Source organism: Vitis riparia, chromosome 13, assembly GCF_004353265.1.
Source record: "Vitis riparia cultivar Riparia Gloire de Montpellier isolate 1030 chromosome 13, EGFV_Vit.rip_1.0, whole genome shotgun sequence".
Lineage (NCBI taxonomy): Eukaryota > Viridiplantae > Streptophyta > Magnoliopsida > Vitales > Vitaceae > Vitis > Vitis riparia.
The window spans coordinates 23,914,583-24,024,895 of NC_048443.1; the positions used below are offsets into that span (position 1 = coordinate 23,914,583).

General features: G+C 35.7%; 7 protein-coding genes across 11 annotated transcripts; 2 read left to right on the forward strand and 5 right to left on the reverse strand.

The window, feature by feature from the left end:
• The first annotated feature begins 5,269 nt into the window (after positions 1 to 5,269).
• On the forward strand, positions 5,270 to 16,684 carry LOC117928068. Of its 2 annotated transcripts, none has more exons than XM_034847855.1 (4): positions 5,270 to 5,905; positions 6,279 to 7,127; positions 8,137 to 9,318; positions 13,206 to 16,684. In XM_034847855.1, the coding sequence occupies exons 1-4, from the start codon at positions 5,746 to 5,748 to the stop codon at positions 16,229 to 16,231; spliced, it is 5,217 nt and encodes a 1,738-aa protein (XP_034703746.1). In that variant the 5' UTR covers positions 5,270 to 5,745; the 3' UTR covers positions 16,232 to 16,684. The 2 variants fall into 2 exon arrangements, with proteins under 2 accessions (XP_034703746.1, XP_034703747.1); XM_034847856.1 differs by having other exon boundaries at positions 13,209 to 16,684.
• A 218-nt stretch (positions 16,685 to 16,902) lies between these two features.
• LOC117928069 (RNA pseudouridine synthase 5) lies at positions 16,903 to 41,242 on the reverse strand. 2 transcript variants are annotated; one of them, XM_034847857.1, is made up of 15 exons: positions 41,058 to 41,242; positions 40,907 to 40,964; positions 40,588 to 40,615; positions 40,401 to 40,447; positions 40,201 to 40,291; positions 38,815 to 38,980; positions 36,624 to 36,711; positions 28,065 to 28,149; positions 23,949 to 24,024; positions 23,659 to 23,726; positions 19,984 to 20,053; positions 18,377 to 18,455; positions 17,642 to 17,735; positions 17,215 to 17,367; positions 16,903 to 17,183 (listed from the first exon to the last, which is right to left on the reverse strand). In XM_034847857.1, exons 1-15 carry the CDS (start codon positions 41,137 to 41,139, stop codon positions 17,181 to 17,183), a joined length of 1,188 nt encoding a protein of 395 aa, XP_034703748.1. In that variant the 5' UTR covers positions 41,140 to 41,242; the 3' UTR covers positions 16,903 to 17,180. The 2 variants fall into 2 exon arrangements, 1 of the variants encoding a protein (XP_034703748.1); XR_004653475.1 differs by lacking the exons at positions 16,903 to 17,183; positions 17,215 to 17,367; positions 17,642 to 17,735 and adding an exon at positions 19,417 to 19,503 and having other exon boundaries at positions 18,376 to 18,455.
• A 2,199-nt stretch (positions 41,243 to 43,441) lies between these two features.
• LOC117928755 lies at positions 43,442 to 47,346 on the reverse strand. The gene is made up of 4 exons (XM_034848760.1): positions 47,052 to 47,346; positions 45,336 to 45,504; positions 44,686 to 44,979; positions 43,442 to 44,432 (listed from the first exon to the last, which is right to left on the reverse strand). Exons 2-4 carry the CDS (start codon positions 45,483 to 45,485, stop codon positions 43,800 to 43,802), a joined length of 1,077 nt encoding a protein of 358 aa, XP_034704651.1. The 5' UTR covers positions 45,486 to 45,504; positions 47,052 to 47,346; the 3' UTR covers positions 43,442 to 43,799.
• An 863-nt stretch (positions 47,347 to 48,209) lies between these two features.
• On the reverse strand, positions 48,210 to 56,752 carry LOC117928756 (general transcription factor IIF subunit 2). The gene is made up of 6 exons (XM_034848761.1): positions 56,524 to 56,752; positions 53,473 to 53,581; positions 49,911 to 50,041; positions 49,757 to 49,825; positions 49,431 to 49,577; positions 48,210 to 48,664 (listed from the first exon to the last, which is right to left on the reverse strand). Exons 1-6 carry the CDS (start codon positions 56,719 to 56,721, stop codon positions 48,545 to 48,547), a joined length of 774 nt encoding a protein of 257 aa, XP_034704652.1. The 5' UTR covers positions 56,722 to 56,752; the 3' UTR covers positions 48,210 to 48,544.
• A 4,495-nt stretch (positions 56,753 to 61,247) lies between these two features.
• On the forward strand, positions 61,248 to 64,170 carry LOC117928921 (60S acidic ribosomal protein P0-like). The gene is made up of 5 exons (XM_034849034.1): positions 61,248 to 61,673; positions 61,869 to 61,936; positions 63,133 to 63,231; positions 63,311 to 63,703; positions 63,820 to 64,170. The coding sequence occupies exons 1-5, from the start codon at positions 61,415 to 61,417 to the stop codon at positions 63,961 to 63,963; spliced, it is 963 nt and encodes a 320-aa protein (XP_034704925.1). The 5' UTR covers positions 61,248 to 61,414; the 3' UTR covers positions 63,964 to 64,170.
• A 1,650-nt stretch (positions 64,171 to 65,820) lies between these two features.
• LOC117928067 (beta-taxilin) lies at positions 65,821 to 91,578 on the reverse strand. 2 transcript variants are annotated; one of them, XM_034847853.1, is made up of 12 exons: positions 91,448 to 91,578; positions 90,441 to 90,767; positions 89,719 to 89,807; positions 80,496 to 80,604; positions 77,117 to 77,184; positions 74,999 to 75,076; positions 71,145 to 71,209; positions 69,463 to 69,529; positions 69,166 to 69,348; positions 67,444 to 67,500; positions 67,215 to 67,310; positions 65,821 to 66,302 (listed from the first exon to the last, which is right to left on the reverse strand). In XM_034847853.1, the coding sequence occupies exons 2-12, from the start codon at positions 90,760 to 90,762 to the stop codon at positions 66,180 to 66,182; spliced, it is 1,257 nt and encodes a 418-aa protein (XP_034703744.1). In that variant the 5' UTR covers positions 90,763 to 90,767; positions 91,448 to 91,578; the 3' UTR covers positions 65,821 to 66,179. The 2 variants fall into 2 exon arrangements, with proteins under 2 accessions (XP_034703744.1, XP_034703745.1); XM_034847854.1 differs by lacking the exon at positions 91,448 to 91,578 and adding an exon at positions 90,897 to 91,158.
• A 333-nt stretch (positions 91,579 to 91,911) lies between these two features.
• Positions 91,912 to 107,428, reverse strand: LOC117928990 (transcription factor GTE6). 2 transcript variants are annotated; one of them, XM_034849164.1, is made up of 9 exons: positions 107,227 to 107,428; positions 106,278 to 106,403; positions 99,384 to 99,599; positions 98,354 to 98,431; positions 94,958 to 95,182; positions 94,654 to 94,752; positions 94,391 to 94,449; positions 92,472 to 92,622; positions 91,912 to 92,375 (listed from the first exon to the last, which is right to left on the reverse strand). In XM_034849164.1, the coding sequence occupies exons 2-9, from the start codon at positions 106,401 to 106,403 to the stop codon at positions 92,163 to 92,165; spliced, it is 1,167 nt and encodes a 388-aa protein (XP_034705055.1). In that variant the 5' UTR covers positions 107,227 to 107,428; the 3' UTR covers positions 91,912 to 92,162. The 2 variants fall into 2 exon arrangements, with proteins under 2 accessions (XP_034705055.1, XP_034705054.1); XM_034849163.1 differs by having other exon boundaries at positions 106,278 to 106,414; positions 107,227 to 107,426.
• Between the last annotated feature and the right edge of the window lie 2,885 nt (positions 107,429 to 110,313).

Here is a 110,313-nt window from a genome sequence, read left to right on the forward strand (position 1 = left end):
ATAATTATTATTACCATGAAGAATGATATTATCAACTTTTTATACTTTATAGGTGAAGTTATTATTATATTATATTTGTTTATTATTATTTTTATTATAATCTTTATTTTCAAATGGTATAATCAAATATTTTAATATATATTTTTATATATCATTACATCTTATATGTTATATAATACATTTTTATAAGTAACCTCATTATTATATTATACCCATTTATTGTTCTTTTTTTTTCACTACATTTTTTATTTGTACTTGTAATTAATAACTATAGTGAATTAGTTTCTGATATAAAAATATATAATTTTTTAATAAATAAAATGCAGCTATAACTCCATTGAACAAAAAATTTAAATCTTTTGTTTGATCTTATGAATTTGAATCAACTTTTCATCTTATCAAATTAAAATTTGATGGTGATTTTATAGTAAATTGATTGATTAACTTAAAAGAAAAATAAATAAATAATCAGTTTTTGTTGATAATGATTTTCTATCAAATAGATGTTCAAATTCTCAATAACCAAAAGAATACCGTAAATCTTATTTATACTAAATTTATTGATTAAGTTAAAAAAAAAAATCAATTTTTGTTGATAATGATTTTCTATAGATAGATGTTCAAATTATCGGTAACCAAAAGGATTCTGTAAATTTTATTTATATTAAATTGATTGATTAAGTTAAAAAAATAATCAATTTTTGTTGATAATGATTTTTTATCAAATAGATGTTCAAATCCTCGATTGATAACCAAAAGATATCGTAAATCTTATTTATACTAAATTGATTGATTAAATTAAAAAGATAATCAATTTTTGTTGATAATGATTTTATATCAAATAGATGTTCAAATTCTCGACGATAAACAAAAGGATACCTAAAATTTTATTTATACTAAATTAATTGATTAAGTTAAAAAAATAAATAACCAATTTTTGTTGATTATGATTTTCTATCAAATAGATGTTCAAATTATGTAACCAAAAGATACCCTAAATCTCATTTATACTGAATTGATTGATTGGGTTAAAAAAAATAATCAATTTTTTTTATATAATAATTTTCTATCAGATAGATGTTCAAATTATCCAATAACTAAAAAGGATACAGTAAATTTTATTTATACTAAATTGATTGATGAAGTTAAAAAAAAAATCAATTTTTGTTGATAATGATTTCCTATCAAATAGATGTTCAAATTATTGATAATCGATAGTCAAAAGGATACCGTAAATCTTATTTATACTAAATTGACCTATTAAGTTAAAAAAAAAAAAACCAATTTTTGTTGATAATGATTTTCCATCAAATAGAAGTTCAAATTATTGATAATTGATAACAAAAATGATATCGTAAATCTTATTTATACTAGGCGGTGTTTGTTTTTTTACTTAATTCTAAATAGAACCTTAATGCTTAATAATATTAAATATTATTAGGTTGTTTGTTTTTCTAGTATTTTATTTCTATTAAGTATTAAAAAATAAAGAAAAACTAATATGTTATTTTTTTTATTTAGAAAAAGTTACATATTTTGGCTTTTTCTATTTAGTAAAAAGTTTATAATAAGTTATGAAAAAATAGAAAAAAAACAACCTAAATTTTGAAAATAAATTGTTTTAAGCAAAAAGTTAAAAAAATAAACACCACATAAATTGATTGATTAAATTAAAAAAAAAAGAATCAATTTTTGTTGATAATGATTTTCTATCAAATAGACATTCAAATTCTTGATAATAGATAGCCAAAAGGATACCATAAATCTTATTTATACTAAATTGACCGGTTAAGTAAAAAAAAAAAAAACCAAATTTCGTTGATAATGATTTTCTATGAAATAAATGTTCAAATTCTCAATAACAAAAAAATACCATAAATCTTATTTATACAAAACTTCTATATTAAATTTTCTTAAGAAGTTTCATTATATATATAGAATCATATTTTATATATATTAATATTTATTTTATATTTTAATATTTATATTGCGATTCTCATAAATTCATATACATAATTTTGTTCATTTTTTTAGAAAATTGTTTTCATTCTTCATAACAAAATTTTACAAAACACTTTCACTTTTTCCATTTTTTTGATTTCAATATTTTAGAAAATAAAAAACGAAATATATCGTACACAAATATTTTTACACAATATTTGTCAAATCAAATAAGAAAAATGCCTTACGCATAATTTTCTCAAACATCCTTTCATTTTTATTTTTATTTTTAATTTTGAAAACAAAAAGAAACAAGGAGGAAACAGCCTAACAATCATCGAAAAGGATTTCATATGAAGCATATAGAGAAATCATCCATGGTAGGAAACTCAGAAGGTAAAATTAAAGGAAATTATTTTGAATTTTGAAGGAAAATTTGAAGTTTTCCTTTAGGCTATGTTTGGTTCCTGGAAAGTACAAAGGAAAGAAAAAAATGCTAAGGAAAATGATTTTCTCATGTTTGGTTGTCCTATAAAAAATATCAAAGAAAATCAAATATAATTAAAACTAATTAAAAACTTATATATTTTTAAATTATTTAATCTTTATATTGATGAGTTAAAATAAATAAAATGAGTTTGAAGTAACAAAAAAAATAATTTATCAATTTTTAATCTATTTTTTTATTTTTCTTCATTTTTTCTTTCCTTCTACTTTTCCTTTGTATTTTCTTTCCCTCGCATTTTCCCTCAAATTTTTCGGGAACCAAACATAGCCTAGTGAATAATTTGCCAATATTTTTCGACTTTAAAATCATGTAATTTTATCGAAGAAAATGATGGTACAATATGAATGGACTTGAGTGTCACATTAATATAATGATTGTACCACATCAATTAGATATTAAAGAGTAAAAACATTCTCAATTATTAAAGCATATAATGAGTGATTTTATATCATATGGAACGTAGGTTTGTTGGATTCCAAAATTGTTGCAATTCATTCCATTTTTATTTTTTAAATTTAGGAGAAAATTGAAGAATAATGTAAATTTGCTCAATTTAATGGGGATTAAGATGATTTAGTACTATGAAATGTAATTAAGTGCATAACTTAGATGATGTTTGCTTTTTAATAGTATAAAAAAGGTAAAAATATTTTATTTTTTTATTTAACTAAAAATAACTCAACTAATATAATTAAAATAAATTTACTATCCATATGTTTAATTTAATTATATTAATTTATATTAACATATTATTTTTGGTTTTTTTTATTTAACAGGAAAAAAAAACACCATTTAGATGGTCAACTAGTCGATCCCTGAGATATTTTAGGGTGATTCTAGTTGAACATTGTGATTTATATTTTTGTTAATAATAATTTTCTTAAAAATATTTTTAAAGAGGATCGTTTAATATTTTAAATATAAATTTTAAAATTATTTTTAATATGTTGAAATTGAGTTTGAATGTCTAAATGGGTTGATCAAACCCGATAACTGCTCGAAAAGTGTCCTTATATAATCATAAAAAAATAAAATAAAAATCCCTCTCCCTATCCCCCACTCACTCTCTTTTTTTGACTAAAGTTTAAAAAAACACACTCCTGCAATAAAGTCATTTCTATTAAGGCATTATAATGGGATTAGAGTGGTCATCAACTTAATTTTTGTAGTTTCATTCCCGACTTAGGACAAAAGATTTATAAGTGAAATAACCAATCTAGATTTTTTGAAACCTTATTTTTATCAAATAATATATTCTATTATAAAGTAATTATTTAATAATAATTTCAAGCGATTTTTCAAAATTTTCAAAATAATTTCTAGAAATTTATCAAATACCTCATTATTATTATTATTATTACCATATGTAAACACTATTAATCTATTGACATTATTTGAAATGACCTTCATTTTCACAAAGTGGAGTGACTAAGAAAGAAAATTGGATGCCTTTGTTGAGTGGGATCACCCCTACCCCACTTCTCCACTCCTCCATGGACTTGTGTAGTCTCTAACTAGCAGTGGTTTTCAATCTTATTCGCTTCAAAAAATGTCCATTCTATATTCAATTGCTTACCCTGAAACGCCATTACTATATACACTTACAAACCATTTTAACAGCCCCACCCAATTCAAGCACTCTATCTGCCTATCAGACCACCCACTTCTTGCCATTAATTAAAAAAAGCAGTGGTATTGGCTGATGGACTGAATGGTTGGACTATTTTGAATGGCTTCTTAGAGCAACCTCACCATCTCATCTTATATGAATAAGTGATTTCAACAACACGCTTTTTAATATCGTTGTCAAACAAACCCTTAATTATGTATATATTTTTTTTATAAAATATGTACTTGAAAGACCTCGAAGGAAGAAGAGAGAGAGAAAATAAGGTATTATTTTATTATTAATAAATTTAAATATTTTGCGAATTTATCAATTTAGTTAATGGTTTTATGGATGGATGCCATAAGAGATTGAATTGAGATCTTGATAAGCTTATGAGGATAAGAAATTTATAAAAATATAAAAGGAAAATATTGGACATGCCATTTTTATAATTTTATTAGTGGATAAATGAGATGCTAAGAGAGTTTCAAATTTAATAAATAAGTATTAATTAAAATTCATTTTTAAAAATCAAAATTTACCCTCATCTATTGAAATTATTATTAAATAAAATTATTTAATATAATAAATAGTAATGGTGTAGAATGGATTGGATGGAGGAAAAAAAAAAAGAAGGAAAAAAATCTTAGTTAATTGCAAAAATATAACCAAATTCTAAAACCAAAATTTGCTAAAATTTTGGATCCTAAATTTGAGTAAAAATCAGTCAAATTGAGGCACCCAGTCCCTCATTTTCCCCACAAAATCTTCCAATTTTATAGTGGAATTTGAACTTTGCAACCATGATTGGGCAACTCCAAGGCGACTCATGGGCTTCATTAGGCCACTGGGCCCAAGCCCATCTGATCTCGTCCGCTATCCAAAAAGCGACACATAAGAAGTGGCATTATGGAGATTGCAAGGCTAAAATGAGTCATTGCAAAGATAACGCGTGAATGGCATCTCCGTAAATATTGACGGAAAGCGAGGGTTTTGCGTCAATAGGGCAAAACATAAGAGGGCAAGTGGGGGCGGAGGGAAAAGAGAAAAAGAAAAGGGAGAGAATAGTAAAAGGAGAAGAGAGATTAAAAAGGAAAATATTAAAAATACAAAAATAAATAAAAAAGGAAAAAGAAAATTAATTATAGCGGACGTGAAAGAAGAATAAATTCTGGTTAAATCACGCCGTTGAGATATACGATACCATCCTCTTCCTTCAAGTCTTCAGCCATTTCTCTCTCACCCCCTTCTCTTCTTTCCCCCTCTCTATGTACCTTATCGTCCTCACGTTCTCACTTTATCGTTTCACACAGATTTCTTTTTCCCCTTGTAGCCTAGAAAGCGAGGGAAACTGGAGGTAGGAAGACGGAGGTTTTGTGTCTCTTCTATGGCGGCGTCTCCCCGGAGTGGAATCTAGGGTGCGGCGGAAACCCTAGGCTAGAAAGAAGGGGAAGTAGAAGGCGGAGGACTTAGTTTTTTGTGGATTTGAGTTTTATTGACCGAAAAGCTAGGGCACGGTGTCTCTCTGTGGATCTGATTCGATCTCGGTGTGGAAGCTCTGGGAATCGGCTTTGTGAGTAGTGGTTTTGTGGTTGTGGGATTTTGGAAATCCTAGATTTGGGTCGGGGTTGTGTGGTTGGCTGATTAGGTTGGGGGCGGGGCTGCCCATGCGATTTACTGGGTTTTCATGCCGCCAGAACCACTGCCTTGGGATCGGAAGGACTTCTTCAAGGAGAGGAAGCACGAGAGGTCGGAGTCTTTAGGGTTCTCTGCAAGATGGAGGGACTCGCATCAGGGTTCTCGGGAGTTTGCTCGTTGGGGATCGGCGGACGTTCGCCGCCCTCCAGGTGAGTTGTGAATCCCTCCGGCTAGGATCTGATTCTTTGTTTTGGGAATTAGTTTTTGATTGATTCTTTCATGGTTATTGTAGATCTGTTATTTTTGGAGTCCATTCGTTTGTTAATGCTTTGTTTGGTTGTTCAGAAATTGTAAAATCGAAAAAAAAACAGAAAATTTCTAATCTCTTTTAAGTCAACTAAATCCGACCTGTAATAAGATTCTGAGTTTTTCTTCTGTTTCGAATTTTTTTACCCTACAAAAATCAGACGTAGCAATGGATCGAGCTATTAATTTTCTTTTAATTTTTTTCTCTTTTTCTTGCAACAATACCTACTTTTGCCCCTTTTCTTTTTTAATTTTTTTAATTTATTTTTGCTGTAGGCCATGGCAAGCAAGGAGGCTGGCACATCTTTCCTGAAGAATCAGGCCATGGGTTTGTACCTTCCCGGTCTAGTGATAAGATGGTAGAAGACGAAAATTCTAGGCCATTCACAACTCGTGGAGACGGGAATGGAAAATACAGCCGGAACAACAGGGAAATTAGAGGATCTTTTAGCCAGAAAGATTGGAAAGGTCATCCTTTGGAAACAGGCAATGCATCTCCAAACATGTCGGGAAGGTCTCTTGCTATAAATGATCAGAGGTCAGTCGACGATATGCTAATTCATTCTGATTTTGTAAACGGATGGGATCAACTTCAGTTGAAAGACCAACATGATAAGATGGGTAGTGTCAATGGGTTAGGCACAGGACAGAGAGCTGAGAGAGAGAACTCGTTGAGCTCTATTGATTGGAAGCCTCTAAAATGGACTCGGTCTGGAAGCTTGTCTTCACGGGGTTCTGGTTTCAGCCATTCAAGTAGCTCGAAGAGCATGGGGGTAGATTCTAATGAAGCCAGAGGAGACTTGCAGCCCAGAAATGTGACCCCCGTCCAGTCTCCTTCAGGGGATGCTGTTGCCTGTGTGGCATCTACTGCACCATCAGAAGAGACTTCTTCTAGGAAGAAGCCACGTCTTGGATGGGGGGAGGGGCTGGCAAAGTACGAGAGGAAGAAGGTTGAAGGTCCGGATGAAAGTGTGAACAAAAATGGCATTGTCTTCTGCACCAGTAATGGAGAGTCTACACATTCTCTCAACTCAAACTTGGCTGACAAGAGCCCTAGAGTTATGGGTTTCTCAGATTGTGCATCTCCGGCAACTCCATCTTCTGTTGCTTGTAGTTCTTCACCAGGTAGGCCATGAGGTTTCTTCCTTGTTTAATATTCTTCCAAAAATTTTCATTTATTTATAATTATTTACTAAGTATGAAAATTTTGCAATATCTGCAAATTTATTTTGAAATAGACCCATGTTTTATTGAACCCTCATTTTTATAAACTATATCATGGCCATTGGTTTTTAATTATAAATATGAGAATTGTGAACCGACACTTTTTTGTTTGGGGTAGGTATACGATATTAAATCATCCATTTTTAGTTTTTTCATCGTCAAATGGCTCAATATTGCTGAATGAACGTTCTGCAACTAAGTTGAGGTTTCATTATTTTTTCTCCAAAACTGGTGAAATGAGTTAAAGGAGGCCACAAGATTTCATCATGGCTTGGAATGTAGTTGGGAATATATGTGACTATGCTTCTTGGTTTGCTTTTGGTAATTCAGGGTGGAAAAGTTGTCTTCAGTTAATATTAACTTTGCGATTGCAGTATAACTTAATTAAGATGATGTCCTGTGTACTATTTTTCTTAGATTGGTTGGGGCTTGGATGAGGGAGGGAGGATTTTTTTGTGTACTGCTCTTTGTACATGTCCTGTGTACTCTTGTGCACTTTAAGCACCTTTTAATACATTCTCTTATATATATATATTATAGGTGACTGCATGCCCTGACCTCCTTCCTCTTGAAAAGTGCTTTAATTTACTTTAAAACACTATTAGTTCACTGTTCATATTCTCCTACTATAAATTCAAACTATTATCTCTAGCTTGATTCTTTGTTAAGATGTATTATTTTTTATTTCGTGCTTTAAAGACAAGGTTCGGTGATCATGATCTATATTTTTTTGAAACCTTTTATTTGTTTGAAAACATGGTAAAGAATGGTTGAGGACGGAGATGTATGCTTAAGTTTCTTGGCTTTCTCATCTTAAGTAGGTGTGCATATGCGTTCATATTGCATTAGGCTTTTCTTTTGATTTTATACTAACTTCCATTATTTTAAAATTTTAACCCTTTTGTAATAGGTATGGAGGACAAATCATTTAGCAAGGCTGGAAATGTTGATAATGATACTAGTACTTTAAGTGGTTCTCCTGGTCTTGTGTCTCTGAATCATCTTGATGGATTCTCTTTTATTTTAGAGAGTTTGGAGCCTAATCAAATAGCTAATTTGGGGTTTTCGCCTATTGAGTTGCTGCAATCTGATGATCCAAGTTCAGTGGATTCTAATTTTATGAGATCTACTGCAATGAGTAAGTTGCTAATATGGAAAGGTGATATTTCAAAGTCCCTGGAGATGACTGAATCTGAAATTGATTCACTTGAAAATGAACTTAAGTCATTGAAATCTGGGTCTGGAAGCAGTTGTCCTTGCCCAGCAGCTTCTAGCTCATTTCCTGTGGAAGGTAAAGCAAAACCTTGTGAAGAGCAAGGAGCTGCCTCCAACCTAATCCTTAGGCCTGCTCCATTGCAAATTGTTCCGCCTGGTGATATGATGACAGATAAAACACTACTTGGTAGTGATGCCATGGAAGATGCTCATGCTGAAGTTAAAGATGAGGATATTGATAGTCCTGGAACTGCTACATCAAAATTTGTTGAACCACCATGTTTGGTGAAGACCGCTTCTCCATCTGATATGGTGATACAAGGTGAATGTTCTGGGAATATGAAAATAACAAGGTCCACAAACATGGAAGTTGAACTTTTGGTCTCTGGTCCAAATGTGGAAGAGACAGGCATATCTACTAGTGGAGGTGATAGCAGGTTGCTTGTTGAGAGTAAAACTGGTGCCCCTGTTTCAGGTGACATGGGTGTACTTGATGATGAGGAGGATAAGATATATAATTTAATATTGGCTTCCAATAAGGATTGTGCAAATAGAGCTTCTGAAGTATTTAATAAGCTATTGCCACAGAATCAGTGTCAAAATGATATTTTAGGAGCTGCCAACTTCGCATGCAGACAGAATGATTCATTGATTAAACAAAAATTTGCAATGAGAAAGCGGTTCTTAAGATTCAAGGAGAAAGTTATTACCCTTAAGTTTAGAGTCTCTCAGCATGTGTGGAAGGAAGATATGCGCTTGCTTTCTATTAGGAAATATCGTGCAAAATCTCAAAAGAAGTTTGAATTAAGCTTGAGGACATCACATTGTGGGTATCAGAAGCATCGGTCTTCCATTCGCTCTCGCTTCTCGTCTCCTGGTAAGAGAAGTGATCCTTGTCTAGTTTGTTTTTGTTTGTGAGTTTGTGTGTTCATTTTTCTTTTTATATAGATATTCTATTACCCTTTAGTTTAAAATTATCTTTTCTAGAATTCTTATAGAACATGCATTTTTTTCTTATGTTTTGTTTTCAGGAATCTTTGCTATGATTTGTAAGTACATGTCATCTATGATCCCATGTTAAGTAGTGATATGATCATGTAGATTTACCTTCTTTTCAATTATTGGTGCTTTAGACATTTTGTTGGCTTTGTATCTATTTATGTCCATGCATATATCATAGGGACACACATGCATACAGTATGAATGATTAAGTGTTAATTCAAATCCTACAGGACGCTATATTAATACTCTTTATGGAATGTTTTTTTGTTTCATTAGACAATGGACTAGGGGTCATGATTTTGAGTCGAAGGACCTTTTACTAGACCTAATAGTTTCTTAGTTTTAGAATTTATTTTGTGATTCTCTCTCCAAAAGATGTTATGTTGGAAAATTCCTAATTGCTTGATAGATTTTTTTTAAGCACAATTGTGGTTTGATGTTGGTGTGTTTAATCATATATAACTTAATGTGTTATTCAAATATTTATGATAATCCAGCAGGGGAGTATTGTTTGCTAGAATGATCAAACTTTTATTTATTTTAGTTTTCTTGATTTGTTTATATTTTAAATGTATATTTTCACTTGGTTACCTAATACTTATACACTTAGCAGGGGTAAAGGCCTTGGTCATCACTACCCTTGGTTTCTCTAATTTCCAAAGGTGTTTCCAAGGTGTGCCTTGAGGGGCGGCTTGGGGTGAGGAATGTCCAAAATGTACTAAGGCATTGTGGAAAAAAGCAACTCCCAAAAGGCTTTTGCCTTTAGAGTCTAAGTGAACATGAGGCAATGTTTTAGGGCTTATTTTATGCCCTACAAGTTAGGTGTAAGACGCTGTGGATCAAAGGCGGCACACTTAAAAGAACTTAAAAGAAGCATATAACCCCAAAATAGAGAAGAAATTGAGTGAAACCGAGAAGAACCCTAACCAGCATTTTACCCTAAAACAGAGAAAACCCTAACCCTAGCTCTTTGGAGATTGGAAATTGTACCTCACATACGGTGGCATCACCACCTCTGTTGAAGGTCGACTCTTTATCCAACAACACCTTCTCTTTGACGTGCTCTCTCTTTGTCTTTCTCTGCAGCATCATCAATTCTCACTTCTCTCCCCTTCATGTCACATGACCACTTCTATATATTTTTTTCATTTGTTTATCTTTTTTTTTTTCACTACCTCTCTTCTCTGTTTTCACTTCTATTTTTTTTTCATTTTTTTTCTAATTCCTGTTATATATATATATATTTTTTTTTGATAAGTAAACAAGATATGCATTAGAAAAGGCTAAACGCCACAAAGCAATTCCTGTTATATATATATATTTTTAAAAAGAATATTTTTGAAAGAAAATATTGTTACACTTTATTTATTCTTTAGTTTAATTTTTACCAAATTACTTGAAATTGATGAATTGGATTTTAACTAGGTTTTTTATTTTTTATTTAAGTCCAAACATTTTAGTCATATGCGTTTGACTCTCTTTGTTATTTTGTGACTTGTTAGAATTTTTTGTGCAAGTGTGAAACTATTAATACGGTTTTTTATAACTCTAATTGACTTGTTATTAGGTTTTTCATTTATTTTTTTATATGTTTTCAATTATTTTAAATATTTATTAATTGTAAAATGAGGGTCTTAAAAGGCTTATGGCTCAATGCTTTGAGGCTTATGCCTAGCCTCACAAACACAAAAATGCTTTCACCTTTGAAAACTTTTCTTCGAATTCGATTTTGATATGGTATATTGTTAACTGTGCACTACCTAGCTCTACCTCCATGACTTGCTCTGACAAACCCTATGTCATGTGTTGAAATGCAACACTCATGTCCATGTCCTTGACTTGCATCAGAGCCCATGTAATGTTGTATGCTTTGATTGATTGTCATGGAAGCCACTCTCATATAATTTCACTTCAGGCTTCTGGACTTGGATGTTGGAAATGGATCCTGAAGTGACTGAGGATATTTTGTTTGGTTTTGCACTTGTACAAACAACCACCTGCCTTCATATCGTACCAGTTCCGCATTATTGGCATAACTTTATTTTGTTTTGTCATGTAAAGATGCAGGTGTTGTAGGTAGAAGTTTTTCTTCCTGCTAAAATTGTTAAGTTAACTCAGGTTCATGCTTCCTCAACTTAGTTTTTCAAGTCTTAACCATCTCTTAATTACTGGCTGTTTTTTTTTCAAGTCCCCCCTCTCTCTTTTCTCTCCCTTTCTATAATAAGGGACAATTTTTATGTCTTTTCTTCATTATGATCTTGATCTTGATAATTATATGATGATTAATTTATTTGTTCACTGACCTTAAAGTATTGGAATTTTTTTAATGCCTTAAATCAAGTTAGTTGTTGGATTTCTAGGAAGGATGTATATTGGGAAGGATTTCTCATCCTTCTTTGTAATTAATATAGTTCAATGCAATGAAATTGTTTTTTTATTATTATTTTGTTTCTATTAAAAAAGGTAGACTTCATTTGGATTCACTTCTTGTTTTTTGTTTTTGAAAATAGTGACTACTATACAAAGTAGAAACTCATACAAAAAGTATAGACTTACCTTATGTTCTTAAAATTCACTTGTAAACATTTTGAAATTTAATGAAGTATATTTTTTAATACCTCAATTTTTTAATCAAATTTTAAAAACCATTACACTTTCAGTGTAAGCCTCTACAATTATTTTATTTTATTTTATTTTATATAGAAGTCAATACTATTTTCTATTTTCAAAAAAAGAAAACGGGAAGTGTATCAAAACAGACGATTGTTGGGTTATGTTTCCTTGGTAACCATATAAAGTTAAACCTTTTTTGGGTAAAGTCTTCTTGGCAGGTGTTTGCCAAGATTTGTTAGGTTTTTTTGGAATGCATGGATGTTGAATATTTTGTCAACTTTGTCTGATGCACTGCACTTTCATATTTCATGTTTATAAAACTTTGGTTCAAGATATAGTTGTATCAAAACACTTATGTTTTGAAAGGGACACCAAATTTGCCTTTGAAAATTATATTCTTGCATTGTTTATTATTTCAACCTAGTGCTGTAGGGAAAATCCATGCATCTTTGAGGAAACTGTAACAAGCCACAATCACATAAATACAAGGATGCTAAGTCCATGGCTTTTGTTACACAGTGTTGAACATTTGTAGACTTGTGTTATATAAATGAGCGTGTGCCTGGTCACATGTGTATGATTTATATATTTATCTATTTATTTAATGGGAGTAGTGAGGTCTGGTTGCCACATTTTTATGCTTAGTATTGACTGAGTCCTTGGGAAAACTTGTTGGAGGATTGTTTTGCTAAAAGTTAATGGAATTATGAAGTTCAAAATATCTTTGATGGATAGAGTGGTTGGACTCTTAAGTATTAGATTGGGGTTATGGTTGTAGGTTGCTTCTTTTTGTTTTCTCACATGTATACTTCATGTGTATTGTGCACACCATATGTATGTATGCATGCATGTACACACACACACATTCTTATATGTCTCAGAAAAAAAATTATGAGTTTAAAATATGATAAACTTTTATTTTATGGTCTGGAGTCTCTGCTTTTAAATGCACTTTGCATACAGTAGAATAGCTTCCTCAAAACTAAAACATCTGGGCAAAGCTGTCAGCCTTTTTTTTTTGTGTATGTAGGATTCTTGGTTTGTTTATGGACATATTAATCTCCTGTTAGTTTTTGCTTGTATATTTCAGGTGCTGACTTCTTTTTGAATTTGGTTTTGGCTTTGTTTTTTGAAAAACTGGTTCTGCAGCAGGGAATTTGAGTCCTGTCCCTACAGCTGAGATGATAAATTATACAAGCAAGATGCTTTCCGAATCCCAGATGAAGCTTTGCAGGAACATATTGAAGATGCCAGCTTTGATCTTGGATAAGAAGGAAAAGACAGCATCAAGATTTATTTCTAGTAATGGATTAGTTGAAGATCCATGCGCTGTTGAGAATGAAAGGACTATGATCAACCCTTGGACAGCAGAAGAGAAGGAAATTTTCATGGATAAGTTGGCCATCTTTGGGAAAGAATTCAAAAAGATTGCTTCTTTCCTTGATCACAAGACTACTGCTGATTGTGTCGAATTCTACTATAAAAACCACAAATCAGATTGTTTTGAGAAAACAAAGAAGAAGCTAGAGCTTAGAAAGCAAGGGAAGTCCTTATCTGCAACTACCTACTTGGTGACATCAGGGAAAAAATGGAATCGTGAGATGAATGCTGCCTCCCTTGATATGCTGGGTGCAGCTTCAGTGATGGCAGCTCGTGCTGGTGACAGTATGGAAAATCTGCAGACTTGCCCTGGAAAGTTCCTTTTAGGAGCTCACCATGACTATAGAACACCACATGGTGACAATGGTGTCGTAGAACGGTCTAGCAGTTATGATATTATTCGTAATGAGAGGGAAACTGTGGCTGCTGATGTTTTGGCTGGTATCTGTGGTTCCCTGTCATCAGAGGCAATGAGTTCTTGTATCACAAGTTCTCTTGATCCTGGAGAAGGATATCGTGAGTTGAGGCAAAAAGTGGGTTCTGGAGTGAAACGGCCTTTGACTCCTGAGGTTACACAGAGTATTGATGAGGAGACCTGTTCCGATGAGAGTTGTGGAGAGATGGATCCTGCTGATTGGACGGATGAGGAGAAATGTATCTTTGTGCAGGCAGTATCATCCTATGGTAAGGATTTTGCAAAGATATCACGATGTGTCAGAACAAGGTCCAGGGATCAATGCAAGGTCTTCTTTAGCAAGGCTCGTAAGTGCCTTGGATTAGATCTGATACATCCTGGGCCTAATGTAGGAACACCAGAGAGTGATGATGCCAATGGAGGAAGTGACACAGAAGATGCCTGTGTTGTGGAAGCCGGCTCAGTTATCTGCAGCAATAAATCAGGCTCTAAGATGGAAGAGGACTCACTGTTGTCTGTTTTGAACATAAACCCCGACGAGTCTGACTTTTCAGGGATGAAGAATCTGCAGACTGACCTTAACAGGTCATATGAGAACAATGGAATTGGACGAGTGGATCATAAAGATGATGAGACTGTTACTAATTTGGTTTCTGATAAATGTCATCAGCTGGAAAAAACTGAGCAAGTTTTTGGAGACAGCAAGTCATTGAATGGCATTGACAGCAAGTCTCTAACATTGCACGTAGAGAAAAATGGGCCTTGCACAAAAATGGAAATGGATCAAGAATCTGTGTCTGCTGTAGAGGCAACCGACCCCTCTGACAGATCAAATGCTGTATCGCAGGCTGAAGATTTGACTGAAGGGAATCTGTTATCTGAAACTAGTTTGAATGTGAGAAGAGAAGAAAATAATGATGCAGATACAAGTGCCCAAATGTCCTTAAAATGTACTGTGAAAGATTCAGAAGTAAAGGAAAATGCATTGCACCAGGTTGCCAATTCAACTTCTTGTCCAAGATTCATTTTTAACTCTGGATGCCGAGATCAAGTTTCTGTGGAGTTGGATAACCAGAAGCCTGGAGTCATCTCATTGCTGCAGGAGAGTTCTCTTATGGCTGAAGATTCTGTTGTACCAAAAGATTCTTCAGTCATTCAGTATGAGAAAACCCTTGATCAAGGTATGTCTCCTTCAACTCTTGATTTGAAAGAGACAAAGGATAAGAAGAAATCTATTGGTGTGGATGAATATCACCAGCATCTGTCAGGACATTCTTTATTGAACAATGCAGTCAATGCTGAATTGTCCCAGAAGGTTGGGGGCTGTCCATTGCAGACACCCCCAAAGGAAGATATGAATCGGGATCTCAGTTGCAAAAATCCTTCTACTGCTGCTGGAAGGCTCTCTAAGTTGGACAGGGATATTCAATCCAGTCACTCTTTAGCACAAGATTGCTATCTTCAGAAATGTAATGGTTCAAAATCTCACAGTTTGGGGACTGAGCTTCCTTTCCTATCACAGAGTCTAGAACGAACAAGCAACCAAACAAGAGCCCATGGGCGTAGTTTGTCCGATACAGAGAAAACAAGCAGGAATGGTGATTTTAAACTGTTTGGTAAGATTCTCAGCCACCCTCCTTCTCTGCAGAACCCAAATTCCTGTAGCAATGAGAATGATGATAAGGGGGCCCATAATCCTAAGTTAAGCAGCAAATCAGTTAACCTGAAATTCACCAGTCATCACTGCATTGATGGAAATCTAGGTGCCTCGAAGGTAGATCGTAATAATTATTTGGGCCTTGAGAATCTTCCCATGAGTTATGGTTTTTGGGATGGGAACAGGATACAAACAGGTTTCTCATCATTACCTGATTCAACCTTACTGCTGGCAAAATATCCTGCTGCGTTTAGTAATTATCCAATGTCATCCTCCACCAAAATAGAGCAGCAGTCCTTGCAGACAGTTGTGAAGAGTAATGAACGGAATTTGAATGGCATATCAGTTTTCCCAACGAGGGATATGAGTAGCAGCAATGGGGTTGCAGATTATCATCAGGTATTCAGGGGCCGAGATTGTACAAAATTGCAGCCATTCACAGTAGATATGAAGCAGCGGCAAGACCTGTTCTCTGAGATGCAGAGACGAAATGGTTTTGAAGCAGTATCAAGTTTGCAAGCACCTGGAAGGGGAATGGTAGGAATGAATGTAGTTGGGAGAGGGGGTATTCTGGTAGGTGGAGCATGCACCCCTAGTGTTTCAGATCCAGTGGCCGCCATCAAAATGCACTATGCTAAAACTACTGATCAGTTTGGCGGGCAGGGTGGAAGCATCATCAGAGACGACGAATCTTGGAGAGGTAATGGGGACATAGGCAGGTAGTACATGTGCTCAGAGAGGGCCTTTTTTTTTTGAAGGAGGAAGGCTCCCTCAACCAGGCAAATACCTTTCATTGCCGTTCTGTATAATATAGTTTTTGTAATCTTCAATGGGATGATAGGGGGAGGGGGGGAAGTGGGGGGCGGTTCTCAGATCCGTCTTTTGGTAGGAAAAAAAATGCCCAAAAAAAAAAGAAGGAAAAAAACAGGGAAAAGGTTCTTAGGTGCTTGTAATTTTTGCAGCAGCTTTGTATTTGTTGTATTTGATGGAAATACAGAAATAATCTGTGGAAATTTGGGAGTGGGGAATTTCAGTCTCTGGAGCATTCCGCCATTTCGTCAACAAAGTCAATCCCCCTGAGAAGTTGGTAGCGGTAGGGTTGGATTAGGTTGTTTTGTGATTTTCATTTCTAACGGTTTAGCTTAAGTTTCAAAGTGCTGAAAATTTCCTCCTTAAGGCTTACCATGCTAAATGTCCGGAAACCAGATAGGAAAGAGAAAAGTAAAAGAGGGTTACTGGCTTACTGCTGTAGTAGTAAAGTTTTGGACCTAGGAGGCGCCGTAATGTGTGCGTGGTATTATTATTATTATTTTGGAGAGAGGTCTGCAGAGCTTAGAGCTAGGACGCGCCTGTACACCCTTTCATCTCTCTAATATAACAAATCCCAGCAAGTATAGCAAACACAATAACCAACGTAAATGCTTATTAGTATTTTCACAGTAACTGACAATAAATAATTTAATAGTTGAAGCATTCATACCCAATAATATTAGATTTGTGTCTCTGTAGATGTTCGTTCTTTCAATCGAGTAGGGATGGGTTGAATGTGATATCAATACACTGCATTATGTTACGTAAGTCAAAACTTTGACCTCATTCAGGCTGGCTCCCTCAAACCGAGGTTGAATTCAAGGCTGACGTCCGTTTTGTTGATCCACACTCAAAACTGAGTTCAACATACTCGGCACACGCAGCTACTGGGTTCAGGTATGGGCACTGGTGTCAGAAATGAGTCTGAAACCATCTCCGCTGCCAAGGTCGACCTCTCCAGCCTCAGCCTCAGCCTCAGCCTCGGTCAGTTCCTCTTCCTCGCCTCTAGTTCTTAGGACAGGTGGGAGAGGGGCAGTGATTTTAATCACCTGCATTTGCAATTGCAAAAGAGATCGATGAAAACTTTTAATGTTTGTCCCATTAATGTATTGGGCAGATAAAATAGAAGAGTTAAAAAGAAGAATGTTAATCGCACGCTATTGCCTCTTTTGAGTGTTTTCCCATTTCATCCTCTCTATCCATGCAAACTGAACAAATTAGGTTTTGGTATCCCATGGAAATTAAATCAGTCCAATCCTGTTTCACACAATCGATGAACATGCAATGCTTTTTCTAGCACCAAATTATCCTCTCAATACTTACCTCATTTGTGGTCGGGTGGGAAAGAACCAATTGATGTGCATGCAAATGGTATCCACAATCTCCAGGAACAGGTTTCACTGGCCGTTGATACCCTCTGTACAAGTGCAAAACAAATTGCAGTCAAAACTCAGAAACAAACCCCACTGTAAAACAGCTAATTTGCAGAATAAAATATCTGAACACACGATGCCATCATCCATGTTATATTGAATATCTTTTAATCATTACCATAACTAAGGACACCTAGATGTCTAGATTCAGAAAAGGATCCTAAAGAAGTCTGATTTTGGTATGAGCTTGCATAGACTAAATGTAAGATATTAGAAAAATGCATATTTCAGTTCCATCTTCAACAATATGAGTTTTGGAAATAAGAAACAAAATGTTCAAGGCATGACAAAATAATACACAGAATGTCAGATTTGATGTTTATGGTGAAAAGGCCAGTTACAGCTGGGCAACTGCAGTCTCATAACATGTTAATTGTGCAACATACTTCTTTAGTCGCATACGTGCATTCCCTCACTTAAGAAAGCCTGACTTATACATATCTACATATGCAGAATGCATATAATTGTGTATGTATTGTATGTGCATGGTTTTCTGGTGAATAATAATGAAGCAAAGTTTAGCATATGCCAAAAATATTCCACCAGTGGACTAATTATTAATCAAATAATGAAAAGGGAAAACACAAGGAGATATGTAGCAATATTTATATGGACATTTCTGTACCCGTCTAGTGCATAACTTTCATTGGTAAATTCAGCATCACAGCACTTTGGTTGACCACCAGGAACATAAAGAGGATCACCTAACAGATGGCAAACAAAAGCATCATACTCTAGGAACTTATTCAAGTGAATAAAACAAAAAAATTACAATTCAGAAGATGCCAAGTTAACCAATTGATTAGAGAAACAACAATGAGATGTAAATATCCAGAGAACTTCCACAAGTGACCCATGAACACTTCTTGCATATAGTTTATTCACCAAGCAAGAAATATATAATTGCCCAAGGTTTCATAAAGATACTCAAGAAGGATGATTGCAAGTAAAGAAACTAAAAGGGCAAGAGAAGGCTTTTTCAAGACTATATATATAGAAGTTCTCTTTTAAGCTAGGTCAAGGTGCAATTAGAGTGGGTAAGAAAACCTTAAAATTTGACCATTAAAACCTCACCATTTTTTGACAAAAAAACAAGAATAAACTTTTTTAAAGACTTCCTAACAGAACCTATTTTTGCATTATTGAAGTATTTCTATGAAAAATGAGTTTGATACATACAAGGTTAAAAACTTATGTTTTGACACATTTTCATAATTAAAAAGGGGTCTTCCAATATTAAGTTCTCAAATTGAACCAATTCAAACCATGATTTTATTTTATTTTTTACCAGCTCAAAAGGACTACTAGGTGGTCAACACCTATGGACTGGTTGCTCGAATGGCTAGATTTTGGCAGCATCTAGTGGATAACTTACCGGCTAAGCAAGTGGTTGATCCAACAATCAACCAATCAGTCAACCGGATGAGAATTCTGAGTCTTGGTCACCTATGACTGCAATTAATAATGGCTACTTAGGTTATCAACTGCCATCAGGAAATTGTGCCTAACAGCTATACTTTGCAAGAAATCTTATTTAAAAGGCTGTTGGATTTTATTTATGAAAAAACTAACACTTGCAAATCATTATTGATATTCATCTTTGAGTTTTTAAGATCATTTGATGCAATAATATCTACATTTACAGAAAAGGATACTCAATGTTACATTATGCCAAAGAGTATTACTTTCCCTAGAAAACCTCCAAAGCCATTCCCCTCAGAGGACTCTATCCCTCAAAGAAATCTTCCAAACCAGACAGTATTCTTAGAATCAAAACACTACTGTAAATAGAATAGTCTTCCTTATTTATGTAATTTTTCATCAATCAATGAATAATTCAGATTCAGATATCTATTCATAAAACAAACACAAGTTGTCAAAAAAAAAATTTTAATGAAAAAAATGTAAAAATGTATGTAGTGTCTTGTAGCATCTTGTTTCCCCATCAGAATATATTGGTTGACAAAAAGCAAACCATTCAGTAGAAAGACATTCTCTCTTCACCAGCATCATCAAGGCATTAACAAGTTGATGTCCATTTTTTGTTCCTTTAATTTGAATAAAATCTTGTTTGATTCTTCATTTTTTTTTTCTTTTAAAAAGCATATTCTAAACCCTTTCTCCACAAAAGAACAATTTTTTTCCCTTCAGCAAGTGTCACTTGACAGAAAGAGAGGTTCCAAATTCATCCAAAACTGAGGTACCATTAAGAATCAAAACTTTGAAATTTACCTAACAGTGGGTGCCCTATGAAAGAAAGATGAATGCGAATTTGATGTGGCCGTCCTGACTGAATCTCAACCTGTTAAACATATCAAGAGAGAATGAAACAATAATGGGAGATATGATAAGAACAGCATATCATTCTTGCTTACACCAATCGCTACATCTCTTTATTTTCCTTCTAAATGTTTTTGCATAGATAACCTTGAATATGGAACTCATCTGCCTTTTCCTGATTTCCAATTGAAATTTGGGATGAGATTTTTAAATTTTAACCAAAATTTCTGGCTAAATCTGATATTACAATTTTGATATTCAGGTACTATCATTACAATTTTGATATTGTTAATTCAATAATTGTACAGTTCGGATGAAACTCAATGTTAATATGGAGAGTCTAGAATATTCTAGGTCTAAAATTTGAGTTGAAACTCAAATTTTGTTTAAGGCTGAAAGCTATTCAGGTTTCTTCCTTCTTTCAATTAAAATTGGGAATAGTAGTTCATTAAAATAACACTCAAATCCAAATTTGCTTGCCTACCAACAAATGGAGCAGCTATAAGATTGTTTCCTTTATAGAAGAAATACAACAATACTGTATCTAACTCACAGTGATCATTTAGTTCCTGAGAATTATTGAACAGTGGTCAGTTAGTTGCTTGGTCTCTAGCATTATGCTGACTGCAGATATGCTGGCATAGTAAGAATAGAGAGAAGTTTATAGTGCACTCATTTGGACAAAGTGGGACTCATTAACATATGCAAGTTAAACGAATTATCAAAAGATAATGTGTCCATACACACTATTGTATAGGCCAGGAGGCAATTCGGTCTTATCTTCGGTGCCTGCACACCCCCTCTCCTCTAAACTCCTAGAGATGACTCTATTTTACTTCATTTTTTATAGGTAGATAATGATTGTATTATCAACAAAAGAAAGTGCATGTAAGCATACATGACGTATACAAAGAAGCCAAAAGGCCAAAAAACAGTAGGAAGACACAAAAAAAAAGGCAACTGTTACCTACCTAAGACTAACCAATTCACAAAGTCCAACATAGACAAGACTCCCCATCAGACACTCTTAACTCATTCCAAAAAGAAATACAAGAAAGAATGTCTAATTGCTTGGTCTATTTCTTTTTTGCAATTTTCAAAAGCACTCTTGTTCCTCTCCCATCAAATTATTCAAAACAAACACAATAGAGCAGTCTTCCAAACCTTTTTTCCTCTTTTGTCCTACAAAGGACCTGTGCCAACTCAAAAGAGCACCCCTAACTGAAGAGTGCATCACCCATTGCACACCAAAAAGAGCATAAATTAGTTGCCACAAATAGTCTGCTTTCAAGCAATAAAGGAGAATATGGTTAACCATTTCTTCTTCTTCTTTGCACATATAACATTTGTTTGGGATCTTCCAACCATTTTGAGCTGATCTGGAATTAGAATCTTGCCGCAAGTAACTTCCCAAGCAAAGAAGCTAACCCTTGATGGCACCCAAGAGTTCCGATGCCAAATGGAAACACCTCTGCCTTCCCATATGATAAAGAGGAATAGAGGATTTAACTAAAAAGATGCCATTCTTTGTAAACAACCACACCAAATTATCTTTGATGTTCATACAAATGGAATACTCATGCAACCTCCCAAAGAAAACTTCAGCATCCTCTAATTCCCAATCATGCAACTATCTTATAAACCTAGGGCTCCAACTACCCTTGTCCCATACATCAAATACCCATGCGCTTTTTGTAGGGCTATAGATTAGAGCTCTAGGAAAGTCTTCCTCAAAGGAGTGTCCCCACACCATCTATCCTTCTAGAACTTTGCCCTGCTCCCAAAACCCACCTTATACTTGTTCTACCTTTGAAGACCGCCCAACCACCCTTGATTTCTTTCTACACATCCACTCCATAACCCTGCCTCACTTCTCTATAATCACCTGTTTCCAAAGAGGATTCCTTTCGCTTGCAAATCTCTAACACCATTTTCTGAGAATGGTGATTTTAAACACGTCCAACTTTTCTCTGCAGACTGCACCCGCCTCATATAAAACAAAAAACAAAGAGCATTGGGTGTGGAGAGAAAAGGCAGGCATTTAACATTTTCCTTTACAAATAATTCAAATTTTACACTCATCCAGTAAAAAGAAAAACCACTACCATCAAATTCTTTGAGAAAAATTGTAATTGCCATCCAAATAACTGAAAGAATGGACAAGGACAATGTGCAACAAGAAGCATGATACAATCATGTGCATTATAGAGGGATAGTTGCAATAACAACACTACTTTTTATGAATTAGAGACACACATTTATGGTTCATGACCTTCTAAATGGTGCTATTCTAGCTCCTGTTCAAATCTCCATTATGAGTATTAATTTTCAATGTTTTGAATTCAGTGAAGAGTCAAATTACACTAATGATAGGAATATTATAGATGTACTACCATTACCTAAGAGAGTTGTGAGGTTGCTGTTAGAGATGTTAGATGTTAAATTGAACAATAGAGTAAAAATAAAAAATAATTGGGAAAACAATACTGTCAGCTTCTTTAAATTTTGCTATTTTCAGAACATGTAGAATTTGCAATTGTTTTGGAAAATGGAAAGAATTAGAAAAGATGGGTAACTAATGTCATTACTTCTCATTGAAATAAAGAAGTTTCATTATTCACATAGGGTTAACAAACTTCACCATTTCTTATATTCAACTGAGAAGTTGGAGTGCACAAAAGACTCCAAAACAATCATACAAGAAAAAGACGACAAAAATGACGCAACATGCTTCATATCCCCACCTCCAAGCATTAAGTCTCCACCAAAGAGTCAAGGGTATTAAAATATTGACCATTTCTTATATTCATATTGAATGTAATATGAAGCCACTCTTGGTCTCAAAATAAGGGAAGTAGATTTCAATGAGAGAAGCCATGAGAAGCTTCAATCGTAACACGGTCAGTCATTAACTATGTAGTTATCTCAAGCTAAGTGATTAAATCTTGAGTTCCATATGGTTTCCATCATGGGCCCTAGCAAGGAAAGTTATGAATAATACCACTGCACATGTTACTACCTAATTTCCATTTACAATATCTCCAACCACTTGAAGTGAAAGACTCTTAAGTAGCAAGGTAGTCTTTAAATAAACTGATGGTAGAATACAATTCTACCATCAAAAACTCTGCCAAGAAAAGCTGCACAGAGACACCATATATGTTCTATACTACCTGATTTCCAATTTGTTATCATTTCTTTCCATTGATCCCTCTCCAAAATTTACATTTATAATCACCATTGGGAACAACCAAACTTGAAATGACAAGAGTCCACCAATAAACTGGAATGACAGAATAGGATTGCATCGTTGCTCTTTTATGATAACTTCTACCAACATTTTAACCAATGATTATTCACACTTAGACCACTGGAAGCAACTATTAAAAGTAGTAAGGGAATATGATCTGTGCTACCAACCTACCATTGCCTTTGTGGTTATAAGAGTTCCTTTTTTAATACTCAAAATGTAAACAGGGGGATACCTCATGCATGCATACATTTATAACAAGAAAATCCATTTTTCTAGCATAATGTTGGATAATGAAATTATCAGTTATATTATCATTCAAGAGCCAGGGAAAGAAAACCAGATGACAAACAATATACAATTCAAAACCAGAGTACCTGGACAATCGTGTGGTCTCCTTGAACATCTCTCTCAAGAATGGAAACTTTACTCAAAGATGGTTTCCCTAGTCAGAACATCGAAAGTGCGACAAAAGAAAACATAACAGGAACAGTAAGATAATGGAAAATCAAACAGTATTATGCAAGCAAATGATTCTATGAAAGTGGTACCTAGTAATGGACATTGTAAACATGCCAAAAAAACTACAATCATGTATTTCAAGCTATGATAGAGCATCTAAATAAAACTAGCAAATTGATTAAACAAGATATATAATTGAAGAAACCTGAGGGAGAAGCAACATACAGCCCTTTGGCAACCCCAGGATATCGCACCATTCCGATTGGCTGCTCGATAACAATCTGTGATGCAAAAGTACGCTTTTACATAAAACCATACCAGAATTGTCTAATAGAATAAAGATTTTGAAGAATCTGTCAAATGAGAAATTATAAGAGAAAGAGGATGGATCCCAAGAGAACCATCCCATTAATCAGAAACTGGATAAGCCACATTACAAATGCTTTATTGTAGAGAATGTTGGGCAATCAAGAACCACTATTCATAAAACAAGCACAAAGAAAATGAGGGTGTTGAGATGATAAGTAGCAAAACAAAGAAAAGGATTGAATAAGAAACCAATATGTGAAACCAAGGTTTGGTTAATCTCGGTTTTGATGATAACAAAACAAGGTTTAGAACTATTGATTATATTTCAAGTGTAATTAGGCAAGACGATTTTCAAAGTGGCAATCACAAAGACAAATCAAGCCAAAGAGAAATCATGAAGAAGAAGAAGACCTCAAAAAGAAGTGTTTTTCAAGACCCAAACTTCATAAGATCTCTTTGTAAGGTTGTTGGTGCACTAGGATTTTCATGCATTACATTCTTTACTTATACACCAAAATCATCCAGGAGTGTTTTCATTTTAAATCCTTTAAAATTGGATAATTTCATGTTTTCAACTAAAACCTTGTGTCAAATGTTTTCCAAAATTGTTTAAAAGGTTTTAAGTTGAAAAAGTTGGTTGTTGAGCCAAAAACAACTCAACTGGTTGAGCCGGATGAAGAACCGGTTGAGGGATGCAAAAAACCTTCTCTCTTCCAGAACGGTTGTTCAACCAGTCAAGGTTGAACCTCAACCGGTCGAGGTTTGATCAAGGGGCAGTCTATGTCCAATGGTTACTTGTCAAACATTAAATACTAACGACTAATCAACCGATTGACCCTCAGCTTGACTGGTCAAACCTCCAACGGCTAGTTTGACTTTTTTCCTCTATAAAAAAGCTTCAATCTTCATTATTTCATGAGCTCAACCTTCCTAAACTTTTCTTGAATATATTTGAGCCTTGAGAGGGTATTTTTGAGTGCACCATTATTCTAAAACTTGCATATCATTAGTGCACCATTCAATCATAGTTTTCTTGTATCATTTGAGCCTTAAAGTTTTGTACTAGGATTTTGTGAAATCCTTTATTCATTTGTAAATCTTTGAGAGGAAGAATCTAAGTGTGAAATATCACTTGAGGGGTTATTCAAGAGTGAGGTATCTCTTGAGGTTTGTAAAGGGTGCTTGGAGCCAAAAATCCAAGAGGGTGGATTGGAATCATAATCCAATTGTATTGCTTGAAGGCTTGATTTGGAAGCCTTAAATTAGTGGAACCTCTAGTTTGGGATGGAAGCTAGAGGAAAGTGGATGTAGGCCGGGTTGCGCCGAACCACTATAAAAATATTGTGTTTGCATTCTCTCTTCCCTACTCTTTTACTTTATATATAATTGTTTTTATATTGTTTTATTATATATTTGCATATAATTGTCTCTTGCATTCATACTTTAAATTTGCAAAAATAGACCATCACCCTATTCACCCCCCTGTCTAGGGTAATTACCTTAGATTGGATTAACCTAATTTTTCTAACACAATACATTTTTGAGAAGCTAGAAGCATCATAAACTAATGACAACATAGAAATGGCATTGGCTAAGATAGTTTAATCATGCACAGTGAAGTCCCAATTACAACAAGAAGAAATGAATTGGAACAAATCAAATCTGCTACATGGAAAAGAGCAAGTTAAAAAGAACTTGGGCCCAATCTTTCAAATATGATGTGATGGTTCTCGTCTGAAATGGTCCTAGTTAGAGCAAATAGTGGAAAAGGTTTTACGTAGCCTCAAGCGGTTTCATATGCATGCACATATTCTTATTAAACAACTAACATCATTTATGTCTACTAAATATGAACATATACTCCAACTAACAAAAAGGACTTCTTACTTTTGATGTATCAACACCCAATTTTTCTTTCTTCTTTTCCTTGTAAAAGTGGCCATGAATATGAGTGTAATGGAAAAAGTAGTAGTAGAAAAATAAATCTCTAAGAAAGGGGATTAATTGCACTGCCTATAAAATCCTTATTGAGAGAGAAACAGGAAAAGAGCAGGGAGAAGAGAGAAAGGAGGAGAATCTCCCTACCCTAAAATTCTCATAGGAAAAAAGGATATACAAGGATCAGACACTATGCACATGCCAACATCACTCAGTTACATACAGTAAAAAGACTGACCAAGTCATTCCAGTCAAGCACTTCGCATGTTTAGAGTAATTGCATTAGGTGTTTTCCCTGATGATAAACAATACCTAACAATCACCAAAGCCATCTTGCACAATTTCCAGTTGTGCCTAGGAACTAGTAATCAAAATTGATAATATTTTATATCAATGAGGTGTCAGTTCAACTCTTATTTCAATACTTTAAATATTTTTTCTTTCTTTTTTTCTTATCAAAAATACTTTAATAAGTTTGATTACCACGATACTTGAAGAAGTCAAATAAACCCCTAAAGACAAAGAACAATAGCTTTTGTTGTGAGACGATAACAAAGTTTGCTATTGTGTAAAACCTTGTTTCTATCACAAGCTACAATCTTCTCCAATTTGGAGTGTTTTATATCTTTCCTTCACTAGGTAGTTTAAATTGATATATTAGCTTTTGGGGAGGGTAATAAAAACTTCTAGTGACACCACATGTTTGGGTCCACTTAGTTAGCTTTAGAAATTCCAAGCATTACTGAGCAAGTTCAAATCTCTGGAATGTTATAGCTAGGATGAGCAACCCAAAAAATAAGAACTATATATTCTATATTAGTTAACCTTGAACTGCCTCTTTAAATGAAATGTTTTGCTAACTTTTACTAATGATATTTTGTTGCTTTGAATCTTCACTGTTATTCAAAGTCAATAATATTACATTACACTACTGTTTTCATATATTCAATCCCAAAAAAAAATTAACAAAAAGACAAAGAAGAAGAAGAAGAAGAAGAAGAAGAAGAAGAAGAAGAAATTTAAATCCAACCCTCAGCCTGTTCCAGCCAACCCCCATGAAAAAAAGAAAAGGAAAACAAACTCTCAGGGAGTTTGATGATACTAGAATAGAACCCATAATCACAATAGGTTTGTGTAACCAAATTGTTTATAGGTTAATACTACATAAAGATTCTGGATACTGCAGATAATTTCCTCATCATTTTGCAAACTCCTATATTATTCTTTAAATTTGTGGAAACATGATGTATGCTTCCTCCATGTGTCATATATGTGTTTGTATTAATATTGACTGATTTTATCCTCCTCAAATTCCTTTTCCATGTTAGTGAAACTGCCATGAGATTCATACTCATCACTGGCACAGGTGTTCAAGTTCATGTTTATCCAATCATGTTGATAATCAATAGCCACTGAAATTCTTTGGCCATATTTTGTTTTGTTTTCTGGAAATAGTTTTGAGGAATATGTTTTGAGAACAAGAGCACAAAATATTTTGGCAGAACAAAAAATATTCTTCAAATCCAAAACAATGTTTGGTAAGGTTTAACTGGAACAATTTTTAGAAAACATAAAACAGCCAAATTTTTGGTAAGGTTAACTGGAACAATTTTTAGAAAACATAAAACAGCCAAATTTTTGGTAAGGTTAACTGGAACAATTTTCAGAAAACAGAAAACAGCCAAATTTGTTTGGTTGTAACAATTTAAAACAATAAAAAATAGAGTAACCATTTATCTGGTTGCAGAAACTTGTATGAGAATAATTGGAATATGCAACAAAACATATGAATTTATTTTCAGCCTCAATTGTTATAGCAAATTTTCTTTTAAACCAAAGAGTCAGAGGATATTTTCCCACTCTTTTTACCTTTAACACTTTTTTTAATATGGGGATTATTTTCTTCTTCTTCTTTTTTTAAACATTTTTCTTCACTTTACATATACATATATATATATATATATATATATATATATGTATGTATGTATGTATGTACATATGTATATTTATATATCAGACAAGCACGAAGTCACCATATATATTTTTTCAAAGCAGTGTTGTGTTAGGGTGCTACCTCATCCTTGTCAAGTATGCCATTTACTAGTGCCCGATATATCTTTGATATTTTCCTCATTGTCCTCGACTTCATATCAGCATCTCTGTACATGTGGAGATGGTAAGCTTTTCTAATTGAAGCATATTCTGATGGAAGAGCAGCATTTGATGAAGAAAGACTTCCTGAATAATACTAAATAGACAACACATGAACAAATGAGAGTACCTTGTTCCAATTGTATTTTTATTTATTTACCAGATAGGTTCCAATTGTTCCAGTTGTTATAGAATCAGAAAAATGTAAACTACATCAGGATTTAACTTGAAATACTTTCAAACTTCTGTACACTTTGAATATTTGGAGCTTTCAAGGCACATTTAGTGAACAATAATATAAGTTGAGAATAGGTATCCTGTTACTAAGAATGAGATGTCCAGTAACCAAGTTGCTATTTTGAGGCCCATTTAGTGAACAATAATATAAGTTGAGAATAGGTATCCTGTTACTAGGAATGAGATGTCCAGTAACCAAGTTGCTATTTTGAGGCCCATTCCAGCATTTGAATATGTCAGGAACCAAGAAAATGGGTATTGGAAACTTGTGACAAGCTTGCTATCCCTTTTTTGTAAAGATAAAATCTCAGGAACACATTCATCATTCTTAATCATCATAAATGGGACACAAGCATCATTTCATTTTTCATAAAGATGGGAACGTGATACCCATTCTTAACCCTAGTTCCCACAAACCAAACATTCCTGCCAAGTTTATTTTATGATACTCAAATTGCTTTAACAAGTTCAAAAACTAAAGTTACAAATGATATATTAGAAAACATTCTTAGAGCTACAAGTTTCATCTTTTTTTGCTGAATACAACAGAATTATAAAAGTAAACTTCAATTGCACACTTTTACAAAATAAGCCTTTCAATGATTTAAGGATTTAAAAAGTTTTTACATCTTCCTACTTTCAGAGAACTCATGTTAATCTCAAAAGCCATAGTTAGAGCTTCATTGAACTGCAAATAGTTTTTTGCATGGATTTCTCAATGACCCAACAAAAGGAGTTAAACCAGATGAGCTTCTTAATTCCTAAACACTACCACAACTCAAGGTCCATGAGGCTCTTTTGGGAAAATGGTCTTGGAGATTTGTGAGTGAAAGGAATCCTCTATGGAAAGCGATAATTATAGGCAAGTATGGACAAGAAGAAGGCGGGTGGTGCACTAAAGAAGTGAGCGAGGGGAATGGAGAGCGGGTATGGAAGGCAATTAGAGGTGGTTGGCCAACTTTCAAGGATAAAATAGGTTTTAAGGTTAGTTTTGGAAGGGCAAATGGTGTGGGAGACACACCTTTGAGCGAATCATTTTTGGAACTCTATCCTATAGCCTCTTCAAAAAATGCTTAGGTGGTTGATGTTTGGGACAATGGTAATTGGGGCCCTAGGTTTATTAGGCAGTTGCATGATTGGGAATTAGAGGATGTAGAAGTCTTTTTTTGGGAAGCTGTATGACCACTCCATTAGTTTGGGTATTGAAGATATTATGGTATGGTTGGCTACAAAGAACACTAACTTTTTTGGGAGGTAGAAGTCTTTTTTGAGTTTGTATGACCACTTTGGGCATTGAAGATATTATGGTGTGGTTGGCTACAAAGAACAATAACTTTTATCTTAAGTCTTTCTATCCCCCTTTGGCAAATAGGAGAGTGGAGTCGCTCCACACAGTATGAAATTCCTAGGTGCCAATGAGAGTTAGTTTTTTTACTTAAGAAGCAACTTAGGCTAGGATTTTGACTCCAGATCAACTCAGTCAGAGGGGTTGGAGGATTCCTAATAGATGCTACATTTTTATTTTTTATTTTTTGATAAGTAAACAAGATATGCATTAGAAAAGGCTAAAAGGCACAAAACATACAGGGAGTATACAAGGCGGCTACAGCCTCAAAAAAGAAACAGGACCAAAAAAAGACTACCTCCCCTTAAGTGGATGCTACCCACTCCAAAAAGCCTATAAGGGAGAGAGACTCCTCGCTTAAATATACTTTGGCCCAGCTCCATAAGTTACAAACAAAAGAATTCTTTAATATTTGGATATTCAACACACCCCCCCTAAAAGCTAACCTATTCCTCTCCTTCCAAACCGTCCAAAAAATACACAACGGTATGGATTTCCAAACCTTTTTCCTTTTCTTCCCTACAAAAGGGCCCCTCCAGGAAGTTAAGACCTCCTTTACAGTTTCTGGGAAGACCCATTTAACATCTACTAACCCAAAAATAATATCCCACAGAGCTCTAGTCACTATACAGTGTAAAAGAATATGATTTACTTTCTCTTCTTCACAACCACACAGAAAGCAACAATTAGGGAGTTGCACCCCTCTTATCTAGAGCCTGTCTAGAGTGAGCACCTTCCCCCACGTCGCCTCCCAAGCAAAAAAAGCAACTTTAGTTGGCACCCTATCCACCCATATGCTCCTTGAAGGAAAAGTTGTGGCATTAGGGTTGTCCAGCAGCCTATAAGCTTCCTTGACCCTGAATGGACCATTTTTTCCTTGCCTCCACATAACTGAATCTTCCTCCAAAGAAGGCCTATGACCCCTCAAGGTGTGAAGCAACTCCCCAACCATATCCAACTCCCAATCATTGAAGTCTCTCACAAAGACAAGGTTCCAATCTCCTTGACCAGAATTTTGGTCCCACATCTCCTCAATCGTTGCGTCCTTATGCGCGGCCAGGACAAAAAGATGATTGAAACAATGTGACAACGGTGTATCAGTGCACCAAGTATCTTTCCAAAATTAGATTTTGGAGCCCTTCCCAACTAGAAAAACCAGATTTTCCCAACACCAATCAGATTCTTTCAGAATCTCCTTCTAGACCCCTACTCCAACCGCCCCACTAGCCTTCTTTGACCTCCATCCATGATCCTCTTGCCCATACTTCGTAGTGATCACTTGCTTCCAAAGATTATCTTTTTCATAAGCAAACCTCCAAATCCACTTGCCGAGCAAGGCTCTGTTCAGAATGGCTATTTTCCTTAAGCCTAGCCCACCCTTGTTCTTTTCTGTGCAAACCACATCCCATTTAACTAGATGAACTTTCCCCTCCAGGTTTCCTTCCCCCCATAGGAAGTCTCTTTGAACTTTCTCCACTCTTTTAGCAACAGACTTGGACATTCGGAAAATAGACATTTGGTATATTGACATGCTAGCCAAGGTGTTTTTTATAAGAGTGATCCTCCCCCCTTTGGAAATGTACTGCCTTTTCCAAAGCGCGAGTCTCCTCCTAACTCTCTCTTCCACTCCATCCCACATAGAAGAGGCCCTATTAGGAACCCCTAGGGGGAGTCCCAAATAGTGAGAGGGCAAGGATCCCACCCTGCACCCTAACTCAACAGCTAGCTCAAGAATCTCCTCCACTTCTCCAACTGGGATGATTTCGCTTTTGGCTAGATTAATTCGAAGACCTAAAGCCACTTCAAACCAAAAAAGAATCCAGCTTAGATAAGAAACTTGCTCCTTTCTTACCTCATAGAACACTATTGTGTCATCAGCAAAAAATAGGTGGGAGATATTCAAAGAAGTTCTACTACCACCCCGAATGATGCATCCTGATAGATATCCCCCCTCCACCGCTCTCCTGATGAGGACGTCCAGTACTTCCATTCCCATAACAAAGAGATAAGGGGATAGAGGATCCCCTTGTCGAAGCCCTTTAGTGCTAGGGAAAAAATCAGTTGGCACTCCATTAACAAGAACTGAGAATTTGGCAGAGGACATGCAGCTCCACATCCATCCCACCCACTTAGTCCCAAAGCCCATTTTTTGAAGGACCTTCATTAAGAATTTCCAATTGATGTTGTCATAAGCTTTTTCTATATCCAATTTGCAAATAAGGCCCTTCTCTTTTCTCTTCTGCCACGAATCTATCACCTCATTAGCAATTAAGGACGCATCCAGAATTTGTCTTCCCATTACAAAGGCATTCTAAGCAATGGAGACCACCTTATCAATCACTTTTTTGAGTCTGTTAGCTAAGACTTTAGCCAAAAGTTTATAGAGCCCCCCCAAAAGACTGATAGGTCTAAAGTCTCCAAGGTCCTCAGCCCCACTTTTCTTAGGAATCAAAACCAGAAAGGTATTGTTGAGGCTTCTAACAAAAGAGTTATGCTCATGAAATTCTTTAAACATATCCAAAATCTCCTCTTTGGTAAAGTCTCAGACGCTTTGCCAAAAGGTTACAGTAAAACCATCCGAACTAGGGGCTTTATCCCCATTCATCTCCATCAACGCCGAATAAATCTCATTCTTTGTAAAGGGGATCTCCAAGCTCTTTGCTTCTTGCCGACTGATGTGATCCATTTGAATTCTTCCAATATCCGTCTTCCAATCCATATCTTCAAAAAACATCTACTGAAACAAATTCACAATTTCTTCCCTCACCTCCTGCTCCTCTGATAGCCACTCCCCATTAACCTTAATTCTGTCCAAGGTGTTAATTCTTCGATGAGCACTTGCCATCTGATGGAAGAAACCCGTGTTTCTATCCCCCTCCCTTAGCCAAATCTCCCTTGAAAGTTGTCTCCAATGGGCTTCCTCCAACAGAACCCACTTTTTAAAGGTTTCTTTTGCTTCTTTTTTTAATTCAGTTTCCTCCACAGTCAAATTTCTCTCGCTTTCCGCCCGATCCCAGAAGTCTACTTGTTGTAAGGCTGAAGCTTTGTTACCTTCCAGCCTCCCCAAAACCTCTTTATTCCATACTTTCAGCTTCTTTTTATTTCCTTCATTTTAACAGCCAATCTATAGCTAGTGCTGCCCCTGACTTCAATTCCCTGCCACCAGGTTCTAACAATGTCTTTGAATCCCTCAACCTTAAGCCACATGTTTTCGAACCTAAACGGAGTAGGACCTCTTCTTATTCCACCTCCCTCTAAAACGATTGGGAAATGGTTAGAAATTGGCCGAGACAATATGCTCTGAGTGACCCCGCTAAACTGATCTAACCAGCTAGGGGGAAACTAGAAATCTGTCTAGTCTCGCCCACGCCTGGTTATTTAGGCCCCCATTCCAAGTGAACTCTCCCCCCTGAAGTGGAAGGTCCACCAGCTCTAGGTCATCAACAGTCTCGGCAAATCTTCTCATTGCTGAGCTAATTCTTCTCTGGCTGCTCCTTTCCTATTGAAACAGAGTTATGTTGAAATCCCCACCAAGGCACCAGGGGTCATCCCAAAGGCCTCTAATCGCCCCAAATTCATCCTACATGCCCTCCTTGTCCACTTTGGTAAATGGACCGTACACTCCCGTAAACACCCAACAAGCCCCATTTTCTATAATTTTGAATCTGCAAGACAACGTGAATTGACCCTTCTCCCAGTCCATAATATCTAGGACCCTCTTGTCCCAGCAGATCAGAATACCACCCGCAGCCTCCTCCGCATTTAAAGCTCTCCAATCTATAAATCTTCCAGTGCCTAGACTTCTCACAATACCCTTCAACATCGCCTGAATTTTGGTTTCCTGAATACAAATTAAATCCACCCTCTGATCCCTTATATAGTTCTTGATAATTTTCCTCTTAGAGTTGTCATTTGCTCCACTCACATTCCAGCTTATAATCTTCAGCTTCATTGGACAACTACCATCTGATTCCCTTTGCCCTGTGAAGGACCTTTCTGCTTGTTCCCCCCCTCATAATTGACAAAGCATTCCAGCCTCTTTAATTCCCTTTCAAACTTTGACTTCTCCAGGAGCTATTTGCTGTGAATATTTTCTCGTCTCTTTCTGATTTTAATCAGAAAGCTCAAGATCTCCTTTTCCAACCCCTCCGTTGAAAATCCCAGAAATTGGCTGAATTTTGCCAAGTTACAATCCTCCCATATTTCCTCTTTCTTCTTTTCAGTATCTTGAATTTCAGAAGCACCAGGATTCCCCTCCTTGCCCCTAACCTTATCTCTGTTTCTATTAGCCTCTCCCAATTTCCAGGACCCATTCTCATTCTCAGCATTCCCCTCATACACTGTTAACCATGTTGATTTATCACCCCATGGTTCCTCCTCTATTCCCCCTGGACGATCGAAAGACTCCCCCTCCGGAGCCCGATCAGAATGAGAAAAAAGAAGAAGAGGTATCCCCAAAACCCTTTTTCCTTTAGGATGGAAAATCAAATCATACCTTTAAGCTTCCTCTTCAAGCGCTCGGTCCGTCATTGAGAAGCAAGCTCTCATTTGTTCCCTTCTAAGCTCCTCTGGTTCCCAGATCACCAAAGGCTCCTGTGAACTGGACCCATTTCTGGAGATGAACCGGTCCAAAAGGCTAGCCTTCTCTTGGGGGACGATTAGGCCAGCCCTTTCCAAGCCTTCCAACTCAGTTGTCGAGTGGCAGCCCAATTCTAAAGCCTGTCTTCTTGACGATGAGCCTGCCTCTAATCCACCAGCCTCCTTTACCGTTTCTTTTGAAGTTAAGCCCAAAGGCCCTTTGGTCTTAGCCAGCCCAATAGCCTTCTCCATCTCTTTAAGGCCCACGATTGGGCCAGATGAGGACGACCCAATCACTCGCCCATCTGTGAAAGCCCAATCTCGGAGCACCAGGCCATGGATCGGATTTCCCGGTTCTAGACCCAGCCCCTTCTCCTGCAGAAACCTCCCATCGTCTGGCAGGTTCATCTTCTCGAGTCTCGCGCCTACCGGTTCCTTCCCCACGTGCTTCTCCGCGCATGAATTCATGTCACCCCTAACCTCGTTTCTCCTTCTATCTTCCGCCTTAGTAAATATCTGTCTCACCACCGGTCTGATCTCCCACCACAGCGACAGGGCGTATACCTCCTCCTCTACCTCAATTTCCAGCACACTCGACCTAAAATCACCCCTCGTTTTGACCAATAGCCTAGCCCATTGAATCTCCCCCATCAACTTTGTCCGTTCATCAATTGCTACAAAACCCCCGCATTCCTCCCCTATTCTCTTTAAAATCATCGGGCTCCATAGCGAGATTGGAAGCCCTAAAATTTTGACCCAAACTTCATTTTCTATCTCCTCCTCTGCCCAACAGCCCGTCTTAGGGTTCCAATGTTCCAACCCTAAGTGGATTCCTCCCATCACTCTGCTCCCTGAGGAAACCACGCGATTTGCTTCTTTCAGATCTTCAAACTCCAACAGTGCCCTGCCTTTCTCCAGTTTAGCCAGCCCTAACTTGCCTTTTAGAACACAAGAATTCGCCCAAAACCTTCCCAACCTCTCCAAGTCCTCTTCTTCCTTTTTGTTGGACTTCCAGCTCGCAACGATGCAGTGCTCCAGCTTCTGTAAATTTCCAGCAATTTCCTTCCTTTTGACCTTCACATTGATTGGGTTTGAGTCTTTCCAACTTGTTCTCTTGACTGCTTCTGCATATGATTTCGCCAGTGCAGATTTTCCGACGACCCTTACTTCCTGCGGGTTTGTTCTTCTACTAACCAAATCTTCCAATTGATGGATTATCTCCACCATAGCCGTCCATCCCCTTTTGTCCCTTCTGTCTCTCGATAAGAATATACAAAACCTCTTTCTTTCCAGATCCACAACCCCCAGCCTTAAAAAACCTCCTGCTCTGTTGAAACCACGAGACAGTGAGTACAACTTTCCTTTGTCTTTCCACTCCTTTTCCCATTTCCCTTCTTTTTCGTCTTTTATACAATGGATTAGACCCTCCTTGGAAAGCCCTAAGCTTTCCAGCCCTAATCGGATCCATGCCGAGACCCCTCGCTTATTCTCCATGATGAGAAACTGGCGCTTTCCTTTTCTTTCTTCCAGGGCGATCTCGAAAGTCTTGGATTCCACTGTGAAGCTTCACTTTTGACTCGCCTCACCGTGCTCACCGTCTTCTCCATCACACGCGCTGTCACTCTCTCTCACGCCCTCTCTCTCTCTCTCACCCTCTCTCTCGCTCTCTCCCATCAGATGATGATGATTCCTAATAGATGCTACATGTGCAAAGTAAAGAAAGAAACTGGTGAACACATTCTCCTTCATTATTTGAAAGCACACATTTTGTGACAGATGATTTTTGTTCTTTTTAGCGTACAGTGGGTGATGCACTCTTCAATTAGGGGGGTTTTCTTGAGCTAGTGTGGAACTGTTGTTGGAAAATAAAGAAAAAAGGCTTGGAAGGTTGTCATTGTACTTGTTTTGGACCATTTTGAGGGAGAGAAATAAGAGAGCCTTTGACAAATGCGAAAGTTTAAACTAAATAATAAAAAATTCTTTCCTGTGTTTTTTTTTTGGGGGATTGGGTTAGAATGTACATTTGGGATGGTTCTTTGCCGTTATTAGACTTTGTGGACTAGTTAGGCTCTTTGTAGGGTGTGGTTGCTAATTTTTGTGTCATCATGCCTTTTTTGTATACGTCACATTTACCTTCTTTTTTTTCCCTTTAATACAATCTTCAACTAACTACATCAAAAAGAAGGTCCATATTTCTTCAGCTCTGAAGAAACAAGCAACTATTAATTGATTTCAACTTTCACCTCAAATATGATTAATGAGAAAACCATTATTCAAGCAAGAAAACAGAGGATGAAATCATGAACAATTATATCACCTAACCTGTTGCCCCCTACAACTGATGTTCCATCTGCAAAATATGCTGCAAGGCGAGTTTTGGCAAGCTTTGTCTTTGCACAGAGCAATATTCCTATAACACAATAAAAAACCAGTGAGATTGGAACCTCTAGAACATTAAGGAAGAACAATCAAAATCTGCTCAATAACTTTATAATAATCCACACAGAAATTGGAAAAGAGATTGAAATAAACAAGGTAGCAGAAAAAGGAGCCTTTTTTAGATCCAGCAAAGAAACTAGAAACTCCCACTATTGAAAGTGCTATACACAACAACTCCACATCAGCAACAAGAAGTCTGTTGCTATTCTAGAGATTGTCTTGAGCTAAACTACGAATTTTTAGCAACTGATGAAAAAACATGTTTTCTATGTCCCAATATCCTTATTTTCTTTTTTATTCTACAGTTCCATTCAAATGCATATCAGCTACCATTTCTAATGGGTAAAAAAGGCTACAAGCCTTGAGCTTTCCCTTGTATTGCAAGGTCAACTAATACACTATTCTAAAATAACTGAATCAGGGTTTCTTTTTATAGGTAACATAAAATATTAGAAAGACAGAAAATAAGTGCAAGGAAAGATTAGACATCCTTCAAAAAGGCAACAAGACCAAGAGCCCAAAAGTATATGAATCAAAAGAACTGCCCTACACAAAAGCACTACTCCTAACCAAAAGTCTTGAGGAGGGATAGTCTGCGACAAACTCAACAAACATAGATTCCTAACTTGGCAAGACTGACAACTCCCTGATTAGCATACCTAAGCCTCCAAGTTAGAGGGAAAACCATATTGTTAGAAAAATCAGGGATTTATTCTATTCATAAAACATGCACCGAAGACCTCTACATCCTGCAGCCCCCCAAGAATTGCCTCCAAAGAGTCCTCCTTGTACATTAGGTAACACCAATCAAAGAGGCCTCTTTCAAATGCTTAAGTAAAGTTAATAACTCCGCTTCAATAGCAAAACCATTATTGCCAGTTGAAAAAATGTCTCAATCCGTTCATTTCTATGATCTCTGCCAATGCTTCCAATGCTCAAATGATCAGATATCCCATTGAACATCCATCAAAATTGAGTTTGAGGCAAACCATTGGAAAGGGGAACCCTGACACCTAGCATCCACTCTTCTCTTCTTGGTGGACAAAAACAGCCTCTCAATCCATAGCATCCAGTAAATTAGTGATAAACACTGAAAGAGTTATAAAAAAACCTGAACTTGTATCATGACTCATCAGTTGGTCTCCTATTTCCTTCCAAGGTCATGGTATTTCTTTCCAACCAAGTTGCTCAAGAAGTGGTGGCTTAAATAGCAAGATTCCAGAGCATTCTACTTCTTGTGCTCTTGTCAAAACCCTATAAGGACATGTCCACCCTCTTTATCTACTGAAGCCATCCAATGGTTCCTTGACAAAGAGAAGTCCATGCTAAAGCTTATAAAAGATAAAACACCAAAGAAAAAGAGAGTTTTGCAGTGTCTACACTCACCATACAAATAATATATCTACCAGAACTGATGGCTTCATAAGGTATCAGTTTCTAAAGTTGAACCTCTAACCATACAAAAGCATTGACTTGGGGGACAGAGAATCATGGGGTGTTTCAGATTCCATTGGATAGGGAAGAAGTGATCAAGCTCTCACTCTTAAAAAAGGATTAAGAAAAATAACTAGAGTAGAAAGAGCTTGTCATTTTTAAGGACTGAGTGAACAATATCTCTCGTCAGGAAAGATAAACATTCTCCAAGGTAGGAAGAAGAGAAGGAAGGCCACAAAAATCAAAGTTCTTGAGGTTTCTAAAAAATTCAAAGTTACATGAAGGAGACTCTTCTAATAAGGGCAAAGAACACGTAGGAGTGTCATTTCCCCTTAGGAGAAGATAGAATTTTGGGGCAAGGAAAGAAAAGGTTGATCCTCCCACCGCAGATATTTCACAAAATTTGATCGCAGGCACACACATCAAACGATGAATCAGACATGATGAGATAAATAACAATAACCTAGAGAGGTGGCTTCCAAGAATGACTGCAAAGTCCTTACCACAGACTTGGCACTCCATCCGCCATTTTACAACCCACACTTGTTCGCAATGACAGGATGCCAAAGAGAGGTTTGTCTCCTGGTAAATTCTAATCACAGGTTTGTTTCAATTATTTCACACAACTCAAAACACTAACCTGATGTGCCCCTTCCAAGGCGATGAACAGGAACAGAATGTGATTCTTGGCATGCTGGCAAAGAGTTTTGCTTGTTGGCCTGCCATTGGAGCTGTGTCAAAACAGTCCGTTGCTGGAAAAGTCCACCAGGTAGAACTTGTAGACCAGAAGGCTTATTTAGAGCAATCTGAATGCATAAACCACAACTTCACATTACCCAACATATAACAACAAAATTGATGAAAACAGTTAGTGGATAAATTTGACACAGAGATATTCTGATGCTTCGTTTGGTGAGTAAGAAAAGCCCAATAAATGACATTATCATGAGGAAATAAAAGCCTCCACAAGACCAAGGTCCTGTATGGCTTACTGTTTGTGAGGTTTTAAAGAGCCCTTTAGCAGTACAACCACTTTTATCCTACGTTTGGTTGCACCTCAGAAGTCCTTGATATGAAACATCAGGACTAAAAAGCTCTGTTAGTAAAAGCTACACGATTCTGAAAGCTAGTATTTGCTCAAAAAAAAAATTCATATGGAAATCTATAAATTTATTCATTTATAAAATGACAAAATCATCCATTTTTTTTTTTTTTATCACAAATACCATTAAAGGCCCTTCGAAAATGTAATAACCAAACACTAACAAATTTTAGTAAGCTCTTTTATGTTCAGAACATTTAAAAAAATAATTTATTAGAAGCTACAACAGCATGAAATGAGCTTGATTCCCAAAAAACTATTTTGCTCATCCAACTTTACCTACTGATTTTATAGAGACCAAAATACCATAAGTTTCAAAGTAAATATTTTCTTCCTTACCCTCAATTTCTCAGCAACAAACACGAGTGTGATTCATTGAAGTTTATCATTTTGGCAGACATGACCAGAGCCAACAAGTCATACCCTACTTATTTCGGCATAGACTTCGTAGATTGAAGCATGGTCCATAAAAGTTTAAGATTGTTTTATGATCACCTCTTGGTGTGATCTTGTCCTCTGTAAATATATGTCAAATTTCTGGGAGGCCAATTGATGGAAGGAAAGGGGCTTGCCAAAACCTTGGTGGAGATCAATTGAAGATTTGGTGGGGAGGGGAACCTACCCCTTAGTTATACAATTCAGACCATTGCAACCAAGAAGTAGCAACCACATTTCTCTAGACTAGGAGAGGATTCAGAAGAAAAGGGTGGAAGACCCACTATGGTGTAGGGAACCACATTTGTTCTTAGGCATTTGACCATTTAACAGAGTAAAATGTCATTTCCAACCATTTTGAAACACATACCATATGTCAAAAACATAATTCAAATTACCAACTTCAATTTAAACAAAAAACAGTTACATATATTTAATGCAAAAGCCAGGTAATTTTAATAAGTGAAAAGTAGTTATTTTTTACATTACCACATCATCATCTTCATATAAAATCTCTAGCAAGTATGGTGCATCAGGCTCTTGCCAAGGTAGTCGGTGATAGACTAGTTTTGAACCAGCTCTACAAATTCAATTATATCAATGAACAACACAGTGATTTCTATCTTGTCATTTGTCAAGGAAGTAAGGAACGAAGAATACAATCTAAAAAGCTAATTTCCATCAAACACCTGAGAATTGTCTTGGGCTCCGTAACAACTGTCCCATCGACTGTTATCTGTAGACAAACAAATAAAATATAATTTCAAAAAAAAAAAAAAAAAAACATACGCACATAACTCTTAGAATCTTAGAACTACTCAATAAAACAATTTATTCAGAAAATCAAACTCGCTTTTCATGGTCTCAGAAGGGAACCTGTCCTTTGTTGATCCGCTGTAGCCATCTGCTCAATAACCACGATCAAAATTACTAGAGAGAGAGAACCCTACATATTGTTTACGGTAATAACCCATGTTTGTTTCTCAAGAAAATTGAAGGAAGTAACAAAATTCTGAATACTGCATCTATGTAACTTTTGGTTACCCAATTCAACCAAGTAATGGACTAAGTGGAGCACAGTTTTTCTGTTTAGGCCGTCAAGTGATGTTTTGATTTTATTTTCCTCCATTTTCTTGGCAACCAAACGGGTGATGAACATAAAGAATACTTCGATGACGGGATTAAATACAAGTACCCTTGCAAGGGAGCGGAATTCTTGTGCTTGCTGGAGTAGTAGTCGATCAGTGTCAACTCTATTAAACAATGAAAACAAAAAAGTCAGTTTCTTGGAATCAAGATCAATACAAGTTCAGTGTATACATGATTGCAGAGGGAAGAATACCTACCAGAATCGGAGGCTGAGACGACGTCGTTGTAGGTTAAGCCGTCGTTGAAATCCGGCCAAGGGACTCCGAATGTCTTGGACATTCTGTGAATAGGACGAAGAATGGCAGGAGGTATAAGGGTTTCCCCAGAATCAGTCTTGACAATCACTTCAAATCACATATGATTGCAGTTCTTAGCGGCAACTTTTTTGCCCTTTAGACTTTTATTACTTGATATTCAATACAATTTAGAGTGCCTTTTGTCGTGGAAAAGTAGTCTTTACGACGGTATTTTTGAAAAATCACCTCTCCAAATTTTAAAGATGTTTCTTAAATTTTAATAAACACCTCATTTTTCTTTTCAAAAACATTTTTAAGTTAAAAATATTGTATAAAATCACCATCAGATTCTTAGAAAATGTTTGAGAACTATTTTTTAAATTAATTTTATATTTTTTATAACAAAAAACATTTTTAAGAACCAAAAATTGTTTTCGATTCTTAAGAATAGAAAATATAATATTTTCAAAAAAATATTTTTTAGTTGTTTTTTTTTTGTTTTTTTTGTTTTTTAAGGATTGTTTTAAAAATATTATACAAACATGTAGAATAATTAAAAAATAAAATTTTATATATAAAAACTATATTTAAAAATATTTTAGGTTTTCAAACGAACTTTTATTCTTTAAAATTTATAAATCAATTTTCAAAAATTATTTTTAAAAATAGTCACCAAATAAACTCTTAATTCTTTCACATATCAAAATTAGTCATAAAATGTAAACCCAAAAAATATCATTCAAATTTTTTGCATTCTACTATATTATTAATTAGTAGCTATGTGCTCAAAAGTAATACTTATGACAAGAAAGTACACAAAATTCTATTTATTTATAGATAAAATTATATTTGAGTTGTGGGATAGAATACGAATATGAAAAAAAAAAAAAAAAAAAACACATTTTATCCTATATTTGATTAGTTATAAGATAAAATACATTATCACATTACTTATTATATCTCGTGTTTAAACAAATATAAAATAAGATAAGTGATAATGTATATTACAATTCATCTTTTTCATATATTTTCAATATAGAATATGTTAATTGTAAATTAAAATATAGAATATAGAATATATATATATATATATATATATAATATATATATATATATATATCAAAATTTTTTTAATCAAATTTTTTATATTTTTTATGTTACTTATTTCATAAAATAAATTTTTTTTTGTTATAAAATTGAATTTGTGGTTAAAAAAGACTAAAAACAATATATTATAAAATAATATTAATATAGGCATTATTAAATATAAACATATTTATAAAATTTAAATATTTTAATCATGAATATTGTTAAGAAATTTCGTATTTTTTCAAAATAGAAAATATTGAAATACAATATAATTTTTATTTTAAATATTAAAAAATAACTTATTTCCATTTTATTTATCTTTTATTCATTTTACAAAGTAAATATAAAAATAGGATAGCATATTTCATTTGATATACTATCTTATGATATCATTTCCATGCATTTTTTATCTTATGAAAAATGTATGAAACCTAGGTAAAGGTGTTACATTTGAATTTTTAAAATTTGGGTTTTTATTTTGTTATTTTCACTTGAAACTTATTAGTCTATTTTAATTTAAGTTTAAAGTTATTTAATTTAAAATTTTGTCTAATTCAATGAATTAACATAATTATTTTATTAATTTAAACCAATAATTATCCTCATTAATTTTAAATTTATTGAATATAGATAAAAAAGAAATTTAAAATTGAGAATATATTAATTATTTTTATTTAATATTTAATATTTAATATTTAAAATAAGTTATTTTATCATATTACAATATTACATTGATTTACCAAACATCTTATTTTTGTCTCTAAAAACTAAAAAAATAAAAAATAAAAAGTAAAAATAAAAACTATTTTAATATGATGACATATAAATATATATATATATATATATATATATATATATATATATATATATATATTTTAGTGCTGTAAACCAAACCATGAAAGGCAGGATTCAGTGGTGGTAGATCATCATTCCCTCATCCTCCATCTAACTAGAATTTTCCTTAAAACGAAGAAGAAAAACAAGAAAATGAAGCAAACCAGTTTTCCCAAGAAAATACATTTTTCAATCAAGCCCTATGGCCTTGTTTCTGTCATGTGTTTTGCCTTTTAAGGAAAGCAACTTGAGAAAGTCAAAACAAATGGGAAAAAAAATGGTGGTAGCCAGTTGTGTTTATACATCTTTGAAGTAAGAAAAATGGCCTTCTACCTCCAAAAATTATTACATATCCCCAAATAATAGTTGATACTCATTCAAAATCCAAACATCAATTCAGAGGTAAATAGAAACATTTATCCTCCACAAGAACAAGAACAATTCAAATACCATTACTTCCAGGGACCAATTCTCAGGTCAACAAGGCAATTCATTGATCCTATAAAGAACAATTCAAATATCCATAAGAATAAAAAAAATCAGGAAATAAACAAAGGCATGGCCAACACTCATCCCAAAGCTGTAGTCAAGTTTCATCTCTCAGATGGTTACTGCCATCATTTTATCAGATCTCATTCAAATTCAAAAAACCTTCTAACAAGAATGTCACCTTCCTTGAAATTTTATTCCCTCAATTGATACAACATTCAAGTCTCTCAAGCAAAGACAAAGGAGAAAACAATAAGACCATACACACAATGAAACCGGCATTCAAAAGAATCAGCAGAACACATTAGGTGATGATGGTCCAGCTACCTGAAGTGCAACAGGATCCCACTCCACACTCTTGCCGCAATGTCCACCTTGAACTCCAACTACTTGGATCTGGGTCATCTGACTAGACCCAACAACAGAATTTTCAGCCAGATTCAATCTTCTGGAAGCAACTGTCTTCATCCGGATCCTCTCAGCTCTAGAGCCAATTACCTGTCCCAATATAGAGGCTGCAATGGTAAATGCCATAGCTGTCTTAGGCATCAATACGGACTTCCTAAGCATGGCTATGAAAGGAACAGCTGCGTGGACGGCTGCAAACCAGGAAGGTGAGAATTTTTCTGTGTGTTCCCTCCATATTCCTAAAGGAACATTTGCTGCCATGCCTAAGACACCAATAACAAGCATTTTTGCAGGTAGGGGTTGTGGGCGGAGGTTCTTCACCATAGCAGTCCGTGCTAGTGCTGCTCGGGCAGCAACAATTGCTGGAGGGCACTTGAATTTCATGCCAGGAGGGGGTTGAAGAGCCTTGGCAACAATTGGGATGACATGGCTCACAGCCCGGTACGACTTGGCAATTGGGCAGTTTCCAGTTTCTAGCCACTCGTTGCTCATTGCTTCATGTTTTGAATCACCTCTCTGGAAGATTTGAACAATTGATTGTTAATGGAAAAGTAAAATATCCCTTTAAACCATGAAGAGAGGGCCTAAATTTCTTCATAAAATTTTGGCATTCAGTTCAGTCACGAGCAATCTAAAAACACAAGAAGTTTCATGTTTCAGTTCATTTCAACATATGTTCACACAAAAGATTTGTTTATTTGATGAAATTTTGGAATTTTGTTTGCTTCTGAGCATGAATTGACTAGAAATTCATTTAGAAATTATCTACCTCAGAAGAAGGCTCTTTCTTAGATGATTTCGATTCCCTTTTCTGATTCTTCCACTTATTAGAGAATGAATCAAAACTGAAGGGTCCTCCAAGACCAAAGCCTGACAGACTGATTGTGGCTGCCTTTGCAGCTAAAGGATTAAATTGAGGTGGGGCCTGTTCAGGTTCAAAATTCTCAGAACGCAAGAATACTCTTCCAGAAAGTGGAACAACCCCGTCACGGCCATGGAAAACCCTGAATGCCATATCAAAATTGGGACCATCTTCAAAAATTGGACCTTTTGCTCCACGCACCTGTGCAGAAAGAGAGAAATATCATTAAGTGTTCCAATTAAAATTTTCTGGCAATTCACCAAGTCAGGCATGCCTCTGCAATCATATAAGCATCACAGAAGTCCAAGACAAACCCACACACAGAAGGGCCTAAACTGATAAGTGAGAGGACCTGTAGCTAAATAACTTTTCAAGGTCTGCATAGCCCTAAGTATCAGTGATTGAAAACACCACTTTTGGGCCAAAGTGGAACAACAAATGTATGATAAGCTTATAAACCATGAACTCATTGAGATCCAGATGAAATAAAATCTTATGGCAATATTTAGAAGAATAACTTCATGTGCAAAGGAAAGTGAGCAGAAGAAATAACTTACAGGCATTGGGAAAGCCATGGGTGAGGCAAAGGAGAAATTTGTGGGTTCATTGATGTTCCTCAAAAATGGACATCTAAGTATGTCCTGCTGAGAAGGCAGACTGTCAGAAGTCAGGAAGCCTTTATTTAAATCTCTGAAGAAAGTATCCATTTTCAGAATGCAAAACTATCTGCACAATGAAAAAAGAGGAGTAAACAACAATATCGTCACAAAGCAATGAGCAAAAAGAGAACCGCTTAATGTGAACCCAAAATTCGGTATGTTGATGATCAAGCTAAGATAAAATCAAGACAAAGAGGCTTTAACTTAAAAACTATAACATAAAGCATGTACAGAAAGAATCTCCATATGTTAAAAATCCCATCAATTAAATCGCAAGCAAAAAAGTCATCTATCATCATCATTTATAACCAAAAAGCCCACACATCCCAAAAAGAACCAATTTGGAACCTAGATATGAGTGCACACAACTACATAATTCTAGATGTACAAAAAGCCAACCCAAGACATAATAAATGATAAACACCAACCTCCATGGAGTGATACATCATAAAAGTGTCAAGAAAGAGAAAACAAAGATGGTTACAGACTTAAATTAACATAGAAGTAAACATGGCTTAAATTCATGAATATCAGAAAAAAATAGTTTGAACTAGGGTATTGGGAAGGAAAACACTTTGCCGATGTTTAGGTCTAGCTCAAGCTTAGAACATAGCTGGGCTGTAAAGAACATGCAGAACATAGGATGTGAAGCTGGTCAAATCCAGCATGGTTTGTATAAGACCAGAAACTAGAGTCAGCAGCTCGCCTAATGGAGAGTAGCAAACTACAAAATAAGTAACAGTCGCACCATATGGCATACACATGCTCTTGGGTAAGTGTGAAAACAAGAAGCAAATAACTAGAATCATCAGATTAGAATACCAAAGGGAATTATTGACCAAGACCATCAAGAAATTTGGGTGCTTTCTATATGAATTTCTGTTTGCATATCGAGACAAAGTATGACCACAATCATCAATTGAAACCTAAGCTGTAAAAAACTGACTAATAAACCTCTCGGCTCAGTTTGAATCTCGGAGAGAATAAGACACTTTCTTGACCCACCCTTCCTTTCTCCTCTCCGAGACACACAGAATCATGAAGTCCAGAACTCCATGAATCAGAAATATGCATCACAACCCTCTGGAAACAATTCTTCAGAAAATTTCACAACCCAATCAAACATCCTAAAACATATCAGAATCATTTTGTGACCAATAAATTGCAACATAAAAAATCACCATTTGTTGGTCAAAAAGCAAAAGAAAAAAGAAATTCCAACATCCTGCTTCATGGTTCATCAGATTTTCCAAAAGAAAATAAAAGCAAACAAACGGCAGGTAGCTGGATTAGATAGTTTTTTTTTTTTTTCGTTTTTTATTCTCACAGGCTCCAAACGGTGGAAATCATGAGATCCAGACTCCCAATCTCCTTTCTTTTTCAAAAAAAAAAACAACACATCTAAATCAACAAAAATGCTCATACAAGAACATCAATACTCCAAACCCCCCAAAATTCCACCCAAAACAAAACTGTTCATAAAAATCACACCAACACCATCCAAATAAAACCATCAATCCTCAATTCCAAAAACTAACAAATGAAAAAAAGTACCAAATCACAGACAACAAATCAACCCCCCAAAAAAAAGGAACTAAATGGTAGAAGAATTACCTGTAAACGTTAAGGCGCACAAAAAACCCAGAATGAGAAAGGAAGAAAGGAATCAAAAGAGAGAGAGGCTTTCAGAGAGTATTAAAGTTGTGTTGCCCACACGCCTACTTTGACATACAATTGGGTGGAACTGGTATTCCAAGTTTGGTATGTCCGGTCAACTTTTGGCAGCTCTCCTCTCTTTCTCTCTTTCCTTCTTTCTTTGGGCGAGGCCACATCGCAACACGTGAATCATGCACCTAAACGCTGCGTTTCACCCTACCCCTTGGGAAGCCGGACGCGTTGGTTCCAATATTCCCAAAAGAGATGGTCAATGAAGAAGATTCCCAAGATTTTGGGTGTTTTTTTTTTTTTTTTTGGGGGATTTTTTTGCTGCCAAATATGTGAAAATGTCTTTGCATAATTTTTGGTATGAATGAAAAAAGATTGTCAACTTTTAAAGGTGTGATAGAAGGGCGGAAATATGTATGGTGAAAGGAAATATGAAAAAGATAAGCTTGACTTTTTGGCAAAATGGGCATGTGTAGGTGCATGCCATCTAGGCATCTATCACCCACCAACTACTACTACTACTACATTTAAAATGGTTGTGTCAAACATCCACCACCCATATTTTAATATTGAAGCATTTTAGACATGACATTCTTCAATTTAACGACTTTTAAATAAGTGCCATTATTGGATGATTTTCTTCTCTTATGGGGTCCTCATTTAGGGTTAGAGAATGCCTTGGCAAATATGAAAACGGCACAGCCAAGCGGTCCAAATATTTCAATTTCATCACAAGGGACAACTCATTTTACTAAACAACATTTCTATTTCACCTCAAAAACCCTAAGATATTTATTACCCATGTGCATGAAAAATGCATGTAGAATTGTTAATAATTAGTTCGAAAAATGTTGAGTCAGATCGTTAGATATGTATGATAAGATTTAAATCTTTGAATAAGGTTTAATCAAATAAGGCCAAAGTACAATAATACAAAAACGAGACTTAAAAATGTATAAATTGTCTGAGTGATGATGTCTTTTTAATATACACCGAAAAAATACTCGTGTATATTATGGTCAAACTCTAATGTGTCCCTTTTTTCCCCCGACTAATCTTCACATAAATGATCATTAGAATTGTACCAGCAACTTGCAAATATAAATATTATGCTTCAACTGTGATGCAAAATTTGGATATTCAATCTCTGTTGACAAAAGATTTACAAGAAATGGTACCATCTGTTGCCTAATGTTAACAGAGAGGGGAAAAAAAAATCCCCGAACTGCAAATCAGAGAAAAGAGGCCACATAAATTTAATGTATTTTCCTTTCTTTTTTTTCTTTTTTTTTTTGGGTTTATTTTCTCTCAACTTCCATTGATGCAGTAGAGAATCTAGCAGAACTCTGTTTAAAAGGAGGAACGCCAAAGTTGCGAAGTCCAGTAATGGTAACCCAGGCCTTCACCTGGAGTCCATGATTCATGAATAAACATCCTACGACCTATTTGGGAGTTGATTCCTCACCCGATCTTTTGTATTCTGGCTTCAGCTCGTATGTTCCTTGGTTAGTTCCCTTGTTGTTGTAGACACAGAGATCCTTCAGCAAATCTTTCAGAAATTGCTGTGGAGCATCTGTCAGTTAACACAGAAAAAACAGCAGAACAAGCACCAAACCAAAAAAAACTAGTTCACCCATAAAATATTCATTCATAGACTGCAAATTTTCAGTTTTTCACTAATTGGAAATTTTGATCTGATTATAGCAAATGGATAGCTCCTTACAAATACAGAGTTTATATTGCAATAGCAAAGCAGGATGCTTTACCAAGGGTTGGTTTAGTTGTACATACTAATTTAACAAACCCTCATGTTTGGATTCACGGTTGCAAAAGAGCTCAAGCAATCAATTATGGAAATTTTCATTGAATAATATGCCTTTTAACAATACCTGGAGAAAGAAATAAACATAGTAGAGTTGCACACTCCTCAAAGGTTTTTTTTTTTCTTTTCTGACTGTCAAACTTTATTCGGTTAGTAGTATTGAACCTTAAACCACTCATCCATAAACCAACTCCTTGCCCCCTGAGCTTGTCCCCAGGGACTACTATTCTTAAAGGCAACTTAACTACCAGTCAAGAATTATGTGCCCCTATGTAGATGATGAAATGATTATTAGTCGAGTGGCAACTAGATGGAAAAAACTAGAAGTGGTGCAATGGATTTTTGAAGATTTCATACATGAACAAAACAGTTTTGATTTAAAAGGCTTAGTTGCACTAACTGCTTAGGTAGAATGGTTCTAAATAAGGGTGCAGGCGGAAGATTACTAAGATTAAAAAAAAATGAACCTCTAAAATTTATGCAGAAAGGAGTGAATAAAAACATACTTCAGGTTGGTCTGTCTCCTGGATCAGCTGTCTTAAAGTCCAATTTGGTTGCCTTTCAAAGAGCTTAAACAAAATTTCTTCCATCTCTCCCCGGTCCCTTCTCGTTCTTTTCATGTCCGATCCCTTAGTTGGCATTTTCTTCTTATCCTATTAAAAAAGACAGCAGCTCTCCTTATATGAAACACTAGATGGTCAAAAATATGTTCCAAGTTCCAACATTCACATACAATGGCAAAATAAGGTAAGTACCCTGCAAACAAGCAAACACAAAGCAAGACTTAAGAAAGCTACACCCAAAAAAAGGAAGTAGCCATGCCCATACTTACACTGACTGCAGAAGCTATTACCATCCCTGGCATAGGCCGCATATGTGACCCATTATCATTGTCAATCACCTGAGAATGGGATTTAAAGAAGTAGAATAAGACTAAAGAAAATGTATCAGGTGTCCTCACAAATATATGAAGCAATCACTAGAACCTGTATCTGTCTACTTCTGGTCATATATTTGCTTGTCCGCTCACGACAGAGTTTACCATAGTTCTGAATGTTTTCATTATGGGGCTTCATGTCAAATTTGTTAAGTATTTTCCCCTCCACTGCGGTTCTTCCTACAATGAAGGAATTGTATCCACATTAGTGAAATTTGCCAAACTGACAGTCCTAAATGAAAAATATTAATTAGTAAAGGCACAACACAAAATAGAAGCTAGCTCATCACGTTTAGAAAATAAGTGGGCTATGGCTCTCCTCATTCTCCTTAACTTCCCAATTCAGTTCTAGAGCATCTCTAAGGTATGAAAAAGCAATAAAAATAGTGGCATACAAAAACAGAACTAACAACAAAATATTTTCAGAAGGATACAAGGATAAACTGTATTCTGATCTAGGTCCAACTTAATCCAGAAGTTTGATCAGGAACTTCCATTAATTAATGGCATTGCTTTTTAAATCTAATTAACAAGTTCAAGACACTGCCCACATACAGAGCTCTTTATCCTTTCCCTTTTGAAACTATTTGTTGCAAAACGATATTTCATTACTGGACTCCTTTTTTTCTACTACTTATGAAAGCCTAAATTTAAGCCTGACTGCAACATCTCTATTCTCCTTTTAGGATTCTTTTTAAAAAAAAAAATGTAAATACAAAATATAAACTACAACCACCCCTCATTACTTTAATGTTACTTTATTTTTCAAAAAAAAAAAAGTGAAATGATAGAAGTGAATAAAAATTTAAGTCCTAATTGAAATATGAGATGAAAACAACAAACCAAATAGAGATGGAAAGAAATTCTTTTATCCTCTTTAAAGCAAAGTATTACCATTAGAGGACTTTAAAGATAGTAATACACATGAATGCATACATATATAACTAAAATGCAGGAGTGACCAGAAACACAACAAAATAATGTATCTTCATCCTTTATTTGATTTTATTGTTGTTTGGAAAGGTCCTTAAGTTGTAATGAGGTTTTTTTTCTCCATCTTTTTAGGTGATCCTTGTATACATAAAAAAAAAAAAAAAAAAAAGTATGTCCATCCTCTACAGAATTTATTTCTCTTTAGGAAGTTCCTTATGGTGTAAAACAAGTGATCGTTATATGCATCCTGTATGCATGGCTTGTGCTCCTATTTGGTGCTTCTCTTACACATCTAATTTACCTATTAAAGAGGGGAAAAGAAAAAGTGAAGTATGTCCATATTAGAACTCTAAAAGTTCCCCGTAGCTTCTATGAGAACAGATCCAAAAAACCAATACCGTGCGGGTACCCAAAATTTCCATGTGATAGATCATATGGGGTCCCATTTGATGGCAAAACAAATACAGCAGGCTGTCTCCGCACTTTCCTTCTCTTCCAACAAAACTTCCTTGCCAGCAGGATAAAAAAGGACTGAGCAGAATCCAAGGGACTCCAAATGTAGAAAATAACAGTGGACATAGGCTGCAACTGGTAACACAATTACTGAGAAAGAAATTGGTTGGTTCCTGTTTGCACATGTCACACCAAATTCAGTAAAACCTACCCCTCTGCTGCTGGTCAACTGTCAGAACCCCCCAAACAGCTCCCAACACAAAAACACCAACCTTAGATGGGGCACTGGAATCCCAGAGTATTGGCAATGGGAAGGAAGTATTGGTACCAAAAATAGCACTTTGTGAAAAACAAAAGCAATCAGTCTAGAAGGCTTCCACACCAACTTTGTCTTCTCTAAAGTCAAAAACTCCAAATTCAAATACACAAGGAACAAATGTTTTTATTAATTTCTAGGCTTGAAGCCTTCTATGAACCAAGGGTTTTGATCTGAGATGGACATACAGGATCAGAATCTCAGCTATTAGTGGCTCGTTCAGGCATTAGGTTGCTCACAACAGCCAGGAGTAGGTTAGCTACCTGTTTTTCATTCTCCCACAGCCCCTAGTTATTCTTGGTGAAAAAAAAAAAAAAAAAACTCCACACACACAACAAGCTTTTATGGCTTAAAACTGTCTTTAGGCTCTTCTTATGAACAATGAGAAAAAGTAGCTAAAGGTGGGATTGTCTATTTATCATAGAGGAAATAAAGAAATAATAATTTTCCTAAAAAGTGTTTCCTACCTTTCTGTTGTTTTAGTTGCTAAGAAAGGAGATATTTCGCTTAGTTGTAGGTAAAGTAGAGAAACTGAAGAGAAAAAGAAGTTTTAATTCATATTATAAATATTTATATTTTTGTTTTTGCTTTTTGATTGTTGAGGGTGGGGGGAAATTTTTCTGATTGGTTGCAAAAAAGGTAGAGAAAAGGAAAAGAAAACAACATTACTTTGATTTCACATTATGACTACTAAGGAAGTACAAAATTTTTGTTTAGTTGCCTTGAAACTAGATGAAACTAACAGAAATTAAAAGATCTTATTTTTCCTTTTTTGAACTTCATTTTTATGTAATTTTGGTTTATGAGGAAGTAGAGATTTTTTTGTTGATTAATAAGAAAGAGGAGGGGAAAAAGAAATTGACATTTTTATCTTTTCAAATTTCACCTTTCTGTGTTTGTTGGAGCATGATATGTATTGTAGGCTCAAATCATAACAACTTCAACTTTGAAAATTGATTACTTAACATGGTATCAAAGCTTTGGTTAATTGGAGATCTCAAGTTCAAGTTCTTCAATCTATTTATCTATCTAATAATGTATCAATATGTGATTTGTCTACAGCTCCCACATGGGTCGGACACGTGTGAGGTTGGTGGGGATACAGGAGGGTGTTTGAAGCTTAAGCTTTTAAAAAAATTGGTTACTCAACACCATTGTTTTGATTGATGAGAATTAGGTAGTTTCAATTTGTTTGTTGAGAAAGCATCATTGCCTAAATTTTAACAGCTTAAGTGCACGTGAGAGAGGGAGAGTGCTAGAGGAGCATGATATGTATTGTGGGCTTACTTTAAGCTTTAGGAAAATTGGTTACTCAACACTATTGTTTTGCTTGCTGAGAATTTGGTAGATTCAATTTGTTTGTAGAGAAAGTGAAGGAAAAGTAGAGAAAAATGATTTTTTTTTTCTTCAATTTCTGTTTTATAATATTATGCTTGATGAAACAAAAAAATTCAGTTTGGTTGTTCAGAAAATGCAGGAAAGGAAAAAAATATGATATCATATTTCTTGGTTAATGAAAGTATGAATTTTTTTGTCTGGTTTCCAATAGAAGGAAAGAAAAGTGCCACTTAGTTTCCTTTTGTTCATGAGCCACTCAATGCTTGGATTATTAAATCTTGGATTTGATGCATGCATTCAATGCTTTATTGGAATTAGAAAAATGTAACAGATACATGTTTATAGATGACATGTCATGAAAAATGACTTCAACTTCACATGCTAAAATCATATCATACACATCCTTCCATAAGAAAAGAGTGGGGAAGGAAAATTAGAGACAAACGCATGAAGATGGACTGATTTGCACTATAACGGAGTAAACTACCCAATTGACAGAGTATAATAGAAGCCTTCCATTCATGCAACTCAATTTCATGACAATAAAACAATAGAAAATATGCATACTCACCTTGAGATGATTCAGAAAAGACAGCCATTGGGATAAAGTCTTGGGACATGTCCATAGAGTAACACTTAGGTGCATTTCCAGATTCGGTGCCAGCCAATTCCATAGTAAACTGATCATAATTTAAATTATGAATTATAATTGGAAGTAATTTAAAGATCCAGAGAGCCATTCTCCAAAATTAAGCAATTTGTACTTTAGTATTTCTGAAGCTTTGAGACCTTGAACACATTGATGTGCATGAATGTGGCATACACAAAACTAAAAGTGCCAAAAATGCTCTATTGGCCAGCATAAAACCACAATTCAATATTAGACTTCACATAGGAAATTGAATTGGTATGTTGAATATATATATATATATAGACGCACATATAATTCTAATAAAGTTTTAACTCAGAATATCAGCCACATTACCCTTTAAATATTTTCCCAAATAAACTTTGTTATCCAACAGCTAACACTAACAGTTATATTGATTAGTTCAAAAGAGGATCCTAGTAGCGACAGCTTAATTAAACAGTTTGAATGAATTTCTAATAACAAGAACCCAACAACTAAGGGTTAACACCAGTAATTTGGCTATTTTTTATTAGCTTTACTCAATTTACAGACTGTCGTCAAGAATGATTCTACTAGTTAAAACACTCGTCCATTATTTTCCCACACACTAAGCTTTCAATTTCTTCGCTTTGCCTACCATTTTTTTAAAGACTAAACAAATTATGGCTCTCAACAGCTCCCACATGGTGCAAAGCAAGAAAACCACTAGGGACACACAAGAAAGATTTTGATTTGAAAGCAAATACATGTACACAAGCAAGAGAAATCACACAATACAAGAAAAATATTTATATTAGGTTCAATTGAATTGAAGTCACATTTTTCTGGTCCCTAAGCAATGAAAATTTCTAAGATTTGAAATTTATTTCTTCCTTTTTTTTTCCTTCTCAGTTCCTTTCTTTCCTTTTTTTTTCTTTAAATTTAGTTTTCCCTCATTTTACACATTTTCTCAGCCAGCTCACAGGGTAAATCATCATTAAACACCACATTACCAGTTCGTAATCAAATGCATGCTCATGAGCAATCATAAAACCCTAGAAACAACAAAATACAAGCCAGCTAGCTGCACAATGCTCCAGAGGCTGGATTTATTAGGGTTATTTGCATGGGTGGGTCAAAATAATCACAAAATTGCAAAGGTGACTCTCCTCATTAATTTTTTGTTAAAATTTGACCACCTTTGGACAATTTTGCCCCTCTGTTTTATTTCCCTACAAAAGCATTTTTTTTCTCTTTCGTTTCTTCTTATCCACTTTAATCTCTCTCTAGACCCATTAGTATCTCTAGCTCTCTAGACCCAACATAACTTCATCTCTAATTTAGTCTCTCAACACTAAGACTTTATCTTCATTCAATTACATCTTATAAAGCCCCTACATGATTTCTTTGTAACTTTCTTTTTTCATTTGCTTTTTAACTCACTCTCTTCCTTCTTAGACTCACTCTCTTTCTTTCTTGATTGATGATATTCTAGGAAGACCTCTTCTCATCTCATGATGTCCTCATGAAGCTTTTTCTCATAAATCCATGTTCTCACCATCATTGCAACTATTCCAAAAAAAAAAAAAAAAAAAAACAGACAATTAAAAATAAAAATTTGAGAGTAACATATGACAACTCATTCTTCTTTTTGTTCTCATTCAAGATATTGCCAAGTCATAAACTTGATGTAAATTAAGAAAAAAAATTACGATACATTATGATTAAGTTCATTTATAAATAACTTGACTAGTATTAAGTTCTTAGTCATAATGATTACTTGAATTGTACTATAGTTAAGTTTCACTTAAAAAGAACTTAATTGGAGTTAAGTTATGTTTCATCTACAAAGAACTTGATTAAAGTTACGCTTTTAGTTAGAATGTTTATTTGAATGTAAATATAATTGAAGTATTAAGGTTGAAATCTCAATTCTTTAATCAGTTGAGTGTAATTCAAGGTTTTTGTTAAAAAAAAAAAACTGTAGACAATCATCAATTTTTTTTATTTAAAAAAAGGCCAACAACACCAACTAAAATCTAGAGATTTAGCCAACTTTCCATTCGACCTCGTCTTCAACATTATCGAAGTTCATACAAAACTAAAAAAAAAAACCCTAACCAAGAACAAAGAGAAAAATGGAGAATGTGCAGAATCTTCAAAAAAGAAAGAAAGATGAGAGAACGTTGCTCTCTAATTTTTGAAGCCGGTAAAACTCTAATCTTTTATCAGTTCATCTTTGCTCTAGGACTTGAACTTCACTAAAAAAATGGAGGTGGCAGAAATGAGAGGAAAATGGGTTAGAAATGAGAGAACAATGACGTTTTTAAAGGGATTAAAGAAAGAGTAAAATGTCTTAAATGGGTCATTTCCTGAATAATGAGTAAGGGAGGTCATTTTTAGCCATTACAACCAAATATCCCAATTTATTATCTCGGCAGGGTCACAGACATCAGAAAATTCAATATCTGAGTATCCAAAGTTCTAAATTCTAGTTTTTTCTAACTTTCTCTCAGCAACCAAACAGACCATCAGCGCTCATCAAATACCACAAAAGCCACGCCAAAAGAACACAACAAGAATACAGAAAATAAAAATCTGTTGATTCAAAAGCAAATGTATGCACAGAAAATTCATAAAACCCTAAATGTCACACAACATTTGCAAAGGGAATAGGCTCGGTTAACTGAATGTTGGCCCCCAAAAGCATATATTAAAAAGAAAAAATTCAATTTCTCCGCTTTTTTTCCACCTTTTCTCCGCAACCAAACATACCATTAACTTCCAAGTCCCATCAAACGCCAAAACTTCCAAACCCAGAAAATCCATCACAACACCAAAAAAACCAAAAGAATAAAAAAAAAAAACCTCGATTCGAAGCACGAAACAACCACAAAGCCCTACAATGACAGTAAATAAATCAACACATAGAAATGCGTGATAGTGCGTACACATTCTCGTGTAGAGAGAGAACACGTACAAAAAAATATAAAAAACAAATAAATAGAGGACCTGAGGAGGAGAATCGTCGTCGTCGTTGGCGAGGAGAGGGTCGAGGGAGACAATGACCTTGGCGACGGGACGCAGAGAGTCGGAGGCAGAGGAAGAGCTCAAGGACCGAGACACCAGCGGCGGGCACTTCATGAGCCAGACTGCCCTTTCCGATCTGCTGGTGTCCACATTCGCATTGTTGCTGCTGCCTTCAGCCATGGCAGAGCTGCTGGGAAATGGAAGAAACGGTTTTTCAGAATCTCCCTCAATGTAACCAACGCCTCCCTCTCTTATTTATATATTTTCAGACCCGTGGTAGTACACCGTACTCGTCTGTGCGCGTGGGACCCAATTTTGACACGTGGATTTGCAAGAAGAGAAAAAATAATACAGATTCCTTGAAAATGCCGGTTTTACCCATTTCAGCCCATTTATTTGAAGAAGGTAAATTATTTTTATTTTCCACATCAGAATTCATAAAAATTGGTAACGACAATTTTTTCTTCTACTTTTTCAGTTTTCTCACTTGCCACCTCGGACACTTCCGAAGGTGATCAAAAGTTTTCGTATGAAGAACTATAATAAATTATTATAGTATTTTTAGAAAATAATTTTTAATATAAATAAAAATTTTTAATGAAAAAATAAAAAACCAATAAACCTTTCAAAACTAACATTATCATCGATAAAAAAAAAATCAAGTCAAATCCACATTTTAAAACTTATATATAATAATTATACCATGTTTAATGACATTAATTCATTATTATTAAATTATCAAAATTCTAAATATATTCACTAGATTTTGAATTAATTTTTTTTAAACATATTTTGAACACCAAATCAAATTCAAGTAAATTTCAATTAGTTTTAAAAATAAAATAAATTTCGGATTTAAATTAACTTACATAGTCACTTAAATCAAACTAAAATAATCTCAATAAAATGTGATTAGATTCAATTTTTTCATCATTAAAAGGTCTCTTTTGATTCGAAAATAAAGTGAACATATCAATTCATCTATTTTTTTTAACAAAAACTTGATCGAATTATACCATATTTATAGTGTTGTTTCCACAAATGTTTTGAAAAAACACATTTTAATTAAAAATACTTCAAATAAAAACTCAATCAGGAGGAAAAAATTATATTTTCCATAAAAATGAATGACATTTTGAGTCAAGAATATGGATTGAAAAATCCGAATATTTCATCACAATATTAATATTGGAGGTGGCTACCGATTACTAGTTAAGAGAAATTTCGGCAAAATATCACCATCCGTGAAGGACCGAAATTTTGGCAACAAAATATGATGTGAGATGTGAAGAAATTCATAAATTAACAATTTATTTAAGAAATCGCCAATAAATCATAGATTTTTTAAAAAAAAATTGCCAAATTTTTTTAAAAATTTCGTTTCTTTTTTTTAATTATTATTATTTATTTATATTAACCTTTTATATTGTATTCTCTTTTTATTTTTAATTGTTTTTCATATTGAGAAAAGTGAGATTTGATTCACTATGAAAATATATGAAAAAAATAACCCTAAAAAGTTTAAATTAGTATTATATTTATCTATATTAAACAATTTGAACACATGCATTTTTAAATGAATCATCCAATTATTAAAAAAAAAATGTCATTTTACTTGTCATGTTATTTAAATCAATTAATAAATAGACTCCTCCATAATTGTTTATATTTATTATTATTATTATTTTATTATTTGAGGATTTTTTTTCTTTGTCTGGAAACAAACAACTCATAAGATTCTTATTTTAGTTTCTTAAAGTAAATATTGTCAAAAATTCTATTAATTAAATTACTCACATTCACAAAGTAATAGATTATTTATTAATATAATAATAATTTAGTAATATATAATTATTTTAATTATGATTAATTTATTTAATATAAATAATTATTTACTTATAGTTTTTATACTATATTCAAAATACAACCATATTGTAAAACATTTTATATAGGAAAACTCTTACAATAAATTTATTTGCTGTTATATTAAACAATTAAGTTATATTAATAATAAAATTTTTTATTGTTTTATTTATATAAAGAATGTGAATTTATTTTTAACTTATTAATACTATAATAAACTCTTTTTTTTCTTTTCAAATTCTTACTTTATAATGTTTCTAGAGAAAAAAAAATCATGAATAAAATAGAAATAATATATATGAAATAAATGAAATATCTACGTAAAGAGTTTAGTTGTTCAATTATTTGGATGTTATGGCAAGTAAAGGGATACTTTTGGGAATAATTTGATGACTCATTAAAAAGTGCAACCATTTCAAATTATTTTTAAATAGATAAGATAATATTAATTTAAAATATTTGAGGTTTTTTTTTCTAAATATTTTCATATTATTGAATCAAATTCCACTTCTCCCTTTCATATTTATTTCATTCATCCTATTTTAAATAATTTATATTGTTATAAAAATTATGATAATCCAACCTATGGTAATCACCCTAGAGGGAGGGAGTGAAAAGGGTGATGGTGTCTTTTTGCAAATTAAAATTATATGAGTGCAAACGATAATTATATGCAAATATATAATAAAACAATATAAAGACAATTGCATATAAAGTAAAAGAATAGGGAAGAAAGAATGCAAACACGAGATTTTATAGTGGTTCGGTTCAACTCGACCTACATCCACTCTCCTCTATCTTTAATCCCAAGCTTGAGATTCCACTATTTTAAGGTTTTCAAATCAAACCTTTAAGCAGTACAATTGGACTATGGTTCCAATCCACCATCTTGGACTTTTGGTTCCAATCACCATTTACAATCCTCAAGAGATTCCCCATTCTTAGACAACCTCTCAAGTGATACCACATACTTGAGAATTTCTAAGTGATACCTCACACTTAAATTCTTCCTCTCAAAGATATACAAATAATTTTACAAAATCCTAGTACAAAACTTTAGGTTCAAATGATACAAGAAAAACTATGATTGAATAGTGCATTAAAGATATGCAAGTTTTAGAACAATGGTGCACTAAAAAACACTATTCCAATGCTCAAATATATTTAAGAATGGTTTGGAAATGTTAAGTTCATGAAACAATGAAGATTTGAGTATTTTCATAGAAGAAAACAACCAAACTGGCCGTTGGAGGTTCAACCAGTCGAGCTGAGGGTTGACCGATTGACTAGCTGTTAGCATTTAATACTTGGTAGGTGATCGTTGGACCTCGATCAATTACTTTTCATACCTTGACCGATTGAGGTGGGGGTCGATCGGGTACTGTTCACTCGTTGATTGGTTGAACAACCGTTCTGGAAGAGAGATAAGGACTTTTGCAACGATCGATTAAGCTAGAGGGTCGACCGGTTCCTCATCTAGTTCAATCGGTTGAGCCGTCTTTAGCTCAACAACCAATTTTTTCAACTTGAAACATTTTAAATAAGTTTGGAAAACATTTGATGCAATGTTTTAGTTGAAAACATGAAATCATCAAATTTTAAAAAATTTAAAACAAAATAACTTTTGAATGATTTTAGTGCATAAATAAATAATGTAATTCATAAAAATCTTAGTATACCAACAACCTTACAAAGAGATCTTATGAAGCTTGAGTCTTGAAAAATACTTCTCTTTGAAGTATTCTTCTTCTTCTTCATGATTTCTCTTTGACTTGATTTGTCTTTATGATTGCTATTTTGGAAATCGTATTGCCTAATCAAACTTGAAATACAATCATTAGTTGTAAACCTTATTTTGTTATCATCAAAATCGAGATTAACCAAACATCGATTTCACAACTATCATTTCATTTTTGTTTTTATTTATTTTTATCATTTTAATTTTATTTTATTTTAAAATATGAAAAATGTAAATTTATTAAAATTTTATTTTAAAAAATTAATGAACTTCTAATATTTTATAAATTAAAATTAATTTGATAAGATAAATTATTAATATAATTTTTAATAATTTTAATTATTTAAATAAATTAACGTTAATAACAAAAAGTTATCATCACAATTTTATAATAAAATTTTAGAAATTAAATTATAAATAAATAAATTATATAAAGTGATTGAATTTTTTATTTAAAATATAATAAAACATGTGTTTTTAATTTTTAAAATAAATTAATATCACTATATTAAAGAAATTTAAACTAATTATTTTTTTTAAAAATTTGATAAATATTATCCTTGATTATACTTATATTAATTATACTTACAAAATAAATTTAATGTGTGTTTTATTGCTTATTTTATCATTTATTAAAAAAATTTCAAACGTTTTTATGAATTTTGAATAATTTTCATCTTAGATATTTTTGTGAAAATATCCATTAATATTTATGATATAATCATAAAATCCAAGTACCGATATTTCATCATTGATAAAAAATAACTAAAATTGGAGGAAGTGCATATTTTTAGATTAAAACTAAAATCAACATAATTCAAAGTGGGGCCCACAATATTACATTTTATAAACGCTTGATTAAAAGGGATAAGATAATATTCATATATGAAAAATATCATTTATGTATTAAAAATTACATTTGAAAGATTTGAAAATCTCCCCTTAAATACAAGATTAAACACAAATCGTTATAGAATATGGCGGCTGGGCCAATCAAAGAAGCCTTACCATGGACCCATTAAGGCCCACAAGTACTGGGCTGATCGCATGCAGAGAAAGCCCATCCACCAGTTCATCGACCCTCTAATAAAGAGGCAGACCGCCTCTAGGGTTTTGTGGAAAGGTCGCCAGAGCCACAATTCACAGTAGAGTGAGAGGTTAAAGAGACGGCGTCGTATCGTTGTCCCCCTTGACAGAACTCTCAGTTTCGTCTTGGCCCTCGTTTTTGCCCTAGGGTTTTATTTTGCTTCTCACTTTATCTAAAAATCTTCAATGGCGGTGAAACCCTCCAAGGCCGACAAGAAGATCGCTTACGATCAGAAGCTGTGCCAGCTTCTCGACGAGTACACCCAGATTCTGATCGCCGCCGCCGACAATGTCGGATCCAACCAGTTGCAGAACATTCGCAAGGGTTTGCGTGGAGATTCGGTGGTTCTCATGGGTAAAAAACACATGATGAAGCGCTCCATCAGGCTTCATGCTGAGAAGACCGGCAACCAGGCTTTCCTCAATCTTATTCCTCTGCTCGTCGGTAACGTGCGGCTGATTTTCGCTTTCTTTTCCTGCCCTTTATTTCACTGGAAAACGTTTTGCGGGAAAAAATGTTTTTGTTTTTAATCAATCGAATGCAAAGCGTTTTGAGGGAAAAATTGTTTCTTTTTTATTTTATTTTTCAATTAATCGAAACAGACTAACTGTGTGTGGTGTCGTTGGTTCTTGAATTAGGGTAACGTGGGGCTGATTTTCACAAAGGGTGATCTTAAGGAAGTGAGCGAAGAGGTTGCTAAGTACAAGGTGCGTTTGATAGATTCTATATTCTGCTTCCGCCTTGTTGTTGTTGTCGTTGTTGTTGTGTGTTTTTTTCCCACTTCCGTTTACCACTGGTTTGTGAAAACAGAGAGTTCGATAAATGTATAATTGTTTGATACCTTCCATGCTAGTTTCTTTTACCATGGAAGGGAGTGGGCACACTGCTCCAAATAAGGAAAATAGCAACTGTCATAGAACCCATGATTTGGTCTGGTGAAGGATAATGTGATGAATAAATTCCCCTTCGATCTAAAGGCCAGGGCTACCCTCTTCTCTAGGCCTTTTCCCCAACTAGCTTCCCAAGCAAAAAAGCTCGCTTTAGATGGCACCCATGAATTCCAAATAATTCCATTGGAAAGGAAATTGACCTCACTTCAAGTAAACAATTTGCGGAAGCTCCCATTATTCTGATTTACATGTTCTTTAAATTTTACTTCTTAAAGACACAGAGGATTTATTGATGAAATAACTGGGTGGAAGATATTGGCAGGACTGATTGAGCTTCTGAGAATGATTAGTAATACTACTTGGGCTTTACTTTTCTTACAAACTTTCAAGTCATTCAAAGCTTATGAATCATATCATTCCTCATGTGTGCATACATGAGTACGGAATTTCAAGGTGCTTCACTATTTGGTGTTTCTTGTACTTTGTGCCAAATCTTCCCCTGCCTTTCAGTTTAATGGATCTTGATTAATTCTAGATTCTTACCTCCTTTCTTTTTCGATTTTGATAATGTGTACGCTGCCATTTTTATTGATCACGACATTTTGCTTCTCAGTCATCTATTTCTGTGTCTCTAGTTTTATATAAATTCTTATTGCATCACAGTGTTCAATTTTCTGTGCTAGTTTGTGTCTTATGTGTAAATTGTTGTTGGGAGTCTCAACTACCAGATAGATGCTCTTATTTTGCAAAATTAGAAGAAATCCAAATTGAATGAAATTAGCATGTAAACTAAATTACATGCATCTACTTTCTGTAAACACTTAAATACATGTATACACCCTGGAATATAGTACTCCTTCCACTATCAGTCTTGTTTTTGTTTTACACTTTTGACACTTGTATGCTTCAAGGCATGCGCCAGTGTTTGACCTGTATGCAAATTTAACTGTTGTTGGTACCAGGCTTTGATGTTTCTCTAATACTGTGGATATCTTCTCCATTATTAATAATAGGTTGGAGCTCCTGCTCGTGTTGGATTAGTTGCTCCAATTGATGTCATTGTCCCACCTGGCAACACGGGACTTGACCCTTCACAGACCTCTTTCTTCCAGGTTTGTAGCCTCAGTCAATAATGATTCCCTATTTTCCTTTTTGTTCGTCGCAGTTGTTTCTCATGCTACTACTTTTCAGGTGCTTAATATTCCAACCAAGATTAACAAGGGTACTGTTGAAATTATCACCCCTGTGGAGCTTATCAGGAAGGGTGATAAGGTGGGTTCTTCTGAAGCAGCCCTACTTGCCAAGCTTGGGATAAGACCCTTCTCTTATGGTCTTGTCGTTCTGTCTGTTTACGACAATGGCTCAGTGTTCAGCCCTGAGGTGCTTGATCTGACAGAGGAGGATCTCATGGAGAAGTTTGCTGCTGGTGTCTCCATGGTTACATCACTTTCGCTTGCTATCTCATACCCAACCCTTGCAGCTGCACCTCACATGTTTGTTAATGCCTACAAGAATGTTCTTTCTGTTGCTGTTGCAACCGAGTATTCATTCCCCCAGGCTGATAAAGTGAAGGAGTTCTTAAAGGTTTGTGATGATTGTATTTATTACTTTTAATAGACTCTGTTGCTTCTTAGATCATCTTTTTAACTTGCAATTCTTTGGGCATTTTATTGACCCTGTTTTGAATAAAATGAATGCAGGATCCTAGCAAGTTTGCTGTTGCTGTGGCCCCAGTTGCTGCTGCTGATGCTGGTGGTGGTGCTGCTCCCCCGAAGGAGGAAGAAAAGAAGGAAGAACCTGCTGAAGAGTCTGATGATGACATGGGTTTCAGTTTGTTTGACTAAGTTTATGTTGGTTATGGTTAGACATGAACACCGAGTTCTTTACACTTAGTTTTGGGGATGATATCCTGTATCCTGTATCTTTAGGAGGATTCTTCAGTTTTTATATCATGTTTGGATGTTGTTTTTGATGAATTACAAGTACATGCATTTTTGACTCACATTTGCAATGTTTTTATCATCGATATGCTTTATGCATTATGGTGATGATATCCTTACTAGTTGATTGAAACTTATCTCGAACAAATGCATCTAATGTTTTTGCCATTACTTATTGGGAGAGTGTTTGTCTAACTAGGCTATATCAAGGAAGAGATGAGCATCTCAAATTTATGCACGTGATATATCCGATTTATTGTGTCATAACATTGAACATTATCCTCGTATTACCATCATCTTAGATTGTGGGACATGAGTTTTATACCACTTCCATTTAGAAAATATTAATATTATTTTAAACAATTTTATCAAAATATTAAAAATTATAGATATTATTTTTGAAGTGGATACGTAGGCAGAAAGTTACAGCTTAGCTAAGATTTATTATTAAAATTTGTCACTTGATCCCATTAAAAGAAAATATAATTAAAATAACAAAATCAACTTTTGTAAGATATGAGATACAAATTATCTCACATACTATATATATATTTGTAAAATGTTAATTTACAAACATTATTATGTAATAGAATATAGATGGTGAGGAAGGTGATGTTGAAATATAGATGGTGAATGAACTCCATAACTAGTGTTGGCAAAAATTATGGCAGCTGTTGGCGGCCGGTTAATCCAGAGGCGGCAGAGATGGTCGTTCTTGGACGAGGATGGTGGCCGTAATGGTAATAGTAATAGTAATAGTGGGCTTTCCGGCGGTTGCTAATGATGAAAATTGAGAGTGGTAGTGCTGCAGATGTTGTACATTTGAGGCCCAAGCAAAGGCTAGTAACTCCGGAGAGAAGGAAATAAGGAATCGGGATGTCTGTTTGGAGAAGATTAAACAAGTGTGTGGAAGAAGGGTGACAAGGGTTCAATTTTCTGGATTAGGTGTGTAGCTTTAATGGTAAAAATTTTACGTGTTAAAAAATTTAGAAACGCTTTCTAAAATTATATCAAATGGGCTTTTAAGTGTGTTTGGAAATGCTTATATTTTAAGTGTTTTTAATGAAAATGCTTTTACGAGAATCACCTACCAAATATTTCTCCACAAAACACAATAACTGATTTTTCAAAAATTTTATAATAATTCCTAAATTTTATCAAATATCTTATGTTTTTTTTTTAAAAAAATTAAAAATATTTTCTAAAATCACAGTAACTAATCAACCCATTTCCCTCTTTCCACTTCTGAAGGTATAGTATTATACGTCATTGATGGTGTCCAAAAGTGAGGACCAGAACAGACCGGATGTTTCAAAAACCATTAAACCTAGAAAAAAGTACAAATATACTTCAAGATGATTATATATTTATCTATTATTCAGAAATTATAATTTTCCTCTAAGCTTTTATTAAAATTTTAAAACAATTGAAAGTATGTAATAAACTTGAAAGGTATTTTGATCTTTCTGTAGTTTTATCCCAAAAAATTCATAATTCAAATGGAGGTTAGAAAGTGACTTGATGGAGGGATATGCATGTAATTTCTGTTTCAATATTTTATGTCCAGACTCCGATTTCCGAATTATTCAATTTGCCATAATTTTGAATACATTTTTCTGTGTTGAACCAGAGTCTGCGTGAGGCATCAGGTACTCTTAAGGGCTCAAAAAGTTACATGTTCTAGTAAAGGCATTACATTTGTCAAAAATCCAAATGACAAAGCAATTCACATTTGACTCTGCACCATGTACCACTTGTAACTGAATCAACAAAACGGCAGAGCACAACAGAGCTTGATTGATTGGAAAATAATTGTTCCCTCCAACTTAGGATAACGAAATTAACAGATCCCAATCTAAGTATGGAACCCAGAAAGCGGTAAGGATAATGCCAATGATACTAGCTAGCACAACTTGGAATGTCGATACAATAAATGATGGGAAGGATTTTTGTATGGTTACAATCCCTAGAGTCATTTAATCCTCTTGAGTATTTCACAACTCAATAGAAGCCACAGCCGAAATAACATATGGTATAAACTGTGAAGTATACTTCGTTCCTAAAATCATTCAACATTCTTTACCTTGTTGAATGTATTTTTGTAGCCTTGAAATTGGAACTCAATCAGAGGCATTACTGCCAATTGAATTTTGTCGCCTTTCTGCCTGAAGAGACCTGCATAAGGATTCAAGCTTTTCTTTCTGATTCTTCATTTTCTCAAGTTGTTTCTTCAAGCGCTCCCGCTGCTTGACAAAAAAGGATTCCGAGAGTGAAATTTTAACTATAAAACTAACGAGGCTTAAAAATGTCTTCTTCGACTTTCAATTTTAACTATTCGAAAATTTCATATAACCCCTTACTAGAAGCTAGTCTGTGAACCAAGAAGAGAAGAAATAAAATGAAAACCACCAGCCACTGACTGATAAGCAAAGTGTCAATCTTAGAAGTTGGAACCGCATTAAGGCATTAAGTTGGAATTGGAAATGTCCTTTCCTGTGCTGGAACACACTAACAAGGCTCCTATGCTTGCACAGAAGCTGGTAAATTAACAACCACTACTAACGAAGCATCAGGTTTTAGTGAGAACTAGAGAGCAGGGCAAGGGAACATTAAGATGACAATCTAAGTAGTATTATGGAAATCTTTTCATAAGATGCTAGAGGTAGCATTGATTGAGAACAAGAAGAGGGGGCAGCAGAATCAATTCAGGTTGAAGACCAAAAGAACTGTTAAGTTGAGGCAAGGACAACAGGTCTTATGATTTAACAGAAACAGATCCAGATAAAATTAAGTAATGGAAGAGGATCCAAAGAAATTACAAGTTGTTGGGATATGGGCTTTGTCAAAGTCATATCCCGACTTAAAATTAACAATGAAGTAGCAGGTGGTAAAGGATACTCATTACACTTTCCAAACAGTGGAGCCAACATTCAAAAGGATGATTATGCATGACATTCAGAAGAAAGAGGGATGGATCATGCACTAAAAAAGCCAAAATTAATTTTTTTCTGCAGAATATTAAATAAAAGCAAGCCAAGGCTCTGAAAGCATAGGTATAAATGCATCTGGAGTGGTGCACTGGCTAATTTTTACTGTTAACAAAACAAACAAATAAATAAACAAAAAAAAAAAGGAGAGATACAAGTAAATCTTACCTCCTCAACAAGTTCTATTAGAGTGACATCTGACTTCTCAGATTTGCTCTTCAAGAAAATATTTTCCTTCTTAAGTTCCTTTATTGATTTCGCCATCTGGTTTTATGTAACCTCATGTTATGGTAAATTACATTAAAGAAAGGATCATGCTAGCGAGAAAATTGAAAATAATCATCAGAAAGCATGCAGCAGAAAAGAATACACAATTTCAAGGACAATGAGGACATACCTTCTCAATCTCTTGCTTAAATGTTTCAAAGACTTCATTGCTCTTTAACAATGCTTCCTGCAAACATTGACTTAAAATTGAGATTTGGAAACTTTTAATGAGATATATCCACATCTAAGGAAAGCCCAAACATGAGAATGAAAGTGCTACTGGGGATGTCTTGGCACGTTTTCAGGATCCATGTGCAATGGGGCCCTACATCTATGCACAGATGCACCAGAGAAGACACAGAATGATTAGTAAAGTGGGCATATACCTACTCTGTACAAGAGGGGTGACCACCTGTTGTATGATAATAGGTCAGTGGTTGAATGCAAGAAAAGCTCTAACCACATGCACAAGGGTGATCAGAGTAGAGAGGCAAAACATCTGAAGAGGAAGAGAGATTTCTAAAGTGGAAGTCCCATCAAATAGCATTGTGGGCCTACTTATCTGCCTTTCCTATACACATGGAGCAATGTTAGGCTTTGGCAATGATGTCTTGCTTCAGAAACAATTTCCTTTGATTGGCTTAACCCTCTTTCTGCATCTAACCGTGTCCAATTAAATTGTCGTTCTATCATAATCTACAGTTCTAAGGTTGCAAGAACATAACTACAGAACTGCATCCTAGAAACTAAAAAGGGAATGTAACCATGGAACCTTATCATTTACTACCTGATTGATACCTGTACAGTCTTCTCCTCAGCTCATAGTTCTGCTATGACAAAGCGCAAGCTATGCTGTTCTAATCCCCAGCCTCTAATCTACCCCAATTATAACCAGCTGCTCTATACAGTGCTTGGAGTGGTCAAGGCATCTCGGAGCCGTCAAGGCATCTTGTAGCCTTTGTTACCATGGTGCTAGAGATCCTAAAATAAATCTGGACACCTCTCTATGGAATATTGCTTGGGTGCAGACTATATGGTTGGTAGAATTTAAAAATATCCCTTGTTGGTACTTGTTCCGGCTGCATGTCAAGTTAAATCACCTTGTTAGGCTGTCAGTTCGAGATGATGATGGAATCATACATGAAACTAGGTTGGAAATCACTCAGCTAAGAAAATAAGTTTAGTTGGGGACGAGAACAAAATGGAACCTATATTAAATAATGCAAGAAACTAAGATTCCTAACATAAGTATGCAATGACCAGCCCTTCTTTCAGGATGTAACACAAAGAAATTTCTTCCATGTACACAAGCTTCAGAGATGTTCAAGTTTATGTCAAAAAGTACTAAACCGTTTAATGTATCTTACTTCTTATCTTAAGGCTTAGCCCTCAACTACTTCTATTTAAAGTAGCGTAGAACAGTTTAATTGTGTGAAAAAGTACTAAACCATTTAATGTATCTTACTTCTTATCTCAAGGCTTTGCCCTCAACTACTTCTATTTAAATCAGTGTGGAACAGTTTAATTGCGAGAAAAAATTAATAAAAGTCCATTTGCTCATATTTTTAATCTGCTGGTATCCTTCTCCCAGAAGGGAGAAAGTCAAAGACCAGAACCTGTTTCTAATTAAATCACCAAAAAGCTATGATAAGCTAAAGTGGTTATCTGGACCACACATCAAGTGTATTGTCTAAGGAGCAGCTTCCCAACATGTAAAATGTGTGAGATACATGACCTAACCCACTGTTCCAAAGGAAAAAAAAATGAGCTTTATGCAAGTCACAACCATTGTCTGATGAAAAAAATCTTTAAAAATATTTAAGTTCGACAGATAACACAAAACAAAGTTAACCTGGAATTGTTGGAACTTCTCTCCATCAGCTGTTAACTGTAAGCGCAAGCTTTTTTCAGTTGTCAATAATTGTGACACCTGTTCTGCATACAATTTCATCTGGGATTGTTCCTGGATCAATTTCTCCTCATGTTGCTGATTTTTCAAATCAGCAAGCTGAAGTTCCAGTGTTTTCTGCTTTAACTGCACATTCAAGTTCGAAACCACATAAATAAACTTAAATACTTATAAGATGAAGTTTCTAAGCATTTAACTAATCTAGAATCCCATAGTATGTAGGTGATAGGATGAACTTACCTTCTGCGCAAATTGCTGTTCTGAAAGAGTGTACTGATCAGCAAGCTGCTTCAGTTTGTTTCTTAACCTGAACTCCAAGAACTGTATATTAATTTGAATACTAAGAATCATACTACTGTAAATGGACTTAAGAGAACACACTGCAATAAATTATGTGAAATTTTCCTTTTTATTTTTTGATGACTGATAAAAAAAATTTCTAAATTCAAGATAGTTTTAGACCCATGTAAAGAAAGGACATATCAAAGAATGGAGTGATTCTAGAACAATGAGGGTGATGAAGCATAAGGAATACCAATAGGAAACTCAAGTGCCTGTTAAACTAAGATAAATGGCTAGTACAAATCTTATAACATGATGCTAAAAGAACAAAAGGAGCATGGAGAACAAATTAAGGCTCCAGCATTTTGAGAAAAAAACTTTTTACAACATAAAACCTTATTGCAAGAAAGGGACAGATTTTCCACAGTTTCTTTTGGTGTTTACTCCCTGTGAAATGAGTGGGAAGAAGTGTCTTCAAAGGTCTTTTCTCCACCAAGAGAAACAAGTTTCTCCATGAAAACATGATCTGTTGTTCTATCAGTCCCTTCCACAGTCCATCATCCTTTCAATGCCTTTCTCCAAAACCATTAAAATAACAGCATCAAAAAGCATCTTTTTAAGAAAAAAAACTCATCCATGCAGAAGGCTTCAGTATCCATAACATCTAAAATATCAAAGAAGAAAAGCGGTAGAATTAAATCTCCTAGCAGAAGATAAAAGAGAAAGTTGCTACAGTTGAGGATGAGACAAACAAATTGAACTCAGTTCTGGAGTCTTTCATATTTTCATCGGATCAGCATCAATAGAACTGCTTCAAATGAGGCTTGGCAAAAAGATTTTGAATGTCGAAACCAGGGAGGGAAATCAGGATCCAAACAAGGGCAATGAAGAAGCGCAGGTAGATGAGTAGGCAAGGGGAGTAGGGGGAAGCGAAATGAAGGGGAAACTGTTTTTTATTTGTAAGTACTTGTATCTATCCTGGAAAGAATCATATGGATGGTGACTTGATTCAAGCATGCTACTGGAAGTGAAGGTTCAGCCAAATAAAGTTAGGAATAAAACAAAACGGGTATGATATCTTGGGACAGAGGATAAAAAGAACACAAATATAGCTTTGGGTTGAATTTGCAAGCTTAATTCTTTTAAGCAGAAAATTGACCAACAGCTGAAATAGTCTTACTTCTTTCCCATGAAAATAGGGATTCAAAAGATAACTTGTTTACAGTGATCTAGGTTTTGAGTAAAAACAAACACATAAATAATACATAAATGAATCAAAGTTTTCACTTTGCCAACTTACAAAGCTGTAACAAACAATTAGATGGCAAATTGCCTATCAATAGCACATATGCATACATCCTTGTGAGTAACTTCTTTTAGAGTATAGAAATCATGTTTAGGAACCACAGTCCAGCAGACTAAATAAAGAATATATTTCAAGTTCCAATACATGGGGGGCAACCCTGTATGAGACAACACTAACATACAATCCCAAGGGTTTCCAAGATGTTAATAGTCCATTCTCCTTCAGGACTCCCATGCCCTAATATATAATCATAATCATGAAAATGAATGCTATCAAATTTTAAAAATTATAGTGAAATATTCACACAGGTCCTCATGGGTTCCCATGGTCTTACATCTCATTCTCCTTGAGCTGGGAGAGACACTCGCCTTTTTGCTCTTCCAGCTTACTGCTTACGTCCTATAACAAGAAGGACAAGAAAGCATTAAACCATAATGTTCAGGAAAACAAAATGCATTAATGAATGAGTCAAACCTTCTTTGAGGGATCTCATCTTTCCATACATCTTTAGTTCATTTGAATTATTTGTTTTCCCCATTAATCCAAGTTTGTGAAGTTTCACTCCTAAAAAGTGCCTATGTGCTTTTGATTATTCAGGAACTATAACAGTCAGTTTCCCTTTAATGCAGGAGAGAACATAAATAAATGGCACCAAATTCTAAGAACCATATAAAGAATTGTTTCTTTTGCACACAAATAATCTCTAAATGATTCTTTGGCGACTACCTATGGACAATAGTTTAATATTTTGTAGAATTGTCTCAAAAGTATTTTCTTTAAACAATATCAATAAATTAGTCAAGCCATTTATGCATTGCATGCATTTTTTGAGTATCATATTGGGAATTTGTATCATTTTCCATGTGAACATCATGACACAAATGTGTAATATGCAAATTATCATGCTTGAGAGATTAATAACTAGGTCATAAGTCCACATCTCTTCATCACAAGTTAGATAAATCCCTGAAAATGCTTTTTCCCTTTAGACACCCAGAGTAAAAAAAAAAAAAAAAAAATCTCTAAGAATGTTAAAATTCAAGTTCTTTAATGTAGACTTATCTTGTGGAAGAAGAATGCAGATTTTTAAGGATAGATGGCGGACCTTTGAGGCGTCTTGGGATGTATTCTATTTCTCATTTTCCCTTTAGACATTGTGATGTAAGAAAACCTTAAATCAAATAAGGTGGACTGGAGAATATTTAGGATTTAAGGAGAGGAACGAGAATAAAATTATAGCAGCGGGGAAAAGTAAACAAAAAGATAGGAAAAGAAAAGACAAAGAAGAAAAGTAATAGAGTCTAACCAGTGAAAATTACATGTGCAAAAAACTTGGTACTATTCATCATCAATCATTAATTAATCCCTTTTTTCATCAATTAGCCTAATTTATCAACTTTACAAGATCTTAAAAACTGAATAAAACAATGATAATAGCAATGTAACTTATTAGGATTATTATCCTTTTCCTAAAACTATTAAATTTTCCAAATAATGGAACTAGAAAGAAAATATAAACTTTCTTTTGAAAATTATAAGGGCCTGTTTGGCTACTGTTTTTGAAAACTATTCTGAAAAACAGTTTTTGAGAATAGTTTTTAAGAACAGTTTTTGATGTTTTTAAAAAAAAAATTGTGTTTGGGAACTGAATTTTGAAAAACAGTTTTTGTTCTCAAAAACAAAAAAAACATGTTTGGTTGAGTTAATAAAAAAAGAACTAGAACAAATAAAACAAAAAACACATTTGAAAGATGTTTTTTTTTTCTTTTCTAATTAAAAAAATATTTTCTTCAAGTAATTTATATTATAAATTTATAAATAATTTTTAGATATATAGTTCATTTAAATTAAAAAATTATTTATTTTATTAATTTTAAAATAAAAATATATATATATATATTTAAAATAAATCAAACATAATAAAATCATTTTTATTAATTTTTTTTATTTAATCTTTAATTTTATTAAAAATTATAGCATATTGGAGATAAAATTGTTCTCGTGGTTTGTTAATTTTTTTTTTTATCTCTACTAAAACTAAAACTCAAAATGCCACCCTCTTCTCTCACTCGGGCATCAAGAAGCCCTTTTCTGAAGTTGCCCTCTCCCTAAAAAAGCCCTCTCACTCTGCCATCAAGAAGCCCTTTTCTGAAGTTGCCCTCCAGCCGAGAAAAGCCCTCTCACTCTGCCATCAAGAAGCCCTTTTCTGAAGTTGCCCTCCAGCCGGAAAAATCCCTAAAAAAAGCCCTTCTCTCACTCTGCCACTCTCAATCCTCGCAGGTACTAATCTAATCGTGTTATTATTATTTTTTTCAACCTCCGTTTGATTCCCAAGAAAATCCATGCCCCATTCAATTTCCGGGAAAATTCATCCTCGTTTGATTTCCGAGAAAATCCATGCAAAACCCCCAAAGAAAACCAAAAAAATTGATTTTCTTTTGCTCCCTGTGTTTTCTGGATCCGTTTTAGGGGTCTCTTTGCTATTGTGCCATTGGATTTAAATTTCACGAACCTGAATCAAAACCGAGAAACGTGAAAAATCAAGAAGAGGCCACGCGACTGTGCTGGAAAGGAGAAGAGATGAGAACGGGAAGGAAAAAAAAAACACGGAGAACAGATGAGTTTTTTGTTGTTTAATTTTGTTATGTAAACAGTAGAAAAACAGGGAAAACAACATTTTGTTGTTCTCTAAATAGTGCCATTTTGAGAACACGGGGAACAACAAAAACAAAAACGACTCTCTCAACCAAACGAGTTTTTGGTGTTTTTTGTTTTCAAGAACAGAAAACAGTTCTTGAAAACACTAAACAAACAGGCCCTAAACTTCTTGTAATGAGAACTTGAATAAATAAGACTTTAGGCATTGTTTGGCAACTGTTTTTTAAAATAAAATTTTGTTCTCCAAAACAAAAAGATAGGAAAACATGTTTGGTAACTAGAAAAACACAAAACAGTTTTTTTATTTTTAAAAACAAAAAATAAAGTATTTTCAGAGACCATCTTTTAGTTGTTTTTAATTGTTTTTTGAGAGTTGTTTTAAAAAATAATTATACAAATATGAAGAACGATTAAAATGAAAGCACTATAGATAAAAATTATTTTTAAAACATATTTAAAAACATAGAAAATATGTTAAGAACATTTCAAGTTTCCAAACAAACTTTTGTTCTACAAACATTAGAGAATATGATTCAAAAACCGTTTTTCAAAATTGTTTTAAAAAATACTTCCCTAACAAGCCTTAAATTATAAGAAAAATTGAAATAGAGACTTTTGGAGATAAAAAATATTATTCTAGAAAATATAAAATTTAGAAATATAGAAACTTGTTTTCAAGGAGAAATTTCCAATAAAAAATCTTCTCAAATTCTAAATGTAACTCAAACATTAACTACTAGCTAATTATGACTATAGGCCACCTAAAAACTGCAAAATTACCCAAATATGCTTAATAAAATAATTTAGGATTCTTTTAATTTCTTTTTATTCACTTCTTGAGTAGACCTTGGAGATTCATCCTTATCACATCGGCCTGTGTGACATTTGAGGACACTCCCCTGAGTCTTATATTGCTAGATTGAAATCTAGTATGTACATCTACTACACTGTCAAAGGAATCACTCCCTATTTGGACTCCTCCAGTGGGTTGTGTTAAATAGAATTTTAATGGATGCTCCTAAGCAACCCTGGATAACTAGGAATAGGAGGTACAGTCATGGATTATCTTGGAACACTGGTAAGGTCATTCTCTAAACATGTTGGAGAGGGCTTAGCTATTGAGGCAGGGACTTCAGCCCTATCGGAAGGCTTGACAATGGCCAAAGCTGAGGATCTCTCTAATTTGTCAGTAGAGGGAGATTTGACAGTAGTCATAACATAGGTGAATAAAAAAGAAAAGAGACTCATGAAAGTTGGATGGGAAACTTCACCAAATGTTTATATTGCTTTAAAGTTAGGGTGTTCCTTTCATTGAATTTCTTGCTTAGCTAACCAAGGAGCAGATTTGTTAGGGGGTGCTGCCAGATGGCAGGGGGGCTAAACATTTTGTCTCTTTTGTGGGGGATTTTCTACGTCCCTGAGTATGAATAGATTTATAACTATTTTCTTGCTTTTGATCAGACTTATGTACTGTTTGGGGGCGGCGCAGGGACAAAGATTCTCAAAGCAATGGCAAAAATTTATTAAAACCTTGATTGCATCTTGGAACTTGGTTGATAGGTCTAATCTCAAGGTTTGGCCCTCTGCTGATACTCGTTTGCATTCATCCTGCAAAAGTATGAGTAACCAATTAGCATCTACATAAAAGAGAATAGTCACTTATAGGAAAAATAATTAAGATCAGACAGGTTATTAAATTTTTTGCTAGGAAAATGATGAACACAGAGTGCATCAAGGTTACAACAATAACATGCAGTCGATGTATTTAAATGCATCTGTTCAATAAATAGAAATGAAAAATAAACAAATCAACTATTAATCAAATCGATGTTCTACAGTTGAACTAGATCTAGATAATCCAAATATATTTTATCAAGGATGAAAATAAACCTAATTTATTATTTAATTAACTCAAATATGAATGCATACAATAACTCATAAAAACATCTTTATCTGCATAAGGCATTAGGTGCCAAGGTAAGCCCTAAATAGGTTTGGATGACATTCTGTCAGTTGCCTAAGCAAATAGTGAGTGTCGTAACTGCCTTCCTAGACCAATGGGAGTAAAAGCCCCTCCTTTTCTCCCCCCCATTTTTCACAAAGCTAGAGACCACAAGTGACAGCCACCCCACTTACACACAAAATCATGAGGATACCTAGGGGGTTCTTAAATCTAGTAAGTCTAGAATTACTAGGATAGAAATAAAGTGCCTTGGAAGTTGAACTTTTTGTCATGCAACATCTCTTGTCTACAGAGTTGGGATGCTCCTTTTTGTGAATACTATGTTTGGCTAACCACTTAATATATATATTTGGCGAACTGAGGTGCTTTTTGATAGATAAGAAGAAAAATATATTAAAAAGGGCCACCAAAAAAGTGGCCCACGGTATACAGAACATTTACACCCACCACCAAAAAGCACCACCAAAAGCCAAAGCTACAAAACAAGAAAGGCTTAAGCAACACTGCCCTCAACAAGATCCCAACCAATCAAAAAAAACTGAAAAGAGTTGAAGGAACATGATCTATAAACAACTTTGTTTCCAACTAGGCTAAAAGATTTGTAGAGTATTTTATGTGTCATTGAGAGATTATTTGCTTTTTATTGGGCCTTTTGATTCCTTTAGGGTGTTCTTTTTCTGTCTTATATTGCTCACATTTAAGAACAGCTCATCCTTCTTGTACTTTTTATTCATGATGCAATGAAATTGTTGTTTCTAATCCAGAAAAGAATTACTATGGCTCCATGTTGGCTAAAAGGTTTGTGCATGAGTTACCCTCATGAAGAGTTTGACAGGATATGCAATCCCAGCTGCTAACTACAAGTTCTCTGTGACTGACAGATAAAGTTTCAGTTTGGTTCCATTTAAATAATTCTGATCTTGTTCACCTTTGGAGGATAGCTAATCCTAGTGGTACTTTGATTTGTGAGGCAACAAAATTGTTGTTTCTTTATTGTTTTAATAGGAAAAAGAAGAAAATGATAGCAAAAGCACAAAACCAAAATGGGGATACCCCTAAGCACACAGGAAATGTATAAAGGGTGCCAACCGACAGGAACATGAGGGAGGCAAAGCTGCACTAACAAGACCCTATACAATCTTTTTCTACAAAGAACTACTATAAAGCCCAATGTTGGCCAAAAGAATGGTGCATGAGTTGACAGTTTGGCAGGGTATGCAATCCTTGCTTCCACCTATAAGCTCTGTAATTGACCAATAAGGTTTCTATATGGTTCCATTTCAGCTTTTGCAGACTGAATCATATGAATTCCAACTTGAGGGTCATTCACATATCACATTCCTCCCAAGCTAGTACAGAACCTGTGCAATGTCCTCAGCTCGGTGTTGATGCTAGTACATTAGCCAAATTACATGTAAACTTTAATTTCTATGATTTACTTGGTTAAACAAGCTGTCCTACTAACTTTGCATGCTACAAATTAGTAGAAAAGGAAATCCACAATTAGAGGAAAATAAGCTATTAGCATTTGAGAAACAAGTTCTGCAATGTTGATCCACATCTCAGACAGTATTATTAAACCAAAAACAACACTAAAATAATTGGCATCTGGAAAGAAAAAAAAATTGTAAAAAGACATTATCATATTATCTGTTAAAGCTGGCATTTGAAGACAGAAAGCACACCATTAGCAATTTGTTCTGACGTTGTAATTCCCTACACAGTGACTCAAGCTTATCTCGAACAGCAATGGCTGCAAAAATAAAAAATAAAATAAAACAAAACAAAAATAAAATGCTTAAAAAAGAGAAGAAAATATGAAGCTACCTTTGAGGTTGTTAAAACAGTTCATGGATATTAACGAATGCCAATACATCAAATATGCCTCTAAGAAATTTTGTTTGTAAGAACAGGGAGTTGATTGAGAAAGAAAAAAGAGATAAATGAGAGACTGGGTACCCTTCACACACATACACACAATCACAGAAGGCCCATGCTCAAAGGAGGAAAAGGGAAATAAAAGATTGTAAGAATGAAGAAAAACTGAAACAACAAAACACACCTACGGAGGTGGAAAATCGTGCAACACTTCTTTAACTTGGCTTCATTTCAGGATCTTGGGACCCAATTGAATTCACTTCCACTCTAGAATAATAAGCCACACCTCCTCTTGGTTGTACTCTTCCTTAAAATATTCTAGGAGTTCTTTTTCATCCACATAGTTCACGCTAAGGCAAGGCAAGTGCAAACACAAAACTTTTCTTTACCTCCTGTCCCATTTAAAGCAATATGAAACACACAAACAATCTTTCTAGAAGCCCACAATAAGCACACTCCAGCAAATCCTTTGCTGCTCCTCAAGAACAAACAGTCGTCTTTGGAATACAAAGAACATTACTGATAACTACATTTTAAGACTTTTGGATTGTTAAACTTTCCCAGGAAGAATTAGCCGAATGATTTTATTTTAACAAAAAGAAAATATGCAACTTATCAAATGTTTGTGAGCTAAGCTGAAGAAAAGCAAGACCTACCCAAAAGACAGCAAAATACCAATAAACTTGGAAGAGATACTTTCAAGTCCTCCCATACCTCCATTGGTAGCCAAGGGATAGTTTTCATGCCCACATATGACTATATCCAAAAGGGACTAGGACAAGTATCCATAAATAGAAGAACCCAATGCACGTTAGCCAAAACATATTTCCAATCACCAATGCTTGCAATCCAACAATCTAAGTGTGCCAAATTACCTGTGAGACTCGGAAGGAAAAAGATAGTAATGTAAAAAGGAGATGGTAGAGCAAGTCAAATGTCTTAGAGATGTCCTGATGCAACTCACAGAATAATGATATAAATGTGCCATGACCAATTGGCAGGCAAAATAACTTCTTCAGAAAAAGAAACCAATAAACATGGAACATGAAATGGTAGCACTAAGAACCATGAATTACTGTGTAATATGGAGTCATGGACTTAGGTACAAGCACCAAGGTTTGGTGCATGTAGTGTTGGATTTATGTAATTCCTAGATCTTAGGACATCGTGACACTCAACATGATAAACAATCTATTTTCACATTTTTCCCCTCATTCTACACCCTCGGTAAAAAATTTCTTACCTTTTCATGTATTTACCAATTTAGTGCAATGAATTTGTTGTTTCTAACGAGGAAAGATACCCTAGTGTCACAGACTATTTGTTTGGTGTACGTGACCATAGCGAGGGTACTGATCAAGATTATTATGTTGACTGGTTTGAGCTAAATGTAATGGGAATTACTCCAGGGAAAGGGCGTGTATGTGATGTTGGATGCTTCTTCAGAGTTCAAGTAGGTCAACCTGGTTAAGTTTGGAGAGCTTATCGCTAGTCGGGGACTTGACGATGAAGAGGAGTTTGGCCATCTCCTACACAAACTGGTCGGGAGTTGGAGTCGTTCCCCTAATGAGTCCATGGCAGGACGAAACCAGTCAGCGTAGTGGGCATGAGATGCATGGCGTGCAAGCAGAGCCCCTTTGATTCTTGCCCATGGGGTAGCCGCACGGGTCGTACTGCTATGTTGGAACTCTAGGCCCATGACAAGTGGTATCAGAGCAAGGCAAGAGGTCGAGCATGGTGGTATTCCCTTCTGATGATCTATGGCCGACGAGTTATCTCTCTTGATGGCAATACAAGTAGCCTATGAAGCCTAATGTTGCGACAATGCAAGGGTGGGCACTGTGGCGTGAATCAAAGCTGCACTTATGAGGACCCGTGAGGGAGTATGGGCGCCTTCGAATCACGAGGTGTCGCTAGCTGTCTAATAGGACGCGTGGGTGTCGCCTACTAGGGGTGGAAGTTGGTGTTTGGGTGCACACTTCCGAGTGGATATCGCGTCAAAGGTGTGGACATCCCCTTTGGCCCAGTGGGGTTCAACAGTGGACCTTTGGTGATTAATGGCTCGTGGGGAGCAGCAACATTCGAAGGCATCATGTGGTGAAGACATGAAGCCTTGCAAGAGTTTGGGTGGGGGAGAGTGTCATAGACTGTTTGTTTGGTGTCCGTGATTGTAGCGAGGGTACCGATCAAGATTAGTATGTTGACTAGTTTGAACTGAATGTAATGGGAATTGCTCTAGGGAAAGGGCATGTATGTGATGTTGGATGCTTCTTCAGAGTTCAGGTAGACCGACCTGGTTAAGTTTGGGGAGCTTGTCACTAGTTGGGGACTTGACGATGAAGAGGAGCTTGGCCATCTCCTACACAAACTGGTCAAGAGCTGGAGTCGTTCCCCTGATGAATCCATGAATCAGGATGAAACCAGTTAGCATAGTGGCATGAAATGCATTGCGTGCGGAATGAGCCCCTTTGATTCTTGCCCATGAGGTTGCTGCACGGACTGTGCCACTGCGTTGAAACTCTAGGCATGTGACACTAGGCCAAGTTGAAGTGCAAAATGAAGATAAATTTTCAACATGACGCTTAAGTTTACTACTATTCAACTAGGAATTTGTTCTTGCTTTTCTTTACTAGATGCACCCATGTACATATTTGACTGACAGGCATTTTAGACGCATATCTCATATCCAAACCCTTGATAAGTCATGTCTAATAGAGGTAATACACACATTTTGAAGTGTCTAAGTAAGAGAGGCAAATTACAAAAATCAAATAGCCATTTTAACTTTTTCCAAAATACAGGTATTCACCTTCCTACAATGGTCACTTCAAAGGTGATATCTAAGCAAATGTCACATTATATTGTTCTCATTGTAAGAGATCACTAAAAAGTAATCTCTAATCAAATTGCATGGCAAACCCGGTGAAAAAAAAAAAAAAACTGTCAATTTTTATTTTATTTTTAAACCAATAACTGTACTCATATACTTGACAGAGATTTTTAAACCATTCATGAATACTGTTTTAAGTAACAAAAAACAAGCATAAATAACAAACTACATGTGTTTGATAAATAACCAAACAAAAAAAAATCGAAGAACTGTTGGTGAAAGCACTAGTGTATTCGTTTGACATTCACATGGCAGTGATCTTCAAACTCACGAGAAACAAGACTGCTTCTACTTACCCGTATCTCTTTCTGCTATAACCTGTTGATATTTCAAAGAGAATTCCAGAAACTCCTTTTCTGATTTGAAAGTACGCTTTGCACTTTTACGTTTTACTTCAGAGGTTTCCTGAAATATTTAAATGGTCCAGCTTAATACATGGAAAACTATATCATGATATTGGGAAATAGAATCAGCAGAAAATTAACATATATAGAACATAATATGTTAGCATGCTAGTATAGCTACAGTACTTGGCAATTTTACTCCAAAAACACTGGTCTGAATACTGCTTTCTTGTTCTAATGGGACTTATCAGATTCACAGCAGGTTTGAAGATACAAGTTGGTTAAGTAAAGTGAGGTAACTGGTAAGTATGTAGTTTGGACAGTGGTTAAGCATTGACAGCTTAATAATATAATTCTGATTGAAAAGGAAGCTTAAAAGCGTTTAGGGTCACTTGACCACTCAAAGAAGCACTCAATCCAACTTAAAACTTGGCAAAAAGTTCAATGCAATGAAATGGTTGTTTCTGATTAAAAAAAGAAAAACACAGGAAAATGTTGAAGTGGGGGAAATGATCAAACACTCAAATGGACTGCTCAATTGGCCTTGAGCATTACTCAAGTGCTCCTTGAGGACCATTCAAGCGTTCCTCAAGGTGATTTTAAAATTTTCTTATTTTATTGGTCTCCACTTTCCAAATTCAATAGGTTTCCTTTCCTACTCCAGCTAGGATTTTTGTGCCTATAAAATGGAAAATATTTTCCAAAACTAGGAGCTGGGAATTATTGTTTATCTGTCGTTTTACATTGACCATTGGAATTTAATGTGTAAATCAAAAGGGTTAAAATAGCAAAGTGAGGAGCAAAACTTTGGTCTCCTTTTGAAAGAGGTGTATTGATCCATATAGAGAGTAAGTCTCTTTTTCCTTGTATAGTTTCATTTGCTAATATATCCATGTATATGTCTCATTAGTACATTAGAGAAAGCCTATCCATCTTTTTTTATTGATATTCCCCATCTTTCACTTTTAATTTTTTTTTTTTTTTTGATGGGTATCCTTATCAATGAATATTGTTTCTAATTAAAAAAAAGGTTGAACATACAGACTCAAAAGCTTAAGAGGGCAGAAAATCCCTTACAAAAGAAATCGACTGATTGCCTCCCCGTTTTGCTAACATATCTGCAACATAAATTTAGAAATATTCCCTCTCCCGTTTCTCAATTCTAGGGTTTTTTAGCACGATTCAGAGGATACATGTTCAAGAATTCCTTTTATTTTGGGAATTGATTAGTGAGAGTGGACTGGGCTTCATGAAGAGCTCTGTAACAGGATCTGGAATTAGGCTGTAATGTCCTTTTCCTGTTGCTGTAATTTCTATAGACAATGGTGATGGTTTTGTCTAGAGGAGGTAGGAGACGGTTTACTGTGGAATCCAAAGCTTTTGAACTTATGATCGATGAAGTAGGAGGAAAGCTGAGAGGTTGTATCTGGGAGAGATGCAAAGGGTTATCATCTTGGATCAGATTTGGAGATGCAAGTCTCAGTAGTTTGTTGGTAGGAGTGGAGACCTGCTGTAGAGATAGAGATGAGAGTAAATGGTCCCTCGCATGGGAGGAGGAGGGAAGGAAGTATAGATTGGAGCGGCGTACAAATGAGGCGGGTAGATTCATTCTTTGTTCTGTTCGTGATTTGGAGGCTAAAAGGTTTTGCTTAATTTTTCCTGAAGGAAAGAGCCTATCTGGGGGATGGAATACCTTGGCTGAGAAGCTGAGAGAGGTCTAGCTCCATCTAGAGGAGCAAAGGATCCTCTTTCTCTTGAGGTGCTGAAGAAGGAAAAGGAGCCTGATCAAAGGACATATGCAGATGTAGCAAATCTGAGAGTGGGGAGACTTGGGGATAAGGTTTGGCTGGAAGCGGGAAGGAGGGTGAAGCCTGGTAGATTAGAGCAGCTGGGTCGTTGCTTAGTGGGTAGATGGGATAAGGTGGAGATCCATCCCCCTATGTTGGATGTTCTGAAAAACTGGGTTGTCCACGCTTGGCTCCTCCAAGGCAAGTTGGACTTAGCTGTAATGGGAGGAGGGCTAATACTCTTTGAGTTCGAATTGATTAGTGAGGCCGAGCGGGTTCTTGCTAGAGGGAAGAGAAAGGTTCTAGGCAGTGTATTAGTGATGGAAAGATGGCACCCGGAGGTGGGGTGTTTTAGCAATGGAGCTTCTGCTAGCGAGGTATGGGTGAGAGTGGTAGGTCTGCCCCTTCATTTATGGAATCGAGAGGTGTTTAAGTTGATAGGAGATGGTTGTGGTGGGTTCATTGCTGTGGATAACAAGACGGATTCAATGGCAGAGCTGCAATGGGCTAGAATGTTGGTGAAATCGGCGGGCAGGGACACTCCTTCCTCTGTCCAGATTGTGGATGAGATGGGGTGCTTCTCAGTCCAGCTGTGGTGGGAATCACCACCTTGGTTCTCTCAGGTGGTGCCGGCGGGAAGTGGCCTCGGGATAGGGGATGAAGTGGCTGTTGAAGTTACAGGGAGTAAGTCTTGTGATGAGTATAGAGGTGGCGTGCTGGTGAAGGTTGGACAGCCGAAGGAGCAGAGGGGAGGAGTTGAGCCGCCCTGTGGTAGTTCTTCAAAAGGGGCTTCAGATTGTCCATTTGAGCTGGTTGAAAGGGGGCCTGGAGAGGAGGTGACTGATGGAGAAGACAGCTGCGGGATCAGAGCTCGAGGTGGACGAAATCAGCAAAAATGGGAGGTTTTAAATCTGGGCCAGCAGATTGCGTGTTTGGGCCTGATTGGGAGGCCCAAGTCAGGAACGGGCTTGGAGAGGATGGTAATAAGTTAGATTTTGTGGGAGCCCAGATTTTTGGGCCAGATTGTGAGCCCAGGCCCATCACGTTAAAAGGATGGGTAATGGGCTGCGAGGAGAGGCCTTTCCTCATAAAGGGGGTGATTGCGGGCTGCGAAGGGAGGGCCGACATGGGTCTTGAGCCTGAGTTGGGAGGAATAAGAGGATTTAGGGCTCCTCCTCGTGCCGAGGCTGGGGGGATGGAACTTAGGGCTACGATGGAAGCGTCGGGTGTCCAAGTTAAGGAGGACGGGGGGATCACGTGCTTCCTAGGAGGAGATTGGAGGGATTCGGAGTCTCTAACGGCGAAGGCGAGAGCGCGGATGACTGAAGAAGTGCTGTCGGCTGAAGCATCCAGGTACGAGCCCGTTACCGATGTTCTTGGGGGGGATCGGGTTTTCTTCTCTTCTTCTTCTCTTTCTGGGTGCGATCGGGCTATGGTGGTGGGGGGTGTTAGGGAAACGGTTGTCATTGACGAAGGTGTTGGGTTTCAAGCTCCATTGCGTGCCGTGTTGACTGATGGCAGTCCGTGGGAGTCGGGTACAGAGGGGGGAAATAACAGGGGTTTCGGAGCAAAGGAGAGTGAGGATCTGGAGGAAGATGATGGCCAGGGTTGCGGATGGGATGACAGCAGCTTGGCTAAGTTCAGTAAGACTTTGGGATTTTCGACAGTTGGCGTTGAAGGGGAAGTCCTTAAATTACTGTTAAGGCTGAAATCAAGGAGGGATCAAGGCAAGAAGAAAGGTATTGCGGGGATGACTAGGTTTGATAGGGAAGTGAAAAAATTGGAATGGTCGATTAATTATGAAGGAGAAAGCAGGAAGAAAGGCTCGGATAGAAGAAACGGGGATAGAGCTCTGTGTCTTAAATGAAAATTAAAATCCTATCTTGGAATGTCCGGGGGGTGAATGATAGGAATAAGAGAAGTACAATTAAGGCCTTAATCAGATCCCATAAAGTGGATTTAGTAAGCCTGCAGGAGACTAAAATGTCTCAGATGTCTTTAGGGGTGGTGAGAAGTCTTGGTGTGGGGAGATTTTTAGATTGGGGAGTTCTGAATGCGAGGGGGGCAGCTGGAGGGGTGTTGGTTTTTTGGGACAAAAGAGTGTTGGAGCTGGAAGGGATGAAGGTGGGTCTCTTCTCCGTCTCCTGTTGGTTCAAGAACTGCGAAGATGGATTTAATTGGGTTTTTTCAGGAGTGTATGGCCCTACCTTAAAGAGATATAGAGAGCTGTTTTGGGAAGAGCTAGGGGCCATACGTGGACTATGGAGCGATCCTTGGTGTATCGGAGGTGACTTCAATTTAATCAGATTTCCGAATGAGAGTAGAAAGGGGGAAGATTGTCTTCTTCAATGAGAAGATTTTCGGAAGTGATTGATGACTTGGATTTGAGGGATCTCCCCTTCAGGGGGGTCCATTTACCTGGAGTGGAGGACTGAACAATCAAGCTATGACCAGGATAGATCGATTTTTGGTGTCGGAGGATTGGGAAGGTCACTTTAAGGGGACGGTGCAGTGTACTCTTCCTAGGCCTGTGTCCGACCATTTCCCTATTTTATTGGATGGGGGAGGGGTTAGAAAAGGTCCTACTCCTTTCCGTTTTGAAATTATGTGGCTTAAGGAGGAGGGATTTAAGGATCTGTTGAAGGGGTGGTGGCAGAGTCTAAGCTTTAATGGCTCGTTTAGTTTCATCCTTGCTGAGAAGTTGAAGGCTTTGAAGGCTATTCTAAAGTCGTGGAATAAGGATGTTTTTGGGCAGGTGGGTGTCAATAAGAAAGTGGCCCTGGACAAGGTGAATTTCTAGGATGGTCAGGAGAAGCTTCGCCTCTTATCATTGGAGGAAGTGGAAGCTAGAAAGGTAGCAAAGGGGGATTTCGAGAAATGGGCTCTAATGGAGGAGATTTCTTGGAGACAAAAATCAAGAGAAGTTTGGCTAAGGGAGGGTGATAGAAATACAGGTTTTTTTCATAAAATGGCTAACTCCCACAGAAGGAGAAACTGCCTGTCCAAGATTAAAGTGGATGGTGTATGGTTAACAGAGGAGTAGGAGATAAAGAGAAGGGTGGTTAGAGCTTTCAAGGACCAATTGACTGACCCGGGGGGCTGGCATCCTTCTATGGAAGGTCAGGACTTTAATAGAATTGGAGTTGAGGATGCAGCTAGACTGGAGGAGGTTTTTTCTGAGGAAGAGGTCTTCAAGGCTCTTTCAGACTTGAACGGGGACAAGGCTCCGGGTCCAGACGGCTTCCCCCTTAGGTTTTGGCAGTTTTGCTGGGATGTTGTCAAAGAAGAGATCATGGGTTTTTTGCTAGAATTTCATGAGCGCGGCAGATTCGTTAGGAGCCTAAATTCGACCTTCCTGGTCCTAATCCCAAAAAAAGCCGGCGCCGAGGACCTTAGAGACTTTAGACCAATCAGTTTGGTGGGCGGTTTGTATAAACTGTTGGCAAAAGTGTTAGCCAACAGGCTTAAGAAGGTAGTGGGCAAAGTGGTGTCTTCAGCTCAAAACGCTTTTGTTGAAGGAAGACAGATTCTTGATGCTGCCCTTATTGCCAATGAGGCAATAGATTCTTTGTTGAAACGAAACGAGAGTGGGGTGTTATGCAAATTGGACTTAGAGAAGGCATACGATCACATAAACTGGAACTTTTTGCTGTTTGTATTGAAAAGCATGGGATTTGGGGAGAAGTGGAATGGGTGGATCTCCTGGTGCATCTCTACAGTAACGTTTTTAGTATTGATCAATGGCACCCAGAAGGCTACTTCAACAGTTCAAGGGGGCTGCGTCAGGGGGACCCCTATCCCTTACCTTTTTGTGATAGGAATGGAGGCCCTTAGTAGGTTGATCCATAGAGCAGTGGGGGGAGGGTTCCTATCAGGCTGTAGGGTTAATGGAAGGGGCGGGAATGGGGCTTTGGTCTCTCATTTGCTGTTTGCCGACGACACGTTAGTGTTTTGTGCAGCTTCTGAAGATCAGATGGTCCACCTAAGCTGGTTGTTGATGTGGTTTGAAGCCATATCAGGCTTGAGAATCAACTTGGACAAAAGCGAAATTTTGCCGGTTGGTAAAGTGGAGAATTTGGCTCTTGAGGCTGGCTGTAAAGTGGGCAGGCTGCCTTCTTCTTATTTGGGGATTCCTTTGGGGGCGAATCACAAGTCTGTGGCTGTTTGGGATGGGGTGGAAGAGAGATTTCGGAAACGGCTGGCCTTGTGGAAGAGACAATTTATCTCCAAAGGAGGGAGGATTACTCTAATTCGGAGTACATTGTCAAGTATGCCCATATACTTGATGTCTTTAATTCGAATGCCTAGAGTGGTTAATCTAAGGTTGGAGAAAATTCAAAGGGATTTCTTGTGGGGAGGGGGTGCTTTGGAGAGGAAGCCTCACTTAGTTAATTGGGAAACTGTTTGCATGGATAAAAGGAAGGGGGGTTTGGGAGTTAGACGCCTTTCCATCCTTAATAGGGCCCTTCTTTGCAAGTGGAATTGGCGTTTTGCGATTGAAAGGGAGAACTTTTGGAGGAACATCATTAGTAGGAAGTTTGGGGAGGAAGAAGGGGGTTGGAGTTCTAGAGAAGTTAGGGAGAGTTATGGAGTTGGATTTTGGAAGGAAATAAGGAAGGAAGGTGCCCTTATGCAAAATAAAGTTGCTTTTTTAGTGGGGAATGGTAGAAGGGTAAAATTTTGGAAAGATATATGGTGGGGGAATCTCGCCTTATGCAATTCTTATCCCTCCTTGTATGCTTTTGCCTCCTCTAAGGAGGCTTGGGTTGAGGAGTTTTGGGACACTTCGGGAGGGGAAGGGGCTTGGAGTCCTAGATTTTCTAGGCCCTTCAATGATTGGGAGGTGGAGGAGGTGGAGAGGCTTCTTTTGGCAATCCGATGTGCAAGGCTTAGTCCTCTTATGGAAGATAGACTGATGTGGAAGGTGAATTTGAATGGGATTTTTTTATTAAATCTCTCTATAATGATCTTTCTTCAAGAAGAGCTGGTCTTTTCCCTCATGGTGTGATATGGAATCCTAGTGTGCCTTCCAAAGTGAGCTTCTTTGCTTGGGAGGCTTCTTGGGGTAAGGTGCTCACTATGGATCAGCTTAAAAAGAGGGGGTGGGCTGTTGCTAACAGATGTTTTCTGTGCTGTGAGGAAGAGGAGTCAATTGATCACATTCTTATACATTGCTCCAAGGCAAGAGCTTTATGGGATTTATTGTTTGCCCTTTTTGGAGTGTGTTGGGTCCTCCCTTCTTCGGCTAGAGAGACCCTTATTGAATGGAGGGGCTTTATGTTGGGCAAGAAGCATAGAAAGGTGTGGAAGGCAGCCCCGTTGTGCCTTTTTTGGGCAATTTGGTTGGAAAGAAACAGGATTGCTTTCGATAATGAGGACTTTTCGGTTCATAGGTTGAAAAATTCTCTTGTTTGTAATCTTTGGGTATGGACAAAAACAATTGTAAATGAAGGTTCTCTTACTTTACCTAGTTTTATTGATTGGCTAGGCGCTAGATGAGGGTCGGGTTTGTTTTTTCTCGTCTTTTGTGTGTGCCTTAAGGGGCCTTTTGTATACTCCCTGTATGCTATTGGGTTTTCCTCTTGGTACCCTTTTCTAATATCTTGTTGCCTTTGCCTATCAAAAAAAAATATCTGCAACATGGTAACTACATGAGGAATCCAGTACAATGAACACCCCAACACTAAAATAATATCAAATTTTTGGTGCAACCTTTCATCAAAATTCCATGAGCTTCTCTCCTTATTTTACCAAAGATAGGGCTACTGCAGGATTCCCCTTTCCTAGAAGGGTTGGATAAGCCCTTGGCTTTAACAAGCTTTAGGTCTTCCAACAACGCTAATATTTCCGCCTTGTTGACTAGATTTACTTCGATATGCTTAAAGAATGCTCTCAGTAATGTTCCATGATGATCCATAAGCATTCCTCCAATTTTTAATTGTCCTGGTTTACCAAAGGAGCACCCATCAAAATTCAACTTGACAAATCCATTGGAGGAGGCATTCATGTAGGGAATATTTTCTCAACCAACCTAGTAAATCTGCTTACTAGGTTCCATTCTAGCAGTATAAAACACAATGGGGTACCCATAAATGGAGCACTAACTAACACCCAAAGAGAAGAGGAGAAACAGATTTTTTTTTTTGGTAAATTTTTTTTTTGATGAATAAAGAGAAATATATTAAAAGAAAAGAGGCACATCAAGGAAGCACCCCAAAGTATACAGGTAGTATACAAAAGAGAGAGAAAAGAACCCTTAACAAGGGCCTAACCAATCTACAAAATCTACAACGGAAGGGGGTTTTTTATAGGTAAATATTCATTGTATTAATAACGCCTAACAAGAAAGCACAATGAAGTACACATCGACTATACAAAGGCACCACATTGCCTTGAAAGTACTCAATTTTTCCTAAAAAATCATTGCATTCCTTTACCGTCATATAGTCCAAATTAATGCGAGAGTAACAATACCGCACAGTGACTTCCCTCTAGTAAGAGCTCCAAAACCCCAATGAGTAGTAGCCAGCATCTCCACCACACTCTTAAGTTGAACCCAGATAAGCAATAGTTAACATGTTGTGTGTGTTGGCATTTGGCAATATGGGACATGATACATCAAGGTATCTAAAGACAAACTAATTTTGACCACAACAAAGTGGATGGTTGCCTCATGAAAACCATGAGCAACTTAATGTGTTAATGGGACTGTAAATTGAGATAGAATCCTACAGAGAAAGATACATATAGCACGATATGCCTTTGCCTTCGATAATATTTCAAGCCTTGATAATAGCTTCTCCAATACTGTCCAAATGGCAATTAACTAACCATGTAAATAATAGCTTTTACGCCCAAATTCCCATAAAATCATTATCAAATTAAGATTGTGCAGTAGTGGGAGTTATGTTTAACTTTATCCTATATTTTAATGCAGAATATAGTATAATTAAAAAAAACGTAGAATATTTTCCTCAAATATGAACTATAATTAGCAAGGCTCATCTAAAGATATAATAAGTTTAAGAGGATGCTTATTTGCAAGCATATGATAATTCCTTCATTGCATTTCCTAATTTGTACCAATGAATTTCTTTGTTTTGATCCCCCACTCCCCTCTTTTATCAAAAGCTGACCCAATTATAAAACAGTCCAGTGAGTCCAAAGCAGCATCACTCAGTGAATGAATAAGGAAAAAGTAATTGCACTTAGACATCAACAAGTTCCACAGTGGCTCTCAATTAAGGAAAAGACACAGGAAATTTTAAAAACTAAATAAAAATAAGAGCAAACAATATTTAAAAAAAAAAAAAAGGTAAACTCTTTTTTTTCTCTAGTCATATGGACTTCAAAATATACTGAAATTGAAGTAACATGATATTGCTTACTAGTTTTCTGTTTTTCAAATGTTCAATGCTTTCTGAAGAAGATACATCCTTCAGATGGGTTGTTGGTGCATCTGAGCCTCCTTCAGTGGCTGCAAGATGAATAGCATATTAGGACAAATACTCATGACAGTAACACTAAGAAATTAAAGGGCAAACAATAAATATTTCTAATAGTAAGGCTGTGAAGGGTAAACAAACTCCGGAACTATATTTACACATAGAGTGGAATCAAATTACTCCTGCAGTAGGAATTTTTACTGTTACAAGATTCTCTTTCTGCCCTGACCACCCCCCAGCCACCGCAGCCCTTCTCTCTCTACTTTTTTGGCCCTCTTTTGATGCTTCTTTATATGATTTTTTTTTTCTTACAAAAAACAATTTCTTTATTTTTTTTTTCCTTACCCTATTCTTTTACTAGTCATTAAATTTAGTGGGACCATGTCCTAGGCTACATTTCCACTTCATCCATGATACATTTCATGCATACGAAATATTGATTTAGCATAGACTAATAACTTTATCCTGATAAAAAGACAGGAAGGTTGCCATGACAAATATGTAACATATCAATGGGAAAACATACAAAATATTCAAGGTAAAGAAGATTGAATTTCCCTTCATCTTCTTTCACATTATATGAACTTGCAGGTACCTCAGCACATCTAGATACCCTCACTAAGTCTCAGAAACAGAATTAGATGATTTCAACAAAATTAATGCACCTTCTCCAGGCTCCGAGCAGCCTTTATTTGTCACTTTAGGTGATTCTCCAGAAGAATCAAAACCATCCTTCTCAGATAATGGAACAGGGAAAGTTCTAGGTTTCTGAGTCTTCTCAACCCTGTCCACACTGGAATCTAATAGTTCCAGTGATTCATTTTCCAGATCATTAGAAGGTTCCATTGTTGAAAAATTACTGTCCTTGTAATCCGACTCTTTGTCCAATGTCGGAGTTGGAGGAGCCACTGGTTCTGCAGAGCTCTCAACAAATCCATCTGGCAAAGAATCCACTTCGGGGAGCTGATTTGCAGCTGTGTTCTCCATTTCACCTACAGATTCAATCCAGCAGCTTACATTATGACAAATATTACCAGAAGTCTCAATCTTGTGGAACTGAAAATTTTTAGTTCCCATCCATACTTATGCCGTTGCGATTAATAAAAGAAAAATACTATTACCCTTCCCTTGGTTGCTGAAAAAACTGAAGAACTAAAAGAAATAAAATTCAGACAGCAGTGTTCGATCTCTCCCAAAAACCCCAAGAAATCTCACCAGTACCCTCTTGTTGATTGCAGAAGAAAAACCCAGGAAACTGGAAGAAATAAAATTCTAAAAACTCAAACTCAATGTTGTCCCACAGAGCGCTTTCTGAGTAAAAAGTAAAAACAAAAACGTCTCACAGTTAACCTTTGTTTGGTTGCCGAGAAAAAGAGAGAAAAGAAACTTCAATTCCCTAATGTTAATATGCTTATAGCCAGAGTCCCAACACGCACGCTTAAAAGTTAAAACTATTCTCCCACTGCCGTCCAAAAGAGAAAAAAGAAAAACCTAATGATTAAAAATGAAATAATAAATAAAATGCACTTATGAGAAAGGTACAGGAGAAGCAAAAAAGAGAAAGCCGAATTGAAGCCCTAGGCATGGATTCACACAGAGCATGTAGAGAGTGTGAAACTTAGAATGATCGGAACCGATGAAGAGAATGGGGAAGCCATTAGAGGATTCCTACCAGGTAGATTTTCAGCAATGAATTTGAATCGTAGAGAGAAGTGCAAAAGCCCTAGCTCTTACACCCAACCTTCTCTCTCTGTTGCCTCTGTAAAATTCCAAACTTCTTTGTTTTCAGAAATTGGGAGGCAGCTGTTGATATTTCTGAGCACGTGGTATATATGAGAAGTTAATTTTGCCTTAAATTCACACGTGCTTCATTTCCTAAATTTAAATACAATGTAACAAAACTTTTATTAATAAAAAAGTAAAAAATAATTTTTGATTGCGAGATATTTTTTTTATATTTTATGTTTGATTATTGAAAAGTATGAAATAAAAAAATATTAAAAAAAAACAATTTTCTTATATTTGATTTTACTTTGAAAAATATAAAAAAAACCAAATGTAAATTAGTAAGAAATTTATATAATCTATAAAGAAAAAAAGTATAAGTGAAATGAGTGGGAAGCAAAGAGATTGAGGTAATGGGAAGACAATAGAAGCAACGAAATTTGTTAATCAAGATCATCCATCTTTACAATTATGGTGTCAAGGGCACCACCACGAATGGTCAAATTTATACAGAAATGATTTCAAAACCTGGTCTTGGTCAAATTTGGAAAACATACGACACGTGAAAACAAACCTAGTTTACATGCATTGGCCAAATAATATACTCGAATCAATAACAAAATCAGTAGGCATTCTGGGCATTTCCCACATGGCTTGCCAGATTAATCAAGAGGGAGCTTTTTATTCTTCTTCTTTGCAGTCTTGGCAATAGCATCACATATCTCTTTTTTCCGTTTGTTGTTGTTGGTGGTGGTGGGGTGGTTGTTATTGGTGGTGGTGGCCGTGTTGTTTCCCCCCATGCTTGCTGAACTCTTTCCCTGGATTTCCAACGCATCCTTCACAAAAAACTTCAACCTCCATAAGGTGGACTCGCTCTGCATAAACAACACATCCCCACTCAAATCAACAGTGTTGTTAGTGACAAAAAATAATCAGCCTACTTCTCATAGCAAAATGTAAACGATGATAACCTGTGCATCAATGTCAAGGTGCACCTCCTCAGCTGTGGCTTGGAAGCTTGGGTTGCACTGAGCAACAATCTCCAGAGCCTTACTGAGATCTTCTGCGGACAATCTAGTGAGGGCAACTCCAAGTTTTCTTTTCTCTTCAGTTGATGTTTTTCTGAAATAATGTTCTCTCAGGATCAGCTTTGGTTGCAGTTTATCGATGAAAGAATTCAATGCATTTAAATCATGAACTCAGATCAGATGAACACACATAACTACATAATCAGAATTATTCCTCTTCAAAGTTAATTCCGATAGCACAATATCAATTCAAAGATAATAGTCCTTAAAACATGTCATACCCAGAATAAAACTAAAAAGTTTGAACATGTTCACAATGTTTTCCCCATCTCCTACCTAACATGAGAGAAGGTGTTCCAAGCCCGCATGTTTGGAAAGGCAATTAACTTGCCATGGTTGGGCAAAGTAGAAAACTAACAAAATTTTGATACCAATTTCACCGCAAAACATCCTCAATTGAGTTGTCTCATTACATAAGTCAGCAGCAGCATATTAAGTCTATATATATTAATAGAGGCACATTAAGCATGTTAAGGACTTCATTGTTGAATGAAATTGGTAATAATGCAGAAAAGTTCAGTTCCCAATTTGCAAGTTTACTGAAGCAACATGGATGCTGATGTTCTTATATGTAAAATATGAGAAAAATTGGAGAGGTAAGTTATATTAAATCATAACTAAACTTGCATAATTACAACTTACATCGATGGTTTGGAATGAGCATCCGTCAACAGTAGATGGCACAGCATTATAGGAGAATTTCAGGCCAGAATTAAGGAATGGTGTTTTAGAATCAAAAGGAGGGAGGAGATGGCGTCACATTATCAGATGATGACATATTTTTGTTGTTCATGTACAGGAAGATTCAGGTGTATATCTAGTATCCCAGAAAAGAGAACAGGTGACTTGCTTTCTTTTATTTATTTATTTATTTTATCAGAAGGTAACTCGCTTTCTTGGGTCAATCATCTCAGAAGAAAGGGAGATTGAAGAAGAGATTGACCACAAAATCATTGCATCACGGAATAAGTGAAGAAGTGCCTTTGGATTTCGCATCATCAAATACCTAACAAATCAAAAATAAAAAAGAAAATGCCAAAAATGACTTTAAGGCCAGGAATTCTTCATACTGAGGGCCATGGCCGAGTAAGAAAAGAAAACACATTCATAAATAAGTGTAGTCCATGTTAAGATATTGAGAAGAGTGGTAAGACAAGAAAAGAAAGAAGCAGAAATGATTATGTGCAAATTCTTACTTTTGTCTTATCTAATAAAATACCAGTGCATTTGCAATAAGGCTCCAAAAATGACCCTATATAGACTGCAGGGTGATGGGGGCTTTAGTTAGCTAATCCAAGTAGTTGGATTTAGGATTTTTTTTTTTTTCATTTTTTTATGAGTTGAAATGAGCATATTTGGAGCAAGACAGTGAATTGCATGTCAACTGAAAACAATACAAATCCTGAATTTGCCTGCATGACTCTTCAGATGCTAGGGTGAAACAGAACAACAAATTCTCAATTGACAGTGCTTAGAATGACAATATCCATTGACATGAGTATTGTATACCAACCAGATAATTAAGAAAGATCAGCTGTTTTTTTCACAACATACCATATTAAACCAATCAAGAGCCCAATACATGGAACATGGGAAATATCAATCCATTTCCTAATCATTAACATCGTAATGAATGTGTTTCAGTACTCAATAACTCATATCAGGGGAAAAAACAACAGTGACAAGTAGAGATAAATACAAATACTTTATTTTTGGATAGGAAAATACCAAATAGAACCAACACGAATTTTGAAATTTGAAGTCATATTATTATTGTATTGAGAGAATATTATAGAACAAACCTGCACTTCTGAACAATCATTTCTCTGACTTCATCCAAATGCATATCAATCTCGTAAAGCTGAAACAATTTCAGAATAATATATTGAAAAAATATCCATATCATTCTTCCAGAAGATAAGATAAAATTGTTTCTTTTATCAAACTTGAATATGCTAATAGGAAGAATAACTTCGATATACTTGAAAATTTTGTAGTTTTTTTAGAAAGGCTTCTTTTAGTTATGAATTTGGTTTTTTAGAAAGGTTCTGGAATTTCAACATACCTCATTACTTATATCTCTAGCCATTTTGGCATGAGCAGCCTCCTGGGCAAGATGCATATCTAATTGTGCCTCTGCTTCTTCCTCTTCTTGTCTTTTGTCCTGCATATATGTCACTTTGGGATTTAACAAATAACACAAACATCTTTTTCTTTTATTTTTTTGCTAGAAATGATCCAGGACATTACGCAAGAAAATCAACCTCTTTCTGTTGAATACTAAACCACACTACTGAAACCTTGGTGAATTCATGGTCTAAAAGCAAGTACATCATAGTGAGAACTATTGATAATAGGACAAAATTTACCTCTTCTGCAACTTTTGGCAGAAGCTGGAGCCACTTCTCCTCAAATTTCCCCAACAAAGTTTTGGCCATAACGTGAACATCTCTTCTTTCATCATTATACTTCATTGCATTCTTGAAAACCAACCTCACATCAGCACATATCTCCCTGACATTCTTATATCCGGCACCATCCTTTGCTTCCATTTTATTTTTTATTGTACTGAAGTCCATGGGCTTCTCAATAACCTGTTAAATACCATCTACAGAAAATTAATTAAAGGCATGCCATCAAGTATTCCAACACCAAGATTGACTGGTAATTAAGTAAAAGCTCTCACAACTATATGAAATCCACAAAAAATCCAAAATGGACCATAACAGCAGAAGTCAATGATAGTGGGCATTATTCTGACTGTCAAGTATCTGTTAGTCGAACACTATGCCTGAATGTGTCTGACATTAGCATGGTGCTTACCAATGTGCCCACCTTAATCCAAAACTATAAGATGACAAATAAAAGGTGTACATTATGTATTTTTACCATAGACAAGCACTAGAGAGTGAATTTTTCAATAATATTTGATGAATATTACCCACTAAAGCCCAATGATGTGGAAATTGCTTATATTATGACACTTATTTTTTCTTGAATGGATAAAGTTGTGAGTTTTTGGGAGTTATCATGCTAGGCAACTCAAAGTTTGTGTTATTAATGGTTGAGTCCATGTATGCATAATCCCAGATGTACATAATACTATTCCCCTTTTTTCCCCTCAATATCATGAATAAGCAATAGAGCAAACAAGCCTTATAACATTCAAGAAAAATTGTTACAGAACCCAATAACCTAAAAGCTTAAGTTGTTACGAAATGAACCAACAATGAATATCATGTCAATTGACAAGTAGGCGAATAACATTCCCCCCTCCCTCACATGAGGCCCCAACCTGCATACGGAGGGGCAAATAACAGAAACAAATGGATCATGTAGTGTTAAGCTACCAATTTCTTAAAAGTTTGAGCTATTAGATAGTTGGCCAACATGCAATCTTCTTTGGGTTTACACATGGGTTCAATAAATTGGGATATATATATATATATATATGTGTGTGTGTGTGTGTGTGTGTGTGTGTATGTGTGATGAGGTTCGAATTCATGACCTCCTATCACACAAGGCTCTAATACCATGTTAAACAACTAATTTTCTTAAAAGTTAAAATGGTCAGGTAGTGGGCCAATAGTGTATATCAAGCTCATTTGGGCTCTAGTCCTGATGTGTAAAAGTACATGGAGAATAAACAAACTGTGAGGTTTGAACCCAAGACCTTCAACAGAGCAGTGAGAGGGGGCTTTCTCTCAGGCTGCAGGGTAGGGGGAAGGGAAGGTGGCGGGATCCAAGTTACGCACCTGCTGTTTGCCGATGATACTTTGGTCTTTTGTGATGACTCTCAAGAGCAATTGGCTTTTCTAAGTTGGTTATTAATGTGGTTTGAAGCCACCTCCGGACTGCGCATTAATTTGAACAAAAGTGAGATTTTGCCGATGGGATGTGTGGAGAATGCTGAGTTGCTGGCAGCTGAACTGGGCTGCAAGGTGGGATCTCTCCCTTCCACCTATTTGGGACTCCCTTTGGGAGCTTCACATAAGTCTGTGAAGGTTTGGGACGGAGTGGAAGAGCGGATGAGGAAGAAACTTGCCTTGTGGAAGAGGCAATTCATTTCTAAGGGAGGAAGACTCACCCTCATCCGGAGTACTTTGGCGGGCATGCCAACTTACCTTATGTCAATATTGCGCATGCCAAGAGTGGTTAAGCTAAGACTTGAGAAAATTCAAAGGGATTTTCTTTGGGGAGGGGGAGCGTTGGAGAAGAGGCCCCATCTTGTTAAGTGGGCTGTTGTTTGTACTCACAAAAAGATGGGTGGATTGGGGATTAGAAATCTCTCCATTCTTAATAGAGCCCTCTTGTGCAAATGGAGTTGACGTTATGCGGTCGAAGGAGAATCATATTGGAAGTTTATTATTAGTACGAAGTATGGGGTGGAAAGAGGAGGGTGGAGCACTTGCGGGGCTAGGGAGGGCCATGGGGTTGGGCTTTGGAAGGAAATCAGCAAGGAAGGGCTGCTTGTGCACAATAATGTATCTTTCTTGGTGGGGGATGGTAAAAGGGTGAGGTTTTGGAAAGATATTTGGTGCGGGAATACCCCCCTTTGTGAGGCTTTCCCCTCTTTGTTTGATTTAGCGGGTTCTAAAGATGCGTGGGTTGCGGACTATTGGGATCCAATGGGGGAAGTGGGAGGGTGGTCTCCACTTTTCCTTAGACCATTCAACGATTGGGAGGTGGAGGAGGTGGAGAGACTCCTATCGGCCATTCAAGGGAAGAGGTTGGAGGCTGATGGGGAGGATAGGATGCAGTGGAGAGGGACGAAAAACGAGATTTTCACTGTAAAATCTCTTTACAAGTCCCTTGATCATAGCGGTGCAGTCTCGTTTCCGGGTAATATCATTTGGAGTCCGTATGTTCCTTTAAAGGTGAGTTTTTTTGCTTGGGAAGCTTCTTGGGAGAAGGTCCTTACCCAAGATCAGCTTAAGAGGAGGGGTTGGATCTTAGCCAATAGATGTTGCTTGTGTTGCATTGAAGAGGAAACGATAAACCATATTCTTGTTCATTGTTCTAAGACGAAGATTTTGTGGGATCTTTTGCTTTCTCTTTTTGGGGTCAATTGGGTGTTGCCGTTTTCGGTGAGAGACATTCTATTAAGTTGGTATGTCTCTTTCAAGGACAAGAATCATAGAAAGGTTTGGCGGGCAGCTCCTCTCTGTTTATTTTGGACAATTTGGAAGGAAAGAAATAGGATAGTCTTCGATAACGAGGCTTTGTCGACTCAAAGATTGAAAAACTCATTTGTTTGTAATCTCTTATCCTGGGCTAATTCTTCTATAGGTGTAGGCCCTTTATCTTTGTTTTCCTTTGTGGATTGGTTGGGTTCTTGTTGAGGGCCGGTGAGTGCTTGAGTCTTTGTTGCTTGTTGCTTGTTTTAGGTATCTCTTGTATACTCCCTGTATGCTTTGGGTTGCCTTTCAAGCTCCCTTTTTCTAATATATATTTGTGCTTTTGCCTATCAAAAAAAAAAAAAAAAAAAAAAAACCCAAGACCTTCAAAGAAAACAAGAAGGATCACATAAAAGAATAAATAGACAATGGAATTCAACCTAAGACCTCTCAAAAAACAAGGCTCTAACACCATGTAAAATCACCACTTAACCATAAAGCTTAAGCTTTTTGATGATGGTCCAACAATGTATATAATGCCAATTAACAACTCAGCATACATCCTGAACACAAATAGTACACATACATGCATTCCATTGATTACCATTTAGTTCAACAAAAAACTGAGGAAGAAGCAAAAAACTATACCTCATAATAGTCATGCAAACCAAGGCCTTCAACATCTACAGGCTGCATAAAGGGCCAGGCCCACTTGTGCTGCGTGATCTGGCAGTAAAACCTTAGAGACATCAGGCAAACAAATTTTGCAGCATGCCAACAAGCAATGATTTACTTCTTTTCCTTTTAAACTTAAACATCCTAGTGATCGAGTCCCAAGGCAAGTAGTCAGCTAGAAGCAAAATCATACACACATTCAAGTTAGCACTATGAAAGAAAAGGTAAACTGAAAAAATATTGAAAAAAGAATTGATTAACATGCTTCTCCCAGGTGCATAACCTGCTTCATGCGTTCAAGTTTAGTAATACACTCAATTATCACAAGATGATAGGTTTTAAATGTTTGCATATTCAAACTTAAACCTTATGCAAACAGCTATATGAAGGGGTGGAAATAGGAAGTTAAATCAATAAGTGCTATCTTGAGAAGGGCAGGTACCAGGCCACATTCTTCCAGCATAAGAAGCTTCCATCAATTGAAGTTAATACTCCTTAATTTTTAGCTTCTAGAAAATGTCTGGTTTTGAAACTATTTCATAATAGGTTGCTATTCCATAAAAACATTTCTATAAAGAAGACATCTGTGTCATGTGTCTGTTCGCCCATTTAATCTGAAGTTAAGAGAAATGAAACTGAGAATTTAATTTTTTATTAACCGGTTAGGCATCTAAAGTGAGAGTTCAAAACAACTATACATATGGAGATAGAAATTGAAGGCTTGAATATGACTTTCAAAAGAATACTTTGAATTTTCCAATCAGATATGAAACCTCACATCAGAGGCCACTTATTATAACTTAGTATGGATTTTTCAAACAAAAATAGTATGCCATAACAAACCTTTGGTTCATCTAGAACTTTCAAAACAGAATGAAATCAAAATCTGCTCAAACTAAGGGAAGAAGTTGAGCATTTCAAGATTTAAAACAAAGATATATACCCGAGCAACTATAGCATAAAATGATAACTAAAAAACACACACACTTGCAAAGGATTTAACCTGACGTAATATTGTGCCAAACTGACGCATAAGCTCTTGCATTCTCTTTGCAGCAGCTGCTTCCCTGCGTGATGCATCTTGCTGCTGCTTTTTTACACTAGCAACATGTCTCTCCTTATCCTTATCCTTCACAATTGAACTACCTTTAGAAACATTCAATTGCTTCTTACTTGCAGTCAAGTAGAATTGCTCAACCTCATTCACTTTTTGCTCAAGCTGCAAGTGGAAAACATCTAATAATGATCATCAATTAACAAATGACAGAAACAAGAGACTCACACTAGTTAAGAAAATTCTGGCATACTCTGTGATAATAGATAAACAACTAGAAACTTAAAAGAGTTAAGTCAAATAACATTGCAGGATGGACTAAATAGGCACCATTATCAGAGTATTTTTTGCATTTGGAAATTTCACAGGCTAGTAAATCACTGTATATCACTTTTCAGGAATGGGAGTTAAAGAGGCAGTGGTCCAATTCTTGAAGTGCACTCATTCTCAGAATCAGTTGGGAGAGGGATGGATAGCCTAAAGTGGAGAGGGAGGAAGGAGGAGTGGTCTGAGGTGAAGTCCTAATCCCATCTGTTTGGCAAGTATGTCTCATTTCCCAACTAAAAGAGGTGTGGGGGCATCACAGTTGCTGTGGGATATCCAATTTGCCATTTTGGGGATTCAATGGGTCCTTCTAAAGATGATTAAAGATCTTTTGTCCAGATGGAATGTTCATGGCACAGAGGAGAGGCAAAGAAAGATATGGCACATGGCCCCCCTCTGCTTACTTTGGTGCATTTGGAGAGCGTAACAGTCAAGTCCTCAACAAGAATGACCCATCAGATCAAAGGTTGAAGGAGGCTTTCATCAAATCCCTCTGGGATTTGCTAGAATCTCCTTGGAATTGTCAAACTATTCCTTATTAGATTTCACTGATGGTCTAAGTAGATGATACTGGGTTCTGATACAGTATGCTGTTTCCTTTTCTTCGTGGTCCCCTGAAGTCTTGTGTACTTTGAGAGACCCGCCCTTTTAGTTACATGTTTTATCAATATATCCTTATTTGCCTATTAAAAAGAATCACCATATATTGCAGTTTTTGCTTATTTCTTTACCCACAGGCAATTGTTTTTGCTGAATAGAGTTGCCAACAGCAAATGCCTTTTTCTTTTCATGTGAAGTAACACATGTAATATGACGCTCCATTTGGATAAAAATCTACAATCAATATGTGATGGACTATGCAAAATTTCTTGTAAATATCTGTGTGACTAGGCTACACAAATTTACAATAGATTATTGTCACTTGACCAAATAAAGAATGATCAAAAACCTTAAATTCCAACTAATCCTTATCTCTAACTCAGCTCTTTTGAAGACACACATCATTAAATTAAAGAATATATTCTCTATTATATTGTCTTGGTCCAACTATCTTATTTGTGCCTTTTCTTTCATCCTATAAATACCTTCAACTGGAATGAAATCACTAATCAATAAAAGAAAAATGTTGAATCCAGTTACCCCTTATTAACACATTCATTGGTTTCTCCTCCCCTACTATCCAAACCATATTAAATGATGCTACCTCATTTTGCCTTCAATGGGCAATGACAAAGATGACAATATGGGACTCACATCAATAGACATAAGGATGAAGCAGATCAACCCTCTTCATAGAGAGGCATGATGTGTAGGGAAGCAGCAGAACTGATAAATTGCTTATTTCTTCCTTGCCAAGTATCAAATTCTTGGGCTTCCATCTTCTCTTTGTTTGGATTCCATCAAGTGCTATCCTGAGTAGTCTATCAGTCCTGTCCTTGAGATAGTTGATTATAGCTGGGTACAACTGAGTAAGAATAGAAGAAAAGATATTTGGAAAGTTGGTTCACATGACATACTTTGATGCATTTGGAAGGACATAAAAGATAGCAGCTTCCAATTTTGAAGTAAAAGCATTGTGGGTGGGTGGAAACCTGTTTCCTCTCCAGAGCTTCAGGGAGGATTGGGGAAGGCATTCTTCCATTTAGTTTCTTAATGGCAAATTTTTAAAATTGCATAGCCAACAAATCTTGAAGAAAAAAAAGACCAGGAAAAATCCACAATGACATGCAAAACTATAAATAAAAAGAAACAGAGCCAAAATACCGTCAAAAGCCCTGCCCCTGTCCCCCCACCCCCAACCCAAAAAAAAAAAACACCAACATTTCTGCTCACCAACAAAAAAGAGAAAGCCAGGATAATAAAGTCCCAATCAAGGACCTCCAACAGGGAAGCACCTCACTGTTCACACCCAAAGGAAAGAGAAAATAAATTATGTCCCAGTAAGATCAAACATGTCGCCATCTATCCTCGAGGATTCTTATATTTCCTTATACCCAAATAACTCAAAGCAGAAAAAAAGTGACTATGTTCCAAACAATCCTGCTCCTGATGGACCCTTCAAAACCCTGGAAAGCAATCCCACATCAGCAATAGATCTTGAGAGAGCCAAAACCGCACCATCAAGCATAAAAAGCCTGTACCATTAGGCAATGATTTTCTTGGTTCGTTATTTTTTTTCCACCTGTTTCATAGACCCTGTATGCATGTTGTGGTTTATCTTCTTTTCAATAAATTTAATATTCATAAGGGGCAAAAAAGGTTCAAATCAATGTCAGCTGCCAATCATTTTGGAACTGTGGTTCAATATGACCATTGATGAAAATATAGGTAATTACGGATATATCAATACTTTGATTTTACAGATGTATCAGAGATATATCAACGGATATTTTGGGGAAAAAAAAATTCGGTACACCAAAAATTGATTAAAACTCATGAAAATGTAATAAAAACCTCATAGCAATATAAATTAGAAGTATAATAGACATTTTAAAGTTGTTTTGTTCAAAATTTTGATATATGCGATATATGTATGATATGATTTGCGATATTAGATGTAATTATATCATATCGGTTGATAAGAAATGTGAATTTTGTAATGATAATTTTAAAAATATACTAATTAATTACAAATGAAAAGAAAAAAAAAAATTGATGTACTAATTAATGACAATTTAAAAAATATATATAAAATTGAATAATATACTAATTAATTACACTTCAATACAAAAATAATTAAAATTTAAAACAAACATTCCTTAAAAAAAAAAAAAAAAAGAGTAACCTTGGGAGCAATGAGAGATCAAAGATGAAATGTGGATGAAATTGGTGAAAAATGAGTTATTTATAGGAAAAAATTGAACCAAAACAATTGTTGGAAATCTTGTTTTACCATTGGAAAACAATTTTGGTTCTTGGATCGAAATCTGGGCAAAATCTGACCACTGAATCATCATATAATTGTTGGGATGCCCTCATAGTTGTTAGATCACATCCAGATTCAATTTGGGCCATCAAATCATCTGACAATTGACGGTTGGAGATCGGACGAGATTCGGACTGTCAGATCAACGCAAAGGAGCTCATAGTCGTCAGATCAGTAGACTAGGGAGCAGGGGAGAAGCACCGATTTTTTGCAAAAGATCAACGATTTATTGCCGAAATACCAACAATTTTTCCAGGTCTCAGGCGATTTTTTTGGACATTTTGCCAAAATTTTCCAATTTTTCACCCCCTTATTTTGTGTAGCCAGTTGCCGATACGTGAAATTTCAGCGAAATTTTCATCCATGAACATGACTTACATGAAATTGTTAGGGGGTGGATGGGAACTTGTTTCTACATCAGGTACCTTAAGGATGATAAGAGATTCCCCTGAGAGTTAAGGTATCAAGGGGAAGGAGAAAATCCATGTCATCTTCTCGACTTGAGAAGGAAATCTGAAGGCTTGAGTGTTCCATCCACGGTAAAAAGAAATGGGAGGGGTGTGGGGACTTAATGGTAGGGGTTTCAACCGGTTGCTAGTGTTAATTTTATTATGCTAGCATTTTTTGTTCTGAGTAGGGGTTTTTTTGTTTCTCTTTTTAGGTTTCTACTAGGGGCTTTCCAACCCCCTTGGGAGCTGGGTGTTGGTGGGAAGGAGGGTTTTAGTCTATCTTTTTTCTTTTCTTGCTTGTCTCTTGGTCGTATCCGTATACTCCATGTGTACTTTGTTAAGCCTTTTTGCAAACATATTTAATATATTCTACTTATTTACCTATAAAAAAAGAAAAAAAAAAAAAAAAGATGCCCCTAGGAGTTGATGCATAAAATTGTATTTTGAAAGCAAATACATCAGTATAAAGTTAGGGATTTTTTTTTTCTTATTTTTGATAACATGGTAGCTCATTAGCATGCTTTACAGGACTAAGATACACAATCCCTCCCCCAAAGAACCATGTATTGAGCAAGCTTGGGGCTTCCTTTTTTAGCAAGAGCACTTGTTAATTGAGCTGCCCTTTGGGAACTACAATGGCGGGTGTTGAGAGATTAAGGGATGGCAATGAATCTAAAATCACTTCAATAAAAACAAATATAGCGAATGCATAATAATCACAAGGGGACAGTTTGTGCATGCATTAATCCACCATCCAATCCTTCTTCAGATTTCCCCAAAATGGACTCTTTCAGGGCTCAAATAAACAGGAGGCAAGGGCTGCCCCCTGCGTTGGTGACGGAGTCATCCCAGGTCAAGTCTCCTCATGTTTTGCCCTATGTTGAAGCCTTCTTGTTGGCTGAGTGGTGTGGGAGGGGGGTGTTAGTGAGCCACTTCCAGTGCCAGCGTTAACTTCTTGTGTAGCTATCACTAATGAAGCTCCCATGGCGGAGGCAAATAGACATTCTAGGTCTTCTCCCCTCTCTTCCTTGGGACCTCTAAGCCCTGGTTGCCAACTGTTAAAGATGTTGCTTTAGGATGGTGGTTTGTTGCAGCTTTTGAGGGAGGCTGCGAGGGTTCCTTCTGGTAAGTAGTTGGTGGTTAGGGCCAAGGAGATGGAACCACCAAGGGACGTGGACTTCAGTTGTGTTGCGAAGGGGAGGATTTTGATAGCCTTCCCAGTGATATTGTCAATTTCAATTACTGATTTGGGGATGTTAGTTGCTGGCTTTGAGAAGAAAATCTACTCACTTTTTAGAAAAATAGAATCAATAAAAGGATGTGGGGTGAGGGTCTAGAAGGAAAGAAGAAACCCCTGTCTTCACATTTAGAGAGGGAAATCTGAAAGCTAGATTGCCCGGTTAACTACAATAGCTCTCCGTTCACTGTTAGAGGAAAGGGAAGGGGTGTTAGGGTCTGAGAGAAGGGGTCCCAGTTGAGCAGGCTTAAGAGGGTTTTGTATTCAAAAGAGGTCTTCCTTGTGGGGTTAAGAGGCCAATTTTTCTTGTTGTTTAGGCCTTCCTGTTAGGGACATTCTTTCTTCCTCAAGGGTTGGTTGTAGCTAGGGTGGTGGGTATTTGTCTTTCTCTTTGCCTTTGGACCTTTTTTGTATACTATGCGTACTTTATTGCGCCTCTTTGCAAGTGCCTTAATATATCTTGCTTAGTTACTTATCAAAAATAAATAAATAATAAACTTTATTCTTTTTTATTTTGATAGGTTGCTCCTTCATAAACATTATGCTTTATGACTTCCATTGCATAGTCATTTTTTTCTCTGTTCCTCTTTTGAATACAAACCTTTTTTTAGGATTTTTGAATATTAAATCTTACTAGTTGGAACTTCCAATAATCCTGGTAGGAATTTGATCATGTTTGGTTGTCCAAAAACTTACAATCTAGTCCTATTATATCAAACACAGGGAAACAAATATTTGAAAAACTCAAACAAAATGAGTTTCATCATCATGTTTTGGCAACAAAAGAAGTGGATGAGATAAGAGGCAAATAATTCTCCATAGTAAATTAAGGGCTACAACATGATGGATCATGGAAGTACTATTTATATGGAGACATTTAATGAAATACAGTCGTACAAAGTGGTTGCCTAACAAAAAAGAAAAAGGTATAGACTGGCAAATTTATATGTGGATTTTGTTCCAGGATTGCTAAAATAAATTTTGCAGACATTAAATTCACTTATCTTCCCAATCACACACGAAGTTCTATTTCTAGCATGGTATCTCAGTTCAACAGTCTCAACATATGAATCTGCTTCTCTCTAGCACTTGGGGCATGATAGAGCAGTATATGATATGTACTTGTGAGAATTGGCACACTTGTGATTTTCAAATTTGGATTGAAAAAATCCAAAAATCTTAAGGATACTAATTCATTAACCTCACCACATAACTATTTTAAACTTTTATGTGAGTTTTATTCATCGATGATCAACATTGTTAATTTTCCACTGCTAATGCATTTAATGATAAATTTTACATTAGTTCTGACAAGAGTATGGAGATAAAAACTATTTGAGTCTACACATTATGTAATCAGCTGCTTCTAAGAAACCAACATTATAACAAAATAAAAATCGGGTCATCAATCGAATTTTAAGTTTTAATTGCAAAGTTGTTTGCTCTTGCTTAAAAGGAAATTTTTAACCTAATGAAAGCAAAAAGAATTTGAAAACATCGTCATTGATCAAATCAGAAGTTTTGTGCAAGAGCCTTACCAGACCAACTTAGACCAAAGAAATACAGGATGCTGTCAGCAATTTCTCCAGGTTTAAAGAGGATGTATGTGATGATGGCCAACGTTTCAACTACCAATGAACATATGGAAATATCTAACACATGGTTGGGTTTGCATTGATGAAACTGAGGCATCTTCTATGAGGTTATAAATTTGTAACATGTCACTTAATTTTAAGTACAATTATCCAACATGAATATGTATTCAAGTCCACAATCTATGAAAATTTTATTAACTGTTCAACGACTAATTTAAAATTAGTAACCAACATGATGGAATGTTGAAGTTAAAGTTGTAAATTACAGGAATTGGAATTGGAAATAGTTTGCACTTGGCCTAAAATAATCACCTTGTCAACCTTTGTGAACATATCATCAACGCGAGACTTGAAACTCTCCACCTGTGCAGCATTACCTTGGTTCTTTCCCGTTTCCATGTTCCTAGTATCTGAAATTGATGCATCCATTGGTTCCATCTGATACAAGACTATCATATGAATAAAATTATTGACGAGGCATGACTGCTAAAAACACATATTGTCACAAACATAGCAAACTTATATTAAGAGTCACAAATATTGCAAATTCAGAAATAAGACTCAGAAAGTAAGGAGCAGTGGAAAAGTACTATCTTTCTATATGGTATAGACTACAAATGAGCTGAAGCCCAGACTAAACCACGATGAAGTTGCACATTCTCTCACAAGAATATGTTTCCAAGAGAAACCCGGCCTAAGGTTATCGTTACACCTTGACCAGAACGAAGACACCCCATATTGTAGTCTAACAATTCTCATAGAATAATTTATTAGCTCTATTTTCTTTGACAGAAGATGCAAGGTAGGAGAAATATTTTCTCAAACAATGAATGCTCCAGGAAAATTTCTCTTGCTTTCTATTCCACTATTATGATGACTGCCGACTACATCCAAAAGTTCATGGGTTCCATGATTCTTTCAGCTGGCATCCACTTAATCAACCCCATATCTTTTACAAATAGAGACACCAAAAATGGGGGCAAAGAAATGAAAGAAAAAGAAAAAAAAAATTCAAACAACCCAATATATGCACAAACCAACATGATTATATCACATAATTAGCACGAAAATCAAATGGGGAGGTGAGGGTTAATCAGAAAAATCACAGGTAATTAACACCAAAGCAAACATATAAAACAGCAACCACAATTGCAGGGATGGTAAATAACCAGTGATATGGATGTAAATATGGAGTTAGAAACTAAAAAAGAAATATTTTAATTTATTGGATGGAGTGACCAGAATGTTTGTGAAGTCTTACCAATTCAGAGAATCGTCAAAGATCTAACCATTGTAACTGAAATCAAACGTTCTTGTTCGCAAGTACAGGATTTCGAGAGGAATCGTCGAATCAAAATGTAAACCCTATATAGAGACGTTCTCTCTCGCTCACTCTCTTCTAGGGTTGTAATCAGTCGAATGAAGGCTGGGTTTCTCATTCTTCTTAGAAATTGCCAAAATAAGGAATGTGTACCATTTTTTTAAAACATAAAACAAAAAACAAAAAACAAAAAAAATTTAAAAATATAATTTCCGAAAATATGTATAAAATAATGCTAAATTACCCCCTTATTCTAATCACAGACAAAAGGGTGGGCTAATCACAAGATGATGCTTATTAAACACTTCTAACTATAATAATAATTATGATAATGGTACGGTCTCTCCTTTTAACTCAAGGTCGAAAGATTTCACACTCCTACTCTGTTTCTCAAAGTTAAAAATTGAGTAGTTATAATGAGTATGTCAAATGAAACTCACCCATTGAATAATAACTTCAAAAGTGTCATAGTCAGCGAAATTGCATTATGTGTTATTGTTTAGCCTTTCCTGTAGCTTGAGTCTTTTAACTTATTATGTGTATAAGGTCTTACGGAGATATTCAAATTCTTTTGTTTGAAAAATGAAAATCTTAATTTTTGAAATTTTAGGCTTTTATCAGAAAGTTTTGGAGATTCATTTTGAAAATGCAACTTTGGACTCCTCATAAATTGTCCTATAATTGAAACTTTCAAGATCTGTATCATTGGGGTACGATGCATATCAGAACTTGAAGAGTTAGAAAAATTGTCTGAGTTATCATTTAACTGTTTAAAATAAAAAGACAAAACATTTAAAATTTCAAACTTTTTTATATCACTTTTTGTATTACAAAGGTTATCTAAAATGCAATTTTCTGATCTGTCTAAACCTTTTATATTTTTATGAATCCGAAATGGTAGATTACTTTTAGGAAACATTGAGTGAATTTTTCAAACTTAATCCATTTTTGCTCATATCAAATTATTGGAGTTTTAGAAACAATGACTTTGAGTTTTGAAATTAGAATTTGTATTTGAGTTATCTTAGCAATTAGATCTGCCAAACTCTTATATGTACTAGACTTTAGGTGGTGTTTGTTTTTTTTCTTAATTCTAAATAGAACCTTAATGCTTAATAGTGTTAAATATTAGGTTGTTTGTTTTTGTAGTATTTTATTTCTATTAAGTATTAAAAAGTAAAAAAAAAAAATCAATATGTTATTTTTTCTATTTAGAAAAAGTTACATATTTTGGCTTTTTCTATTTAGTAAAAAGTTTATAATAAGTCATGAAAAAATAGAAAAACAAACAATTTAAATTCTAAAACTAAATTGCTTTTAGCAAAAAGCCAAAAAAATAAACACCACCTAAGAAACTCTCTATCGTTTATTTGAATACCAAACCACCAAATCTAAGTTGAAGTATTCACAATCTCATGTAGTACATCTTCTGTCTTTTAGATTTGAAGCCTAGTCAATATCACAAAAGCTAATCAAGTTAAGAATAGATTTTCTTCTCGGGTGGAAACCATAGTTGAGTGTTCCTTTGTGATATCTTAATATTATTTTTATTGATTTTCAGTGTGATTATAATTAATCCTTGGTAATGTGATGGCCATATATTGTGGACCTGGTCAAAATGGATGTGTAGAGTTGGTTGTCTTCCTCTCGGTCACTCCCAAAGCCAAAGAGCTTCAAACCATTTATTCTATCCATACAAGTGGCAAGTACCTGATAACAATTGGTTTAATACACTTGATCATATACCTATTTGTAGGGTCTAGCTACGGTATATGAGTGCACTTTTTTTGGTACTTACCAAAAGATATCACCAATTAGGTAGTGCCACAAACATATTTTTAGGTTTTATTATTTTACCTTCATTCTATTTTTTTGTATTCTTATACCTCAGTTTTATTTGTTTGTATTTTTGTCTAATGACCTAGATCTTACCATATGTATTTAACAGCCTAAATCTTTTCTTCGGTAGATACCATGTTCCCTTAACACTTTCCCCATTTGTACTAATTGGAAAAGTAAGTCCTACATATCTAGCTTTCCACATATGATGTGGGTCCAATGACAAATAGGTAGGTGGGGTTTTGAAAATGAAGTTACGACAGTTTCATGATGGATTAGATTGAAAAATAAAAGTATCATTTCATGAGAGGCATTTGCATCACGTGTCTATGTTACATGAATTTACTTATGTTACACATTTTGCCTTTGAATAATTCATTTTTACATCTCTGAGAGCAACCCCCTTAAAAAATTGCTTTTAGTGTTTTATGGAGAAACACTTTATACATGATTATCTAAAAAAACATTTTGTGAGAAAATACTTTTACGAAAAACATTTTGAGTTGAAACATTTTCAAACACGACTCAGCTCCAATAGGTCCTCAGCAGGCCCACTTTCTTGCTTCTCCCACTTCCATCAACCACCTCACTATCGTTTTCCGTTGATAACAACGGTGCCAAAGTTCAGCAACTCTACCTCCTCCTCATGTCACTTAATTCCATCTCTGGTGGGAATTTGGACAATCCGAACAAGCAGGCGTGCTTCTTTAACCTTGTTGGCGACGTCATTTTCATACTCAAGTAGGAACCACTCACGTGGCGGGATCGAGAGGTGGTTGCTGCGGTCAGCGTCAAGGACTCAGATCTCCAGCCGACCAAGTCAGCAGTTGGATCAGGGAGGAACTCAAAGAAGTCATCATTTGGACATGAGGGGTTTGGATGATCATCATGAGATTGGAAGTTGTGAATAGGGATGACAAACGGGCGAGTCGCCCCATCCCAACCCCGTCCTGTTTATTCAAAATAATTCCCATCCTCAAGGCGAGGCAGGCGGGTATGATTCGCTTCCTTTAAATTTTTTTTGAAAATTTTGAAAATTTCTTTTTTTAAAATTATTTTTAATTTTTTAATAATATTAAAATAAATACATTTGATAAATAATTAAATTATTATTATTTATTTTAAAAATATTTCTTTATCATTTATATATTAAAAATAGTAAAATAAAAATTATTTTAATTTAATTTT

What these genes read in the sequence shown, in the direction of transcription:
- LOC117928068 (XM_034847855.1), top strand. Translation starts at nt 5,746, where the DNA reads ATGCCGCCAGAACCACTGCCTTGGGATCGGAAGGACTTCTTCAAGGAG. An exon ending in GGACGTTCGCCGCCCTCCAG is followed by an intron (nt 5,906 to 6,278) that starts GTGAGTTGTGAA and finishes TTTTTGCTGTAG; the next exon opens with GCCATGGCAAGCAAGGAGGC. An exon ending in TGCTTGTAGTTCTTCACCAG is followed by an intron (nt 7,128 to 8,136) that starts GTAGGCCATGAG and finishes CTTTTGTAATAG; the next exon opens with GTATGGAGGACAAATCATTT.
- LOC117928755 (XM_034848760.1), bottom strand. Translation starts at nt 45,485, where the DNA reads ATGGATACTTTCTTCAGAGATTTAAATAAAGGCTTCCTGACTTCTGAC. An exon ending in CCATGGCTTTCCCAATGCCT is followed by an intron (nt 44,980 to 45,335) that starts GTAAGTTATTTC and finishes CTTTCTGCACAG; the next exon opens with GTGCGTGGAGCAAAAGGTCC. An exon ending in AGAAAGAGCCTTCTTCTGAG is followed by an intron (nt 44,433 to 44,685) that starts GTAGATAATTTC and finishes CAAATCTTCCAG; the next exon opens with AGAGGTGATTCAAAACATGA.
- LOC117928069 (XM_034847857.1), bottom strand. Translation starts at nt 41,139, where the DNA reads ATGTCCAAGACATTCGGAGTCCCTTGGCCGGATTTCAACGACGGCTTA. An exon ending in TCAGTTGTAGGGGGCAACAG is followed by an intron (nt 28,150 to 36,623) that starts GTTAGGTGATAT and finishes CCACATGTACAG; the next exon opens with AGATGCTGATATGAAGTCGA. An exon ending in GAGACCACACGATTGTCCAG is followed by an intron (nt 20,054 to 23,658) that starts GTACTCTGGTTT and finishes TATGTTTAACAG; the next exon opens with GTTGAGATTCAGTCAGGACG.
- LOC117928756 (XM_034848761.1), bottom strand. Translation starts at nt 56,721, where the DNA reads ATGGCTGAAGGCAGCAGCAACAATGCGAATGTGGACACCAGCAGATCG. An exon ending in ACGACGATTCTCCTCCTCAG is followed by an intron (nt 53,582 to 56,523) that starts GTCCTCTATTTA and finishes AATTATGATCAG; the next exon opens with TTTACTATGGAATTGGCTGG. An exon ending in CTTTTCTGAATCATCTCAAG is followed by an intron (nt 50,042 to 53,472) that starts GTGAGTATGCAT and finishes CCTTCATTGTAG; the next exon opens with GAAGAACCGCAGTGGAGGGG.
- LOC117928921 (XM_034849034.1), top strand. Translation starts at nt 61,415, where the DNA reads ATGGCGGTGAAACCCTCCAAGGCCGACAAGAAGATCGCTTACGATCAG. An exon ending in AAGAGGTTGCTAAGTACAAG is followed by an intron (nt 61,937 to 63,132) that starts GTGCGTTTGATA and finishes TATTAATAATAG; the next exon opens with GTTGGAGCTCCTGCTCGTGT. An exon ending in CACAGACCTCTTTCTTCCAG is followed by an intron (nt 63,232 to 63,310) that starts GTTTGTAGCCTC and finishes ACTACTTTTCAG; the next exon opens with GTGCTTAATATTCCAACCAA.
- LOC117928990 (XM_034849164.1), bottom strand. Translation starts at nt 106,403, where the DNA reads ATGGAACCAATGGATGCATCAATTTCAGATACTAGGAACATGGAAACG. An exon ending in GTTTGCATGACTATTATGAG is followed by an intron (nt 95,183 to 98,353) that starts GTATAGTTTTTT and finishes GGTATTTAACAG; the next exon opens with GTTATTGAGAAGCCCATGGA. An exon ending in ACCTTGACATTGATGCACAG is followed by an intron (nt 92,376 to 92,471) that starts GTTATCATCGTT and finishes TTGTTTATGCAG; the next exon opens with AGCGAGTCCACCTTATGGAG.
- LOC117928067 (XM_034847853.1), bottom strand. Translation starts at nt 90,762, where the DNA reads ATGGAGAACACAGCTGCAAATCAGCTCCCCGAAGTGGATTCTTTGCCA. An exon ending in ATTTGAAAAACAGAAAACTA is followed by an intron (nt 80,605 to 89,718) that starts GTAAGCAATATC and finishes TAAATATTTCAG; the next exon opens with GAAACCTCTGAAGTAAAACG. An exon ending in TATAGCAGAAAGAGATACGG is followed by an intron (nt 77,185 to 80,495) that starts GTAAGTAGAAGC and finishes TTATTTTTGCAG; the next exon opens with CCATTGCTGTTCGAGATAAG.